Below are 121,896 nucleotides of genomic sequence, written 5' to 3'. Positions count from 1 at the left end.
TCCAACTGAATTTCCCTCCCAAGGCCGGTAAATCCCAAACTTTTAATCCTGCTGCAACAGCAGATGGGGCTCTGAGCATCTTCCCAGCTCCTCTCCTTCCTCCCACACCATCCTCACCCTCAGATCTCCTCTGGGACCTTTTTCCCTCTCCTTTTTTACAGCATGGACTGAAAAAAAAAAAAAAACAACAAACCCAAAAACCCCAATTTTTATGGGGGGATAAAATTCGGATTAAAAAAAAAAAAATTAAATTTTTTTTTAAATTTTTTTTTCAGGCAATTCCCATTCTCTGCTCTCCTTTCTCAGGGGAGGGAGGGGGAATCCCTGTGGAATTCTGGAATTCCGGAATTTTGGAATTCTGGAATTTTGGAATTCCGGAATTTTGGAATTCTGGAATTTTGGAATTCCGGAATTTTGGAATTTTGGAATTCTGGAATTCCGGAATTTTGGAATTCTGGAATTTTGGAATTGTGGAATTCTGGAATTTTGGAATTCCGGAATTTTGGAGTTCTGGAATTCTGGAATTCTGGAATTCTGGAATTCTGGAATTTTGGAATTCCGGAATTTTGGAATTCTGGAATTTTGGAATTCTGGAATTTTGGAATTCCGGAATTCTGGAATTTTGGAATTTTGGAATTCTGGAATTTTGGAATTCCGGAATTTTGGAATTCTGGAATTTTGGAATTCTGGAATTTTGGAATTCTGGAATTCCAGGGGTTTTGCACCCTCCCACGGGGGCCCTGCTGAGGTTTCAACTCCGATAATGCTGCTAAAAACTCCCCACAGCTTCTTCTTCAAAGGGTTTATTTTTTTAATTCCTCCTTTTTCTCCCCCTTTTTTTCCCCCCTCACCGTGGAGTTTTTTAATCTCTTTGGGGTCTGAGTGAGGTTTTCACTCTGATTTTCGGTGGTTTTATGTGAAACAAGGGAGAGATCAGTGGAACTTTTTGTGTCTGGGCAAGGTGGGAGGGACGGGAGGAGAGGGGAAAATCTCTTGGGGTTTTTTAAAGAAGCGTTTATTTTGAATTTTCAGAACCTTTGTAATAAAACTGCTCCATTTCTAGGCTTGGTCTGCTTTGTCCTTAATTAATTCCTTCGTTTTCACACCTTTTTTTTTTTTTGGTTTTTTTGGGTTTCATGGAGATCCCAACAAAAAAAAAAAAAAAATTAGAGGTGGAATTAAGATTGGAAAAATGAGGCATTAATAATTAATTAAGATGAGAAAAATAAGGCATTAATAACTAATTAAGAGAAGAAAAAATAAGGCATTAATAATTAATTAAGAGAAGAAAAATAAGGCATTAATAATTAATTAAGAGAAGAAAAATAAGGCATGAATTCCCTCCTCCTTTGAGGAATGTTGGTTGAATTCCATCCACCAAAACATTTCGTGTATTTATTTATCCTACACTTGAAAATCTGCTGGGATCTCTTCTGTAAATTGTTATTTCCTTTGGAAATGATTTGGGGTTTTTATTTTTAAGAAACACCCTTGAGATTCTCCCTGGGTCTGGAAAAAGGAGCTCAGAACGTGATGAATTTTGGGCATTTTTGGGGTTTTTTTGGGTGATTTTATTCCCAAATTCCACCTGGGTCCCAACCCCTGCCCCAGGCTGGTTCTGTGGTTGGAATGGAACAATTTGGGAATAATAAATTAATGGGAAAGGATGGATTTCATTCATCTTTGGGCTGAATTTAAGGGATTTTATCCAGAATTCAGGAGGATAAAAATTCCTTTATTTAATTAGGGGCAGCAGTTGTGGAGCTGAGTGCTGATCCCACCTGAAACGGCCACAAAACCCCAAATCTGCTCTTTTTGGAGTCAAAAAAAAGCAAATTTTTGTGTGTGCCCAGCTCACTTTGGGTGCTGGAGCAGCCCCATCCTCCCCTTCTGGAGCAAAACCTCTGGAATTCCAACGGGATCTCCCCGAATTCCCCTTTTCCAGCATCCCTAAAATGGCTGCCAGATGCTCCCAAACCCCCTCCAAAATTGGGTAAAAAAACCCCATTTATTTCACCCCTCTGCTCAAATAAATGGATCCCTTTGAGGAGCAGATCCCTGATTTTGGTTTCCCTGCATCAAATATGGGAAATTTTTGGGTATTCCCACCAACCTCGAGCCTGGATGCTCCCAAATCCTTCAAAATTGGGTTAAAAAACTCATTTATTGCACCCTTCTGCTCAAAGAAATGAACCCATTTGGGAAGCAGATCCTTGATTTTGGTTTCCTTGCACAAAACGTGGAATTTTTAGGATGTTCCCACCTACCTTGAGCCCAGATGCTCCCCAATCCCACTTTGCTCTCAAAATTGGGTTAAAAAACCCCATTTGTTTCACCCTTCAGCTCAAAGAAATGAATCCCATCAGGAAGCAAATCCAGAATTTTGGCTTTCTTGCATAGAAGATGAAATTTCTGGATATTCCCACCTACCCGGAGGCTCGGGAAGAGCCCAAATCCCAATTTCCTTTCAAAATTGGGTAAAAAACCCCATTTATTTCACCGTTCTACTCAAAGAAATGAATCTCACCAGGAAAAAAAAAAAAATCCATCATTTTGGTTCCCTTGCATAAAACCTGGAATTTTGGGATATTCCCACCTACCTGGAGGCTTGGGAAGAGCCTGGATGCTCCCAAATCCCCTTCAAAACTGGGTTAAAAACCCATTTATTTCATCTTCTGCTCAAAAGAAATGAACCCATTTGGGAAGCAGATCCTTGATTTTGCTTTCCTTGCACAAAACGTGGAATTTTTTTCGGTATTTCCACCTACCTTGAGCCCAGATGCTCCCAAATCCCACTTTGCTCTCAAAACTGGGTTAAAAACCCCATTTCTTTGACACTTCAGCTCCAACAAACGAATCCATTTGGGAAGCAGATCCCTGATTTTGGTTTCCTTGCACAAAACGTGGAATTTTTGGATATTCCCACCTACCTCGGGGCTCAGGAAGTGCCCAGATGCTCCCCAATCCCACTTTCCCTCCAAAATTGGGTTAAAAACCCCATTTATTTCACCCCTCTGCTCAAAGAAATGAATCCCAGCAGGAAGCAAATCCAGAATTTTGGTTTCCTTGCACAGAACATGGAATTTTTGGGGTGTTCCCACCTACCCTGAGCCCGGATGCTCTCAAATCCCCACTTGGCTCTCAAAATTGGGTAAAAAAATCCATTTATTTCACCCCTCTGCTCGAAGAAATCAACCCCTTTGAGAAACAGATCCCAGATTTTGGTTTCCCTGCACAAAACATGGGAATTTTTGGGGTGTTCCACCTACCTCGAGCCTGGATGCTCCCAAATCCCAATTTCCTTTCAAAACTGGGTGAAAAAAAATCCATTTATTGCATACACACCTGTGCTCAAAGAAATGAACCCATTTGGGAAAAATATCCCTGATTTTGGCTGCCTTGAACAGAACAGGGAATTTTTGGATATTCCCAACTACCTCAAGCCTGGATCCTCCCAAATCCCACTTTGCTCTCAAAGTTGGGTTAAAAACCCCATTTATTTCACACTTCTACTCAAAGAATTCAATCCCTTTGAGGAGCAGATCCCAGATTTTGGTTTCCTTGCACAAAACACGGAATTTTTGGGGTATTCCCACCTACCTGGACCCCGGATACTCCTAAATCCCAAACCCCCTTCAAAATTGGGTTGAAAACCCATTTATTTCACACTTCTGCTGAAAGAAATGAATCCCATCAGGAAGCAAATCCATCATTTTGGCTCTTTTGCATAAAACATGGAATTTCTGGATATTGATGAATACCTCAAGCCCAGATGTTCCCAAATCCCACTTTGCTCTCATAGTTGGGTAAAAACCCCATTTATTTCACACTTCTGCTCAAAGAATTCAATCCCTTTGAGGAGCAGATCCCAGATTTTGGTTTCCCTGCACAAAACATGGAATTTTTGGGGTATTTCCACCTACCTGGACCCCGGATACTCCTAAATCCCAAACCCTCTTCAAAATTGGGTTAAAAACCCCATTTATTTCACACTTCTGCTCAAAGAAATGAACCCATTTGGGAAGCAGATCCCAGATTTTGGTTTCCCTGCACAAAACATGGAATTTTTGGATATTGATGAATACCTCAAGCCTAGATGTTCCCAAATCCCACTTTGCTCTCAAAGTTGGGTAAAAACCCCAATTATTTCACACTTCTGCTCAAATAATTCAATCCCTTTGAGGAGCAGATCCCAGATTTTGGCTCCCTGGCATAAAACATGGAATTTCTGGATATTCCCAACTACCTCAAGGCTTGGAAAGATCCCAGATGCTCCCAAATCCCCCTTTGCCTTCAAAACTGGGTTAAAAACCCCATTTATTTCACTGTTCTGCTCAAAGAAATGAATCCATTTGGGAAGCAGATCCCAGATTTTGGTTTCCCTGCACAAAACATGGAATTTTTGGATATTGATGAATACCTCAAGCCCAGATGTTCCCAAATCCCACTTTGCTCTCAAAGTTGGGTAAAAACCCCAATTATTTCACACTTCTGCTCAAAGAAATGAATCCCCTTGGGAAGCAGATCCCAGATTTTGGCTCTTTTGCATAAAACATGGAATTTCTGGATATCCCCACCTACCTCAAGCCTGGATGCTCCCAAATCCCACTTTGCTCTCAAAGTTGGGTAAAAACCCCATTTATTTCACACTTCTGCTCAAAGAAATGAACCCATTTGGGAAGCAGATCCCAGATTTTGGTTTCCCTGCACAAAACATGGAATTTTTGGATATTCCCCCCTACCCGGACCCCGGCTGCTCCTTGCCTTTGCCAGGGTGCAAACAATGCCTCGGGATTTCAATTTTTTTTCCGCTTTTCTCCCACCAAACCATCAGGGGCAGGGGCAGGGGCTGGGCGCACTGGGAGCAAAGGCACGAAATGGAGGAGCTGCCATGGAAAACCAGGGGAAATCCCAGCCCGGTGCAGGTGACAGGAGCAGGGACAGAGGCTCCATTGTCGCCTCCCTGTCCCTTTGTTCGGGAAATCTTCGCTCCCAGCCCTCGCCTTTTGTGCTCCTTTCAGCCCACAGCAGCTAATCCCGCTCTAAGAAAAAAAAAAAAAAAAATTATTTAAATTGAAAGAAACCAAGCTTCAAATCGGGAATTTCGCCTCATCGCGGGTAAAATCCCCATAATAATAATTATTATTATTATTTATTATTGTTAATAATTTAATTAGTTTTAGTTAAGAAAATGATTTTTTAAAATTTTTTTCTGGGGAAATAAATTAAAAAAAGAGGGATTGGGAGGAGAAAAGGTGCAGAGCAGGCAGCTGAGCAGCGATGGGGACGGGCTGGGAAAGTCCTTTGTGGCCGGGGCTGCATCTGCTGCCAGTCAATTAACGGCGAGCGCTGATTAAAGGCAGCAGCTGCTGGGCTAAATGAGCGGCTGCCATCTTCCCTGGCCGGCTCTCGGGACAAGAAGGACTCGAGCTCTCCCGAAAAGGGGTCACCATTTATTCCTTTCAAATGTTACAGCTTTTGTTTGGTGGTTTGGTTGGTTTTGTTTTGTTTTGTTTTTTTTTTTTCCTTTCTTTTTTTTTTTTTTGTATTTTTTTTACAAGTTAGAAAATTGCAAATCAAGCGTGGTTTTTTTTTTTTTGTTTTTGTTTTTTTTTTTGGCCATTAAAAAAATTATTTACAGTGAAAAAAAAACACCAAAAAAAAAACCGAAAAAAAAAAAGAAAACAATGTTGGCTTCACATTATACAGCTGGCAGGGCCCCCTCTGACCACCCCACACCCTAAAAGTTATCCCTTAAAGCAGAATTAAACACAGCGGACTTACAAGCTTTATGGTTTTAAGCCAATAGAAGACATTATAAAAAACTAACCAGATTAGCTTTTTAAACCATCGATTTCTATAGGAAAAAAAAAAAAAAAAAAGCACGAAATACTCGAAAATGAAAAAGTCAGAACCGGGAATGTAAACTGAGAAATAAAGAGAAAAATAAAACGAAAAAAAAAAAAAAAAAAAAAAAATCCAAAAATTCCATGGAACAGTCAGTGGGAGCGGGAGGAGAGGGGACAGTCTGGAGGCTGCAGAGATCCAGAGCAGGATTTGGGATCCGGGTTCTTACAAACTGTAAACTCCAGTGGCGTCCGGGACGAATCTTCCTCCCCAGTTGGTTGATTATTTTATTTTGTTTTGTTGTTGTTGTTATTGTCGGGTTTTTTTGTTGTTGTTGTTTTTTTTCCATTTCCCAAGGAATTCAGCTCAAACTACTCCAAGTGGCGGCGGTGGTGGGAATCCAAACCAGCTTTTTCTACCGGGAACGGGGGAGGGAGAGACAGAGAGAGAGGGAGAGAGGAGGGAGAAAAAACCCAGCGTGGGTGGGGAGGGCGTGCGGGGTGTGCGCTCGGTCCGGGGGTGCGGGGGAGCCCGGGGGAGACAGAGACCCCGGTGAGGGCGATCCGGGATCGGGGCAGGTGACAGAGACCCCGGTGAGGGCGATCCGGGATCGGGGCAGGTGACAGAGACCCCGGTGGTGACGATCCAGGGATCGGGGAAGGTGACAGAGACCCCGGTGAGGGCGATCCGGGATCGGGGAAGGTGACAGAGACCCCGGTGAGGGCGATCCGGGATCGGGGCAGGTGACAGAGACCCCGGTGAGGGCGATCCGGGATCGGGGAAGGTGACAGAGACCCCGGTGAGGGCGATCCGGGATCGGGGCTGGGTCCCCGGTGAGGGCAATCCGGGGATCCGGGCAGGTGTGAGAGACCCCGGTGAGGGCGATCCGGGGATCGGGGCTGGGTCCCCGGTGGTGACGATCCGGGGATCGGGGCTGGGTCCCCGGTGAGAACGAGAACGGTCCGGGCTGCTCGGGGATGGTCTGAGAGCCCCCGCTGAGGGCGATCAACGATCCGGGCTGCTCGGGGAGGGTCCTGGGCAGTGTGAGAGCCCCCGGGCTGCTCGGAGAGGGTCGAGGGTGGTGTGAGAGTCCCCGGTGAGGACGGAGGGCGGTGCTCGAGCCCCCGGTGAGGGCGATCCGGAGCTGCTCGGGGGGGATCAGGGGCGGTGCGAGAGTCCCCGGTGATGCCGGTCCGGGCTGCTCAGGGAGGGTCGAGGACGGCGAGAGCCCCTGGTGAGGACGATCAATGGTCCGGGCTGCTCGGGGAGGGTCCTGGGTGGTGCGAGAGCCCCCGGAGAGGACGATCCGGGCTGCTCAGGGAGGGTCGAGGACGATCCGGGCTGCTCGGGGAGGGTTTAAGAGCCCCCGGTGAGAACGGAGGGCGGTGTGAGAGCCCCGGGGAGGAGGATCCGGGCTGCTCGGGGAGGGTCCTGGGCAGTGAGAGAGCCCCCGGTGAGGGCGGAGGGTCGCGGGTGGTGTGAGAGCCCCCGGGCTGCTCGGGGAGGGTCCCCGGTAAGAACGATCCGGGCTGCTCGGGGAGGCTTGAGGACGGCGAGAGTCCCCGGTGAGGGCGATCCGGGCTGCTCGGGGAGGGTCGCGGGTGGTGTGAGAGCCCCCGGGGTCCCCGCTGAGGACGATGCCCGAGCGGTCTCTACTCTTCCTTCTGCTCCTCCGGGCTCGCTGCGGGCTCCGGCCCCGCGCCTTTCGAGGGCTCCTCGGCTTTGGCGGTGTCTCCGTGGCTCTCCCCTCCCTGCTGCTGCTGCTGCTGCTGTTTCTCCTCCTCCTCCTCCTCCTCCTGGCTGCCCGCGGCTTCTCCTCCCTGCTCGGGCTCGCCGCCCTCCTGCCCCTCCTCGGGGGGCGCCGAGGGCTGCAGCCCCCCCGGCGGGGGCTCCTCGCTCCTGCCCTGCTCCTCGGTGGGCGAGGAGCCCGAGGAGTCCCCGGCTTCCTTCTTGTTCTTGCGGAAGGAGATCCCGCTCAGCTTGAAGGGTTTCTTGAAGGAGAATTTCTTCTTCTTTTTAGGGGCGTCCTTGGGGGTCGCGGCCCCTTCGCCTTTGGGCTCGGCGGGCTCGGCGGCGGCCGGGGCGGGCTCGATGCTGTCCGCACCTCCCGCTTCGCCCTCGCTCTCCTCCTTGGGGGGTTCCGCCGAGCCGTTCCCGTTCTGGGGGGGCGCCTCGACCCCCGCCTTGGGCGTCATGTCCCCGTTGTAGATCACGTGGCCGTTCTCCTGCGGGGGGAGCGCGTCAGGCACCGCCGGGACCCCCGAGCCCCCTCCCCAAACCCCCCGCACCCCACAACAAAGGGCGCCCGGCCGGGAGAACGGGGGGCACCGAGCACGGGGGGGTCCACCGGGGAGAACGGGGGGCACCGAGCACGGGGGGATCCATCCGGGAAAACGGGGGGCACCAAGCACGGGGGGATCCACCGGGGAGAAGGAGACGGGGATGGGGGCACCGAGCACGGGGACAAGCGGGGGGTTTGGAGCCGCTGGAAACGGGGAGCACCGGGCACCGAGCGGGGCTCCCCCGAGGAAAGGAGCGCACCGGGAGGTGCCGAGCCACAAAAACACACAAAAAGGGGGTGCAAAGAGCCTGGCTTGGGGTCTCACGGGGGGATCCGCTCGGTGTGGGGGGGGGCCCAGCGCGCCACCACCGGGCGGCGCCCGCGCTCCACTCCCGGTACCGGGCGCGGCGGCGGACGGGACCCGCCCGGTGCCGGGGGGAGCCCGGGGCGCGGCGCGGGCGGTGCCGCATCCCCCGGTACCCGCCGGGCTGGAGAGTCCCCCCCGGGGGCTGGAAGGTTCCCCTCGGCCCCATCACGGCTCCAGCACCGCGCCCTCCCCGCCGCGCCTTTGTCCGCGCCGCCGCCCGTCCCGGCGGGACGCACGGAGCCCCCCCGGTGCCCCCGGTACCCACCTGCCCGTTGGCTTTGGCGGTGTCGGCGTCGCCGCCCGCCGCCTTGGAGCCCTGGCTGCCCATGGTGCGGCACTTGGGGAGGTGCCGGCCCCGCCGCGGCGGCTGCGCTGGGCGGGAGTGGGGCGAGCCCCCCGCCGGTCCCTGATAAGGCGAGGGGCGGGGGCGGGACGGTGCCGAGCCCGCCCCGGGGGCGGGGGGAGCGCGGTGGAGCCGCCGCCCCGCCCGCACCGGGGGCTTCTGGCGGCCGCCGAGCCCCCGAGCCGCCTGTGCGGCCCCGAAGGTCGGGGCAGGTGGGGTGGGGTCACCCCCGCTCCTGGGTGGGGTCTCACGGCAGCTCCGTCACCCCCGCGGTGCTGCTCGCCCGTCCCTGACACCTTTGGGGTGTCTGTGCCTCGGCCCCCATCACCCTTGGGTGCTGCTCACCCAGCCCTGACGCCCTTTGGGCGCTGCTCCCCCCAAGCCCAGAACCCCCGGGAGCCTCTGCCCCCATCACCAGCACCCCTGCAGTGCCCGTGCCCCCAGCCCCGGCACCCTTGGGGTGCCCTCACCCCATCCCTGTCACCCCTGGGGTGCCCTCACCCCATCCCTGTCACCCCTGGGGTGCCCTCACCCCATCCCTGTCACCCTTGGGGTGCCCTCACCCCATCCCTGTCACTCTTGGGGTGCTGCTCTCACCCCATCCCTGTCACCCGTCACTGTGGGACGGTCCCATGGTGACACTTGGCCCCTTCCTGTCCCCCCCAGGACTGTCCTGGTGCAGGTGGCCTCAGCGCTGTCACCCCATGGTTCTGTCACCCCAGGGTCCTGCTCGTCCCAGCCCCATCATCCCTGGGGTGTTCTGCTGTGGGGACAGGCCCTGCTGTGGGGACAGGGCCCTGCTGTGTCACCCTGTGTCCCCCCCCTGTCCCCCTGAGCAGCCTGGCTCACGCACAGGGAGGTTTTCCCCCTCTGGGTGATTCCTCCTCTCTGATTTCCCGGAATTGGAGAACTGAGGGGAAAGGAAAATGGGACTGAGCTGTTGAGCTGTTTGCACTGGATCCCTGCCAGGACCCAGCAGTGCCTTTCACTCCCTGCAGCACCCAGACACTGCTGGATTCACTCAGTGCTCCCCAAATCCCTTTTTTTCCCTCCCCAGCCACCAACGCTCCCCGAGGGCAGCTCCCAAGCGCCAAATCCCGAGCTCTGCGCTTTCCCTGCCCTTTTCCAGGCGCCCTGCTCCCACCAGGGCTGGCAGGACCCCCTGTCCCCAGCACCCAGCTGTGCCACCAGCCCAGCAGCATCCAAGGCCAGACCGAGAGGGGAAAACAATGTCCCGCTGTGTGTGAAGCACCAACAAGGTCATGTTTTGTCTCTGGCCTCCCTCCCTCCCCCCTGCACACGGCTCAGCCCCGGCAGAGCGAAATTGCTGTTAATTAAAACAGGCGGCATCTTCCTGATTGACTTTTGGGTGCCGGTTGATAAAGAGCCCTTGGCCGGCTGCCGGGCTGGCCCTGAGGGCGCGGGGTGTCCCCAGCAGCCACGGGAGCTGGGCAGGGTGTTCCCTGCTGGGAACAGAGCTCCAGGGAGGCTCCTGCCTTCGGGAGGATCAGGAGTCTGGGACACTGGGGGATTGCTGGGCACACGGTGTTTGTTCCCGCTGCCAGCTCCAGGCTGCTGTTCCTGGGGGAGGAAAAAGGGCTGGGGAGAACTTCCTGGTGTCCCAGCAGCCTTGGGAGATATCCACAGTGGGTTCACACTTCTCTTCCCACCTTCATTTCATTCTGGAATGCGAGCAGGCCTCGTGCTGCTGCGCTGTGCCGTCCTATCCCATCCCATCCTGTCCTATCCCATCCCATCCCCTCCCATCCTATCCAATTCTCTCCCATTCCCATTTCATCTTGTCCCATAACACCCTGCCCCATCCCATCCTGTCCTATCCCATCCCAATTCCATTGTGTTCCACACCATCCAATTCTCTTCCATCCCCATTTCATTTTGTCCCATAACGCCCTGCCCCATCCCATCCCATTCCACCCCATCCAATTCTCTTCCATCTCCATTTCATCCTGTCCCATAACACCGTGCCCTATTCCATCCCATCCCACTCCCATCCCATCCCATCCTGTTTGGTGCCATCCCCTCTGGTCCCATCCCCATCCCATCCCCTTCTGGCTGTGCCCAAACCACCTCAAGCACCTCCAGCCCTCACAGCACCCCCCCAAATCCGTCCCTCCACACGACAGCCCCGAGACATTCCCGCCTCCCATCCCAAAGCCACGGGAACCCCAAATGGGACTGGCACCATCAGCTCCACCTGGACCATTCCCACTCCTGGTGGCAGCCCCAGTGTGGCTCTGGTTGTTGGGATGGGGACCCCAAAGTGCTCCCTGTGCTTGTGGGGAGGAGTTTCCTTGGATTTAAGGGGATTTATGGGGCTGGGATCAGCAGCCAGCCCATGGACACTTCACCTGCTCCGTGTTTTTCCATCCCCTGTCCCAGAGGAGCAGGGCAGGGGTGTGATGTGTGCAGCACAACCTGCAGCAGGGCTGGGCAGGACGAGGGACAGAGCCGGGGGTGACAGTGCCGGTGACAGTGCCCACCCTGCCAGGCCCTGCTGGAAGAGCTTTCCCAGCTCCTTCCATGCCCAGGAATTCCCTCCCCATCCCGGCTTCTCCAGCGGATCCTCTCCCGCAGGGCTGTGGTTATAAACAACCAACTCCCGGTGGATCCTCCCCTTCCAGGGCACATCTCCGTCCTTCTGTCCTTCTGTCCTTCCCTGCTCCTCCCTGCCCGGATCTGCTGCCCCTGCAGCGGCCACGGCAGCCCTGGAGCTCCAGGCCCTGGCTGTCCCCAGGCACATCCACGGCTGCTTTCCCTGCTCCTGCCTTTTCCATCTTCCAGCTTTCCCAGTTTTCCCTGCTCCCAGCTTTTCCAAGTCCCAGTTTTTCCACCTCCCAGCTTGCCCATCTCCCAGATTTTCCATCTCCCAGATTTTCCAGCTTTCCCAGCTCCCACTTTCTCAGCTCCCACCTTTCCCAATTCCCACCTTTCCCCCCTTTCCCAGCTCCCCGTGTGCCTGGGGACGCGTGGTGACGCCAGGGTGGAGGACACGGGGACCCATCAGAAACCAGAAATCACCAAACTCCACCATAACCCAACCGCCACCAACCCCTCCCAGTGCAAACCAGTGCAAACCAGTGCAAACCAGCGCCCACCAGCCCCGAGCTGGGTCCCAACCCTGCCCTGCTGCCTCCTCCAGGGACCTGGGCATGCTCCAAATGCAGCAGGAGCTTCGGAAGGAGCAGGAATTTGCAGGATCCCCGCAGACAGACAGACAGACAGACAGACGGACAGATTAGGGTCTGTCTGCTCCTCCGGCAGATGGACAGGCAGACAAATCTCTGCTGCTCCTGCCCGCCAGGCCAGATCCTCTCGGATGTTGTTTTCCACTTTCCAGACCTACTTAAACTGCGGCTGATTATTAATTTATTGGGTGTTAAGGAGGCTGCAGGGCAGAGCTGGGAGCTCCGCAGAGGGGCAGGAGGGACCGGCCCAGCCCCGAATTCCCCCGGTCCTTAACGAGCAATTAAGGTAATTAATTATTCATGGGCCCGGCTCATCCTCTCCGGGATTTTATCCCGAGTTAAAGGGGCCCAGCCAGGGCGAGCGACAGCGCTGGGAATAAAAGCAGAGGGATTTCCACATCGATTTATCAATAGCGAGGGAATTAAACTAATTAGATCTCTCTGTGGAGAGAATTCCAGCGGGGAGAGTTGGGCTGGAGGGATGGGGGAGGCTTCTGCCAGCAGGGCAGGGATGGGGACAGCCCTTGGGGACAGCCCAGAGCTGCTTTAGGGTCTGGGGGCTGCAGTGATGGGGACAGCCCTTGGGGACAGCCCAGAGGTGCTTTAGGGTCTGGGGGCTGCCCCTGTAGGGTCTGGGGGTTCTCCTGTAGAGTCTGGGGCTGCCCCTTCCATCCTGCAGCACTTTGGCCTTCCCAGGACGTGGAAATTCCCCTGGGATGCTCCAGGTTTGCATCCCACGGGGGTCCAGGGCGAAGGGGCTGAGCTTCCCCAGCTGCAGCAGGAAAACCCTCGGTGCTGGGGGATTCCTGGTGGGAGCAGGGCCCAGCAGGAGGAGCGGGGAATCTCTGCCCTGTGCCAAGCAGAAGCTCCGGGCACAGCTCTTGGTGCACCTGGGAAAATCCTCCTGGAGCAAGCGCAGCTCTCCTGGGAATCCAGCAGGGCTCCCAAATCCTTCCTGCCCTGGGCAGGGCTCCAGCCCGGGAGGCTCTGCAGAGGCTCTGACTTCCCATAGAAACCATGAAAGGGCCCCTTCTTGTGTTTGCCAGAGCCCCAGCCATTTTTGGTTGTGCAGATCCCATGGCAACCAGCGCCTTCTGCAACTGCGCTCGCTGCTCCCGGGCTGCCGCTCCCCTCCTGTGGGATCATCCCGTGGGACCAGCCCCAGCCCAGGGCCCTTCCCAGCCCCTCACCCCCTGCCCTGCTCCTGCTGAGGTGCTGGGAGTGACAGAGCAGGGAAGAGAGAGGAATCTGCTCCCGTCTTATCTCGGAGCCCATCTGCCCCTCCTTGGGCTCAGGAGTTGGGATTTTTGCAAACAGAGCCCGGCCCCAAACCCAGATTTGGGATTTTTGCAAACAGAGCCCGGCCCCAAACCCAGAGTTGGGATTTTTGCAAACAGAGCCCGGCCCCAAACCCAGAGTTGGGATTTTTTTTGCAAACAGAGCCCGGCCCCAGCCCCAAACCCCTCCAGGTTCCCCCTCAGGCCGGGCTGTGCGCCCCAGGGTGACAATGGGGACACGGCGGGACACACTCTGGGGCAGTTTGGGCGTTTTGGGGATCAACACCCCCACATGGCCTTTCCCAGCCTGCAGATCCCTCCTGGCACAGGACAGGAACCCCCAAGGCCCCGGCCCGCTCATCCCCCGTTCCTTATCTCCCTCTCCCGGCTGATAAGAGCTGCCTGACCCTGAGCTGCGGCTCGGGAGCTCTGCAGAAAGCCGGGAATGTTCATCCAGCGGGGCTGGGGGGGCTCTGCTGCCCTGACCCGGGCAGGGACAGCGTCCCGAGCATCCTTCCTGCCCACGGGGAAGTTTATAACGGGAACAAAAGCCCGGCTCGCTCCAAGCGCAGCTTTTCCTGTGCTGTTTCCTGGCTCCCGCACGCCACGGCGGGACAAGACAGGACAGGAGGGGTGGGTGTGATTTGGGACCCCGATATCCCAGCCAGCCCTGCCCTCCGGCCCTGGGGAACCATTCCCGTCACTCCAGGGCTTTGTCCAAACCCCTGCAACTCTCTTGGAGCCCCTGGAAGGGCTTTGAGCCTTCCCCTCTGCAGGTGGGCACCTCCAGCTCTCCCTTGGAGCATCCCTGGGCTCTCTCTGGCAATTCCAGACCCTCCCGGTGCCCCAGGGGCTGCCGGCGGCTCCGCAGGTGCGGCCTCACCTGGGCCGGGCACACAGGGACAACCCCCGCGACCGCTGGGTGCCCACCCCACAGACCCCAGAGATCCCACAGACCCCACAGACCCCAGAGATCCCACAGACCCCAGAGACCCCACAGACCCCAGAGATCCCAGAGATCCCACAGACCCCAGAGACCCCACAGACCCCAGAGATCCCAGAGATCACAGAGACCCTACAGGTCCTATGGATCTCAAGACCCCCTCGATCCCACAGACCCCACGGACAATACAGATATCACAGGTCCCTCAAATGCAACAAACTCCACAGACCCCACAGACCCCACAGGTCCCACGGATGCTGCAGACCCCACAGACCCCATAGACTCCACAGGTCCCACGGACCCCACACACCTCACAGATATCCCAGGTTCCACAGTTCCCACAAACCCTACAGACCCCACAGTTTCCACAGACCCCACAAACCCCACAGACCCCACAAACTCCACAGACACCACAGGTCCCACAGACCCCACAGATCCCAGAAACGCCCAGAGATCCCACAGGTCGCACAGACCCCATAGACCCCACAGGTCCCATGGACCCCAGAGACCCCATTGAGCCCACAAAACCCACAGACCCCTCGGACACCCCACCGCGCCCCTCCCGCCCCCTTTCTTTGCCCGGTGGCCGCCGCCGGCCGGGAGTGGGAGCGGAGCGGGGCCGGGGGCAGCAGGACCGGGACCGGGGCAGGGACCAGGAACGGGGCAGGGACCAGGAACGGGACAGGGACCAGGAACGGGGCAGGGACCAGGAACGGGGCAGGGACCGGGACCGGGGCAGGGACCAGGAACGGGGCAGGGACCGGGACCGGGACAGGGACCAGGAACGGGGCAGGGACCAGGAACGGGGCAGGGACCGGGCCCGGGCGCTGCGGGGCCGCGCTGCCTCCCCCGGGAGCCCCGCGATGTGAGGGCCCCTTTCTCCCCGGCGCTCAATGCGGTTTTTTGTTGCGCTGCCGGGGCCGATAGCGCCGAGCGGGGACAGACAATAGGTGCCATTGTTCCCTTTCAGCGACATCTGACGGGCCCGGGCGCGGAGAAGAGGCCGCTGTGTGCCCGGGATGAGGGGGGAAGGGACAGCACGACGGACAGGGACACCCAAACCGACCCTGGGTGCCGGCATGGGCAGCACCGGAGGGATGCTGGAGTCTAAAATCACCTCGGTGTGGGTTACTAGGGAGTTTGAGGAGCGTTCAGGGGATGGGGGTGCTGTTTGTGGTGCTGGGAAATCAGAGCCACGGAGTTCCCACCCTGCTCGTCCTGTGCAATATTAATTATTAAACCTCATCAGGAACCTGTAACAGCAGCACCACCAACGCTCCCGCTGCTGCTCCCTCTCCCCCAGGTCCTGGCGGTGCCTGAACCCCCGGGAAATCCGGACAAAAACCTCACCCCGAAATCCCACACGGGAGAGGTGGGGCAGGGGCTCCAGAGGAGCCGGGAGCAGAGCCCGGGCTGGGGAATCCCGGCCGTGCCAGGCCCGGCTGCAACTTTCCACCAGAAATCCCCTCCTTCCCTTCATCCCGGGCTGGCCCCGGCCGGGATTGCTTCATCGCCGCCCCTTGGCCTCCGAGCAAACCGGGAGCAAACGCAGAGCTCCGGGGAGGGGTTTGGGGAGCGCTTTGCCCTCCCAGCCGCGCCCCGTGAGCTCCCATCCCCCTGGGAGCGGGCACAGAGGGGTTTGGGACCCTCCGGAGTCAGGCGCTGCTCCCACCGCCCTCACTCCCGCTGGGCTGTCAGGGTCGGGGGGTCCCCCCTGGCAGGGGCTGCGCAGCCCCCCCGGTCCCAGCCGCTCTGGGTGAGCCCCCGGGGGGGTCTCCAGGCGCTTTCGGGGTCGGCCGGGGAGGGCTGGGGGCAGCGGGGCCGTCCCCGCCCCCACGGCTCGCAGGGATGCAGCGGCGGATGCAGCTCGGGCAGACTTGCATGGCCGTAACCATGGCAACGGCAGCGCGGGGGGATGCGGGGGGATGAGGAGGGTGGGAGGGGATGCGGGGAGAGCCGGGGGCACCGGGGGGAGCCGGGGCTGCAGCGCGGCCATCGCACCCAGGCTCGGCCCGGCCGCGTCCGGGGTCCCCCCACATCTGGGTTTGCTCACATCTGGGATCCGGCTTTCCCCGGGCCTGGATTCACCCATTTCTGGATTCACCCGCATCTGGTTTTACCCAGGTCTGGCTTTTCCCAGGTCTGGGCTCGCCCAGGTCTGAGTTCGGCCCCTCTCAATCCGTTTTTTTCCACGTCCAGATTCACCCCACATCTGGGGTCACCCCACATCAGGATCCCTCACACATCTGGCTTCTCCCGGGTCTGGGTTCATCCCCCATCTGGCTTTCCCCAGCTCTGGGCTCACCCCACATTTAGCTTCACCCCACATCTGGCCGCACCCCAAACCCTCCTGGTCCCCTCTCCGTGTCCCCCGGGCGGGTTCCCCGCACTCCGCAGCCGCCGGGCACGGGGTTGTGCCCCCATCCCGGGCTTCGGGGGGGTTCAGAGCCCCGGGAGGGGCGGGCGGGGCGCGGGGGGCCCCGCGGGTGCCACCAAAGCCGCCGCTGTTTGTTTTGGCGCGGCCGCGCTTCGGCTCCTCATTCCCTTTGAACCGCGGCCGTTTTTCCTCTCCAGGACTCTGAACCTCGGGGTGCTGCCCCCCAACCCCCCCCAGCACCACGAGGGGCTGCAGAGACCCCTCCCCACAACAGGGAACGGGACCCTGATCCCCTGCCCGACGGGATCCCGCTCCTGCCAGCGCTGGGGACACCACGGGGACACTGGGGGTGGCCGTGCCAGGCCCGTGCTGCCCACCTGGGCTGGGCCCCCCCGGCCGGCCCAGCCCCCGCGCCGCCAGCCCCGGCCGCGTTTGGCAGCGCAGCGGCTCAGCCGGAGAAAAGCCTGCGGCGCTGGAGTGACCCACTAACCTTCTTCTCCTGAAAAATGCATGAAATGCAGGCGGCGGCCGCGGGGGCTCGCACATGCACCGGGGCGGGCACGGGCGGGGGCTCGGGTGGGCACCGGGGTGGGCACGGGCGGGGGCTCGGGTGGGCACCGGGACGGGCACGGGCGGGGGCTCGGGTGGGCACCGGGACGGGCACACGGGAGCCCCCTCCGGGGAGGGAAAGGGGGGTGCGATGGTCAGGCTGCCCAAATTCGCAGCAGATTTTGGGGTGAGGTTTTTCCCTGGGGCTGGCGGGGTTTGGGTTGGATTTGGCGGGGGTGGCACGGGGCAGCTGGCAGCAGGACGTGGGCACGGCGTGGCGGGAGCGGAATCCCCCCGGAACGGCAGCTCCAGGGACATCGCAAAGAGCCATCCCCGCTCCTCGGTGCCACCCGAGCGTCCCGCGGGTGGCACGGGAGGGTGGCACGGTCCTGGCAGGCGGGCACAGCCTCGCCCCGGCGCTGCCATCCCAGCCCTGACCTCGTTTCTCTGCGGCTCCTCCTCGCCTCGAACACGCCCGGAGCAGATGGCAGCGAGCCGGGAGGGGCAGCGGGGAGGACGCAGAGCCCCCGCGCTCCGAGCACCCCGTGTGTCCCCACCCCGGACACCTCCCCGGGCTGGCAAGGGTTAACAGCTCCTGTCGCATGCGGCTGATTTAATTTCGGTCTCGTTTGCATGGCTGATTGCGGCTGCAACACCTCCGTGAAGACGCGGGGATATTTTTAGCTGCTCTGGCTGCGGCTGAGCGGCCCCCGGGCAGCCCCCGGGGCCGTGTCCGACCCCAGCGTCCCCTCGGAGAGGGACAAACACCCGCGGCCTTGGCTGGGAAGAGAGGAGGATTTGCAGGATTAAAGTTTTGCCTTTGTTTCTGCGGTCACAGCCCCGTCTGGAGAAGGAGAAACAACCCCGGCAAGCGACAGCAGCGCAAGCTGGGTTGAGTAAACAACGGAGCTGCTCCATCCTCGGCCGGATCCGTGGTTCCCATCCTTTTCCCTCCGAAATTCCCAGCCTGGCCGCCGCGTGCTGCTGCCGCCGTCACCCGAACAGGCTGAGAAAGGAGGAAATCACAGCTCGGGGCTTTCCAGGGCCTTTTGGAAATCCCTGGGGCTTCCTGCGGGCTCCCAGCCCTGACTCACCGGGCACGGGGGGCGAGGCAGGGCTGGGAGCGCCCTCGGGGGGCTCCGCGCTGCTGCCCCGGCCCCTCCAGCCCCACGCGTGTCCCCCACGCCAGGTGGCAGAGCCAGCAGCGTCGCCACTCCCCCCGCCCCCGGCTAATTAGCATAAATTGACACTGACTAATTAAGCGTCCCGCCTCATTAGAGCCCGGATGCCGCATCCCGGGGAGATGCCCCGCTATCAGCGCGTCCCACCCGCGCCAGGCAGCGGCCACCGCTGTCCCCCCCAGCCCTGTCCCCGTCACTGTCCGCATCCCACGGCCCTGGCGAGGCTGCCAGCAGCGATAACGAGATTGGCTCCTAATCCACTTATTCCTGGCTGGAGCAGCCGCTCCCAACACCCGCAGGGCGCTGAACCCTCCCGGCCCCGGCACCGGGGGGGGGAAAAACCCGGCTGGTCCCGGCCCAGGAGGGGCCGGTGGGGACACACGGGGAGCCGAACCCTCGGGGGAGGTGCCGCCATCAGCAGCACGGCCCTGGGGAGCAGCAGAACGAGCAAATCTTGCATCAGCGTGGAAGGGAGATAAGAGCCCGGCCCAGCCCTCACCCGGAGCCGGGAGGGAGCGGCGGGGAGGGGATGCTGGAGTGCAGGGGAAGGTCACCCCAAGGCGGTGACACCCAGCTCGGCGGGAGGAAGGAAAAGGAAAATTTTTCACTTCCCTGTTGGCGGGGGCCCCGCTCAGGTCCCGTCCTGCCGCTGCCACCGCGGCTGAGTCACCGCTTTTGTCACCGTGTCCCCCCCCCAGCCCCGTCCGACCGGTTTGGGGGGGACACCCTCGGGCTCAGCGTGGGAATGTCCTGCCCTCAGCAGCACCCCCGAGCCGGGAGCAGCCCCGGGGGCTCTCGGCTCCCCAAAATCTGCGCTCGGAGAGGGTGGGGATGCTCCGGGAAAGCTCCCGCTCGTCCCCAGCGCCCTGCGAGCCGTCCCCGAGCGGGGATTAGAAACTGGGTCAGCGGGAGAGCCCCAAAAATGATTGGAATCGGGGAATTGCCGCTCCCTGGGGTGAGCCCCGGGGCAGATCCGATCCGTTCCGTGCTTTTCCCGCTGAGCTGGGAGGGAGCTGCCGGTGGAACGGGGACCCCCGGGACGGGGACGGGTCCCACGTGGAGCTTTGGGGACCGAGGGGGGCGCAGGGACCTGGGACAGAGGCTGGGGACACGCATCGAGGCCGGGTCCCCCCGTGTGGAGCTGGGCAAGGATGGAAAAGCCGGGAATGCTGAGCCGGCGGGCAGGAAGCGGGGCCGGGGCAGGAAGGCAGCCCCGGCTCCGGGCTCGGCGGAAAAGCGGAGGAAGAGCGGAGGAAAGGCTCGAGGCCACGGTGGTGGCGGAGGGAGGAAGCCCGGCCCCGGCCAGGAGCGGTCCCGGTGCGCGTTGTCCCCGCGGTGGGACCGAAACTCGCCCGTTCCCGGCTCCAAACGCCCTTCGTGGGCTGCAGGTCCCGGCGTGCCCCGTGCCAGCCGCACCTCGGGACTCGCAGCCTCGTGGGAGATCCCAAAAGTGGGGAACGGGACCCTTGGGACGCCCCTTTGGTGGCCGTGGAGGTGGCACTGCCACCGAGGGGTGCCCGGCTGGGGTCGGACCAAGGGCTGGAACCTCCTGGGGTTTGGGGTGAGTTTGGGTGGGTTTGGGGCTTATTGTGTCCTTTTAGAGTTCTGTGAGGGCTTTTGGGGCTCAGCCTGGGATGGGGCTCAGCCCCATTGCTGACACTGCCCCCCTTCTTCTCCACATTTTGGGAAATGTCCCAACAAACGCCCTCCAGAGCCTCCATTCGCCACCTTTCAGCACCTCCAGCTCAGACCAGCGGGAACATTCAGCTCAAACCGCCCTGGGGCCGTGTCGCCCCCATGCCCAGGATGTCCCCGCGGTGTCTCCCCCATGCCCAGGATGTCCCCGCGGTGTCCCCAGCCCGGAGCACCGGGAGCCGCCGTCCCCGCTCCTGCCGGCTCGGGAGCGGAGCTGTTCCATGTTTCCAGCGGCTGCCGGGGAAAATGGCAGCGGAAGCGGAGGGGGGACCACGGGCGGGAGGGTCCATCTGGCCCCCGCCTCGGAGCCGCCATCTGGTCCCTGGTCCCCGCAGGAGCCGCTGAGGGGGGCCCGGGGCGCTGCGGGCGCTGTCCCCGCTGCCCTGAGCGGCTTTGGTGGCCTCGGGTGATGGGAGAGGCCTGGGGGGTCCCCTCCAGCTCCTGGGTCCCCACCGCGGGCTCGTTTGAGTGAGGAAATGAGGACGTGGGTGTCACTGTTAATGAGGATGCGCGGATGCTAATTAAGGGGTTGCAATTACGGCGGGACGGGGTCGTGGCCTGCCCAGGTTTTGGGGTTGCTGTGGCCAGCTCGGCTCAGTGCAGCAGCTCCAAAATTTGGGTGTCCCAAGGGGACCCCGCGGTTCTGGGGGGATGCTCAGGGGTTCCCCAGCCCGGGGGATGGTGACAGGATCAGCTCTGGGATATTTTTCCCTCCCTGATGCTTTTCCCCACCTTTGTCTCACCCCAAACCTGCTGCAGTGTGAGTAAATGATTCCTTAATTAACCACTTTGGGGATCTGGCTTTATTAATGCAAAAAATCTTTATTAGGGAGGAATTAAAGCTGCCGGTCTCTGGGTACAGGGTGGCACAGGTCAGATGGGATCACCTTTGCTTTTGGGGGATGCTCCTGTCCCTCCCCACCTTCTTGTCCACATCAGGAGCTGCTGGGTGCTGGATTTGGCAGTGAAGCAGCCAGGGATGGGCTGCGGGTTTGGGATGGATGAGGAGGAGCTGGGAGGTCTCCAGTGAAGGGGTTGAGCTGCAGGATCCCCCAGAAATGCGGGGTGCAGCAGCCGAGGATCACCCAGAACTCCAGGATCCAGCAATCCTTCATCTGTGCCGAGCTGGGCTGGGGCCAGGCTGGAATTGGCTGCTCGGAGCTCCCAGGAACTGGGCTAAGGGTGGGAACCGCGGCCTCCCAGGAATGCTGGGATGGGCTTTTAGGGGAAAACGAGCACTTCCCATCAGCTGCATCCGCTGGGAAGCGGGAGGGGATTCCCGGCGGGCAGCAGGAGGGTGAAGCTTTCCCATTTCGGAGGGAATTTCTGCCGGCAATTTTGCTCCAGCGTGGCCGCTGTCCCTGGGCTTCTGTGCTTGGGGACACCCCAGGATGTGTCCTGGGGTTGCTGCCCTGGGCTTCCGTGCTTGGGGACACCCCAGGATGTGTCCCGGGGTTGCTGTCCTGGGCTTCTGTGCTTGGGGACACCCCAGGATGGGTCCTGGAGTTGCTGTCCTGGGGTTCCGTGCCTGGGGACACCCCAGGATGTGTCCTGGCAGATGTGGGCTCCCTGTCCCCGCTGTCCCGCTGGCCGAGGGACCCCAGGCTCGGGTGGGATTGGCCACAATTCCTGCACTTCGATGCCACCACCTCCTCCCCGGGGATCCTCGCTACCTGCGGCAAACCTGCCCCTGGCATCTGGCTGCTAATCCCGGGATTAGCGGCCGCGGGGAGCGGCAGATGGAGCCCGGGACCTCCCCCGGGGGAGCAGCCCGCGACCCCCGGCGTGACCACGGCAGCCGAGCCCCCGGCGGAGCCACCTCCGTGGTGCTGCCGGGGGAATTCCCAGCGGGATCCCCCCACCCCGGGACATCATCCCCGCGCTGGGAAAGCCCCGGTTCACGGGAAATGAGACGGCGACAGCTCTGCCCGCCTGCGGGAGCGGCGTTTCTGGGAAAGCCGAGAATCCCCGTGTCCAGCCCCCCGAAATACCCGCAGCGCTCTCGGGGTGGGAAAAAGGGAAGGAGAGGAGGAAATGGCCGCGTGTCTCCATCCTTTGCTCCCCCCTCAAATCCGGCTCCTTCCTTCTCGGCCAGGCAGAGGGGAATAAGGGAGATGCCCTCAGGGCTGTGTCGGGGGGCTCTGCCCCCCAATTCCCAGCCGGGCCCCCCGTCCTGTCCTGCGCCCCACGGCTGCGTGCTAACCCCAGGGTCCCCGCTCAATGGGAGGAAGGAAATCCTCATCCTCGGGAAAGGCTGGACACGGCCGCTTCCTCCCGCCGTGCCGGGCAGGGGCCCGGGGCCCCGACATCACCAGGGTGGAAATCCCGGCCGGACACCGGGCTCGGTGCTGGTGGGGTCACACGGGAAACAGGGACAGGCGGGGGGGCCGCTCTGTGCTCCCCAAACCCGCAGGGTCTGCCGGGGGGGCTCGGGGGGTCCAGCAGCGGAGCCCCTCGGTGTCCCCGGGAACTGGGGGGGTCCCGCTCCCTGCCGGTGCCGGTGCGGGGTGGGGGTGAGGGAAGGCACAATCCCGCGGGCTCGCCCGCCTCTGGCTCCCCTCCAGCCTTCGCTATTCCCGCTGCTCCTTCCTCCTCCTCGCCCTTTGCCCGCTGACGGCAGCGCTGAGAAACGGCGGCGGCGCCGCTCCGGTGGCTTCGGTACCGCCCTGTCCCCGCCGTGTCCCCGCCGTCCCTCGGGGCTCTGCCGGGCACCGACACCCCCGTTCCCCTCCCCGGCGCCACGGACGATGCTGCTACCGGTCCCGGTCCTGTCCTGATCCCGATCCCGGTCCCGGTTCCTCCGGACCGGCTCCGGTGCTTGATCTCCGCTTTCAGCGGCAAAAATTCCCCCGGCGTGGTCGGGGCTGAATCGGGAGCGGTGTCGGGACCGGGACCAGCACCAGGACCGGATTGGGATGGGGATGGGAATCGAGACCGGAATCTGGATGAGGACCGGGATCAGAGTCAGGATTGGGATGGGGACGGGGACGGGGACCGGGACCGGGACCGGGACCGGGATCAGGATTGGAACCGGGACCGGCAGCGCGCGCCTGGCGCCCCCTGGCGGCCGCGTGGCCCTGGCGGAACAAAGGCCGGACCCGGGACCCCCCCGAGCCCCCCGGGACCCCTTTAGGACCCCCGAGACCCCTTTAGAACCCCCGGAACCTCTTCTGGGACCCCCGGGACCCTCCCGCGGGCAGGGGGAGCCCGGAGCCCCCGCAGCGGCCGCTGCTCCCGGCAGCGGGGACGGTCCCCGGGCCGGGGCTCTCGGGGATGCGCTGCGTCCCTTCCTCCTCATCCCCCTCCTCTTCCTCCTCCCTTCCTCGCCCTCCTCCTCCTCCTCCCCCGGCCCTGACGGGCAGGTTGGGCAGGAGGAGCCTGGGGAGAACGCCCGAGATGCGGGTAAAGGAGCAAAGGGGAGCGGCTGGGGCTCCCCCAAACCCCCCCAGCTCCCCCCGTGTCCCCTCATCCACAGGGGACCCCTCAGAGCCGGGAGCTGCAGCAGTTGGGGCTCAGCAATTTGAAAATAAACATTTCAGAGAAATGGCATCACCTTTGCATGGGGAGGGGGCACAGGAGCTCCTGGGGACCCCCAAAAGGACGGGATGAGGGTTCACCCCCTCCTAAAGGAACCCAGCTGGGAGCTTTAACACGCCTGTAATTCTCACCTTCCTCCTCCCTCTCCACTCCTGTAAACCCTCAACACCATTAAAAAAACCCCTCCTCACACCCATCCAGCAGCAAACCTTTTGTTGGAGGTGAATCCAAACAACAAACACACAAACAACTTGTTGGGAGTAAAAAAATATGTTTTTTTTTCTTTTCCTTTTAATTACATCAGTTATCAAAGAAAACGACGACAAAAAAAAAGCAGTGGTAACAAAAATACAAAGCTCTGAGGGTTTCTCGTTTTTTGTTTGTTCTGTAATAGGCTGAGAGCATCAGTGCAATTGTTTTAATTTAACTTCTGCTCTGAGTCCCTGCTGGCAGCATAGGAGTAGGCTTTGCCCAGCACCAGGCGGTCCCGCAGCAGCTTGAAGAAGGCGTAGTAATTGCTGAAGAGGATCAGAGCCAGGGAGATCGTCTGGTGCCACTTCTCCGAGGAAATCAGCGAGTAGAGCTGGTAGAAGATGACAGCTCCTTCCAGCAGGACCAGGATGTTGAGGATTCGGAGTGGTTTGCTGAAAAAGAACTGTGGGAGAGCGGGGTGAGGCACCGGGCGGGAGGGGAAAGCTTTGGGTGAGGATTCCTCTGGCTCTGGATGGAGTCACCCCTGTGGCACAGGGCTGAGCTCCCACCCTGGGCACTGAACCCCCCCAGCTCCACCAGCCTGAGGTGTCCAGGCCAGCAGGAAGGAGCAGGATCCTGCTGAGGGACCCCTGCTGCCAGGAGGGACAGGGGGGCTTACGTGGAATCGGAAGTGGGAGACGTCCGAGGGCACGGCCACGTTGTAGTGGCCCACGGCCTTGTAGACGTTCTTGCTGTGCTTCACCAGCACCCCCTGAGGCCACATGCACTCCTCAGTCCACCTGCAGGGAACAAGAGATTCCTTAATTCCACCTGTAGGGACCAAGAGGTGCCTTAACCCCACCTGCAGGGGACAAGAGATTCTTTAATCCCACCTACAGGGGACAGGAGATGCTTTAATCCCACCTACAGGGACCAACAGATTCCTTAACCCCACCTGCATGGGACAAGAAATTCCTTAATCCCACCTGCAGGGACCAACAGATTCCTTAACCCCAACTGCAGGGACCAACAGATTCCTTAATCCCACCTGCATGGGACAAGAAATTCCTTAATCCCACCTGCATGGGACAGGAGATTCCTTAATCCCACCTGCAAGGGGCACTGGGCTCTGCTGCCTCCCCAGCAGCAGTGAGGAGTACGGGAATTGTGCTCCCCGTTTGGAATTGTCACCATGGCAGTGACAAAGTGCAGGTAGCTGTGGCCAGGAGCAGCAGGCACCTTGCCAAAAATCAGCTCTGCCCTGCTGGCAGGGGACAGTGCCCAGAGTGTTTGTGCTGCTGGATGTGTCAGCCAACAACTCTGCCCTCACTTTTCCCTGGTTTATTTAAGGCTGAGCTCCCCACCCACCCACCCAGCCAGCAAAAGGAAAACTCCAGGAGAGAATTCCTTACTGATGCTGCAGCACGTTGGAGCAGAGGGCTGGGTCCACCTTCTGCCAGCAGCCCAGGTGTGCTGCAGCTTTGTGGAGCAGGTCACAGTAGCGTGCAGGGAGCAGGTACTGCATGAGGATCACCGAGGTGCTGATGGAAACCAGCAGGAAGAGCTCACAGGACCAGCGTTTGTCGTAGTACTGAGTGTTCTGGGGGGACAGCAAGGTGGGACAGAGTTTGGACACTGTGGGACAGCCTCACCTGCCCGAGGTGTCGCCACACAAAGCACTCAGGCAGGTAAAACGAGGGCTCTGTGTGGAGCTGTTGATCCTGCCTGGAAAGGAAGAACCCACATGGGATGTGGGATGGAGAATTCCTGCAAAATATTTGTGCCATCAGCACCAAAAGCAGGGAGGCAGCTCCTGATGCTCAGCTGATGGAGCACCAGCTCCTCAGGCAACAGGGACAGCCTCACCCCATTCACCACCAGACATTCAGAATTCAGTCACCACAAGCAAGGACTGTGACCCCTCACTGTGCCACAGTCACCACAAGCAAGGACTGTGACCCCTCTCTGTGCCACAGTCACCACAAGGAAGGACTGTGACCCCTCATTGTGCCACAATCACCACAAGGAAGGACTGTGACCCCTCACTGTGCCACAATCACCACAAGGAAGGACTGTGACCCCTCATTGTGCCACAATCACCACAAGGAAGGACTGTGACCCCTCACTGTGCCACAATCACCACAAGCAAGGACTGAGACCCCTCATTGTGCCACAATCACCACAAGCAAGGACTGTCACCCTCATTGTGCCACAGTCACCACAAGCAAGGACTGTCACCCTCACTGTGCCACAGTCACCACAAGCAAGGACTGTGACCTCTCTCTGTGCCACATTCACCACAAGCAAGAACTGTCACCCCTCTCCGTGCCACAGTCACCACAAGGAAGGACTGTCACCCTCATTGTGCCACAATCACCACAAGGAAGGACTGTCACCCCTCACTGTGCCTCACAAGCAAGGACTGTGACCCCTCACTGTGCCTCACAAGCAAGGACTGTCACCCCTCACTGTGCCTCACAAGCAAGGACTGTCACCCCTCACTGTGCCCCAGTGTCCCCTCCCAGCCAGGCCTCACCTTGACAAACCACACAGGCACGAAGGCCACGTAGTAGGCACTGAGCATGGAGCTCACCAGCACCTCCTTCATGCGCCAGTTGAAGTCCATCTTCAGGAACTCCACCTCGTTGCGGATCAGGTCGGGGGACAGGCAGCAGGCGTGGCTGGGCATGGCCTCCATGCCGTACATCTGCCTCGTGTGCTGCTTCCAGGTCTCCTTGAGCACTGTCAGGTAGTCCCTGCCCCTGGCTGTCACCTCCCCCGTGTCCCTGGGGCCAATGTTGGTCACCTGGGTGAAGAGCCCGGCCTTCCGAAAGTCACAGTTCAGCTGGAGGAAGGGGATGTACATCCCAAACCTGGAAAGGCACAGAGCTCAGGAGCTGCCTCCCATCCCACTGGGATCCCATCCCAAACTCCCCTGTGGGATTCTGAGCTGGATGAGTTCAAGGTTTGGAGCAACCTGGGATAGTGGAAGGTGTCCCTGCCACTGCTGAATGATCCCAAACCGGTCTGGGATTCCACGATTCCAAAGGGAAACTCCCAAAAAGAGCTCTGAGCTCAAACACAGGTAGCAAATCTCTGGAGATGTTTCCCCTTGCAGCAAATCCCTGTGGATCTTTCCCCCTTCAGCAAATCTCTGAGGATATTTCCTCCTGCATCTACCAGGGAGGAGGGAACTCTTTCCACTCCCAACATTTCCTTTTGATAAGTACCAAAACCCAGGAGCTGTTTGAATCCCTTCACCTGGCAGAGGAGCCCAGGAACAAAGAGAAAACAAAGCCCCGAGTTTTGTGAGGGCCATGGGAAAAGCACACAACCCTTTTCATGAGTAACAATTAATGCTGACATCAAGCTGAAAGGGGGCTGAGTGTCACAGATGTGTCCTGCCACCATGGAATGTGACACAGCAGGAGGGAGAGGTGCAGGGTAAACTCTGTGTCCATGCACAAGCCCAGGTTGCTCCAAGCCTTGGAGACTCCCAGCTCAGAACCCCAGAGGGCTGCAGGGAGCCTCCCCCTGGATTTTGGGGGGATGCCCCATCCCTGAGGCAGGAATACTCACGGGTAGCACAGGAAGAGGAGGTTGAGGAAGGAGTAGGTCCTGAAGAGGTGGATGATGGAGCGACACAAACTCCAGCCCGTGCCCGTGAGCACGGCGAAGCGAGTGAGCACCAGGAAGATGGAGCGTGGCAGGGAGACTTTGCCACTCTGGGAAGCCTGTGGGACACAGGGCACAGCTGGGCACAGCTGGGCACAGCTGGGCACTCCCTCTTCTTAAAGGAAAAATACTGTGTAAAACCATAGCTAAGAAGGAAATGGCAGCGCCCAGCTGACACCAGGACAGGGAGGATTTCTGGGGAATCTGGGCTCTCCAAAACCTCTGGAATCTGGGCTTTACTGCTCAGGGAGTGAGCAGAGATTCCAGGTAAGGTGTGGGAGTCACCATGCCCAGCACACTCTCCTGGCACCGCTCCCCATGGGATGCTGCCACAGTGAGCATCCCTGGCTCTTCTCTAGGGAAGGCTGGAGTGATGGAGAGAGCAGGAAAAGAGGCAAAAGGGAGGAGGGAATCAGTCACTACAGTGGCTGAGACAGAAATTCAGAGAGTCAGAGAAGGACACAGACCCAGGAGGTCTGGGGAGCTCAGTTCTGTTCTCTGCTCCTCTCACTGGAAACCTCGCCTGGGATTCTGACTTAGGAACACCACAGAGGTTTTTAGGGAAGGATAGGGGGGTTTGGAATGGCAAAAGGGACCCAGAGCTTTACAGATCTCCTGGAGGGAGAGCCCTGACTTTACCTCCTTGACGACAGCACCGATGAGGCGCCGTGCCAGGACGATGGTTGTCACCGTCAGCACGTTGAAGTCAATGAGGTGAAAGTTCTGTGGGGACAAAACCAAAATGATTCCATTTCCATCAGCACCAGGAACCCGCATTCAACACAGAAATAGTCCCAGATTATTCTCTTTGGAGAATCTCTCTTCCAAGAGAATGCCAAAAAGACAACCAGAGCCCAAAATGCGGGAAATGGAGCGGAAGGAGCAACCCTGAAGGGTCAGATGAAGTTTTTATCAAACATTATCTCTAAAACTTAAGATTCAGTGACCCAAGGGACAGCCTGGGAGCTGCAGCTGCCCTTTGGTGCTTACCAGGGAGGTGTGAGAAGGAGGGTGGGAGGGTGGGTACCACCACACTGTCTTGTAGATGTTGATGTAGTGGACGAAGAGGGCGACGAGGTGGCAGAAGAAGAGCTGCAGCTCGAACAGGACGCTCCTCTCCACGGGCAGCTCGGGGATCTTGCAGTGCCGCAGGGGGACCACGGTCTGCGCTGCCAGAGGGGGGCTGGACAGGCCTGTCCCCGAGCCACTCCTGCCAGGGGGAGCCAGGAGTGAGCAGGGCAACGTCCTCCAGCTCCCCCCACAGCTCTGAGGTTGATGGGGAAACTCAAGCTATGGGTGGCTGAACAAATCACAAATCTCAGGCAGATGTGAGCAGGGGTTTGCCCACACAAAGGAATATTTGGACCCAATTTAATTGATATGAAATCCCCTGTGTTGTTCAGAACCAGGGTTGTGTTGTGCTACTCAGTGGCTCTCTCAATTAATTGGAGGCTTTCAGAGCTCAAGCTGGTGTTTACATATCTAAGAGTGCTTGAACATGAAAGGCAGAGCAATTACACACAAGCCCTTGTTCATTCTTCACCTTCTGTTCACCTGAGGAGGAAAAACGAGTTTAGCCAGAGGAGCCTCTTCCTGTGTGAGCAGGCACAGGATCCCAGACTGATCCTCTGCATCAAAGGGAATTAATATCTCCAAGATTGAGCTGCAATCTCTAAATAAAAACAGGCAAAAGAATCTGGGTGTGGGCCTCAAAGGAACTGCAGAGCACAAAGTGTCCCTGTAAACCCCCAAATTAAATTGTGGATCCAGGGGGATGCAGGGGGATCAGGCCATGGTTTAAAACAGCAGATGGAGAAACTAAAACAAGGCCACGAGTGAGGGGAAACCTGAGGAGTCTCCCTGAAATGCCCAGATTCCCAAAGTCAGGGTGATTCAGATCCTCAGGACTGACAAACCATGGAATCACAGAGTGCTTTGGGCTGGAGGGGACAGCAAGGATCACCCAGGCCACGGGCAGGGACATCCCCCCCTATCCCAGGCGGCTCCAAGCCCCACCCAGGTCAGAGAATGGGATGAGATTTAAAATCAGGGAATGGGATGGGCTTTAAAATCAGGGAATGGGATGAGATTTAAGATGAAGGAATGGGATGAGCTTTAAGGCTGGGGAATGAGACGAGCTTTAAGATGAAGGAATGGGATGAGTTTTAAAGTGGAGGAATGGGATGAGCTTTAAGCTCAAGGAACAGGATGAGCTTTAAAATCAGGGAATGGGATGGGCTTTATGGTCAGAGAATGGGATGAGCTTTAAGCTCAAGGAACAGGACGAGCTTTAAGGTCAGGGATTGGGACGAGTTTTAAGGTTGGGGAATGGGATGAGCTTTAAAATCAGGGAATAGAACAAGCTTTAAAATCAGGGAATAGAACGAGCTTTAAGCTCAAGGAATGGGACAAGCTTGAAGGTTAGAGAATGGGATGAGCTTTAAGGTCAGGGAATGGGATGAGCTTTAAGCTCAAGGAATGGGACAAGTTTTAAGATCAAGAAACGCGAGGGTCAGAGAATGGGACGAGCTTTAAGCTCAAGGAACAGGACGAGCTTTAAGGTCAGGGATTGGGATGAGTTTTAAGGTTGGGAAATGGGACAAGCTTTAAGGTCAGAGAATGGGACGAGCTTTAAGCTCAAGGAACAGGACAAGCTTTAAGGTCAGGGAATGGGATGAGCTTTAAAGTCAGGGAATGGGACGAGCTTTAAGACCAGAGAACGGGACAAGTTTTACGATCAAGGAACAGGACGGTCAGAGAATGGGACAAGCTCTAAGCTCAGGGAACAGGACGAGCTCTGTCAGCAAGGACCACGAGGAACCCCAGCCCCGGTGCCGTACCTGGTGCGGGAGCGCACGCCGGTGACCGAGGAGCCCGAGGAGTGGCCGGCGGCGCCCGCGGCCCCGGGCTCGCACAGCGGGGTCCGGCAGTAGGAGCTCCTGTTGGGACCCCGGCGTCCCCCGGCCATGCCCGGGACTGAGGGGGGTCCTGGCTGCTCACTGCGGGCTGGGCTCGGCCCCCACCACTGCAGGGACACACGGACAGGGGCGCAATTAGCGGGGATTCATTAGCATTTCTTAGGGAGCATCGCTGTCACCACCCCGTCAGTCCCAACTTCCCCAAATTCGAGTTTTGGAGCCCCTTGCTCCAGGATAACCCAAATTTCTCCACATTTGATTTTTGCAGCCTGTCGCTCCAGGATAACCCAAATTTTCTCCCAATTTGATTTTTGCAGCCTGTCGCTCCAGGATAACCCAAATTTCGCCATATTTGATTTCTGCAGCCCGTCGCTCCAGGATAACCCAAATTTCTCCACATTTGATTTTTGCAGCCCATTGCTCCAGGATAACCCAAATTTCTCCACATTTGATTTCTGCAGCCCGTCGCTCCAGGATAACCCAAATTCCTCCAAATTTGATTTCTGCAGCCTGTCACTCCAGGATAACCCAAATTTACTCCAAATTTGATTTTTGGAGCCTGTCGCTCCAGGATAACCCAAATTTTCTCCACATTTGATTTTTGGAGCCTGTCGCTCCAGTAAATCCAAATTTGCTCCAGGACAATCCAAATTCACTCCAGGATAAACCAAATTTCTCCACCTATTTTTTTCCTCTGTCTCTCATATTACCCCAGGTCAAGGATGCAAAATCAGGGAGCTCCAGCCTTGCTGAGGTGCTGGGAATTTGTCACTTTACAAGGAATTCCATCTGCACCCCCTGTGGTGGAATCATCAGGGTGTGTGGTCATCCCTGTTTTCCATATTAATTAGCATTTCTTATGGAGCATTCCAGGCCTCACTGTCACCAGGATAATCGCAATTTCCCCAAATTTAATTTTTGGAGCTCATCGCTCCAGGATAATCCAAATTTCTCAGAATTTAATTTTTGGAGCTCGTTGATCCAGGATATTCCAAATTTCTCCACCTATTTTTTCCCTCTGTCTCCCACATTTCTCCAGGTCAAGGATGCAACCTCTAGGAGGGGTTGAGAATTCATCACTGTACAAGGAATTCCATCTCCATCCCTGTGGTGTCATCCCTGTTTTTCAGACTCGAGACATGCTCAACAACTGGCCCCAAAAATTCAGAAATTTGGGATATTTTGCTATCATTTTGTGTTGGAACTGAAGGTTACGGCTTTTTAAAATTGTTATTTTATTTTTGCCTTTTTAAGATGGGGAAAAAAAAGCACATTTTTAGGCTATTTGCTGTTTTATGTTTTGATGGCACTGAGGTCAATGGGGTGAGTCCAAATTCAGCTTTTCCAGAGCTTGTTTGCCACACACAGAACTCATCCCAAGCTTTTTCAAACTTCCTCTGGATCCTGTTAACCTCAGGAGAATCCACACCAGCGATAAAAAAAAATCCCCATTTCCAAGTGAAATCTGAGCTGTGAGGGAAACTCAGGCACATTCCTTCTCCTGGTGGATCATTTCCAGCTTTGGAATTTGCATCTGGAGCCACAAAATGTGTGCTGGAGGTTTAGAAACCGATCCCAAGGGAGTTTTAAAGAGGATGTTTTAAAGCTGAGCTCGGGAGTTCTCCAAAATCCCCGTCCTGGAGCTGGGTCTGGAGGGAGCTGCTGATTTTAGGAGATGCTGGGATGGTTTTGGGGAACTCTGGGAGCAGTGGAAGCTTTGAGGGCAAACAATGGGGGGAATTTGGGGTCCAGGAAGGAGCCACGAGGCTCCAGGAGGGCAACTGGAAATGTGGGGGCTGTAAAGGGAAATTTGGGGGTAAAATTTGGGGTCTGGGGGAGCAGCAGGGGCTGTGCAAGGGAAATGTGGGAGCACAGGTGGGGCTGCAGGAGAACCCTGGGGGCCACAGGAACTCTGAGGGAGCTGTGAAGGAGAAATCTGGGGGCACAGGTGGGGCTGCAGGAGAACAATGGGGACCCCAGAAGCTCTGAGGGAGAAATCTGGGGGCTCTGAGGAGAGCACTGGGAGCTCTGGGGGAGCTCCGAGGGAGAAATTTGGGGGCACAGGTGGGGCTGCACAAAAGCTGAGAGGGCCCCTGGTGCTCTGAGGGCACACCGGGACCCTCAGCAGCACTGAAAACCCCACCGAGCTACTCCGGACCCGCCCGGGAGCGCCACGGAAGGCTCCGTGAAGGCTCCGTGAGCGCTCCCCGAGCCCGCGGGGCTTTGAGGGGCTCCGGGCGAGGCCGCGGCGCGGGAGCCGCCCCCCTCCTCGCGGCGGGGCGGGGCGAACCGTGGGGCTCTCCCGCGCTCCGCCCGCCGCCCTGGCCGCTCTCCGCCGGCTGCCGGGCGGGTCCCCCCCCCAGCCCGTTCCGCCTGTTCCCCCCCGGCCGCGCTGCCCCCGGCCCGGCCTCCCTCACCCATCGCCGGCCGCCGCTCCGCCTGCGCCGGGCACAATATGGCGGGCGGGGCGCGACGGCGGCCGGCGTGGGACAAGCTGGTGCGGGGCGAGAACGCGCAGAAAACCACGCCCCCTTTGTGTGTGGCCACGCCCATAGGACCACGCCCATCGGGCAGCGCGGTGTCACCTCCCGGTGTCACCTCCCGGTGTCACCTCCCGGTGTCACCTCCCGGTGTCACCGCTGCCAACGGCAGCAATCGCAGCCGCCAGCTATCCTGGCAACCCGTTATGGCAGGGGATGAGTAATCCCTGGCACCTGCGCGGCTCCACCTCCGCTCCTGGAGGGGTTTCAGCATCTCTGCAATTTTGGGGTTTTTTTTCCCCAATTATTTGCTGGGCTTTGTGGGGTTGGTGCTTCAGCACTGATGGTTACACAAAGATGAGAAGCAGCCCTGCCTGTGCTGGAGGAAAATCGGTCCTGGAATGAATGGACTTGCAGAAAGACAAAATTTGCTGGTTTTTTGGTATTTATTTTTTTGGCTGGTTTGGAGTGTCCAGCCCTGGAGGTGTCCAAGGAGTGACTGGTCACAGAGCTTGGAGGTCTTTTCCAACTTAAATTGATTCTGGGACTGTGGAAAAGCATCAAAAATCAGGAGTGGCCACACACCTGATGTTTAAGGGAATCCTCTAAAGGTACAGGATATCCCTAAAAACCCAGTCTGGCCAAAAAATGTATCTGGAATGTGATGGATGAAAATTTTTTGGTCCAAAATCGGTGGTAAAATTCCAAATTCAGCGGTAAAATGAACACCTCCATCGGGAAACAGTTTATATTTCAGTTTTCCAACAGGCAGCTGGAGATCCAGGGGAGTTCCCAGGATCCAAGGGAGGCTCTGGTGTTCTCCAACACTCCCAAAAAAAACCTGGCAGATTCCCATTTTCCGCTCACAGCAAACAGAGCTTGAACCCATCCTCTGGAATCAGCTCCCTCTTGGCAAAAGGAGCAAAAGGAGCGCGGAAAAACATTCCCATGGAAACATATGGAGGGCTCAGCTGAGCTGTGCTCACACCAGGGAGATTCCTGAGGGGAAAAATGAGGGAAAAACATCTCCATGCCAGCTGGGAGCCCCCTGGACACTGCCCAGCCTGCAGGAATTCCACCCACGGCTCATCCGAGGTGATGGAGTCTGATCCATGGAGGAGAAATTCCCTGATCCATGGAGGAATTCCCTGATCCATGGAGGAATTCCCTGATCCATGGAGGAGAAATTCCCTGATCCATGGAGGAATTCCCTGATCCACGGAGGAGAAATATCCTTAACCACGGAGGAGGAATTCCCTGATCCAGGGAGAAAGAATTCCCTGATCCATGGAAAAGAAATTCCCTGATCCATGGAGGAGAAATTCCCTGATCCATGACGGAGAAATTCCTTATCCATGGAGGAGAAATTCCCTGATCCATGGAGGAGAATTCCCTGATCCATGAGGGAGAAACTCCCTGATCCATGAGGGAGAAATTCCCTGATCCATGGAGGAATTCCCTGATCCATGAGGGAGAAATTCCCTGATTCATGGAGGAATTCCCTGATCCGTGAGGGGGGAATTCCCTGATCCAGGGAGGAGAAATTCGCTGATCCATGAGGGGGGAATTCCCTTATCCCTAGAGGAATTCCCTGATCCATGAGGGAGGAATTCCCTGAGAAATTTTCCTCCCCAAAGCTCCAGCTGGAGCATACCCTGCTCTCCTTTTCCTCCTCCAGGGTCTCTCCAGGCTGCTGGAATCCCCCTGATCCCAAATTTCCTTTGGGAGAGCAGCAGGAGGGCTTAAGGAGGTAAAAATGCACATTCCAGCTGTTTTTTTTTTGTTTTCCTTGGCTCTGCTTGTGGCAGATGCTCTCATCTAAAATTCAGATTTGTTCCGATCCGGACAGGGAATCCAGCTGTGCTCTCCAACTCTGCTGATCCAAGCTGGAATTTTGGAGGTAAAAGATCAAAACCACTGTGCCTTCAGTGAGGCTGGGAGATAAAAAAGATCCCAGAAATTCCCATCCCTGGAGTGCTGGGATAGTGGAAGTGGCCCTGCCATGGGACTGGAGCAGCTTTAAGGTCCCTCCCACCCCGGAGCATTCCCTAAATCCATGATTCCATCGAATGAAGCTCGCAGCCACTGGCTTTATTGAAATAATGCAAACAGAAAATGGAAAGCAGGGGTAAGGAAGGGGCAGGGGGTGAGGCTCCTTCCAGGAAAAGCTGCTGGGGACACCTCTGGAATTCCAGCTGGAGCGTTTTCCTGGGATTCACTCCTCACAAAGGACAAAATCCAGGTTTGGGCCAGATCAGAGCAGGGCCAGGCTGGGGTTTGACACCTCAGGGCTGCACTGGAGGAGCTGCTCCCACCCAGGGAAAAGGCCTGGGTGCCACCATGACATTCTCTAAAAAATCCCTTTGCCAGGATTTTTCTCCTGAGAAGCTGAGAAACCTCAGAAAAAAAATGTAAACCATGATTATCTGATTGCTTGGAATGTGGTCTGGAGGTTACCAACAAGTGCATCTTTGATTGGTTCCATGTTAATTTTTTTTAAATTTAATGACCAATCTCAGGCCAGCTGTGTCAGACTCTGGTCAGTCACGAGTTTTTATTCTCATTCTTGTTTAATCTTCTGATGTCTCTTTTTTTCTTTCTTTAGTGTAGTTTTAGTATATATATTTAGTATTTAGTATATATACTAGTTTTAGTATATAATATTCTTTTAATATAATATCATAAAATAATAAATCAGCCTTCTGAGAACCTGGGGAGTCAAATCCTCATCTCTCACCTCACAAGCACCACAGCAGCCTGGGAAGATGGGAATGCTGAGCCATGGAGCAGGGGGCTGTTCCCAGCCTGACAAAACCAGGATTTTGTTGGGAAACACTCAGGAGATGTGAACAGAGCCAAGAACAACGGGGGATTTTCTCTGGATCGGGGTCATGCCCAAAATCCTACAAATAACAAGATGTGGATGGGAAAACAGGGAGAGGAGGAGATCCCTGGCACTCGGGAGCAGAATTCCAGCAGGGAAGGGAAAGTTCTGCAGGTAACTGAGGTGACTCAGGCTCCCAGGAATCTCCGTCCCTCCCAAATCCCTGCCTCACCCCGGAATGTTTGGCTGCTTCTGAAGCTGAGGGGTTTATTTTGGGATCCCAAATGAGCTCTGGCAGCCTCCAGGGCTAAATCCTACCTGGAAAAGTGCTGGGAGAGGGAGGGAGGGAAGGAGGGAGCTGTCTGATCCAAGGGATGTTTGCAAAACACTCCCAAGCCCATCCAGTTATTTCAATATTTTCACAATTCCATCCTTTCCCCATCAGCATCCCACAAAAAGCAAGGCACGAGCTGGGTTATTCCACAGGCAGCAGCATCACAAGATCCATTTGGGAATAAATTGCTTGCTAAGAGATGATCTCTATCAAATCTTTTCCACTTGATCTAAAAGCTGGGCCTATTAAGGAGAGAAATGGGAGAGATTGGTGCATTGCCATAAAAAATTGATGCTCCAATTCCACGGGAAATGAAGATGGATTTGATAAGCACAAATCCAGGGCTGTTATCATTTCCCTCCTGCCAGGAGGGAAATTCAATTTTCAGGGAATTCAGGGTGAACTCCCTGCTGAAGCATTCCCACAAATTGGCTTTTCCCTGTTCCTTGATGCTCCTGAGGTAAAAGGGAGCTTTATAATCCCTTATAAAATTAAGATTTATGCTTTTATGTCCCGTGCTTCGGTTGGATTTGGGCTTTTCCAGCATTTCAGGGGTGGATTCCTTGGTGGTTTTAATTTGTGGAGCTCAGATTTCCAGGGGCAGCATTTTGGAATCCCATAAGGAAAGGGGATGAAGGAATTGTGTCCTTGCTGATGTGATCATCTCCCCACCACTCCCAATCATCCAGCAAAGAGATTTTTTTAAGGGAAATTCAATTTTCAAGTGCAGGAATTCAGGGTGAACCCCCTGCTGCAGCATTCCCACAAATTGGCTCTTCCCTGCTCCTGATGCTCCTGAGTAAAAAGGGCTCATTTGGGAGCTTTATAACCCCCTATAAAATTAACATTTATCCTTTTATGTCCCATGCTCAGCTTGGATTTGGGCTTTTCCAGCATTTCAAGGTGGATTTTTATTTGTGGAGCTCAGGGGCAGCATTTTGGAATCCCATAGGGAAGGGGATGAAGGAATTGTGTCCTTGCTGATGTGATCACCCCACAACCACTCCAAATCACCCAGCAAAGAGATTTTTTTAGGGAATCATCCCCTCTGCTCCATCCCTGAAAATGTTCCAGGTTAGAGCAACTTGGGATAGGGGAAGGAATCCCTGCCCATGGGAATGGGGTGAGATTAATCTAAATCATCAAGCCAACAACCATCAAATGCTTTCCAAATTCAGACTTCTGGCCCAAAACCGCCTTCAGCAACTTCCAGGGGGTGCAAAGCAACTTCTTTTGTCTTTTTCGTGTTTTTTAAAATAAATCTAAGCTTCACAGGATCAAAAAACTTTTTGTTTTGTCACGAGAATTACCGAAAAAAACCATCATTTTTTGGGGTTTGAAAGCCCCAAAAATCACTGTGGGGAGATTCCCTGGCAGGATTCCATCAAAGCCACTCCCAGCAGCCACATCCCATTCCAGAGGCTGTGCATGAGAAGTGGAAGGGGTGGGAAGTGGCCAGGAAAGCTCCGCAGCCTGGAATTCTTCCTGGATTTTCCTGAATTGTGGCCTCCAGAGGGAATTCCTTGAGCACGGGGGGGGGGGAAAAAAAAAATATCCCAAAGTTTGGGAAGCACAGAACCTTCCAGAGCTGCCATGAAATTCCTGCGTGCCAAAATCCCTTAAAATCCCCCCAAAAAACTCAGCTCAGGAGCCTCCTCCACGCTGTGACCTCAGGGGAGCAGCTTTCCCCTTTGGTTTTTTGGTGTGGATCCAAGGGAAAAAAAAAAAAAAAAAAAAAAATTGGAATTTAGCAGCTCAGATGGTGCCACCCCCACGCTGGGAACTCAACAAGGGGTTGTAAAAAAATCCCCCAAAAGTCCAAACTCACCCAGCTGGCGCTGGCCCTGCTCTTCCTCCTCCTCCTCCTCCTCCTCCTCCTGTTGAGTCACAGGCCCTCAATTCCTGCAAATCAAAGGAAAAAAATGGTGAGGATCCTCACAAAGAGATAGCAGAAAAAAAATAAAAATTAAAAATAATAAAAAAAGGAAAAAAGAAAGAAAGAGATTCCTGCATGCAATTACACATGAAGGAAAAACATGCAAGTTCAGCTGAGCTATGGACATTTCACAGGAAACAGCAATTCTGGGGGGGCTAAAAATTGAGATTTTCAAACAACTGAGCAGAATTTGGGGTTTTTTTTTTCTTTTTTTTTTTTTTTTTGTTTTGGCAGTAGCAGGACTAGCTTGGATTCATGTTCATTTTACATCTTTTGTCCTTTAAAAAAATCCAGGGTATTTAAAGATCCCTTTTGGCCCACATTCCATCCCAGTGCATCTGCCAAGGGCACATTATTAAAAGTTATTGCTAATTTATGCCACGTGGGTTGGTTTAAATGTTTATATTTAAAACATCTTTTTTTTTTTGGTTGGTTTTTTTTCCCCTTTTTTACATTAAATTAACATCTGAAGGGTCGGCTGGGTAAGAAGTTTACGTCACAGGTTTATGGAAAAGAGAAATGTGCTGGATTAAAATCAGACATTTAGGGTTTTACCTTTCGGGCTTTGCGGTGCCTGTTTTACACATCCTGAATTCTCCTGCTGATAATTTTCCTTTAAAAGGGGGGGCATAGGCTGAGCTTTTCATCACATTATGCCCTGAAAGCTGACTCCAAACCAGTGTTGAAAATTCAGTTATTTGCATTTTAATAACAATCTACAAATACAACTTTTGTGCGTTTTTTTTTTTTTTAATTATTTTTAAATATTCCCCTTGGTTCATGCGCTGCAGTTTTTGGTTTTTTGTTGGTTTTTTGTTGTTTTTTTGGTTTTTTTTTTTGTTTTTTCCTAAAATTTTATTTTTCACCCCCGAGCAGTTTAATCCTCTCCCCCTAAAATTCCAAATTCATCTGCTGGATGGGAAATAACAAACCACGAAGCATTGATTTTTAAAAATAGAAATATATTAAATATCTCTACATCCACACCCTCTCAGAAATGATTTAAGGAGCAGCTGCAGCACCGTCCACCAACAAAAAAAAAATTCATTTTTAAAGTGGTTTTTCCAAGGAAAAGCTGCTTGGAAGCATCATCTAAACCAAAGGGGGGGTTACAGAAAGGAAATTCCTTGGAATTCTCAGCATTCCTACTTAAACCAGCTCTGGAATATTCTCTGAGGCCACCTGAAATCTGAATCATCAAGCAAAGAACAATCAAACGCTTCCCAAATTCAGATTTCTGCCTCCAAACTGCTTTCAGCAACTTCCAGGGGGTGAAAAACAATTTTTTTTTCTTTTTTTGTATTTTTCATATTTTTTAAAATAAATTTAACCTTGACAAGCTCGAGAAATTTTTGTTTTGTCACGAGAATTACCAAAAAACCACCATTTTTTTGAAATGCCTCCACGGTTTTAAAATAAATAATAATCATAAAATAATAATAATAATAATAACAAAAAGACAAATTAAGTTTAGCATGGATTTAAAGTCGTTTGCAAAAAATAAAAAAACCTCCAAAAACAAATGACAATTCATCACATTTACTTTGATTAAAAAAGGACTAAACTTTATTGACAGATTGAGACAGACATTTTGACACGTTTTGAGCTACCTAGTTAGGCAGACTTTACACAAAATGTAGCATTTTTCTCTTCCAGAACAGAGTGGGAGGACAGTGTAACAAATCCAATTAGGACTTTATATCTTATGTACAAAGTGAAATTTGGGGTTGTTTTTTGTCTGGTTTTTTGTTTTTAATTTTGTTTTGGTTTTTTTTGTTTTAGAGCTGCAGTGTCCCTTTTTATGCAAAGCTCGTGCTGAGATACACTTGAAGTGGCTGGGACTGCTTGAAATTGAGATTTTTTTTTGGGGTGAGGTTGAAATTTTCATCAGATTCTCTGCCCCAAAGGGGCTACAAAAAATCAGAATTTTACAGGCTTACCCATGGAATATTCTTTTTATCAAACACTGGGTAATTTGAGCCGTATTTTGGGGTTTTTTTCTCCTTAAAAATTGTTAATTTAGAATTAAACTAAAACCCCTTTCCACTGGAAAAATATTCCCAAGCATATCTCAACACTGCAGGGGGGGCTAGATTTCAAAATCCACATAAGAAAAGTCAATTTTTTACCAACCTAATTTTTCTTTTTAAGTCAATTCTCTTTAGAAAATGCTATTTAATTTGTTTGGAGGATCCTTTGAGTTAAAATTTAAACTTCAAGATTCACCAGCCATCTCCTTTTAAAGGTTTGGCATCTGAAGTTATTTTTTTGTTGTTTTTTTTTTTAATGGTGGCAGCCACTACTGTTACATTATGATTTTAATTCTTAAAAAATAACCCTGAATTTTGAAATGTAGCCTACTTTGGGATTCTGCAACTACAACCTTTATGGGTTCCTTTAAAACAAACTTTAAAAGTTTTAACAAAACCTTAATTTCAGAACTAAGCAAAGCATGTCACTTTTGGAAACTAACATTTTTTTTAACTTGCTTTTTAGGGTTTTTTTTTGTCTTTTTTTTCCTTAAAAAAGGTACAGTTTGGGTTTTTTTTGTTTGTTTTTTTTTTACCCTAAAACAACAAAGAAAGAAAAGCCATCTACACACTGAAAGAAGAAAAAAAAAATAAAAATAATAAAAATTAAAAAGTTTTTTTTGTTGTTTTTTTTTTTTTTTTCCCCTCTAAATCTATTTAAATTCATCAAGAAATCACTACATACAGAAGCCAAAATGCAGGGTGAGGATGGAGTGGGAGGAGGAAAAAAAGGGCCAGGAAGAAAAACAGGGAGACAATTACTTGTCTGCTGTGGGTAAAGCAACGGGAATCCCGGGAGATACAAGAACCAGTAACAAGAGTTTGCTCCTAAATTGGGATTTTTTGCCCCGTTTTTGGGGTCAGTAGCGGCCGTAGGGGTGCTCTCTGTAGCCCCCCTTGACTGGCCGGGCTGGGGGGGCCTTCAGGGAGGGCCGGGTTCCATTCCAGTCATCTTGGCCTGTGGGGAAAAGGAAGAGAAAAAAGGTCAGGGTTGGGTGGAGGGAGGTGGGGGAAAGGCAAAAGGGCAGGTGGGGATGGGGGAGAATGGCTGCTCAAAATAGGTCCTGATCCCCCCGAAACAGCTCCTCAAAACAGGTCCCACAAACAGCTCCTGATCCCCAAAACCAGCTCCTGATTCCTCAAAACAGCGCCTCAAAACAGCGCCTCAAAACAGCTCCTCATTCCCCAAAAACAGGTCCAGATCCTCAAAAACAGTTCCCCAAAACCAGCTCCTGATCCCTCAAAACAGCTCCTCATTCCTCAAAAACAGCTCCAGATCCTCAAAAACAGGTCCCACAAAACAGCTCCTGATTCCTCAAAACAGCTCCTCAAAACAGCTCCTCATTCCCCAATAACAGCTCCTCAAAAACAGGTCCAGATCCTCAAAAACAGGTCCTCAAAAGAAGGTCCTCATTCCTCAAAAACAGCTCCTCAAAAACAGGTCCCACAAAACAGCTCCTGATCCCCAAAACCAGCTCCCCAAAAACAGGTCCCCATTCCTCAAAACCAGCTCCCCAAAACCAGCTCCTGATTCTTCAAAACAGCTCCTCAAAACAGGTCCTCATTCCCCAAAACCAGCTCCCCAAAAACAGGTCCAGATCCTCAAAACCAGTTCCCCAAAACAGCTCCTGATCCCTCAAAACAGCTCCTCATTCCCCCAAAACAGCTCCCCAAAACCAGCTCCTGATCCCCAAAACAAGCTCCCCAAAAGCAGCTCCTGATCCTCCAAAATCCAGTTTGTGATCCAGCAAAACAGCTTGACCAAAATCGCTCCTGATCCCCAAAACAGCTCCCCAAAACCACCTCCTGATCCCCCAAAACAGCTCCTCAGAACCAGCTCCTGATCCCCCAAAACAGCTCTGCAAAAACAGCTCCTGATCCCCCAAAATCCAGCAAAACAGCTCCCCCAAAACAGGTGCTGATCCCCCAAACAGCTCCACCAAAACAGCTGCTGATCCCCCCAAACACCTCCTGATCCCCCAAAACAGCTCCACCAAAACAGCTGCTGATCCCCCAAACAGCTGCTGATCCCCCAAAACAGCTGCTGGTCCCCAAGGGACTCGTTCCAGCCACGTGGAATCCCACACGTTTAAGGGGAGCTTTGGGAATTTGGGATTTCACCTGGTCTGGAAAATTCCTTGGGGTCCCCTCCCAAATTCCCTGTGTGAGGAGCAGGAAAAGGTTTTGGATGTGCCTAAGCCCTGCCCAGCAACAGCAAAACTCCAGAGTCAGTCCCAGAGCAGCCCTGGGGAGGAAAATGAAGCCTGGCCCAGGCCAGAGCAGCTCTGGGGACAGGGGACAGCGATTCCTTCTCCTTGTCACAGCCAGGCCAGAGCAGCTCTGGGGACAGGGGACAGTGATTCCTTGTCCTTGTCACAGCCAGATGCCATCCCCAGTTTTGAGGGAACTGCCCTCAAAAAGAAACAAATGCAGCCACAGCTGAGGGCAGCAGGAGGCAGGGAGGGACCTCTGGAATGTCTTCCCAAGGAAGCAGGGAATGGATTCCTTGGTTTATTTTGCTTTTCCTGGTGAACTTTATCCCAGCCCATTCATTCCCTCACTTTTACCCTCCCAGTTCTCTCCCTGTCCCATGGGTGGGGAGTGAGAGTGGGGTGTGGTTGCCCTTTGGGGTTAAATCACAACATTTTGGCTCAGCCCAGCTTAAATCGGGAGTTTTACATGATTGAGATTAGCTAAGCTTTGCCTACTGAGTCAAAGTGGCTGCACAGAGCCAAGGAGAGGCTCCCTCATGACATTTAAATGCAATTTTGGAGCAGATTTACAGAGTCAGGCTCAGGGTTTGTGAGGATAAAGGAAGCAGATGGAACCATGTAAAACCCAGCCCATGAAAACCAGACTGCAGCACAAGTGCTGTGGGTGGAAATCCAGACCTCCTGAAAATATTCTAAAGCTACAAGGAAATTTAAACATTTCCAAAGATAAAAAATTGATTTTTTTGTAAAGCATCACCTTTGAGAAAATCAAGATTGAGAAGAACCTAAACCCACAGAAAAGGTTGTTCAGACCTAAATAAAAACACTCAGTTTTTTTTATCCAGACATAGGAAAACAACAAAATTGACCAAAAGCAATTCCCAACCCCTCCCTTATCCCCAAATTCCCAGACATACCATAAGCTTCATAGGTTTCCTGTGCCTCCCCATGTCCATAATCATAATATTCTGTATCCCTGCAAAAACAATGAGGTGGTTACACACAGGGAAATCCCATTCCACTGCCACAAAAAAACAGGAAAAGAGAAGATGCTCTGAGCCCTGGATTCCAGCAGAACTCTGCAGCTCCACTGGCTTCAAATGGGATTAAATAAGAGGGGAAAAAAGGGGGAAAAGGCCATGTAGGATTCCTTTGGGAAAAGGGAATCCCATTCACCCTTGGCCCTGGCTGTAGCAGCTCAGGAATGTTTTCATTGGCTTCAAATGGGATTAAAAAAAAAAGGGAAAGAGGGGGAAAAAGGGAAAAGAGGGGAAAAAAAGGGAAAAGAGGGGAAAAAAAGGGAAAAGAGGGGAAAAAAAGGGGAAAGAGGCCATGCAGGATTGCTTTGGGAAGAGGGAATCCCACTCACCCTTGGCCCTGGCTGTAGCAGCTCAGGAATGTTTCCATTGGCTTCAAATGGGATTTGAAAAAGGGGAAAGAGGGGGAAAAAGGGGAAAAAAAAGGGGGAAAAGGGAAAAAAAAAGGCGAAAAAGGGGAAAAAAAGGGGAAAGAGGCCATGCAGGATTGCTTTGGGAAGAGGGAATCCCACTCACCCGTGGCCCTGGCTGTAGCAGCTCAGGAATGTTTCCATTGGCTTCAAATGGGATTTGAAAAAGGGAAAAGAGGGGGGAAAAAAAGGGAAAAGAGGGGGAAAAAAAGGGAAAAGAGGGGGAAAAGAGGGAAAAAAGCAAGATTGCTTTGGGAAGAGGGAATGCCACTCACCCTTGGCCCTGGCTGTAGTAGCCCTCGTAGCCCTCGTAGCTCTGCTCTGCGTACGTGTCATCGTAGCCCTGTGAGGATGGGGACAGAAAAGTGTCACAGCCCCAACACCATCCCAATGGTGATCCCAGAACCAGGAGTCAGTGGGATCCCAACGCCATTCCCAGCAGTCCTTGGTGATCTCAGCCCCATCTCACTGATCCCTGGTGATCCCAGCCCCATCCCACTGATCCCAGCTCCATCCCACTGACTCCTGGCGATCCCAGCCCCATCTCACTGATCCCTGGCGATCCCACTGATCCCTGGTGATCCCAGTACCATCCCACTGATCCCAGCTCCATCCCACTGACTCCTGGCGATCCCAGCACCATCTCAGTGATCCCTGGCGATCCCACTGATCCCTGGCGATCCCAGAATCACCTCGCTGATCCCTGGTGATCCCAGAATCACCTCACTGACCCCTGGTGATCCCAGCCCCATTCCAGTGATCCCTGGTGATCCCAGAATCACCTCACTGATCCCTGGTGATCCCACCGCTATCCCACTGACCCCTGGTGATCCCAGTACCATCCCACTGATCCCAGCCCCATCCCACTGATCCCTGGTGATCCCAGTACCATCCCACTGATCCCAGCCCCATCTCACTGACCCCTGGTGATCCCAGCACCATCCCAGTGATTCCTGGTGATCCCAGAATCACCTCACTGATCCCTGGTGATCCCACCGCTATCCCACTGACCCCTGGTGATCCCAGTACCATCCCACTGATCCCAGCCCCACCCCACTGATCCCTGGTGATCCCACTGACCCCTGGTGACCCCAGCCCCACCCCACTGACCCCTGGTGCCCCCCATCCCCCCACCTCCCCTCACCCCCACCAGCCCACCCCCCACCCGTGGTTAACCCCGTTAATCAGCAGCAATGAACCCCTGCTCACATATTCCTCGTAGCTCTCTGGCACGGGCGGAGGGGGCAGGGGGATCCTCTGGATGCCAGCTGCCCGTGCCCGGGGCGCAGGGGCTCCCCTGACGGCCGGGGGAGGAGGCACCCCCCGGGCCATGGCGGCGCCCCGGGCCAGGGCCCCGCGCACGGGGGCTCCCCGCACCAGGGCACCCCGGGGGGGAGGAGGAGGAGGAGGGGGACCCACCCCACGGCCCCTGTGGAGACACAGAAAGGTTGGTCAGGAGCTGCTGCTGCTGCTGCTCTGGACAGCCCCAGGATGGGGATGTGGCACTGTCCTGTGTTCTAGAGAGCCCCAGGATGGGGATGTGGCACTGTAATGCTTTCTGAAAAATCCCCTTTGCTCAGGATGGGGATGTGGCACTGTCCTGTGTCCTGGAGAGCCCCAGGATGGGGATGTGTCACTGTCACACTTTCTGGAGTGCCCCAGGATGAGGATGTGTCACTGTCCTGTTTTCTGGACAGGGATGTGTCACTGTCACATTTTCTGGAGTGCCCCAGGATGAGGATGTGTCACTGTCATGTTTTCTGAAAAATCCTCTTTGCCCAGGATTTTTTCTCCTGAGAATCCTCAGCTTTGCTGTTTTGCTGCTTTGGAATGTGGTCTGAACTTTGGGCAGGGAATTTCACTTTAAAGGACCCTCCCACCCACCTGGGATCACTCCAGGTCCCTCAGGACCCCTGAGGACATGGGCAGGGACCCTCCAGGCAGAGGGAGAAGCACCAGCCCATGGATCAGGGAGTGGAGGAACAGTTTTGGTGCCAATTTATCGCCAAGCTTTGCCAGAACGATGCTCTGCAAGGATGGGCACTTCAAAGTGAGAATGCTGAAGGGTTACAGCACATCCACCAGCAGCCAGGCCCTTCCTGAGAGCTTCCTTTATAAAACTATTGATAGGACCAGTGATGGAACCATTGGTGGAACCACGGATGGAACTATGGATGAACCTATTGATGAAACGAGTGATGGGACCAGTGATGGGACCACTCATGAAACCATTGGTGGAACCATTGATGGAACCAGTGATGGGACCAGTGATGGGACTATGGATAAACCTATTGATGGAACCAGTGATGGAACCACTCATGAAACCATTGATGGCACCATTGATGGAACCATTGGTGGAACCATTGATGGAACCACGGATGGAACTATGGATGAACCTATTGATGGAACCAGTGATGGAACCAGTGATGGAACCATTGGTGGGACCATTGATGGAACCATTGGTGGAACCATTGATGGAACCACGGATGGAACTATGGATGAACCTATTGATGAAACCAATGATGAAACCATTGCTGGAACCATGGATGGAACTATTGATGGGACCACTCATGAAACCATTGATGGGACCATTGATGGAACCATTGGTGGAACCACGGATGGAACCACGGATGAACCTATTGATGAAACCATTGATAGAACCATTGATGAACCTATTGATGAACCTATTGATGAAACCACTGATGAAACCATGGATGGAACCACGGATGGGAACCATTGATGAAACCCAGCCCAAATCCCACCCAGTGTGATGCTCTGAGCCAGAATCCCAAAGTCAGGCCTAGCTGAGCAGCAGTTTAAGCCCTGAGACAGCCCAGCTGTGGGTGGAGGCAGCACTCCCAGGGCTGGGATTTTGGGAATACCTTGGCACAGGGGGAGGGGGAGGTGGGGCTGCCCCCCGGCCCCGCCCGGGGACGCCTCGGCCGCGGTTGGGCTCCGGGACCCCGTTGAGATAGGAGAGCTCCAGGAACTGCTCCTGGCAGATATCATCCATCATGTCCTGCAGAAAGGACAGAAATGAGGATAAAAAGAAGGGCAAATAAGGAGATAAAGGGTCAGCTCCAGAGAACAGCTCTGGGATACCACAGCCTGCTGTGCTGCGATGAAATAACTGCACGGGCCGCAGGAAAATCTGCTTTTAGTGGCATTTCCTGCAGCTTTTTCCAAGATTCCAGCCCTGCAGCTCCAGGTGGTGCTCCCAGACTGCCAGGGATGCCAGGAGGATTCATGGGGGAGAGCCCAGGCAGGACTCAGCCCACAGCTCCTGTTTATAGGGGCAGTGAGCCCACAGAAGGTGACCCTGCAGCGCTCCCGTTCCCCAAGGAAAGGGCTGGGATGCAGAGTGTGCCTGGCAGATCCCTGCAGATCCCTTCCCTGGGGACTAAAGGGCCACAGGAGATACCCAGAAGCATTCCCAGTGGTCCCTGGACATCCCTGAACCATCCCACTGATTCCCAGTGATCCCAAAACCATCCCAGTGCTCCTGGAGATCCCAGAACCACCCCAGTGATTCCTGAACCATCCCAGTGCTCCCTGGAGATCCCAGAACCACCCCAGTGATTCCTGAACCCTCCCAGAACCACCCCAGTGATTCATGAACCATCCCAGTGTTTCCTGAACCATCCCAGTGCTCCCTGGAGATCCCAGAACTACCCCAGTGATTCCTGAACCATCCCAGAACCATCCCAGTGATTCCTGAACCATCCCAGAGCTTCCTGGAGATCCCAGAACCACCCCAGTGATTCCTGAACCACCCCAGTGCTCCCTGGAGATCCCAGAACCACTCCAGTGATTCCTGAAGCATCCCAGTGATTCCTGGAGATCCCAAAACCATTCCAGTGGTCCCTGAACCATCCCAGAGCTCCCTGGAGATCCCAAAACCATCCCAGCGATCCCAGCACCATCCCAGAGCTCCCTGGAGTGATCTCCCTCCCACCAGACGTGCGAACCTCCTCCATTTTTCTCCCCGATTTTAATTTGAATTTTCAGTTGGGAAGAGGCTCCTGCGAGGAGCAGGAAACTCACAGGGACCAGGAATTTCTTGACCTCCTCCATGGCGTGGGCCATGAGGGCGTAGGCCTCGCACGGGGGCCCGAAGACCTCGATGAAGACGTGCAGGTCCATGTGCAGGTGGGCGTACTTGGGGTCCCCCCCTTTGCGCAGCTCCTCCTCCTGCACAAACCCCACAGAATTATTAAAAAATGGAATCTGGGGAGAGTTTTTAAATTTTATATAAACCATGCATATAGCTTGTGTGGTTTTGTACATCTGTGTGTAAACACTGAGATAAGATTTTTACTTTTTAATTGTATTTATTTAAAAAAAAATTTCAATTTTAATGTTTATTTTTAAAAAATATTTTTAGTTTTAAATTTTATGTATTTTGAAATATTTTATTTTAAAATCTATTTTTATTTTATTTATATTTATTTTTATTTTGGTCCCTCCCTTTGTGCAGCTCCTCCTCCTGCAATAACCACACAGAATTATTAAAAAATGGAATTTGGGGAGAGTTTTTAAATTTAATATAAACCATGCATGTAGCTTGCATGGTTTTGTACATCTGTGTGTAAACACTGAGATAAGATTTTTACTTTTTAATTGTATTTATTTTAAAAAAATAATTAAATTTTAAAGTTTATTTTTATTTTTAAAAAATATTTTTAGTTTTAAATGTTATGTATTTTGAAATATTTTATTTTAAAATCTACTTTTATTATTTTTCATTTTATTTGTATTTATTTGTATTTGGGATCCCCCCTTTGCGCAGCTCCTCCTCCTGCACAAACCCCACAGAATTATTAAAAAATGGAATTTGGGAAGAGTTTTTAAATTTTATAGGAAGCCTGCATGGTTTTGTACATCTGTGTGTAAACACTGAAATAAGATTTTTATTTAAAAATGTTATTTTAAAAAATTTTATTTTAATTTTTATTTTTTCAATTATTTTTACTATTTTTAATTATGTATTTTTATTCTTTTTATTTTATTATTTTATATTTAATTTATGCTATTTTACTTTTTTAAACTTTATTATTTTACTTCTTCATTTTTAATTTTTTTCAAGATACCTTGAAGATATTTCTGTTTCTCAGGTTGTTTTGCAGTAATTTAAGAAATTAGTATAAAACCTTTTTGTGCTGCTCAAGTAAAATCAGAATTAAGCTACAGCTCTGCTCAAAATAAGCAGGAAGAAACAAAAATCGTATTTTTCCCATTCTTTTCATTATTTTTTTTTTCTGTTTAAAAACCTCTCCTGGTACTTTGTGAATCAAAATTTTGGTGACCAAAAATTATCAGGAACACATTGCTCCAACATCTGCACTGCACCAGAAGAATTTCAAGATTTCAGAGCAGCTAAAAAAGGGATTTTAATCTTTTTACAGAGAGGAAAAAAAATCCCTTTAGTGAATGGCTCTTGAGGAGAATAATCCTTATTTTAACAATGTTCAAATTAATCTTTAATTGAAGTTTTTTTTTTTTTTTTTTCTAGTTTAATTTTTAATAAAATGCTTGGAGAGCTGCTAATTCTCGCCACAAGAAATGGAATTTTATTTTTCCTTACCTTGGCTTTGTCCCTCATGGAGCCTTTCCCCAGTACAGAGATTTTAGCACCAGTTTCTTCCTGAAGTCTCTTAATGGTGTTGCCCTGAGGTCCCAAAATCTTCCCAACAAAGTTGAACTGGAAATTAAGGAAAAATAAAAAAAAAAACAACAAAAAATAAATCAGAGCTCAAAAACTTCAAGAAAAATTTTTCTGAATTTTTTATCGGTTGACCAAAGGGAAAAAAAAAAAATCACATTCCATTTTCTCCTCACTTTACCAAAAAAATGCACAGGAAAATTTAAGTTTTGAAAGGAAAATTCAAGTGTCAAAAGGAAAATCCAAATTTTAAAAGGAAAATCCGAGTTTCAAGAGGAAAATCCGAGTTTCAAGAGGAAAATCCAGCTTTGAAAGGAAAATTCAGGTTTTAAAAGGAAAATTCAAATTTCAAAAGGAAAATCCAGGTTTCAAAAGGAAAATCCAGGTTTCAAAAGGAAAATCCAGGTTTCAAGAGGAAAATTCAGGTTTCAAGAGGAAAATCCATGTTTCAAAAGGAAAATCCAGGTTTCAAGAGGAAAATTCAGGTTTCAAGAGGAAAATTCAGGTTTCAAGAGGAAAATCCAGGTTTCAAGAGGAAAATTCAGGTTTCAAGAGGAAAATCCAGGTTTCAAGAGGAAAATCCAGGTTTCTAAAGGAAAATCCAGGTTTCTAAAGGAAAATCCAGGTTTCAAGAGGAAAATCCAGGTTTCTAAAGGAAAATCCAGATTTCTAATCTTTCTTTTAATGAAAAAGACCAAATGCTCCAGCAGAAAAATCAAGTTAAATTAAGTGGTTCAATCCCAACATCTGCAGCAGCTTTCCAGCAAATCTTTAAGGAATTAAATGTAAAAAAAAAAAACATAAAAAAAGCTCCAGCCATGGAATTGTCTGTTCCAGCACTCCAAGATGCCAGCTGTGCATCACCAAGATATTCCAAAAATTCAATATATTCCAAATAAAAACCCTGCAGGTCTGGGAAAAAAACCCCAAACAAGTCCTTATTTTTGAAAGGAAATCTCTTGAATTTTGGTTTAAAATGAAGACTGAACTCCTGCAGCTACAAAATCCCACAGAAAAGAAGAAAATCTCAGAGATTTGGTTGATTTTTTTCTGGCCTCACCTTGGGGTATTGTTTGACAGGGATCAGAACTCGTTCCTTCAGTTTCATGTTCTTGTGGGAAAATAAATCCAGGTAGTTCTCCTCCTCATCCTTCTTTGTTGTCTCTCCCTTCTGAATTTTTTCAATTTCTAAGTAAAAATTAAATTAAATGAATCGAAATAATAATTATAAAATTAAAATGATACAAATGCATTGTTAGAAATATAAATGCTAGAATTATAAATAAAAATATTAATAGCATAAAATTGAAATAATAGAAATATATTCTTATAAACATGAATACTAGAATTATGAATAATAATGCAAAGTAGAAATAATAATATGAAATTAAAATAATAGAAATCTAATCATACTATAAATATAAAAATGACAATATAAATATAAATAATAATATAGAAATAGGGCTGCTTTGTATTTTCCTTAAACAATCATCAGGTCACAGATGGAATCACAAGGGCAGAACCCTACAAATACCAGAAGGGAGAGGGGGAGGCACTGCCAGGGCAAGGGCACGGGCAGGGAAAGGTGAGATTTGGGATGGAGCACAGGGGAGAAACTCCTGGGATGGGAATGGGAACGGGAACGGGAATGGGCACAGCAGCAGGAATGGGCACAAAGGTGGGAATGGGCACTGAGGTGGGAATGGGCACTGAGGTGGGAATGGGCACTGAGGTGGGAATGGGAATGGGAATGGGCACAAAGGTGGGAATGGGAATGGGCACAAAGGTGGGAAGGGAATGGGCACTGAGGTGGGAATGGGCACAAAGGTGGGAATGGGAACTGAGGTGGGAATGGGCACTGAGGTGGGAATGGGAATGGGCACTGAGGTGGGAATGGGCACAAAGGTGGGAACGGGCACAAAGGTGGGAATGGGAACTGAGGTGGGAATGGGCACAAAGGTGGGAACGGACACAAAGGTGGGAATGGGCACAAAGGTGGGAAGGGAATGGGCACAAAGGTGGGAATGGGAATGGCCACAGCAGCAGGAATGGGCAATGAGGGTGGGAATGGGCACAAAGGTGGGAATGGGAATGGGCACAAAGGTGGGAATAGGAATGATCACAGCAGCAGGAGTGGCCACAGATGTGGGAATGGGAATGGCCACAGCAGCAGGAATGGTCACTGAGGTGGGAATGGGAATGGCCACAGAGGTGGGAATGGGAATGGCCACAGAGGTGGGAAGGGGAATGGCCACAGCTCTGGAAATGGCCACAGCTTTGAGAATGGGAATGGTCACTGAGGTGGGAATGGCCACAGCTCTGGGAATAGGAACGGCCACTGAGGTGGGAACAGGAGTGGCCACAGCTCTGGGATGGGGAATGGCCACTGAGGTGGGAACAGGAATGGCCGCAGCTCTGCGATGGGGAATGGCCACTGAGATGGGATCGGGAATGGCCACTGAGATGGGATCGGGAATGGCCACAGCTCTGGGATGGGGAATGGCCACAGCGGTGCCAGCAGTTGAGAACGTTGCCAAAATGGTTGAACAAAACAGAAGTTGCAAAGTGCAAAGTGAAATGGTTTCAGGACAATCCAGCCCGAGACAGCAGGGACAGTTTCAGGTGGCAGTGGTGGCAGTGTGGGGACAGGATATCCACTGGAAGGACAGGAACTGAGGGAATCTCCATCAGGAGAGCCTGGAAATGCTCCAGCACCCTGGACTCCCTCTCACCTCAGTGACCTCGGCCCTCTCCAATCCCTGCTGGGTCCCAGGAGCCGCCACCAGCCCTGGGACACTCCCAGGAATGCACAGCCTGGAGCTGGCCTGAATCCAGCAGGGAATTCCCGGGGGGAGTCCCCCAGCTCCTCCCTGCTCCCATTCCCACAGCTCACACACCCTTGGGAAGCTCAGCTTGGAGCTTTTCCATGAAATAAACCCAGCTAAAATTCCCAAAACAACCCCAAACCCACAGCTGGCTGACACACAGGTGGGATATTTCCCATTTTCCCGAAGCTGGGAAGCAGAGAGGGCTGTGCCCTTCACACCTCCCCTGCTCTTTCAAAAAAAAAAGGGATTTTCTTGTTCCTATGGAAAAAGGAAGATCACACAGACCCCAAATCCCAGGAGGGAAATGTGGATTATATTTGAAAATGCAAGAAAACCCAGATTTCAGTTTCTCTTTAGGATAAGAGAAGCCTCAATGCAGCCACTTCCATGCCAGAGTCCATGGAATCGATAAGAATCCCATCACTGCCAGGCCCTCGCTCCCAAAAAAAAAAAGCCAAAAAAATAAAAATTTTCCCTCTAAAAATACAGAACCACCACAGTATTTTAGACAACTTTAAAATGTTGTTTAAAATAAATGGATGCAGAATTCCAGCAGGGTTCCCTCCCTGAGGCAGGCAGGCTGAGCAACTTCCACTTCTGGGAGGGGAAAAAAGGCTGGGATAAGAATTTGGCTGACACTCAGGAGCATTTGTGGCTCTGGAAATGATTTTGCTGGAGTTGTGCAGCACAGCTTTGGCCCAGGCTGAAATTCCAAGGAATCCAGAGCAATCTGGGGCTCATCTAGGCAAAAAAAATCACCTAAATCCACCATTTTACCTCAAATTCTTGCTCATTGTTTTCCTGCTCAGCTCACCCTGAACTGAGACTGGGAAGAATTATTATTATTATTACTATTAGTATTATTAACTAATTATTATAATATTAAATATTAATATTTTTTAAAAAGTTATTTTCAAAATACCCACAGCTGGAGCTGCTCCAATTTTAAATCCCCCACAGCTGCAATCATTACATTAATAAATTAATTAAAAAATAATTAATTGAAATAAAAAACCCTCCTAAATCCTTGTTACCCCCCCCCAGGCTTTGCAGGATGCTGCTCTTTGTGGGGGAATTTGCAAATTCCTTGGATTTCCTTTGCCTGGGAGACATCAGAGCTGAGCTGGATGAAGAATTTTATTCATCAGAACCATTAAAGTGATGGGAAATGGGATTAGAAAACTCATTTATTTAGATCAAGATGCTGATGGGTGATGCTGTGATGGGTTCTTTGCACAATTGGAGAGACAGCAATTCCCAAGAATTATTCCCTGCATAGGACAAGCTCCTAAAACCTCCAGAACTGCACCAAAACTCTGCATTTTTAAGCTGTGACAAAATAAATATTTTTTTAAAAAGCAGGCGGAGAAAGAAATAATTTTAAAAATTCCAATTAATAATTTAAAATTATGAATTTAAAGAATTGAATTAAATAAATTGTTATTAAATAAATTCTTATGGAGTAAATTCTTATTGAGTAAATTCTTACTGAGCAAATTATAGTTAAATAATTTAATTAATTAAAAATTAATAATTTAATTAATTAAAATAATTTACTATTCCAATAAATATTTTAAAATCACAATACAAATTAATGAAATTAAATAAATTATGGATAATAATATTAATTATAGTAATCGCGTTATTAATAATAAAATAAGAATAAAAGAATAGAAATTAAATAATAATGATAGTAATAGTAAGAACAATTTTTAAAAGCACCGGTGGAAATAATAATAATAATAATAATAATAATAATAATAATAATAATAATAATAATAATAATAATAATAATAATAATAATAATAATAATAATAATAATTTTTTTTTTTTTTTTTAAGCATCGATGGAGATGAAATCTGATCAGGTCCTTGCTCTGGGAGCCTCCCAGCTCCCGGGCAAGCAGAGATTGGGAATTTTTGAACTGTGGCCGTTTTTGAGCCTCCTCCAAGGCCGGGGGTGCGGAACGGGCGGGCGGAGGGGGAGAGCCGGGAAGGGAAGGGAAGGGAAGGGAAGGGAAGGGAAGGCTGGGCACAGAACAAAGGCTGCCATTTCCATTTCCATCCCAGCCCTTTCCCTGCATTTCCAGCAGGGAAAATTCCCCGCGTGGCTCTTTCAGGTTCAATTTTAGCTCCTCTGTCCCCCAGGGGTGCAAGGGCTGCCCTGATTTCGGCGGGGACAGAGCTGCTGTTCTTCCCGACAGCTGTTTGTAGGGATTTTTATGGGAATCACGTTTCCAACAGCCTGGCGTGCTGCATTTAACCCTTGTCAGGAAAGGAGAGGAGCTGTCCCCAGAGCAGGACAGGTCACCCGAACGGTCCAAAGGGACATTCCATCCCCAGGACCGCCACTGCCACCCTGGATCTGGAACGAGCTCGGGCATGGGGGGTGAAGAACCGGGCATCGCTTGTTCCTACTCCCTCCCAACATCACAATTATCATTATTTATCACCTTATTTACTATTACCATCACGTTTTGTTTCAATTATTAAACGCTTCTCTCAAGGGTTTTGATTCTCTCCATTCTCCTGTCTGGCTGAGGCCACATCACAAGAACACAATATAATACAACAAAAGCACCAATAAAACACACGCAAAACTCGCGGCTCTGCGGATTAAGCTGCGATTACACAGGGAAATATCTCATTTTAACAAGGAAATATCTCATTTTAACAGGGAAATATCTCATATTAACAAGGAAATATTTCATTTTAACAAGGAAATATCTCATTTTAACAAGGAAATATTTCATTTTAACAAGGAAATATTTCATTTTAACAAGGAAATATATTAACAAGGAAATGTTTCATTTTAACAGGGAAATAGCTCATATTAACAAGGAAATAGCTCATTTTAACAGGAAAATAGCTCATTTTAACCCCGGAGCCAGAACGGCCACAGGGCCCCGCCGCCCCGCCCGTGCCCGGTGCCGGTACCTGCGGTCAGGAGCTGCATGGCGTGCGTGAAGGACGGGTCCAGGCTGTCCTTCTCTGCCATCAGCTCGGGCAGGTACTTGTTCTCGGGCTCCATCTTACCGGCGCCTGAAGCCCCGCCGGCTGCGGCCCCACCGGGCGGCGGCTGCGCTCCGCTGGCGGCCCCGCGGGCCCCTCCGCCACGGGGCGCTCGGCGCGGCGGCGGCGCGCGGCCGCCGGGGCCCTGTCCCCGCGATAAGCGACCGGCGGGGTCGTCGCGACGCTGCATGAGGCGGTGCCGGGGACGGGAGGCGGGGGCCGGGCCGGGCCGGGCCGGGCCGGGGACGGCGGCGGCGGGAGCGCAGCGGCCACACCGCCCGCGCAGCGGCCGGGCCGGAAGTGCCGCGCCGGAAGCTCCGCCCTCTACCGGTGTCGGTGTCTGTGTGTGTGTGTGTGTGTGTGTGTGTGTGTGTGTGTGTGTGTGTGTGTGTGTGTGTGTGTGTGTGTGTGTGTGTGTGTGTGTGTGTGTGTGTGAGTGAGTGAGGGGGGATCCGCGGCGGGAATGGCGCGGGGCCGGGAGCGGCGGCGTGAGGGGAGCGGGGGATGATGGAGGCAGGGAATCGTGGCGGCGTGAGGGGAGCGGGGGATGATGGAGGCAGGGAATCGTGGAGGTGGGAATCATTCATCCAGTCCGCACGGCGCTGCTGTTGGAATCCCTCAACCCCGCCTCTAAACGCGGGGACTCCATCACCTCCCCAAGCAGCCCCTCCCAATGTGTAGCTGCACAGAGTGCGAAAAAAAAATCTTAATATTTGCTGTGAATCTGCCCTGTCTCAGCTTGAGGCCGTTTGCTCTCACTCTTCACACAGTAGAAGAGACCGGCCCCACCTCACCACAAGCTCCTGGCATTTTGTGCCTGGTTTTGTAGCTGGTTTTGGCAGGTGCTTGTGGAGAGCAATGAGGTTCCTCTTCAGTCTCCTCTTAAGACTAAACCCAGCTCCCCCAGTCGCTCCTCACAAGGCATTTTCTTCGATCTTTCACGAACCTTTGAGGGGTCCAAAACTGTACTAGAGTACACTTATTATCTTTATATATATTATCTTTATCCATAGAATCATAAAATCAAAGTTGCGAGAGAACAGGCACGGGGAGAACAGCGGGATTCGAACCGTGGCCGCACGCGAACCGCCGAGTGCAGGACTCGAACCCGCGGCTCTGCCCGCACTGCACCCCGGCCGTGCCGCGCATGCGCACTCCGCATTCCCGCCAGGCGGCGGCGCTGAGGCGCGGGAAGGGGCTGAGGGGGAACCGGCACCGGGCCATGGGGACCGAGATTTGGCCTGCCCGGGGCACAGCGCGGCCCTGAGGTACAGGGGTAGTGCTGCTGTGAGTGCTCAGCGTGTTCCCCGGCCTCCAGAGTCCAGCAATGCCCTGTGGGAGCTGAGCCTTCCCTCCCTGCCCTCACGGTCCTGTGGGGCACAGCCTGCTCTGGGGACAATCCCTCAGTGTCCCCGAAGGACGAAGCTGCTCTTATCACACAGTGCTGAAGGAGGAAAGAAAAGAGCCCTAATGCCTGTGATTATCAGAGTTTATGTGACTCCAGTTATAACTTTGCAGAGCCATTAAACCCAGCAAAGTGGCACTGAGCAGCTTCTCTGTGTATTTTGAGTGACAAAGGTTTGCTGGCTCCTTTTTTCTCACCCTCAGTTTTGCCCCTTCAGGGATGATTCTTAGAGTTTCTTCGCTAATGGGTTTGGGCAAGGAGTTGGACTTGGTGGCCTTTATGGGTCCCTCCCAACTTGAGGTATTCCATGATTCTATAAATACAAAAAGTCTTTTTTGCAGAGGTTTCTGTTATTGTGTGTGGAGGCAGCACTTCACTAGCACACGTTCCAGGCGCTGCAGCTGCTTAAATTAGTACAGAACATAGCCATGTATTAAAAATTCCACAGTCAGAGCATGGGAAATGGGAAGACAACAACTTTTATAATTGGGGAAATCACACATCTCCTCCAGCCCGTGCAGGAAACAAGGGATCTTTATTAATCCACCTCTCCCTGCGCTGTGAGGAGATGTCACCCGATGTTGGGGACACCGCGCTGGCTCCACGTGGCACTCGGTGGCCCCAGCTGGCACCGCTAGCTCTGAGCGGGTTCTGGCACAGGATTGTGACGGGAACTGCCTCCCTTTTCCAGGTGGGATCGGGAGCAGGTGTTGCACAAGCACTGTCACACCTGGCCACGCCACAGGGGTGTCCCCTCGGGTCCCCTGAGGCCCGCCACGCTCTGACGCACGGAACGCCGCGCTCCAGCCGGGAGCGGATGCACGGATCACCGATTCCACCGCGGGCTGCGCTCCGGGGGGACGCGGGGCTTCCACGGGGGACAGGGCTGGACGCACCCCGTGTGTTCTGTACCCAGGAACCGGTTCCCAAATCCCGGCCCCAGTCCCGCCGCGGGCTGAGGGAAGCGGAAGCCGTAGGAACCCCCCCCGCCCCAGAGGACCGAACCACTGACGGCAGTGGGGAGGAGCGGGCTGTACCACTGCGCTGGCGGGGGGGGATGCTGGCGTGGAAGGCTCCGTGTGCACGTGCGGCCGGAGAGCCGGTCCAAGTGTGGGAGGGCTGCGGGGGGGTCCGGGATGTACCAAGGGAGGGCGAGCCGCCCCGGGCTATACCAATGCCCAAAGTGGGGGGGAGAGGCCTGTACCATGGGATATAAGGGGGGGTTGCTATGAGGTATGGAAGGATGCGTGGAGAGGGGGCACCTCCTGTTAGAGCGGGTTGCTGAAGGTATTATCTAACCTGGCTGCGAATAATTCCAGGCTCGGGGCATTCCACGCTCTGTGCCAGTGCCTCGCCACGCTCACAGAGAGGAACTTCCTCCTAATACCTAACCTCTATTGTTGCCTGTCTTATCACTGCAGTTCGTGACAAAGGATCCCCCTCCGCTTTCCCTGGAGGCCCCTCCAGACACTCCAAATTGCTGCGAGTTCCTCACGCAGCCCTCCATTCCCCATTCGCCATCTCCCCCCCCCCCCCTCTCCACGCCTGGAATGGACGCGCCCAGCGCGCTGCCCCAGGGCGTGTGGGGGCGGACCGTACCACTGTGGCGGCCGTGGGTGTGAGGGGCGGGCCGTACCACGGGGCGACGGGCGGGAGGGGGGGGCGCGGCCTGTGCGCGAGGAGCCGTGTGGCGGCGCGCGGGCTCTCGGTGTCTCCGGCCGGACCGGGCCCAGCGCAGCCCCAGCCCCGTCACGGGCCCCGCCGCCCGCCCGCGACCCTGCCCGACCCCGCCCGGCCCCCGGCCCGCTCAATGCCCACGGTGAGGGGGCAGCCCAGGGGCTTCGGGGGGAACGGAGGGGAGCGGGGAGAGGCCGGAGGCGCCGCCGCGGGAGCTGGGGAACGGGGGGGAATCCCGGGTGTGTTTGGAGGGGATTCCCTGCTCAGAGGGGGCCTCTCTGGCCAGGAGAATCTCCTCAGGCCCTTGTGGGTGGTTTGGAGGGGTTTTGTGCTCTGGGGGCCAGTTTGGGAGGGTTTTAGGGCTGCAGGAGTCTGAGGCGTTGGTTTGGGGTGGGCTTGAGGGTGCAGGAGGTTCCCTCTGGGCTGAAGGACCCTTATGGAGGGGGATTTGGGGCTCCACGAGGCTCTGCCTGGGTCCAGGGGCTGCTTCGGGGACTCCTTCCTGTTACGGAGGAAATTCCCGGCCTGTGGGGTTTGTTTGGGGGGCTTTGAGGGCTCCCTGTGTGCGAGCAGGGGCTTTGGGGGCAGCTCAGACCTTTGGGGTCCCTCCTGAGCTTGGGGGGCTGCTCTGGGGGTCCCCAGGGGCTGGTTGGGGACAGTGGCCCTGAGCTGCAGCTTTGGGGGTCCCATTTCCCTGCAGGGCTGCTTTGGGGGGTCCTCCTCACCTGTGGGATGTGGGGGGCTCAGTGCCCACCCCTGCAGCTTTGGGGGTCCCTGCAGGGCTCTTTTGGGGGGTATTCTCTCACCTGTGAGATGTGGGGGGCTCAGTGCCCACCCCCAGCCTTGTGGGGGTCCCCAAGTGTCCCCCCCCGCCCTTGCAGCCGGTTTTGGGGGGGATGTTCAGGAAATGAGGGGCATTTCCTGGGGGATTGAAACAGTGCGGGGACAGGGAGGCTGCAGGAGGGATGAATTTGGGGTTCTTACCGTGGCTTTGGGGGGAATTTTTTACCTGTTTTTTGAGGGGGTTGTACCTAACTTTGGGGGGAATTTGCACCTGGTTTTAGTGGGGTTTGCACCTGGCTTTGGGGGGAATTTATACCTGGTTTTGGGGGGAATTTGTACCTGGTTTTTGAAGGGGTTGCTCCTGGTTTTGAGGGGGACTTTGCACCTGGTGTTGGGGGGATTTTACCTGGTTTTTATTTTATTTTTATCTGGCGTTGGGGGGACATTTTCATCAGTGTTTCGAGGGGAGGGGTGTTACTGATTCCTGTGTGGATGAGGAACAAGTTTGATAAAAATTGGGGATTTTTTTTGGGGGGCGGGGTGGGAAAGGGAAGCCTCGCGGTGATCTGTAAAGGCTGAAAGGTTTTTGGGTTTTTTTTTGTGTGTTTAGGGCTGGAAAAAGCTTGGGGGGTGCCATTTCTCAGGCTGCAGGGGGGCAGGAAGGGAAGGGTGTCCAGGATGTGGTGGTTTTCCTGGGCTGGGAATGGGGGCAGGGCTGTGGGGCCGGTTTGTCTGGATAAAGGGCTGCCCTGTGGGATTTGGGGCTGGGGAAAAAAGGGATAGGGGGGGGTCGAGCCGATGGATTCTGGGACAAGCAACGCCTCGGGAAAAGTCCTGCGAGAGCGACCTGCGGGAAGGTCTGAGTCAGGGAGGGGAGGATTTCTGGGCAGTGTCAGCTCGGGGCTGTGCTTTGGGCTGAGGAGGGGCTGAGCTTGGGGGATTTGGGGGCTTTGGAGGGCAGGTGAAGCTGTGGGGAAGTGCTGGAAGTGGTTTCCTTCTGTCTCATGATGGTTCCTGGGTGTGATTAGTCACGATCTGCATTTTCTCCCGGGGCAGTGTGTGCTCTCTGCTGGTTTCGGGGTGAGGAGGAGGAGGAGGGGAGGCAGAAATTTGGCTTTGAAAAGCTCCTGTATAAATGGAAACTCGCCTCGAAACTCCCCGAATGAACCAGGCAGGGTCTGACTCAGAACTGCAGTTAGGATTTAAAGGAGAGGGAAAAAAAAAAAAAAAAAAAAAAAAAAGAAAAAAATAAAGAGAAACCCACCACTAGCAGCAGCCAGAAAACTCTGTCTCCTTATGACTCAACATGTAGAAATACTTGGATTTAATCAACTCAGCTGGAGCTAAGGTAGGAGTGAGGATGCACAGCCAGGAATGTGGGTCTTACTCGGGGTCTAGTTGTGATTTTTAATTAAAAAAACCCCAAAAAAACCAAACTGATAAACTCCAGAGAATGAATTCCCTGCAGAGCTGCATCCTCCTCTTCCCCAGGGCAGGGCAGAGCTCAGGGTGCTCCTGCCTGGACTTTGTCCCCTCTGCAATTCCAGGGCTGTTCCCTGTGGAGCAGATCCGGGGGGTTCAGGGAAAGGAGCCCTGGGGGTGCAGGGCAAGCAGGGAGTGCCAGGGTGAGAGGGAATTCCGGGATGAGAGGGAATTCCGGGATGAGAGGGAATTGCAGCATGAGGGGGAATTCCAGCATGAGAGGGAATTCCAGCATGAGAGGGAATTCCAGCATGAGAAGGAATTCCAGGATGAGAGGGAATTCTGGGATGAGAGGGAATTCCGGGATGAGAGGGAATTCCGGGATGAGAGGGAATTCCAGCATGAGAGGGAATTCCAGCATGAGGGGGAAACCACCCCATCCTGGCCACCCTTCCTTTGCTGCCCCTCCACCCTGAGAAATGGCACCCCTCGGTCCCTGTGAAAAACGCCAAGCGCTTGTTTTTAAAATTTTTACAAGTTTAATAGTAATGAAGTGGTTATAAAAATAGTGATACAATTAGAGTAATAATAATTTGGACAAACTGAATTAGGACAATATGAGACAATAAAAACAAAGAGTTACAGACAGTCCAGGTACCTTTTGGGCAGCACGAGCCCAAAAAAGGCCCCACGTTAACAGAGGATTAACCCTTAAAAGCAACAGCCTGTTGCATATTCATACACCTCAGACATGGTGCAGAAATTCCATTCAAACACAGGATTCTGTCTGGGCACTGTCAGCTTCTTCCTCTGAATCCTGACAGAACCTTCGAGGTGGGAAGAAGTTCATTTCTTCTGATAAGAGGGCAATAAATTCTTTTTCTCTGAAAGATTCAGGTGTCCTGTGGCTGCTATCTGGTGCAAGTCCTTTCTTTTTAAAAAGAGTATCCTACATAGCATCATTTCTATTTTTACAATTTTTATAACCTAAAACTATATTTAACACACTACTTAAGAGAATGAATACAGCATTACTTTCTAACACAACACATCTAATATTCACTTTAATATTTGTGAGAAGCCAGTCATAAAATACATGCATTTTTCACAGTCCTGAACATTTTTCCAGCCCTAAAGACACAAAAAGCAACCCCTTCGCCCTTTACAGATCACCTCGAGGCTTCCCTTTCCCAGCCCAAAACAAAAACCACTGACAGAGAGTGGGTTTGGAGGTGGGAAAGAATTCCCTGTGCGGTGCTGAGGGATGGAATTCCCAGAGAAGCTCTGGAATTCGTTCCCGAGGCCGCTGGGGTCACCTGGAGGTGCCTGAATCCACCTGAGCCGCGCTGCGGTTCCAGGTTCTGTTTGTGGGCTGTGCGTTTTGGGAGGGAAAACCCCATTTTCAGGGGCAGTGGGGTGTTCGTGATTTCCTGTGTGGACGGGGAACAAGTTTGATAAAAGCTGGGGATTGTTTTTTTTTTTTGGGGGGGTGGGAAAGGGAAGCCTCGAGGTGCTCGGTAAAGGGTGAAGGGTTTTGTGTTCAAGCCCGGGGTGCCATTTCTGGGGCTGCAGCGGGGCAGGAAGGGGAGCGTGTCCAGGCTGGGGGGTTTTCCTGGGCTGGCTGCTCTGGGTGCCTCTGGCTTCCTCTGGCAGCTCATGAGAACCTTGGAATTGAGCCCCGTGCCCTGGAGCTCGCTCTTTTTGGGGCACCTCTTAAATAAGAAATATCAAATGCCTTCAGAGTGAGGTGCCTGGGATCGTCTCGCAGCCTCCTTGTGCTGATTGTCGGCGGCTCGGGGGGTGTGAAATGTCCTTTCCCAGCCCTCGCAGCTCTCCAGGTTGGCTCCGCTGTTACTTGTAGCTTTTTTGTTGCCCCTTGTTTCTCTTCAGAGAGTTCAGCTCTCACTGCAAACCGAGCTGTGCCCCTGAGGCTGGGCCGGGCCTGGGAACAATCGGGACTTTGTGGAGGGCCCTGACATTTATCAGTGAGCCCCAGGCTCGGCTCTCAGCCTGCTTTAACTTCAACTGCTCGGCTCCAAACGCGGGCAGAGCTGCGGGGAAACTCGGATGAGGGAGATGAGCAGGGTGCGAGTGACTCAGCTCTGCAGCTTCTGTGCTTTCTGCGCGATTTCTGGAGTGGCTTTCAAGTCCTGCTGCACTCGTTAATGGGCTCTTGCTGCTGGGTTTGATATTTGCTGGGAGAACGTTTAGGCTGAGCTGTTGATCAGGCAGGGCCTTGTTTTCAAAGCCCAGCTTAGACAGCTCAGCCTTCTGACTTTTAGGAAGGACTTATTGATGTTGCAAACAAATCGCTGCAAGTAAGTTTTGATTTCACTTGAATGTAGTTCCGTGCCTTAAACAGGATTGTAGCTCAAGTTTTAATTCTTTTTAGCAGAGCCTTTTGCTTTTGACTTCAAACGCTTTAAACAACTTTGACTTCAAACACTTTTAGCAACTTTCAACTTTAAAAACTTCAGAGATGGGTGGGGAAGGTGTTGTTTTTGAAAGAATAATCCCAGTCTCAGAGCAGCACTGACAGGGAAGAGCATGAAGCACTTTCCTGGGAGACCCGTGGCAGTGTCCAGCGATTCCCAGTGTTCCCAGGGTGATTTTCCCATCCATTCCCAGTCAGGCACTCCTTTGCCTCAGGCCTGTGTCCCCCCCTTGGGCAGGTGACAATTGTCACCATTTCCTGACGTGTCACTGTCACTCGAGGCTTCTTTGAGGCTTTCTTGTTCCTGCTGGGGCAGATCCGTATCCACACTTATTGATGTTGCAAACAAATTGCTGCAAGTAATTTTTGATTTCACTTGAATATAATTCCGTGCCTTAAACAGGATTGTAGCTCAAGTTTTAATTTTTTAATTTTTTTTTATATTTTTTTAGCAGAGCCTTTTGCTTTTGACTTCAAACACTTTAAACAACTTTGACTTCAAACACTTTTAGCAACTTTCAACTTTTTGGGTATGGAATGCAAATACCATTCAAACATGGTATTAAGAGATGGGTGGGGAAGGTGTTGTTTTTTAAAGAATAATCCCAGTCTCAGAGCAGCACTGACAGGGAAGAGCATGAAGCACTTTCCTGGGAGACCCTGGCAGTGTCCAGCGATTCCCAGTGTTCCCAGTATTCCCAGTGTTCCCAGGGTGATTTTCCCATCCATTCCCAGTCAGGCACTCGGCCCAGCTTTGGCAGCTTTGCCTCAGGCCTGTGTCCCCCCCTTGGGCAGGTGACAATTGTCACCATTTCCTGACGTGTCACTGTCACTCGAGGCTTCTTTGAGGCTTTCTTGTTCCTGCTGGGGCAGATCCGTATCTGCAGAGGAAACGAATGAGTCAGCCCCGAACTGGGAGGGACTGGGAGGGACTGGGAGGGAGCTGCAGCCGCCCGCGGGGGTGGACAGGGTGGAACAGTCAAAATTTTTTGACCTCACCCCTCTCCAGGCACGTGTCAGTCTGAGCAAGCTTCCTTCAGCCAGGAGTTCATCCAGAACCATTTAATTCCAGGGTTTTTTTGTTTTTTTTTTTTTTTTTTTTTTTCTCCTTGAGAGGATATTTTAGAATTTTTTTTTTAATTTTTTTTTGCTTCTTGGCTGATTTGTGGTTTAGGTTTGAAGGCTCCTTTTGGAGAGATCTCTGGTTCGTTTCACATAGAAAATGTTGCAGGTGAAATATTTTGGCGGTGTAGGGATAGAGAGGGGAATTTTCAGGAAGGGGAAGTAAAACCTGGCATGGGCAGAGTGGCAGGAAAAGGCAAAATCCTGAGGCAGGATGGAAATCTGATGGGATCCGTTTGTGGTGCTGATTTAATCTGATGGGATCCGTTTGTGGTGCTGATTTAATCTGATGGGATCCGTTTGTGGTGCTGATTTCACTGTGGAAATTCCAGAGATTCCAGGGAAAAGGAAAATCCAGCAGCTCATGGATTCAACGTGGATCCTCCCTGAGGGGAACAGAATGATTTGGGATTTCTCATTCTCCCTTAGGGGAACAGAATGATTTGGGGTTGCCTGAGGCCCTTAGGGGAACAGAATGGTTTGGGATTGCCCATCCTCCCTTACAGGAACAGAATGATTTGGGATTGCCCATTCTCCCTCAAAGGAACAGAATGATTTGGGATTTCTCATTCTCCCTTAGGGGAACAGAACGATTTGGGGTTGCCCATTCTCCCTTAGGGGAACAGACTGGTTTGGGATTGCCCATTCTCCCTTACAGGAACAGACTGGTTTGGGGTTGCCCATTCTCCCTTAGGGGAACAGACTGGTTTGGGGTTGCCCATTCTCCCTTACAGGAACAGAATGGTTTGGGGTTGCCCATCCTCCCTTACAGGAACAGAATGATTTGGGGTTGCCCATCCTCCCTTAGGGGAACAGACTGGTTTGGGGTTGCCCATTCTCCCTTAGGGGAACAGAATGATTTGGGGTTGCCCATTCTCCCTTAGGGGAACAGACTGGTTTGGGATTGCCCATCCTCCCTTACAGGAACAGACTGGTTTGGGGTTGCCCATCCTCCCTTAGGGGAACAGACTGGTTTGGGGTTGCCTGAGCCCTCCCAAGGATCCTTTCCATTCGCTGACAGATGAGCAGCCCTGCTGTGCATCCTGTGCCCCGGTGCCCTTTCCAGGGGGATCCTGTTCTGCAGTCCCTGCAGGCTGCAGCTGCTCTGGGCTGCTCCTCTCCCCCTCTCTCCTCTGCTGGAGCTGGGAATTCCTCACGTTGTCGTTCCTTGGGTTTCCTTTCCCCTGGCTCAGCTGGAGTCTCAGGTTTAGGAATCCTGAGCTGGGGGTTCTGGGTGTTTGGGATTTCACTCCCAGCCATCTCCAGCTCCTGTCAAGGCAGGAATTCATTTCTCTCTCCTGATCAGTTGTTACCTTGATTAATTAATTTATGCTGTTTAATGCCTGCCCTTCCCAGAGGTTTTCAGCTCAGTTTTGCCCATTTGAGAAGAAATTCCTCTCAGGTTTACCTCGGATCAGGCTGGGTGTGAGGGGAGGGATCTGAGCGTGTGTTCAGCTAAAAAAATCCCAAAATCCCAAAATCCCTCCCACCTGCATGGGTGGCACCTGGATGGGGCAGGGGGCACCTGGATTGATCAGATCACACCTGGATGGGGCAGGGGGCACCTGGATTGATCAGATCACACCTGGATTGATCAGATGGCCCTGGGTTGATCAGGTCACACCAGGGTTGATCAGATCACACCAGGATTGATCAGGATTGATCAGGTTACACCTGCATTGATCAGGTCACACCAGGATTGATCAGGTGTCCCCTGGGTTGATCAGATCACACCTGCATTGATCAGATCACATCTGGATTGATCAGGATTGCTCAGGTCACACCTGCATTGATCAGCATTGATCAGATCACACCTGCATTGATCAGATCACACCTGCATTGATCAGATCACACCAGGATTGATCAGATCACACCAGGATTGATCAGATCACACCTGCATTGATCAGCATTGATCAGATCACACCTGCATTGATCAGAATTCCCCCATGGCACCAGCAGGAGCTGCCTCCAGCCCCAGGGGTTTTCATTCCCTCTTTCTCTGCAGCCTCTCTGCCTTTCCTCCCTTTTCCAGCCCAGCCTCTGTCACTTTTTGGTTCCTCTCCGTGCCTTATTTCACTTTCTGACTAGAAAATCTGAAGGTTAATTGGCTGCAAAGCCACCACAGACCTGGTTGCAATTCATTCTCATCCCTTCTTTTGGGATTTTGAAGTGCAAATTTACTTGGTGACACAGGGTTTTAAAAAAATGATTATTTTAATTTTATTCACAATATTTAGAATTATATCTATCAGGACTTCAATTTTTTTTAATGGTAATTTTATTCACAATATTTATGATTAGACCCTTCAGGACTTTCATTTATTTGCGTTTTTTTAATGATAATTTTAATTTTATTCACAATATATAGAATTAGACCTATCCGCACTTTCATTTATTTGTGTTTTTTAATGATAATTTTAATTTCACTTTCTCAGGGGTGGGGATCATTGTGGTCCCAGCACCCTCCAACCCTTTTCCCTCTGTTTTTCCCCCATTCCAGGAGCAGGAATTACCAACAAATCCCAAGAGAATATTCACAATATTTATAATTTATTTATTCACAATATTTATAATTTATTTATTCACAATATTTAGAATTAGACCTATCCACACTTTCATTTATTTGGGTTTTTAAAAAATGATTATTTTAATTTTATTCACAATATTTAGAATTAGACCTATCCGCACTTTCATTTATTTGTGTTTTTTTATGATAATTTTAATTTCACTGTCTCAGGGGTGGGGATCATTCTGGTCCCAGCACCCTCCAACCCTTTTCCCTCTGTTTTTCCCCCATTCCAGGAGCAGGAATTACCAACAAATCCCAAGAGAATATTCACAATATTTATAATTTATTTATTCACAATATTTATAATTTATTTATTCACAATATTTAGAATTAGACCTATCCACACTTTCATTTATTTGCGTTTTTTTAATGATAATTTTAATTTTATTCACAATATTTATGATTAGGCCTATCCACACTTTCATTTCTTTGTGTTTTTTAATGATAATTTTAATTTCACTGTCTCAGGGGTGGGGATCATTCTGGTCCCAGCACCCTCCAACCCTTTTCCCTGTGTTTTTCCCCCGTTCCAGGTGTTCTGGTGGAGGATCCTTGGCACATTTATGGCGATTCTGAGCGTCAGGGCAGACTTCTGCCAGGCCCAGCACAGCACCCTGGCTGCCAAGTGAGCTCACAGGGGGCTCCCAACCTCTTTGTGCTGCCACACAAAAATTCCCAGGTTTTTTTTGGGTTTTTTTTTTTTTTTTTTTCCCTTTTTTTTTTTTTTACCCTCCAAGACTCCGGGACCTGGCTCAGATTTATGGGATTTCTCCTGGCCCAGGGAAGAACCAAGTGGAGACAAAGCCCTGCCCTCACCTCACCAGTGCCTCCATGCAGGCCAGGCTGCCCTGCCTGTGCTCTGCTCTGGGAATTTTGGGAGCCTGAAGGACACCAGCCCTGCCAGCAGCTGAGGATTTGGAAGCAAACCTGCTTTTTCTAGGAGCAAAGATTGAGGAACAAACCCATCAAAGCAAGCTCTGATCAATCCCAGGCATCTTAGTGCTCTTTTTGATGTTTTCTGCTGTGAAACGTTTCCAAGGTCATTGATTTTCTTTTTTGTTTTGTTTTGTTTTATTTTTCCCCCTTTAATTTTGATTTTTTTTTTTTATTATTATTATTTTTGGGTTGGTTTTTTTTTGGTTTTTTTGGCCCCTCACACCATTTTTTTGCCATTATGAACCGTCCAGCCCCCGTGGAAATTACTTACGAAAATCTGCGTTTCCTGATCACTCACAACCCGACCAATGCAACCCTCAGCAAGTTCATCGAGGTAAGGAGTCCCAAAAATTCCCAAATCCCTCCAAATTCCTGGCCAGGAATCTGCTGACCTGTCCTTCCTCACCCCTGCAAGGAAATTTAAGGGGTTTTTGTCTTTATTGCTCACATTCTCCTCACAGTATGAGAGCAGAATTCACTGTGGTAGGTTTGGTTTGTTTTTGGGTTTTTTTTTGGTGATTTTCTGCATTTCTCAGCCTGGATGAGTTTCAATTTTGGGATACAAACACATCCCCCTTTCCATCAATGTATCCTTGGACAGAAAGAATGGGTTCAAACAGAAAAATTGAGGTTAAAAATACAGGGAATTCCTGCCTGGGAGGGATGGAATTCCCAGAGGATCCCTGGAAATGTCCCAGGCCAAGTTGGTGTCCCCAGCCAAAGGAGTGGAACTGGATCCCCATCCAAACCACCCCATTATAAAAATATTGTGATTTTGTGACTCTAAATATTCTTTTTCATTAGCAATGAAAATAAAGAAGAAAATTAAGCAATTTTTAATAAATAAGTCAACCATTGCTGAGTTAAGAGTTGGAGCTGAGCTTTCTCCTCCCTCAGAAAATGAAATACAAATTAAGTTTGGGTTCACAGGATGAGTTGTTTAACTCCAGTGTCTAATTAAGAAAGGATACTTAGATTATTGTTTTCTTTTAACTCAATAATTGATTTTTTGAAGCTTGTAATGTGGACTTGTCTAATTACAAAACATCACTTAAATCTATGAAGAAGAAGGAAAAAGAAGGTAAAGAAGAGCAACTTGCTCCTACCTTAAAACTTCTATTTTGCTTCGTATTTATTTTGATATTCTAAAATCTTTAAGTTTTTTACTTTGTGATATTGCACACTTGTAATCTCAGTACTATCAATTAATTTTAGAACAAATTAATTCGTTTGTTCTATGACTTCAGGTCAAGTGCAGTGTTCCCCTGTGGGTCTGTGCCTTTGAGCACAGAAATTTAAAAATTTACATAATCTAGGATTCTAACACCCCAATTATTGAGAATTTTTATTTAGAATTTCCTCCCTTTTTCAGCGCTCCCTGCAATGGATATTCCTGCTAATTCTGAGGTGCAATTCAGCCCCAAACAGCAGCAGAAATTCTGATTTTTGTGTGCCTTCAGAGTGAGCTGGAGCAGCTTTTGTTTGATGCTCTGGTTCTTTATCTGGCACCGGGTGCTACTTTTAGTGCATTACCAGGAAGCTGGGCCGTGGTGGGGTGTGTGTTCTGTTCCTCCAAATGTCAACACTGGCTGAAGCAAACAGTGCCAGGCTTCTATTTAAAGAGGAGAAGAAGCTGCATGGAGCATTTAAGCAGCTATTTTAGTACTCTTATAATTGCAATTTTCCTCTTATAAAAATTCCAATTTTTCCCCCCTTTAGGAACATTTTTTCTGTCCCTTTTGAATTTCCTCACAAATTTTATCCCTTTGCTCCTTCCACGTGCAGTGCCCTAAAAATGTGGAAAAATGTTGATTTTTAGAGCTGATAAAAAGAGAGATTTCTTCATTATTCAGTGCTCAGGTGTTTCATTTCTCTTCCAGGAGCTGAAGAAGTACGGGGTGACAACCTTGGTGCGAGTTTGTGATGCCACTTATGATCAAGCTCCAATCGAGAAAGAAGGAATCCAAGTTCTAGTGAGTTGCCTTTAAAACTGGCTAAAAATATGAATTTTCATCTCTAGAACTTGTGGGGATCCCTTCAGTGCTTGGGGATGGTCCAGCATGGCCAAAACCAAAATTTAGCACCAGGTAAAGGTGGGTTTAAAAAAACTCAATGGATTTTTGTGTGGTTTTTGGATTTGTTGAGATATTTTGTGTGGGGGTTTTTTTAGGGATTATTTTGGTGATATTTGGTGCTCAGCCCTGTGGTTGAAGCTTGGTTTGATTCTTGTCTCTGTCCCCACAGCATTTTTTGGCTTTGCTGTTGGATAAAATTCCCTCTCCTTGCTGTTACAGAAAGTGCCACTTTTGAACCTGTGGGTGACAAATTGCCACAAATCTCTGTGGCAGGAGGGAACCATGGAATCCTGGAATGTTTTGGGTTGGAAACCCTTAAAATTCATCCACACCATGGCCGGGGGAACACTCTCAATATCCAGATTAATCCAACCAGGCCTTGAATTCTCTTGGAGCAGCCACAAATTCTCTGGGGAATCCATCCCAAAAACCCCTCCTCACCCTCAGAGGGAAGAATTCCTCCCAAAATCCCCTCCTGAGCCCTGAGTTGCCACAAATCTCTGTGGCAGGAGGGAACCATGGAATCCTGGAATGTTTTGGGTTGGAAACCCTTAAAATTCATCCACACCATGGCCAGGTGTGGATCAATAACCAGATTAATCCAACCTGGCCTTGAATTCTCTTGGAGCAGCCACAAATTCTCTGGGAAATCCATCCCAAAAACCCCTGGGGCAGCCACAAATTCTCTGGCAAATCCATCCCAAAAACCCCTGGAGCAGCCACAAATTCTCTGGGAAATCCATCCCAAAAACCCCTGGAGCAGCCACAAATTCTCTGGGAAATCCATCCCAAAAACCCCTGGGGCAGCCACAGATTCTCTGGGAAATCCATCCCAAAAACCTCTGGGGCAGACACAAATTCTCTGGGAAATCCACCCCAAAAACCCCTCCTCACCCTCAGAGGGAAGAATTCCTCCCAAAATCCCCTCCTGAGCCCTGAGTTGCCACAAATCTCTGTGGCAGGAGGGAACCATGGAATCCTGGAATGTTTTGGGTTGGAAACCCTTAAAATTCATCCACACCATGGCCAGGTGTGGATCAATATCCAGATTAATCCAACCTGGCCTTGGACACTCCTGGAACAGCCACAAATTCTCTGGGAAATCCATCGCAAAAACCCCTGGGGCAGCCACAAATTCTCTGGGAAATCCACCCCAAAAACCTCTGGGGCAGCCACAAATTCTCTGGGAAATCCATCCCAAAAACCCCTCCTCACCCTCAGAGGGAAGAATTCCTCCCCAAATCCCTTCCTGAGCCCTGAGTGGAGCTCAGCAGGTGGAATTCCTGCCCTTTCTCCCATTGCCATTGTGCAATGGTGTCTGGCTGAGCCAGGGAGGTTTTTTTAAGAGGTGTGTGCTCACCCCGAGCTTCCAGCAGTGTTTTTCCAAGCAATACTTGGGAATTACTAGAGTAACTGATAAAATCAGTTGATTTTGTTGGAGTGAGTAACAACAGCCTGGTGGTGTGAGGGCAGAAATTGCACCTCAGCCTTCCTGCAGCTTTGCGTGACTCAGCTACAGGAAAACTCCTGCAGTTTTCCATGAGGGGAAAAATAAAATTATTGTGGCTTATAAATGAAAATTTTGCATCCAGGTCAGTCAGGTTTCTTGGCTTCCACAGGAAAAATGCAGTTTTCCATGAGGAAAAGAAAATTTTTATCCTGGCATATCAGTGAAAATTCCACGTGCAGGTCAGTCAGGGTTTGCGGCTTCCACAGGGAAACTCCTGCAGTTTTCAATGAGGGAAAAAAAGATTATTGTGACATATCAATGAAAATTCCACATGCAGGTCAGTCAGGGTTTGTGGCTTCCACAAGAAACCTTCCACTGCATTTTCCTGCAGTTATCCATGAGGAGAAAAAATATTTATTGTGACATATCAATGAAAATTCCACATGCAGGTCAGTCAGGGTTTGTGGCAAAACTCCTGCAGTTTTCCATGAGGAGAAAAAATTTTTATCCAGGCTTATCAGTGAAAATTCCACGTGCAGGTCAGTCAGGGTTTGTGGCAAAACTCCTGCAGTTTTCCATGAGGGAAAAATAAAATTATTGTGGCTTATAAATGAAAATTTTGCATCCAGGTCAGCCAAGTTTCTTGGCTTCCACAGGAAAACTCCTGCAGTTTTCCATGAGGAGAAAAAAAATTTATCGTGGCATATCAATGAAAATTCCACGTGCAGGTCAGTCAGGTTTCTTGGTTTCTACAGGAAAAATGCAGTTTTCCATGAGGAGAAAAAAATTTTTATCCTGGCATATCAGTGAAAATTCCATATGGAGGTCAGTCAGGGTTTGTGGCAAAACTCCTGCAGTTTTCCATGAGGAGAAAATTTTTTTTTTCCATGGAGAAAAAGATTTTTATCCTGGAATATCAAATTCCACATCCAGGTCAGTCAGGTTTTGCGGCTTGCACAGGAAAACTCCTGCAGTTTTCCATGAAGGAAAAATAAAATTATTGTGGCTTATAAATGAAAATTTTGCATCCAGGTCAGCCAAGTTTCTTGGCTTCCACAGGGAAACTCCTGCAGTTTTCCATGAGGAGAAAATTTTTTTTTTTTTCCCATGGAGAAAAAGATTTTTATCCTGGAATATCAAATTCCACATCCAGCTCAGTCAGGTTTTGTGGCTTCCAGAGGAAAATTCATGCAGTTTTCCATGCAGAAAATAAACCTCAAAACCATGGAAAAACTCCTGCAGTTTTCCATGAGGAGAAGATAATTTTCTTGTGGCATATCAGTGAAAATTCCACGTGCAGGTCAGTCAGATTTCCTGGCTCCCAGCCCTGCTGAGCTTTTATTCCAGTTCCAGGCAGCCACGTGGTTGGAAAAGTCCCTCCTTGCAGGGCTGCCCTCTGGAATTGTGTTTTTCCTCCTTCCAGAGGGCACTGGGAGGATTAAATTAAATTAAATTTGTGCTGTGGAATCCCTCTGAGCCCTGAGTTAAGCTGGGGCTTGGGGGAGAGAGAATTCCTGTTCCAGAGGGGAAATTCCTCCCAGGGCAGCCATGGGATGGAATTCCCACCTTCTCCAGGCCTTGGAGTTTGTATTTCTAAAATAATTCAAGTTTTTGGTTTTTTTTTTTTGCTTCCCAGGAAGCTTTAAAACCTCAATTTTGAACTGAAAGCTGCTCTTTGAGGAAGCTTTGCTAAAAAAAAAAAAAAAACCCAAAAAGCAAAAACTGGGAATGGGATTTGCTGCAGCTCTGCCCTGGTGTGGAGAGCAAAATCTCTTTGTTTGGAGATATTTCATCCTAAAAAGCCTCGGGACACTGCTCCAGAAGGGAGATAAATCCAGCTCCTTTTCCCCATGAATTCCTGCTTTTTATTTTCCAGCCAGAGTCCTCTTGCTGCTCTGAAATGGGATTGAGTGACCCCCGGCTGAGAAAATAACACCTCGCTATTTCGAGCTAATATTTGCCTGTGAAAAATAACATTCAGCATTAAAAACACAGCCTGGGGCAAGGTTAGCGCCTCTTTTAGCACCATTTAATGGCTGTTTTAGCACTGCCGAGGTCAAAAATGTGGTGAAACCCCTGAAAATGGAAATGTTTTGGCAAACCTGGGACTGGGTCATGGGTAAAATGTGGTGGCTCCAGAGTTGTTTTTTTTTTTCCCAGATGGCAGAAAATAGGGAATGAGCTGTTCCTGGGGCTGGGCTGCAATTCCCTGCAGGGATGGATTTAATTCCTCGGGCTGCACAAAAATTCAGGAGCACAAAATCAAGAAAACCAGGAATTTTTAAATTTTTTTAATATTTTTTTTCTGAGGATTTTTGGCTTCCAGAGGGGCTGTGGTAGCTTTGTTCATCTTCAATATTTTCTTTTTTCTGAGGTGATTTTTGGCACTTTTTGGTTTCCAGAGGTGGCTTTGTTCATCTTCAGTATTTTCTTTTTTCTGAGGTGATTTTTGGCAATTTTGGTTTCCAGAGGTGGCTTTGTTCATCTTCAGTATTTTTATTTTTTTTTCTGAAAGGATTTTTGGTACTTTTTGCCTTCCAGAAAGGCTGTGGTGGCTTTGTTCATCTTCCATTTATTTTTTCTGAGGTGATTTTTGGCACTTTTTGGCTTCCAGAGATGTCTTTGTTCATCTCCATGATCCAAAGGATATTTCCTTGTCTTTTTCTCACTCTTTCATTTATTGGATCAGCTTTTTTTACCCTCTGTGCCCCCCAAGAGCCACCACCAGGCTGGCACAGGGAGGTGGAAATTCCTTGCTTGGAATTCCTTGGGGCTCCTAAATCCTCTATTTTTGAAGAAAAACTTCTTTATCATCTCCAAGTTCTGTCACTTCACCACCTGTGTGGCCATTCCTGGAGCTGTTGTGCCATTGCAAAAAAAAGGCAAAAAATGATAAATCCCTTTCCTGCCTCTCCCCCTTTGTGCAATCCTGGTTTTTAATCACTGTGCACCTCAGAATTTGCTTTTTATTTTCCTGTCCAACCGGAACCCAGAGGTGGCAGAGCTCAGAACAAGGAAAAAAAAAAAAAATCCTGCAAAACTTTGTTGCAGCTCCATCCCTGATGCCGGAATTATTTTGTCCCTGTGTGTTTTATCAGTGCTGGGATTGATTCAGGCCAGCCCAGGAGTTGTGTGGATACGAAGGAAAAGATTGAATTTCAATTAAACACAGAAAATCCTCTTTCAGAAGCAGCATCCTGCTGTCTGTCCCTCTCTTCCTGGGACAGGGGGTGCCACAGACCTGAAATAACCCAGCAGCACTGTGGGATTGGCTGGAAAATCCCATAAAAACCTTTTCTTAGAAAAAAGAGCAAATTTTGATTTGTAGTTTTATTCCTGTGGCCTTTCCCTTTGCCGTGTTGTCCCAGATATTTTTAATTTTCCAAGGACTTTAACAAAGGATTTCTCTGCACTCTTCAAGCTCGGTGAATTAATCCCATATAAAATTATTTTGGTATTTTTGGGTTTTGTTTTTTATTTTTAACAGCACATTTCTGAGCTGTGTTTGCTCTTCAGGAAGTGCTGAGTGCATCTCAGAATCAAAACTCTGGTGGTTTGTGCTGTTTCCAGGTTTTAGAGAATTTTATTTCATCAGAACTTCTTCTTAAAGTGCTCCAGGAAAGAGAATTTTAGTCCTAAGGAGGGGAGAGGGCTCTTTTTAAAGCAATTTCCATCCATTTTCATTGGTTCTGCAATAATCCAGGACCCTGCCATGAGTTTTGCTGCTAAAATACATCACAATCACCTAAAGAGAAGTGTTAAATAATCACTAAATACTATTTTATAATCACTAAATACTATTTTATAATTACTAAATACTATTTTATAATTACTAAATACTGTTTTGATTCCCTTTACATCCTTTCTCCAGCACTCCCTACATCCAAGAAAATTATAAACTCTGGGATGTTGTGCTTGGGCCTGAAAGGAAAGATGTGAAGTACAAATTCCAGGAAAGTTGGGTGAGGAAAAATGAAAGCTGCTTCCATGGCAAAAAAAATATCAATTTTTGATTATTGATAGTAGATATAGCCTGGATTTAATGAGGGCTGCCCCTTCAACAGCAAAAAATGTGAATTTCTGCCATTATTTGAGCACCTTTCTCCTCATAAAAGTGGGATTTTTTGGTTTTTTTTTTTCCAATTGAAACTGCCATTATTTGAGCACCTTTCTCCTCATAAAAGTGGGGTTTTTTGGGTTTTTTTTCAAATTGAAACTGCCATTATTTGAGCACCTTTCTCCTCATAAAAGTGGGGTTTTTTGGGTTTTTTTTCAAATTGAAACTGCCATTATTTGAGCACCTTTCTCCTCATAAAAGTGGGGTTTTTTGGGTTTTTTTTCAAATTGAAACTGCCATTATTTGAGCACCTTTCTCCTCATAAAAGTGGGGTTTTTTGGGGTTTTTTTCAAATTGAAAACACCCAGGTGTTTGGGAACTCCCTGAATTCCTGGAGGGAGCTGCTCCTCTGGAATTGGGAATTTTTAGGAGCAGCTTCACCCCCTCAGAGCCTGGAGCATAAATGGGATTTTCAGCTCTGCAGAGTTCTTCTCTCTCCCCGTGTTTATCTGAAAATACCTATTGATTTTCACCTCTATTTTTAATAAAATGGCATTTCAAGGGCAGGGATTTCTCTTAAAAATTCTTTATTGCAGAGGAGTTCAGGTGGGGCTGCAGTGCCAAGTGCAATTAAACGGTTGTTAAACATTTAACGTTGCATTTTATCGACCTGCCAACTCCTGTGCCACCAGGAAAAAAAAAAAAAACACCAAAATTGTCTTTATTATCCTTTTTTTTTTTTGTTTGTTTGTTTTGCTAAATGTAGGATTTCTGTCCCTGCTGCAGGCTGTGGGTTTAAAGGATTTTTTCCCCTCAGGACTGGCCCTTTGATGATGGAGCACCACCCCCCAGCCAGATCGTGGAGGATTGGCTGAACCTTTTGAAAACCAAATTTCGGGAGGAGCCCGGCTGCTGCGTGGCTGTTCACTGTGTGGCAGGGCTGGGAAGGTCAGTGCCCCGAAATTGGCTGAAATAATAACGGATTTAAGGAAAATATTAGTGAATTGTCATTTATTTCAAGATTCGATGTATTAGTATTTATTGTTATTGTTTGATTGTATTAAATAATAAATTTAAATACGAAATTATTATATTATTAACACTTGTATAGTGATTAATCAATATAATTAATTTAATGATTAATAGTAAATCAACTAATTATTTAATTAGATTAAATCTATTAGTTAAAATAATTAAATAAGTAATTTTGTATTGAGTTTATTAATAAATTTAAATACAGAACTAATATAATTATTAACAATTTTATATTAATAAATCGATATAATTAATATAATAATAGCAAATAAAATAATTATTTAATTAGATAAGATAATAAATTTATATACTAAATTAATATAATTATCAATAATTTCATATCAAATCAATATAATTAATGTAATAATTAATGGTAAGTCAACTAATTATTTAATTAGATTAAATTTATTAGTTAAAATAATTAAATAAGTAATTTTGTATTGAGTTTATTAATAAATTTAAATACAGAACTAATATAATTATTAACAATTTTAGATTAATAAATCAATATAATTAATATAATAATAGCAAATAAAATAATTATTTAATTAGAGAAGATAATAAATTTATATACTAAATTAATATAATTATCAATAATTTCATATCAAATCAATATAATTAATGTAATAATTAATAGTAGATAAACGAATTATTTAATTATATTAAATGATAAATTTATATACTAAATTAATGTAATTATTAATACTTTTATATTGATAATATAATTATTAATCGTGGATCAACTAATTATTTAATTATATTAAATAGTTAATTTAATAAATGCAATAATAAGCTTCATTAATTTGGCAGGAAGGTGTTCAACAAACCCCAGCTTCTCAGTTTTCTCCCAAATAATTTAAACCAACATCAAATTTGTGTCATGAAAGCAACAGGGACTTCATGCAGCTTTGAAGTATTAATTCACTAATTTCAATTTAAATAATAAATTATTATATGCATACAGTGTATTATATTCATACATGACATGAATTAATTGATTCATTTCATAATTGATTAAAAACTTTGGGGGACACTTGTGCTAATCATGAATTCAGTGATTTCAAAGTGTTGTGAATGGATCAAATTCAGCCTTGGAGAATGAATAATTGTATTTATTCAGATGCAGGGTAATAGTGGGGGTTATTCCTCCTGAATTTTCTCATTTTAGCCACAGGAACTGGCCCAGTTCTGGCACCTCTTTAATTCTTCTTTACACCACCCTTAAGATGCCCCTTGCATTGTGGGGTGGAGAAAATTCAATGTATTTTGGGATTCCTGGGTGTTAAAACCCCATTTTTTTTACCCTTAACTGACTTCTGAAATGAAGATCCCAAAGTAGAAAATTCTACTTCTCCCTGCTCCTTGAGAGAATTAGTTAAAAAAGAAAAATACATAAATATCTCTAAAGCCATAGCTCAGTGTCTGCACAGCTCACTCCACACTCAAAAGCATTCAGGAGATGTCAAAAACCAGAAAATGAGGTTAAAGGGAGATAAAACCCCAGAATTATTCTCATACCCCAACCACTAAAGAGCTGCTATTGATTTTTTATTTCCTTTGCAAGCAGAATCCCTTCCAAAAAAAGTCATTTTACATCGGGCAAAACACCTTTCTATAGGAAATGCTGAGGGGAAAAAACCCTTCAGCTGCTTGTTTGGGGAGAGGAATTGGATGAGATGTGAAGGATTCCATTTATTATTTCTGTGCTTCTCCCTTAAATATTGATTTTTTTTTTTCCTGCAGGGCTCCCGTTCTGGTCGCGCTTGCTCTCATTGAATGTGGAATGAAGTATGAGGATGCAGTTCAGTTTATAAGGCAGTAAGTGAAAAGTCTCTTTTTTTTTTTTTTTCCTTCCCCAGGAATCTTTTATTCTGTGGTTTTTGACCTGCCTGAACCTGTAAAGGAAGAGATTTGGGGTTTTTTAATGAGTTTTATATTAAAATAAATAATATCTCGTTAAAATTTGCGTTTAAATGTGATGAAAAAACTGAAATATCTTGAATTTTATGAGGTGAAAATCTGCCTGAAGTGAGCATAAAGGTGCTTTTTTCCCATTTTTCCACCTTTTTTGTGTTTTTATAGGAAAAGGAGGGGAGCTTTCAATAATATTTATTATTTCATCTATTTTGAATATTATTAAATATAAAAACATTCTTAAAATATGAATTAATTTAAATTAAAACCAATCTGCCTAAGTGAGCATAAAGGTGGATTTTTCCCATTTTTCCACCTTTTTTGTGTTTTTTTAGGAAAAGGAGGGGAGCTTTCAATGATATTTATTATTTCATCTATTTTGAATATTGTTAAGTATAAAAACATTCTTAAAATATGAATTAATTTAAATTAAAACCAATCTGCCTGAAGTGAGCATAAAGGTGGATTTTTCCCATTGATATCCACCTTTTTTATGTTTTTTTAGGAAAAGAAGGGGAGCTTTCAATAATTATTATTTAATATATTTTGAATATTATTAAATATAAAAACATTCTTAAAATATTAATTTAAATTAAAACTAATCTGCCTGAAGTGAGCAAAAAAGTGCTTTTTTCCCCATTGATATCCACCTTTTTTGTGGTTTTTATTTTTTAGGAAAAGGAGGGGAGCTTTCAATTCCAAACAGCTGCTTTATCTGGAGAAATACCGGCCCAAGATGAGATTACGCTTCAAAGATGCCAACGGTCACTGCTGTGTTCAATAAATAAACACAAAAACCAAAATGTTGATCTCAAAAGGAAGGCAGAAGTGAGCGGGGGGCTCTTCTCTGGACTCTTGGCACCTGGAAATGTGAATCTGGAATCAAAAAAAAAAAGAAAAAAAAAAAAAAAAAGAAAAAAAAATGCATTAAATTAGTGGTGGAGTCAATGCTCCTGAACCTCTGTCCTTAAAAAAAAAGGGTGATGATGATTGAGAGGAAAAAAAAAAACCCAAAATTAGAAAAATATATAATAATAATAATAATAATAATAAAAAAGCCAATTAAGAGAAACATTTCAGTGAAGGATTGTTTTCTCCTTAAGCTGCAACCTGCAAGGAGAAAAGCAGTTTCTGAACCTTCTGTATTTTTAACTTTTTAAGAAAAGAAATAAAGTCAACTTTATGTCTAAGGAAAAGCAGCAGAGCATTGCCTTGTGCAGAAAGGATTTTCTCGAGGTGAGAAAAGCACCCCCATATCTCAGGAATGTGAATGTGAATTCCTGAGATATGAATTCCTTTTTAAACTCTTTAAAAAAAGGAAATTTTTTTTTTGTTTTTAACGAGGGACATGAGGAGGAGCTGGCTGGGAACAGCCTGACAGCCTTAAGCCCCTTTTTTGGGCACATCCCAGGGATTTTGGGGGATGTTTTCCATGGAATTCTGACTCCTGGGGGGCTTGAACAGGACCCTCACTGCCTAAACCCTGTGGTGAATCTGTTTTTTTGGGAGTGTGTGTGTGATCCTCTGTGTGTGTCACTCTGATTTTTCCCAAAGAATTCGGCTGAAATGTTAATTTGAGACAGAAAATCCATCCTGGCACACAAGACTGATGTTCCAAAGCGTCCTGGGCGAGCGAGGGGCGATTCAAACAAGGGTTTAAAATTAATTTCTCTGTCAGAAAGATGGAAAAGGCTTTTTTATTTTAATTTTTTTTTGCTGCTGTCCACGTGTCCGGCCTTGCTGAGCACGGGAAATTGAGATTTTGAGGGAAGGCCTCACTTGGTGTGAGGGGGAATTTTCTCAGCTGAGCCTCTGATTCTTTTTTATTGGGGTTTTTGGGAGGGAGAATCCCAATTTCCACCCCAAAATCCTGTCACCCTTCATCAGCACACCCTAAAAATTAGGATTTTTGGAGATCTTTTTGTGGGGCTGCCAGGGAACAAATGGAAGGATTTGAGGAGCAATTTTGGCCCGGCTGCTCCTGCCAGGCCCATTTTTCATTTTGGTTGCCCCAGGGGTTACTTTGAGTACCTTGTCCTGGTAATTTTCCATAATATTCACGTTTTTTTCCATAATATCAATATTTTTCCCCATAATACCCAGTTTTAGAAGGGTTTGGATCCACCTTGCAGAGCACAGGAAATTGGGATTTCGAGGGAAGGCCTCACTTGGTGTGAGGGGGAATTTTCTCAGCTGAGCCTCTGATTCTTTTTTATTGGGGTTTTTGGGAGGGAGAATCCCAATTTCCACCCCAAAATCCTGTCACCCTTCATCAGCACACCCTAAAAATTTGGATTTTTGGAGATCTTTGTGTGGGGCTGCCAGGGAACAAATGGAAGGATTTGAGGAGCAATTTTGGCCAGGCTGCTTCTACCAGACACAATTTTAATTTTGGCTGCCCCAGATGGGATCTTGCACGTTCTCCTGGGTAATTTTCCACAATATCCATATTTTTTCCATAATATCCATATATTTCCCCATAATACCCAGCCTTGGATGGGTTTGGATCCAGGTTTTGGGCCCTGTTCCCTCAGGATATTTTGAAATTTGGGTTTTTTTTGGGTTGTACCTGCAGCAAGTGAGGTTTCATCCCCATCCCTTCCTCATCCTCCCTTTCTCAGGATTTCCCCTTTTCCCAAACTCCTGCAGGAGCCTTTCCAGAACACAGAAAATGGATTTTAGGAATTCCAGCCTTGGCAGAGATTTTAATAAATTGACCCAGAAAATGTCAATGCTTGTCAAAGTCCCTCAGGTGAGCTCCCCAAACCCTCCCTGCCTCCAGGCTGTGCTGAATTCCCTCCTCCCTGTGGAATATTCTGATTTTTCCATGGACCAAGGAGAGCTGGAAGTGGTTTTTGGGGTGGGTGCTGCCCTGAGGAGGGAGGGAAATGGTGCTGAAATCCCAATTCTGCCCTTTGCCTTCCCCTCCCACCCTCAGAGCCTGAGCAGTCAATAAAAACGGACCTTTCTGCAAAGATAAAAAAAAAATGGAATTTTTAGCCAAAGGTATCGTGGTTTTTAAACCAATTTGACAAATTCTGGAATTCAGATGAGAGGGGACGGTGCTGAGCTGAACACAAACCCCAACTCCTCCTGAAGAACAATAAAATAAACCAAATTTTAAATGCTCCATGTATAACTTCACATTCTTCCCCCTGTTCCCCTAATTCCCCCCTTTGATTTATGATGTCCTAATTATCATATCCAGCCTTAATTAGACGGGGAAATGCAGATTGTCCCGGTGTCCCCAGGAGCTGGGGGTGTCACTGTGCCCCAGGCGCAGCTCCTGGCTCAGCACTTGAACCTGGTGCAATAAAGTTCTTGCAGTAAAAATCTCTTTTTCCTCTGCCTCTCGATGCATTTATTGCAGCTCATTCATGGTCAATAATCACCTTTAATTGAGTTTAATTATCTCCAAGAGTTCGTGGCCCCGTGGTTTGGAGTTGCTGCTGGGAAAAGCTGATTTTTTAGCAGGGAAAAAGGAACAATTCTTTTATCTCTTTAAAAATTCTTTTTAAAATTATTTAAAAATTATTTTACAAATTCTTTTAAAATTCTTCAATTTTTTAAAAAAAATTCTTAAAAAATTCTTTAAAAATTATTTTTAAATTATTTTAAAATTATTTTAAAATTATTTTAAAAATTCTTTTAAAATTCTTTAAAAAGTCTTTAAGAATTCTTCAAAAATTCTTGAATCTCTTTAAAAAAAAAAAAAAAAAACCACAAAGTGGAAACTTACCTTGAAACAACCCAAACAACAGCTCTGACCTTTCCCAGGAGCTGTTGCCAAAACTTTTCTGGACAAAGCTTGACCTGGCAGCACCTGAATGGCGGAATTGTTTTGGGGTGAAAATAGGGGAATTTTGAGGTCCTGAATATCAATATTTTCTCATTTTTTAGCACTGAAATGCTGTTGTTCTATTTAATTAATTTAAATATTTTCAGGTGCTTTTTTTTCCTGGATTTTTTTTTTCACAGAAGTTGAGCTGTTTAATTTATTTAAATTAATTTCAGGTGTTTCTTTTCCCTGGGTTTTCACGGATAATGATCAGCTTTGCTCTGCTGCCGTCAGAGAAATCTCCTCCTTGCAAAGGGGTTTTGGATTTCCAACATTTATCAGATTTTTCCCACTCCAGAACAATTTTTTAATCCCTGTTGGCTGTGAGAGAATAAAACCCCTGGGAGGGGAGACTGGAAGTTCCAGCTCCTCTTTTTTACCTTTTTTTGTTTTTTTAACAACAAACTCTTGTTTGTTTTTCCAAATGTCTGGGTTTTTTTTTTTTTTTTTTTAATTACCACTCCTAAAAGTGAAATGTCCTGCTAATTAAAGGCTATTTAGGAAAAAAAAATTAGCAGGCCCTTAATTGGAGCTGAGATATTCTTGTGTGATAGGAATCACTTTTTTCCTCTGGATAATTTTTTTTCCACCAAAATCCAGGCAGCTGGAATTAAATTTATATTATTTTATTTCTATTTTATTTCTATTTAATTTTATCTATTTTATCTTTTTTATTTCTATTTAATTTATATTTTGTTATAAATTATTTTATTTAATTTACATGTCATATTTAATTAATTTATATCACTTAAAATTCTGGGTTTGGGTATTACTTATTTTATTTCTATTTAATTTATATTTTAATTTTTTAAAAAATTTATATTTTATTTTGAATTTATATCCCTTCAAATGCTGGTTTTGGAGCAATTAAGGCTGATGAGCACAGTGGGAGCTGCAGGAATCACTTCAGAAAATTCCAGGCTGGAATTGGAGGGGGGGAACCATCAGGATCAGCTCATTCCAGAGCCTCCAACCAGCCCAGGATGCTCTGAAATAAAAGATAATAAATCATTTTATCCAATTTTAATTTTCTTTACCAGGTTTGTCCTCCCCAGACAGATCAGCTCCAGGCAGGGCCTCTCCCAGCCCTTCCCTGCTCCATCCCTGCTCCATCCCTGCTCCTTCCCTGCTCCATCCCTGCTCCTTCCCTGCTCCATCCCTGCTCCTTCCCTGCTCCATCCCTGCTCCATCCCTGCTCCTTCCCTGCTCCATCCCTGCTCCTTCCCTGCTCCATCCCTGCTCCTTCCCTGCTCCTTCCCTGCTCCATCCCTGCTCCTTTCCTCCTCCTTCCCTGCTCCATCCCTGCTCCTTTCCTCTTCCATCCCTGCTCCATCCCTGCTCCATCCCTGCTCCTTTCCTCTTCCATCCCTGCTCTTTCCCTCCTCCTCCTCCCTCAGAATGTTCCCTGTTCCCTCCACAGGGATGTTTCAAGGGCACCCAGGAATGCTGAGGGCAGGGACTTTACAAATTTGGGTGTTGCCCTCAGGCTCTGCACAATTTGCACTTGGGACGAGCTCTGGCTCTGGCTGGGCCTCCTAATTCCAAGATCTGGGCATCTCCTAATCCCAACAGTTGGGATGCCCACACAATTTTGCACCACAAAATCGGGATTTGGGCTCCCCAAATCCCAAATGGGGATTCCCAGAGCAGCTGTGGCCGCCCCTGGATCCCAAGGCCAGGCTGGACGGGGCTGGGACAGTGGGAGGTGTCCCTGCCCTGACAGGGCTGGAATGGGACGATCCCTCAGGTCCCATTTCCTGAGGGAATCAAATCCCTCAGATCCCACTTCCTGAGGGAATGGGACGATCCCTCAGGTCCCATTTCCTGAGGGAATGGGACGATCCCTCAGATCCCATTTCCTGAGGGAATCAAATCCCTCAGATCCCATTTCCTGAGGGAATGGGACGATCCCTCAGGTCCCATTTCCTGAGGGAATCAAATCCCTCAGATCCCATTTCCTGAGGGACTGGGACGATCCCTCAGGTCCCATTTCCTGAGGGAATGGGACGATCCCTCAGGTCCCATTTCCTGAGGGAATCAAATCCCTCAGGTCCCATTTCCTGAGGGAACGGGACGATCCCTCGGGTCCCATTTCCTGAGGGAATCAAATCCCTCAGATCCCATTTCCTGAGGGAACGGGACGATCCCTCGGGTTCCATTTCCTGAGGGAATCAAATCCCTCAGGTCCCGTTTCCTGAGGGACTGGGACGATCCCTCGGTCCCATTTCCTGAGGGAACGGGACGATCCCTCAGGTCCCATTTCCTGAGGGAATGGGACGATCCCTCAGGTCCCATTTCCTGAGGCAACGGGACGATCCCTCAGGCCCCATTTCCTGAGGGAATCAAATCCCTCAGGCCCCATTTCCTGAGGGGATGGGACGATCCCTCAGGTCCCATTTCCTGAGGGATTTGATTCCCTGCTTTTCCAGGCAGGCCTTTTTGCCCAGGGTGGGGTTTCCAGGCTGGTGGGTGTTTCTAGGGGGGGATCAGTGATGCCCCAGCTCTCCCTTTCTCCCCAGCTCCCCCTTCCTGAGTGACTTTTAAAAAAGCCGTGGAGCATCCCTGGAGCCCCATCCTGCAGGGAACACGGCAGCAGGGTGGGAATGGATCCTGAAAAGCTGGGGAAGGAGAGGGATTGGCCTGCGTGGGAAGGGGCCTTGGTACAGCCACGAAAAACTAGGGGAAAAAAAAGGGAATTTGTCATTTGTTTGGCGTTTCCTTGCCGGTTTTCTCACCTCCCTCCCTCTGCCTGACTCACAAACCTGCTGCTCTGCATTTCTGGGATTCATCCTGCAGCTCTGCATCCTCCCTGGAATTGCTCAGCAGGATCGATCCCAGCCCATGGGGAAGTTTTTTTTCCCTTGATTGCTGTTTAATTAACAACAATTCACGCGTTCCTCCAGCCCTGGGAATGGCCCGGAGGGGATTTTATTTCCAGCTCTCCGTGCTTTATTCCCGAGGCTGGGGTGGGTTGATCCCGGGGATTCCCATAATCCCTCAGAATTCCCATAAAACCCTCAGAAAATTCACTTTGGGAAGTGGACCTGGATAAATCCACAGACACAGAAGGGTCAGGGACAAATCCGGGACATTTCAGGCAGCAGGGAGAAAACAAAATTTCATCCAAGGGTTTTTTTTTTTCTTTTTTTTTTTTTAATTCCATAGAGAAACTGATAATGAAGCTCCCTGCTTCCCAAAGCGTTGCCATGGCAACCGGCAGGATGCAGGGATGGATGGGAAGTGTCACCCTCGAGGGGGGAGTGGGGACAGCTGCTGCCTGTGGGCACCTGGGATGGGGGTTACAGGTGGAATAATGGGGTTACAGGGGGAATAAAGGGGTTAAAGGTGGGATAAATGGGGGTACAGGGGGAATAAAGGGGTTAAAGGTGGGATAAATGGGGGTACAGGGGGAATAATGGGGTTAAAGGTGGGATAAATGGGGGTACAGGGGGAATAAAGGGGTTAAAGGTGGGATAAATGGGGGTACAGGGGGAATAATGGGGTTACAGGGGGAATAAAGGGGTTACAGGTGGGATAAATGGGGTTAAAGGTGGAATAAAAGGGTTACAGGTGGAATAAAGGGGTTAAAGGTGGAATGATGTGTTTAGAGATGGAATAATGGGGTTCCAGGTGGAATAATGGGGGTTTCAGCTGGAATAAAAGGGTTACACATGGAATAATGGGGGTTACAGGTGGAATTAAGGGGTTCCAGGTGGAATAAAGGGGTTACAGAAAGAATAATCAGGTTCTAGGTGGAATAAAAGGGTTACAGATGGAATAATGGGGTTACAGATGGAATGAAGGTGTTCCAGGTGGAATTAAGGGGTTACAGATGGAATAATGGGGTTACAGATGGAATGAAGGTGTTCCAGGTGGAATAAAGGGGTTACAGATGGAATAATGGGGTTACAGATGGAATGAAGGTGTTCCAGGTGGAATTAAGGGGTTACAGCAAGAATTCCAGCTGGAGTAAAGGGGTTCTAGGTGGAATAGAGGGGCTGTAGCAGGAAATAAAAGAATTCCACCTGGAACGAGGGTGTTCCAGGAAGGATTCCAGCTGGAATAAAGGATTCCAGCTGGAATAGAGGGGTTCCAGCTGGAAGAAAGGGGTTCCAGCTGGAAGAAAGGGGTTCCTGTTGGAAGAAAGGGGTTCCAGCAAGGCTTCCAGCTGGGATAAGGGGGTTCCAGCTGGAATAAGGAGCTTCCAGGTGGAACAAAGGATTGCAGCTGGGATGAAGTGTTCCAGCTGAAGGACACCCTGCAGGGGAGCAGTGCTGATCCCAGTTCCTGCTCCATCCAGGGAGGAAGAGGTTCCCTGAGCTTCCTCCACCCCATAGCACCCCCTGCGCCTTGCTGATATTCCGGATTTTTGTCAAATTCTTTCCCCACTTCTGGGCGGAGCTTTGGGATCAAACCCCAGTGCTTTGAACCAGAGCCAGGTCCAGGAACCCAGGAGGGGCTGGGAGGATGAAGATCCAGCGGGATCCCATCCCAAATCCCTGCTGGAAGTGGGACCGTGCCACCCTCAGCTCTCAGGGCAGCGCCACTGATGGGGACAAGGCAGGAGCTGCTCAGGGAGGGCCGGACCCGCCTTGTTCAGCAGGTAAAACATCCAGGAACAGCTTTTTTCCCTGGGAATGGCTGTCAGGGAGCAGCAGGAGATGGAAAGGAGCCAGCCTGGAGCTGCTCAGGGCTGGAGCCAGGCCCGGGAGGCTCCCTGAGAGGGGCAGCAGCTTTTCCCTGGCTCTTGCTTTTCCAGCCTTTCCCTCCTGTTAAAAAGGCTGGAAAATTCCTGGGAGTTCTCCTCCAGAGGCTGGAATTGCAGAGTTTGCAAGGGCTGGAGATCTCCTCCGTGCCTCCTTGCTCTGGGGTGGAAGATGAAAAAAATAAATCCGGGAATCAGAGCAGGGATAAATCCCTCCAGGAGCTGGAAATTGGGAATCTCCTCAGGGGTGTGATGGATTTTCCTGGTTATCCCACAGCCTGCCAGCATCCCCTGCCCTCGTGTCCTTGATTGCCAGGGCTGGGGTGGGAATCTGGGAAAAGCTCCTGGATCTCCTGCAGAGGCAGGGGCTGGGGCAGAGCAGATGGTGCCCTGGTTTCCCAGGGTGGCAATCCTGGGAGCAGGGTCTGGGATTCATCCCAGCCAGCTCAGCCTCTGCCTTTTGGAATAAACAAATCCCCTTGGTGGGGTTGTGTGTGGCTTTAGTGCGGGCACGTTGATCCAGCAGGTGGAAAATCTCCAGGTATTCCCACCAAAAACTCCTGGACAAGTGGCCCTTCCATATTCCAGACCCCAATTCCATATTCCAGACCCCAATTCCATATTCCAGACCCCAATTCCATGTTCCAGACCCCAATTCCATGTTCCAGACCCTGATTTTACATTGCAGACCCCAAATTTTACATTCCAGACCCCAATTCCATGTTCCAGACCCTGATTCTACATTCCAGACCCCAAATTTTACATTCCAGACCCCACTTCTACATTCCATTCCCCAGTTTCCCATTCCATTCCCCAGTTTCCCATTCCAGACCCAAATTTCCCATTTCATTCCCCAATTCCACGCTCCAGACCTCAATTTCACACTCCATTCCCCAATTTCCTATTCCAGACCCAAATTCCACATTCCAGATCCCAATTTTACATTCCAGACCCCAAATTTTACATTCCAGACCCCAAATTTCACATTCCAGACCCAAATTTCACATTCCAGACCCAAATTTCACGTTCCATTCCCCATTTTCACATTCCAGACTCCAATTGCACATTCCAGATCCCAATCTGAGACCCCAGTTCCCCATTCCATTCCCCAGTTCCCCATTCCATTCCCCAGTTCCCCACTCCAACCCCATCCCTGCGGAAATCTTCCCCAAACCAGTAAAAACTGAGGACATTTTCCCCTCGTTTCCCTTTCCTGCTGCAAGGATTCCCTGCTCTGCCTGTGAACATCTGCTTCTCCTCGAATTCTTGGATTTCTTGGCTCCAGGAGCTTCTCCCGGGAGCTTGGCCACGTTTTGCTTCATGCTGGAGCTTTGTGAGGGGTTCAGCTCCAGGGAAATCGGGCTTGGAGCTGAATTCCTGCTCCTGCCTGGGAAATAACTTCATTCCTGGAGTGGCCTGCTGGAAAATGGGGATTTGGGGAGGTGAAGGGAGCAGGTCTGGAGAGACAGGAAAACTCCGGAATTTTCTGTTGGAAAATGAGGGTTTTTATGGGGTAATAATGGGAGACAGGGAATGTTCCCAGATCTAGGAAAGCAGGAAAATTTGGGAATGTTCTGCTGGAAAATGGGGATTTTTGGAGGGTAATAAATGGAGGCAGGGAGTGTTCCCAGGTCTGGAGAGGCAGGAAAACTCTGGAATGTTCTGCTGGAAAATGAGGATTTTTATGGGGTAGTAATGGGAGACAAGGAACATTCCCAGGTGTGGAGAAGCAGGAATAGTCGGGAATTTTCTGCTGGAAAACGGGGATTCGTGGGAGATAATGGGAGTAGGGAGTATTGCCAGATCTGGGGAAGCAGGAAAATGTCTGGCATGCTCTGCTGGAAAATGAGGGTTTTTATGGGGTAATAATGGGAGACAGGGAATGTTCCCAGATCTAGGAAAGCAGGAAAATTTGGGAATGTTCTGCTGGAAAATGTGGATTTTTGGGGGGCTAATAATGGGAAGCAAGGAGCATTCCCAGTTGTGGAGAGGCAGGAATAGTCAGGAATTTTCTGCTGGAAAATTAGGATTTTTGGGAGGTAATGGGAATAGGGAGTGTTCCCAGGTCTGGAGAAGCAGGAAACCGCCTGGAATGTTCTGCTGGAAAACGGGGCCGTGCAGGGAGAGAGCAGAGGCTGAGGAGGGCTGTGGTAATTAGGGCAGGGATGGGGCAGGCAGATGAGTCACTCAGGGATTAGGGAAATCTCGGCAGGATTATTCCCAGGGAAAATCCGGCAGCTGCTGGGTCTGGGCAGCCTCGGGGCAGGGACATCTTCCCCTGCCCCAGCTCCTTCCAAACCCTCCCAGCCCCGCCCTGGACACTCCTGCCAGGAAAACCCATCCAAAAACACCAGAGGTTTGTGTCCAAAAAGGAGACAGAGGAGTCCTGGGACTTTATTCCAATAAAGGGAGAGGCCATGGGGCATCCCCTGGGGTCTCTCCAGTTTTTGGAGGACGCAGCCTCCTTTTTATCCCAATTTCCCAGCTGCATTTCCCTTCTCTCTTTCCCCATTTCTGAGGTACTTGAGAGGTTCAGACTTCCCAAAGGTTCCCCTCTGATGTACAACCCTCCCTTTTAATTTTTAATTCCTATGGAATTTAGGGCTCTTTCCCCATTTCTGAGGTACTTGAGAGATTCAGACTCCCTGATATGCCTGATACCAAAGATTTCCTGAAGTCTTCCCTCTAATGTATAACCTTCATTTTTAATTTTTAATTCTTATGGAATTTAGGGATTTTTCCCCATTTCTGAGGTACTTGAGAGGTTCAGACTTCCCACAACACCTGATCCCAAAGATTTCCCTCTAATGTACAACCCTCCCTTTTAATTCTTATGGAATTTAGAGGTTTTTCTTCCCCATTGTTCCTTTCATCTCTCAATATCCAATTTCATTTCTCAGCAAACCTAAAGTTTATTTGTAAAAGCAAATCTCTTTTCCCATTCACCCATCAGTGGAATCCTTCCCATGGTTTCTTTTCTCTCCCAGTGCTGGTTTTATCTCCCAGCAGACCCACAGCTGGTTTGGGAAGACAAATTTGCTTTTCCTGTCGTTTCCAGGGATGTTTGCAGGGCTGTAGGGGACAATCCCTGAATCCCTCCTGTGTCCCCACCCTCCTCATCCCATTGGCACCTCCCAAAAAACCCCATCCCTCTCTCCAAAGGGATTTTCCCGTGCCTTTTATCCCTGCCTGGAGCTCGGAGCGGGGTGGTGGCACTGGGTGATGTCCCCTCTGTGTCCCCCTTGTGCTGGTGTCCCCAAAGTGTCACCTCCTGTCCCCCGGGCTGTGCCCTTTGCCCAGCAGACATTTCCCGTGGCTGTGTAAATAATGCAGATTAATTAAGAGGGGAAATCAAATCTAGCCTCGTTTATAATCAGATCATCCACAGGCTTAATTAATTATGTTAATAGGGCCTGGAGGGACGTGCAGGGATGGGCACAGCGGGTGCTGGATGGGATTGGGAGCAGAGGGAATTCGGGATGTGTGGATGGGGGTGCTGGTCCCCGTGTGGGGGTGTCCCTGGTCCTGTCCCTGCTGTGGGGACCGGTGTCCTTGTCCCACTCATGGAATGAGGCTCGTCCCCTCCCGAGGGGGCTCAGCTGAAGGAGTTTCCCAGCCCCAAGGGGGTTTTTAGCCCTTTTCTCCCGGTTCCCCCCGGAGCCCTCGCTGTGTCCCTGTGCCCCAGTTCTGCCTCTCCTGGCACTGGGAGATCCCCAGGACATGGATCCCTCCTGCAGCTCCTGCAGAGCGTTTCCCTGTGCTGGGCCGGGAAATTGGCCTGGCTGGGCTGGGGGGAGCAGCCTTGTCCTGGGATCCCAGAGCATCCTGACCCCGGATCCCTGAGCATCCCTGTCCTGGGATCCAGAGCAGCCCTGACCCCCGATCCCAAAGTAGCCTGTCCTGGGATCCAGAGCATCCTGATCCTAAATCCCAGAGTAGCCTGTCCTGGGATCCCAGAGCATCCTGACCCTAAATCCCAGAGCAGCCCTGTCCTGGGATCCCAGAGCATCCTGACCCTAAATCCCAGAGCAGCCCTGTCCTGGGATCCAGAGCATCCTGATCCTAAATCCCAGAGCAGCCCTGTCCTGGGATCCCAGAGCATCCTGACCCTAAATCCCAGAGCATCCCTGTCCGGGGATCCAGAGCAGCCCTGACCCTGGATCCCAAAGCAGCCTTGTCCTGGGATCCCAGAGCATCCTGACCCTAAATCCCAGAGCAGCCCTGTCCTGGGATCCCAGAGCATCCTGACCCTAAATCCCAGAGCAGCCCTGTCCTGGGATCCCAGAGCATCCTGACCCTAAATCCCAGAGCAGCCCTGTCCGGGGATCCCAGAGCATCCTGACCCTAAATCCCAGAGCATCCCTGTCCTGGGATCCAGAGCATCCTGATCCTAAATCCCAGAGCAGCCCTGTCCTGGGATCCCAGAGCATCCTGACCCTAAATCCCAGAGCAGCCCTGTCCTGGGATCCAGAGCATCCTGATCCTAAATCCCAGAGCAGCCCTGTCCTGGGATCCCAGAGCATCCTGACCCTAAATCCCAGAGCATCCCTGTCCGGGGATCCAGAGCAGCCCTGACCCTGGATCCCAAAGCAGCCTTGTCCTGGGATCCAGAGCATCCTGATCCTAAATCCCAGAGCAGCCTGTCCTGGGATCCCAGAGCATCCTGACCCCAGATCCCAAAGCAGATTTATCCTGGGATCCAGAGAAGCCTAATCCCGGATCCCAGAGCATCCTGACCCTGGATCCCAGAACATCCTTGACTTGGGATCCAGAGCATCCCTGACCCCGGATCCCACAGCACCCTTGTCCTGGGATCCAGAGCACTTTGTTTGGGGTGCAGAGCCCGCCCATGGTTCCCACAGCAGCCGGGCCGTGCCGGGAGCAGCTGGGTCCCGACAGGAGCCTTTCCCAGAGCAGCAGCATTCCCGGCAGGAGCAGTGAATTCCCAGGGCAGCATTCCCGGCAGGAGCAGTGAATTCCCTGGCTGGAGCATTCCCGATAGGAGCAGTGAATTCCCAGGGCAGCATTCCCGATAGGAGCAGTGAATTCCCTGGCTGGAGCATTCCCGGCAGGAGCAGTGAATTCCCAGAGCAGCAGCATTCCCGGGAGCAGCAGTGAATTCCCAGGGCAGCATTCCCGGCAGGAGCAGTGAATTCCCAGGGCAGCAGCATTCCCGATAGGAGCAGTGAATTCCCAGAGCAGCATTATTCCCGGCAGGAGCAGTGAATTCCCAGAGCAGCAGCATTCCCGGCAGGAGCAGTGAATTCCCAGAGCAGCATTATTCCCGGCAGGAGCAGTGAATTCCCAGAGCAGCAGCATTCCCGGCAGGAGCAGTGAATTCCCAGGCTGGAGCATTCCCGGCAGGAGCAGTGAATTCCCAGGGCAGCATTCCCGATAGGAGCAGTGAATTCCCCGGCAGCGGCCTCCCCGCGGCAGAGGGCAGCAGCAGCCTGGGCACGGCGGGCGGCCGGAGCCTTTGCCGCGGCTTTGGGGGCTCTGGGACACGGGATGGGCGCCCCGGGATGGGGTTTGGATTCCCAGAGGGGGATTTGTGGCAGGGGGAAACTCAGGGCCTGCAGCAGAACGGGGACTGAGCTTCCCTCTGCTCGGATCTGTCCCCTCCTGTCCTAGGAGAGGCATGAGCACAGCAGGATGTGATTCCTTTCCTTCTTCCTTTCCTTTCCTTTCCTTTCCTTTCCTTTCCTTTCCTTTCCTTTCCTTTCCTTTCCTTTCCTTTCCGAAACTCCAGAATGGCAACTTTATAGCCCAAAACTCCATAAAAGCAGAGCCAGAATTACCTCGTTCTCCTCGGGAAACAATTCCAGGTTTTATCTGTGGGTAATAAAAGGGGATGATTGTGCAGTGAAGTTAAATATATAATTTTATAAAAATATATGTTATTTGATCTTTATAGATCTGGGCAGCTCTGGCAGCCTCCCTGGGATTGGAGAAGGGATTGGGAGAAGGATTTGGGGGGGAATTTGGGGTTGTGGTAAGGAGCTGGAGACCCTTCCCAGCTCGGCAGGAAAAAGGGGATGGGGAGAAGGATTTTGGAGCTGTGATAAGGAGCTGGAGACCTTCCCAGCTTTCCTGGGATAAAGTTTAAGGAATGGGGAGGACCCTGGCTTGGCCTCACCCACTCCCGGAGCCGCGGCACGGTTCTAATCCCAGGTAATTGGATTTGCAAGGAGCGCTGTATCCAATTACAGGGCCCTAATTAGCGGCCCGCGGTTACAAGTGCGCCGTGCCTCGCTCGCAGCGCTTGGGATTAATGTTTCCAGGATCCACAGGCGGCCGCTGAGGCGGGATCCGAGCGGAATGCGGAAAATCCAGCACGAGGAGGAGGAGGCACAGACACTGCCAGGGGTGATGGGCACAGCCCTGGAATTGGAGGATCCTGCTGGCCCCTCCCTGGAGTGAGGAGGATGAGGAATTGCTGGAGCAAACCCAGAGGAGGCCGTGGGGATGCTCCAGGAGCTGCTCTGGAGCCAGGAATGTGGCAGAGCTGGGAACGTTCCCCTGGAGAGGAGAAGGATCCAGGGGGAGCTCAGAGCCTGAAGGGGCTCCAGGAGAGCTGGGCAGGGACTGGGGACAAGGGATGGAGGGACAGGACACGGGGAATGGCTTCAAACTGGGAAAGGGGAGATCTGGGGGGGATATTGGGGAGGAATTCCTGGAAAAGCTGTGGCTGCCCCATCCCTGGAGTGTCCAAGGCCAGCTTGGAGCAGCCTGGGACAGTGGGAGGTGTCCCTGCCCATGGAAGGAGATGGGTTTTAAGATCCTTTCCAAACCAAACCATGAAGCCCTGGAATTCCCAGAGATCCCCTGGGATATTCCCAAGCAGGGACACACCAGATCTCCGTGTGGGGCACCCCCTTTTCTGCTCTTCCAGCCTCTCTCCAGCACTTCCCGCCTTTCCCTGGGGGTGTTCCTTCTTTATCCCTCCCTGCTGGATCGAGCCATTCCCAGGAAAAGGCCTGAATTTGGGAATTTGCTTTATTCCATGGCAATCCTTGGCTGTGGAGCTGCTGCAGCAGTGCTGGGATTCATCCCCTGGGGAAAAAAAATAAAATCCCAAAGTTACAAGAGCCTGAGGAATCTTCACCACTCCAGCATTCCCTGGGGTTTTCCTGCATCCCAAGGGGCAGCAGGGCTCTGGGATTCCCTGCCAGGCATCAGTTGCCCCATCTCTGGGTTGGAACAAGGGAATTGTCCAAGAATCCTGGAGTTCCCGGCCGTGGAAAAGCAGCGGGATCGCTTCTCCTCGTGGCTCTGTTTGCAGCTCCTCTTTGTGATGTCCCCAAGCATCCTCCAGCTTCCAGCTCGGGACATGAACTCAGCACAAGCCAGAGGCTTGTCCAAACAGGGAATCTTCCTTGGTGGTTTCAAACTAAACTTGAGAAATCCTTCATAAAAGAAGAAGGGATTTCATCTCCAAGAGGAGCTGGGGAGGGACGAGGAGCTGCACGTCTTCATCTGCTCCTGGATTCTCCCCCGAGCTGCACCTTCCCTCCTGCTCCCAATGGGTTTTTTCCTGCTGGTGGAGAAATCCCAGCCTGGGGATGTCCCCAAGGCCCTGGCCCTGGCTTTGGTGTCCCACTGGGATTTGGTTCTGGATCTGGGGATGTGTGGGAAGCACTGATGGACTTCAGGCTGTCCCTTCCTGGGATCATCCCACCAGCGTGACAAGTGGGGACACCTGCCTGTGTCCCCGCCCTCCCGAGCCCTTGATTCCCAGATTTGGGAGTGGCAGGATGGGAAAAGCACCGAATTTGGCAACAGGGACATTCCTTGGCTGCTCTGGTGCTCCGGGAAGCTCCAGCAGATCCCTCAGATCCGCACCTCCGGCCTCTCCATCTTTTTATTCCCAACCCTCTCTGCCTTCCTCTCCCTCTCCGAGCCCCGCCAGCTCCTCAGGCAGGGCTTTGATCTCGGGCAAGCCCCTTCCTCTCTCTGGAACCCTCTGGAATGCTCATTAAAATGGATGAGGCTCCCTTTGATCGCCGCGGTGCTCGCAGGACCTTTCCCAGCTCAGCTCTTCCCTTTCATCCCCACTCCGGGCTGGGGAGCGGGAGCTGCTCCTCATTCCTGGGAAATCTGGGGGATCCCGGCCCTTGGGGAGCCCACCCGGGTGGAGCAGGGTCCTGCTGGGTCCCTGGAAGCTTGGCAGGGAAAAGCTGGAGGGATTTTGGGGAACCTGGCAGGGACGTGGTGCTGGAACTCTGGGGAGAACGGGAAAGGGAAGGGGGAGAAAAAAGGAAAAGGTTGGGAAGGAAAAGGAGAAGGAGGAGGAGGCCAAGGGCAGCTGCTCCCCCAGGGCACAGCTCGTCAGGCCTTTGGCTGGGTTGGATAAATCAGGAATAATTAATTAATTAATTAATTAATCATCTTCCTGTTCCCATCCCTGGATTGGGGTCTGGGCACTCCCTGCTCTGGGAGGGGCTGCGGGAGCTGGGATGGGAATTGGGATGGGACCTGGGGACATGCGGGGGGTGAGGGTGCAGAGACACAGGGATTTGGGGGCGCAGGGAATGGGAATGAGGGTTTGCAGACGCAGGGGATGTGGAATGCGGGGATGTGGGTGACATTCCTTTGTCCCACCATGGCCTCTTGTCCTATCATGGTCCCTCTGTCCCTCCAGGGTCCCCTTATCCCACCCTAGGCCTTTGTTCCATCATTGTCCCACTTTTGTCCCTTGTCCCATCATTGTCTCTCCATCCCATCACGGTCTCTTGTCCCATCATTGTCCCAGTATCATCCCAATATTGTCCCATCATTGTCTCTCTGTCCCCTTATCCCACCAGGCTCCTTTGTCCCACCATCCTCCCACCATTGTCCCTTCATCCCATCACGGTCCCTTGTCCCCTCATTGTCCCAGTATTGTCCCATCATTGTTCCACCATTGTCCCTTGTCCCATCATTGTCCCTTCATCCCATCAGGGTCCATTGTCCCCTCATTGTCCCCTCATTGTCCCACCATTATCTCTTGTCCCATCGTTGTCCCATCGTTGTCCCTCTGTCCGATCACCTTCCCATCGTTGTCCCTTCATCCCATCACGGTCCCTTGTCCCCTCATTGTCCCACCATTGTCCCACCATTGTCCCACCATTCTCCCTTGTCCCCTCACTGTCCGTCTGTCCCAGCACGGTCCCGGCTGGCAGAGCCCGCGCCGAGCCCTTAATAAGCCGTGATTCACACCCTGTGCTTAATTAGCAATTCAGTTAACGGTTTGTAATTCAGGCACGACCCTGATTGCATCCGAACGCTGCTTTATTTCTTCTCTGCCGCTCGCATTCTGAGCACTAATTACGCCTCTTTGGATGCTAATTGCTTCCCAGCCCTCTGCCGCTGTCTTTCCTCGGCAACATTTATTTTTCATGCGTCCGTGTGTTTAAACTGAGAGGAGCCGGGAGGGAGGTGGGAGGAGGGAACGCTCCGAGGCTTCTCCGGGATCAAACGTGCCAGGGAAGGTGAGCTGGGAAGGGAGGAGTGTGGGAAAGAGAGGGATTCCTCCTCCTCTTCCTCCTCATCCTTCTCCTTCTCCTCCTCCTCCTCCTCCTCTGCTCCCAACCCCTCTGTGCCCCGCGGGATGGGGGGCCCGGGGTGGGCAGGGATTCACTGGGTTCCTTTGGGACATCCCGGCCTGGGAAGGGTTCATTCCACAGGGATGGAGCCCTGGGGGATTGGGACGGGGCCCTGGAGTAGGGAGGAGATTCCAAGGAAATGAGGATGGGGGTGTAGGATTAGGGATGAAACTTTGGGGGGATCAGGATGGGGCGATGGATTTGGGGTGAAATTTTCGGGAGATCAAGATGGGGTGCTGGATTAGGGATGGAGCCCTAAGGGATCAGGAGGGGGCCCTGGATTAGGGATGAAATCCCAGGGAGATCAGGATGGGGTGCTGGATTAGGGATGAAATTTTGGGGGGGATCAGAACGGAGCGCTGGGTTGGGGAAGAAACCTTGGGGAGCTCAGTCTGGGGTGCTGGATTAGGGATGAAACTTTGGAGGGGATCAGGATGGGGTGCAGCCTTAAGGATGGAACCCTGGGGGATCAGAATGGGGTGCTGGATTAGGGATGAAACCCTGAAGGGGGTTCAGATTTGGGTCTGGTTTTGGGGTGAAGCCTTGAAGGGGGTTCAGATTTGGGTCTGGATTTCTGATGAAGCCCTGGAGACTCAGGTTGTGGTGCTGGATTCGGGGCAAATCCCTGGTGGGTTCCAATTTGGGTCAGGATTTGGGATGAAGCCCTGGGAGCTCAGGCTCGGGAGATGCCCCGGCTGGGAGGGGACAGCTGGGGACAGCGACCCCTCGGGTGACCCTCCCAGGATTGGCACTGTCCCTCCTGCTGTCCCCGAGTCACCCGAGCAGGTGGAAAAGCCTCTCCCGCTTTTTTCCAGCTGGGAAATCCCGGCCCCGCAGGTGTCCCGGCTGGGCTTTGATGGGCCCCGCTAATGAGTGGATCATTAACAGAGGTTTAATTACCTCAGCCACTCAGTGACGCCGCTGTGGCGAAGCGGTGCCAGCTCCGAGTGTCACCAACAGCCGGAGCCGGCGGTGTCACCTCCCTGTCCCGCTCCGTGCCTCAGTTTCCCCGCACAGAGCAGGGCACGGCGGCAGATCCCGGTGGCAGCGCCAGCTCTGGGGTATTCCAGGGAAATTCTAGAGATATTCCAGGGAAATTCAGGGAAATTCTAGACAAATTCCACGGAAATTCCAGAGAAATTCAGGGATATTTCGGGGGTATTCAGGAAAATTCTAGAGATATTCCAGGGAAATTCTAGAGATATTCCAGGGAAATTCAGGGATATTCCAGGGGGGCTGAAGATTGTGACTGCCCAAGGTCACAGCGTGGGTGTCCCGCTGTCCCTGGAACCCCAAAATCCGGGAAGATGAAGGCACCAATCCATTTTTTTCTGCCTTTTCCAGCATTTCTGCACCTGGCCCGGCACGGGAGGATCGATGCCAGGCCTACAGGTGCCCATTCCCGGGCCAAACCCCCCGGAATTTGCATTTTTCCTGGCGTTCAGTGGATGGTTAATGGCGAGAGGCCACAGGAGGGTCCCGCAGCAGCGGGGAAAATATTCCATGAATATTCAACTGCGGCCAGAGACGGCTTTGAGTGACAGCTGTCAATCACCCGGCCCTGGGCACCCCTGCGGGGAGGACGTGCCTGGAACGGGGATGTGGGGTCCTGGTATGGGGATTTGGGGGATCTTGGCTTGGAAATTTGGGGTCCTGGAATGGGGGTTTGGGATATGGGCTCTGGAATTTGGGGGATCCTGGCGCAGGGATTGGGGGGAATTTGGCTTGGGGATTTGGGGTCCTTGCACTGGGATTTGGGAGGTCCTGGAATGGGGGTTTGGGATCCGGGCACGGGGATTTGGGGGATCCTGGCACTGAGGTTTTTGGGATCTGGGCACTGGGATTTGGGGCCCTAGCACGGGGATTTGGAGGGTCCTGGTACTGGGATTTGGGAGGTCCTGGAATGGGGGTTTAAGGGCTCCTGGCACGGGGATTTCGGATCTGAGCACAGGGATTTGGGGGGTACTGGAACAGGGGTTTGGGGTGCTGGTACCAGAATTTGAGGGATCCTGGCAATGGGGTTTGGGGGATTTTGGCCCTGGGATTTGGGGGATCCTGGCTTGGGGATTTGGGAGGTCCTGGATGGGGATTTTGGGGATCCCGGCACGGGGGTTTTTGGGGTCCTGGCACGGGGATTTGCGAGATCCAGGTACTGGGATTTGGGGGGTTTTGGCACAGAGATTTGGGATCCGGACACTGGGATTTGGAGGGTCCTGGCACTGGGATTTGGGGATGCAGAAGGTGGCACCAACCTTCCAGCCCCGAGATTTAGGATCTCCGTGAGAGGTCGGGCACAGCCCGCGAAGGGTTAAAATCCAGGATGGAGGTGGGAGATGGGAACAGCATCCTTTAATTAGCGCCTGCATTGCGGGCCATTAACGCAGAGCTTTATCAAGCCGCCCTTTCCCGGCCATGCTCCCGACAAATCCCCTCATTCCCGGCTTTTCTAGGACCGAGCTCGGGTTTATCCCGCCGTGCTCGGGCTGGGGCTGGAGCGCACCTGCGAGGCTCCCGCTGCTCTCCATTGACGCAATCCTGTTTATTTATTTAAAATATTTGGCAGCGGCCTAGGGAGCCGAGGAAGGCGAAAATCCCATTTGCATCGGATTCCTACGGAACGGCCCCGCCACCCTGGCGGGCTCTGGCCAATTAAAAATCCATCAGGAGCGAGGAAAACAAACTCCTGGATGCACGGGAAAAGTTAATAATAGAGGCGGCACCTGCAGCGGGAGAGGGGAGCTCGGAGCAGGGCAGGGAATGGAGGAGGGAGAAATTAACGGGCAGGAAAAATGAGGGGGAGCAATCAGGAGAGGAATCGTGCAATGGTTTGGGGTGGGAAGGGACACAAAGCTCGTCCCGTGCCACCCCTGCCAAAATTTCAGCGCCCCCAGAGCCTGATCCCAAAATCCTGGGATCCCCAGAGCTTGATCCCAAAATCCTGGGATCCCTAGAGCTTGATCCTGAAATGTCCAGAGCTTGATCCCAAAATCTCCAGATGCCAATCCCAAAATCCCAGGATCTCCAGAGCCCGATCCCAAAATCTCCAGAGCCTGATCCCAAGGCCACAGGATCCCCAGAGCCTGATCCCAAAATTTCAGCATCCCCAGAGCCTGATCCCAAAACCCTGAGATCCCCAGAGCCTGATCCCAAAATCTCCAGACTCTGATCCCAAAACTCTGGGATCCTCAGAGCCTAATCCCAAAATCCCAGGATCCCCAAAGCCTGATCCCAACATCTTGTGATCCCCAGAGCCTGATCCCAAAATTTCCAGAGCCTGATCCTAAAATCCCTAGAATCTGATCCCAAAACCTTGGGATCCCCAGAGCCTGATTGCAAAACCTCCAGAGCCCTATCCCAAAACCTTGGGATCCCCAGAGCCTGATCCCAAAATCCCCAGATCCCAATCCCAAAACCCTGGGATCCCCGGGATTCCCACCAGGCATGCTTGGCAGGAAGGGAGAGATAAATTAGGACCGGTTTTAACAAAGCCAGGCTCGTTTTCAATCAAGGCCGGAGCCATTTTTCTCCGTCCTCTTCATGCGGAGCCGATTTCCCCTGAAAAATGGGGGAATTTTCATCTCCCACGGCTGGAAATGAATTAATTCCTGCCAGCCCTGGTGCTTAATGGGGATAAAAACCCCATTAATTCTGCCCCAGACAGTTCCCTCCGGGCTGGATTATCCCAAATCCTTCCCCCAGTGAAACACCGGGAGAGGAGGGGACGGGGATTCTCCATCCGCCCCTTTCCCATCCCTGAGTGGGAAAATGTGGGGTTCGGGGTGGATCCAAAATTCAAATTTGGGTGGGGAAAATGTGGGGTTGGGAGTGGATCCAAATCCCAAATTTGGGTTGGAAAAGGTGGGATTTGGGGTGGATCCAAAATCCAAGTTTGGGTGGGGAAAATGGGATTTGGGAGTGGATCCAAACCCCAGATTTGGGTGGGAAAATGTGGGATTTGGGAGTGGATCCATGGATTGGTGGGTCCAAAACCCCAAACCCCAAATTTGATGGGGAAAATGTGGGATTTGGGGGTGGTTCCGTGTTTTGGTAGATCCCAAACCCCAAATTTGGTGGGGAAAATGGGATTTGGGAGTGGATCCAAACCCCAAATTTGGATGGGGAAAATGTGGGATTTGGGGTGGATCCAAAATTCAAATTTGCTGGGGGAAATGTGGGGTTGGGAGTGGATCCAAATCCCAAATTTGGATGGGGAAAATGTGGGATTTGGGGCTGAATCCAGAACCCAAATTTGTTGGGGGACAAATGTGGGATATGGGGCTTAGTCCAACCCCCAATTTTGGGGTGGGGAAAATATGGGATTTGGGGATAGATCCAAAATTCAAATTTGGATGGGGAAAATGTGGGGTTTGGGGCTGGATCCGTGTTTTGGTGGATCCAGAACCCAAATCTGGTGAGGAAAATGGGATTTGGGGGTGGATTCAACCCCCGAATTCGCGTAGGAAAATGTGGGATTTGTTTCTCTTAAACTTTGAGACCCACCCCAAAACCTCTTTTATTTTTATTTTAAACTTTTTTAAAAGCTCCTCTGCCCCCCCTGACCCCCCTGAGCCGCCGCTGCTGCTGTCGGGAAAGGTTCCTTTAATCAAGGCTAATTTGGTGCCTCATTAATGGCAGGGCCTTGATTAGAGGGAAGGAAAGTTCAGCTGAGGGGAAGATGAAAGGAGGAGGTGGTCGGGGAAGGGGGTTTGGGGTTTTTTGGGGGGCAGTTTTGGGGGTATTTTGAAGATTTTTTTGGGGGGGGGAATTTTTTGGGTGGTTTTGGGGCTTTTTGGGGGGTTTGGGGGAGTTTTAGGGGTTTTTTTGGGGGGGGTTTTGGGGGCATTTTGGAGGTTTTTTTTGTAGGGTAAAACCCCTGATAAAATACAGTAAAATCCCTGATAAAAACCCCATATAAAAGGGGTTTTGTAGGGTAAAACCCCTGATAAAAATAGGGTAAAATCCCTGATAAAAACCCCAATAAAAGAGGTTTTGTAGGGTAAAACCCCATATGAAAATGGGGTAAAACCCCTGATAAAACCCTGATAAAAGAGGTTTTATAGGGTCAAACCCCTGATAAAAATAGGGTAAAAACCCTGATAAAAACCCCAATAGAAGGGGTTTTATAGGGTAAAACCCCATATGAAAATGGGTTAAAACCCCTGATAAAACCCTGTTAAAAATGGGGTAAAACCCCGATAAAAGGGGTTTTATAGGGTCAACCCCCTGATAAAAATAGGGTAAAACCCCTGATAAAAACCCCAATAGAAGGGGTTTTATAGGGTAAAACCCCATATAAAAATGGGGTAAAAACCCCGATAAAAGGGGTTTTCTAGGGTAAAACCCCCGATAAAAATAGGGTAAAATCCATGATAAAAACCCCAATAGAAGGGGTTTTGTAGGGTAAAACCCCATATAAAAATGGGGTAAAAACCCTGATAAAAGGGGTTTTATAGGGTCAAACCCCCGATAAAAATACGGTAAAATCCATGATAAAAACCCCAATAGAAGGGGTTTTGTAGGGTAAAACCCCTGATAAAAATAGGGTAAAAACCCTGATAAAAACCCCAATAAAAGGGGTTTTATAGGGTAAAACCCCATATGAAAATGGGGTAAAACCCCTGATAAAACCCTGATAAAAATGGGGTAAAACCCTGATAAAAACCCCAATAAAAGCGGTTTTATAGGGCAAAACCCCTGATTAAAACCAGGAGATTCCTGCATCCCTCAGGGATGGAGAACCGGGGGCTGGGAAGGGGGGGAAAAATCCCTGTGGGATCTCCCTGCGGAGCTCGCACGTTCCCCGAGGAGCCGCGAATCCCCCGGCGGGGCAGCGCTGATGAGCACGAAATAAATTCCGGGTAATTGGATGAAAACAGCGCCGCGCCTTTGTTCCCTCGCTGCCGCCGCCGGGTGCGGGGACAGGGGCGGTGCCCGTTGTCACCTCTGTCACCTCTGCCCCTGGGCTGGCTCGGAAATGTCACAGGAGTTAAGAGGTGGATGTGTAATTAAATCCCATTTTTCCCCCCTCTCGTTGTCCCCTCTCCTCGGCCTGGTGTCCATCCAGCGCCAGCTCCAAACTTGGAATAAAAATAAAATGGAAAATAAAAATGAAATCCCCCCCAAAAAGTTTATAAAATTATAAAATAAAATAACACGCAAAAGTTTATCAAAATAGAAAATAAAATAACCCCCCACCCCAAAGTTTTTAAAAATATGAAATGAAATGAAATAAATAAAATAACGCCCCAAAAGTTTTTAAGAATATAAAATAAAATGAAATAAAATAAATGAAATAAAATAAAATAGCCCCCCCAAGTTTTTTAAAAATATAAAATAAAATTAAATGAAATAAAATAAAATAACCCCCCATTTTTTTAAAATATAAAATGAAATGAAATAAAATAAATGAAATAAAATAAATAAAACTTGTCCCAGCCCCATCAATGTCCCAAAGGACCCCCGGGAGCAATTCCCACCCTTTTTCCCTGGAATGACTCGGCATTTTGAGCCACAGAGGCCTTTCAAAAACAGGAAATAACCCATAAATCCAAATATTTCAGGACACAATTGCCTTTTTTCCCTCCCAAACCCGTCCAACCTCATAAATATGCATTTTCCCATTTTCACTTCCTACAAATCTATTATTGTTTTTGCCGGCTGCGGGAGGCCGCGGTTGGCATTGGGAATGCGTAATTTATCATTAAAATGTAATTTATAACGTCGAGAGCGGAGCATAATAAAGTCTGGATGAGGTGATGGATGGTTGGGAAGCATGTGTTTAAAGGGAATCGTGTTTACATCCTTGTAGGTCTGCACAGAAAAGGGAATGGGACGGTTGGGAAATAATTACCGAGGGGTTTTTTAATTAAATTAAAAAAAAATAAAAACCCAAAACGTCTTTTCCTGTGGGCTCCTGCCTGCTCCTGCTGCCTCCCAGCTCCCCGGAGAGCACCTGGGGGAGGGCATGGAATTGCTGAGGTTTGTGGGGGTTTGGGGGAGAGGGGGAGAAGGGAGAGGGTCCAGGGAGGGATGGGGATCCAGGGATGAGGGATGGGAATCCAGGGAGGGATGAGGATCCAGGGAGGGATGGGGATCCAGGGAAATGTGAGGATCCAGGGATGAGGATGGGGATTCAGGGTGGGAGAGGGTCCGGGGAGGGAGAGGGTCCAGGGAAATGTGAGGATCCAGGGAGGGATGGGAATCCAGGGATGAGGATCCGGGGATGGGGATCCAGGGACGAGGATCCAGGGGAAGGAGGGTTTGGAATATTATCCACATCACGCTGCAACAGGAGGGGATTCAGGGATGAGGATCCAGGGAAGGATGGGAATTTGGGGGGGAGAGGATCCAGGGATGGGGATCCAGGCAGGGAGAGGGTCCAGGGGAGGGAGGGGATCCAGGGAAATGTGAAGATCCAGGGAGGGAGAGGATCCAGGGATGGGGATCCAGGGGAGAGAGAAGATCCAGGGAAAGGAGGAGATCCAGGGGAGGGAGAGGATCCAGGGAAAGGTGAGGATCCAGGGAAAGGTGAGGATCCAGGGAAAGGAGGAGATCCAGAGAAAGGTAAGGATCCAAGGAAAGGTGAGGATCCAGGGAAATGTGAGGATCCAGGGAAAGGTGAGCACCCAGGAAAGGTGAGCAGCCAGGGCAGAGAGGGCACCAAGGGAAGGGAGAATCCAGGGAAGCAAGAAGATCCAAGGAAGGGAGAAAATCCAGAGAAGGGAGAGCGTCCTAGGAAGGGAAAGTGGCGTGGAAAAGACAAGAATATCCAGGGGAAAGAGAACATCCAGGGGAGGGAAAGTAGACTGGAAAAGATCAGCAGCCAGGAGAAGAGAAGCATTCATGGAAGAAGGAACGTCCAGAGAAAAGAGAGAACCCAGGGGAGGAAGAAGATTCAAGGAAGGGAGAGAATCCCGGGAAGGCTGAGCACTGAGGGAAGGGAGAGCACCCAGGGAAAAGAGAACATCCAGGGAAGGTGAGAATCCAGGGAATGTGAGCACCCAGGGAAAGGTGAGGGTCCAGGAAAGGGAGCACCAGCACTTGGCAGCAGCTACGTTTTTCATGGAAACCAGGAAAATCGTCCTTTATAAATCCCTGGATGCTGCTCCTGCTGCTTCCTCCCTCTGCCTCCTCTTCCCTAAAAAAACTCTCCAGGGCTGTGGGAGCAGAATGTGCCAGGTGGGTCCCTCTGCTTTTTCTTCCCTAAAAATCAAATCAGCTCCAGGGATGCAGCAGCAGGATGGGGCTTATCCATCAGGGAGCTGAAAGAAGAAATTTGGGAATTCTGTGAGAAACATCCACTGGAGCAGCCTCCCCAGGGAGTGCTCGGGGTGGGATTTTTGGGATCGGGATCCTTGTGGGTCCCTTCCCAGCGGGAATATCCACCGGGATGCTCCTCCCCTCGGGCCGGGGCATCCCCTGGGCGCTGACTTTGGCAATTCCAGGCTCTCCATCCTCGGCTTGGGAATCCCGCAGGGCCCAGCTGATCCCGCCCGGGATCCTGGCGTCATTCCCGAGCCCAATCCGGCCCATTGTTTTCCATCCGTCTGCCTTCAAATTGCTCCTAAATAACACAGTTTATCTTTGGCTGATTGAGTCGAAGAATTTTGCAATTACCCACAAACAAGGACATTCAGCAGCCCATGTTATTTGCATTTTTAAGGACCGAGGATTTTTTTTTTTTTTTTTTCATCCCTCTCTCTCCACGGGATTTTAGCTAATGATGTTTTGGGTTGGAAATCAGGATTTCAAACATTTCAAACGCCATCACCTGCACTGGCTCCTCTCCCTCAGACCCCAAAACTCCCTCCAGCCCCATCCCATGAGCCCTCAGGCAGCTGGGGGAAAAAATTTAACCCTAAATTTAACCCTAAATTTAACCCTAAATTTAACCCTAAATTTAACCCTAAATTTACCCCAAATTCTGCTTTTTTTTTTTTTTTTTTGGCCGTTTCCCCATTATTTCCAGCTCTAAACTGCATTTAGGAGGGAAGAGCATCTTTGGAGCCAGCAGCAAGCCCAGCACTGGTGGAACTGGTCCCAGTTTCCCTCTGGTGCACTCAGCCAGGGGTCAGCGGCCACGTTCGGGCTTTTATTCAATTTTTTATCCTTTTTTTATTCCCTTTTCTTCTCCCCCCTGACCTCCCTCCCGCTTGCTCCATTAGGCCGGGCCGCCTCCTCCAGGCCCCTTTTTCTGCTCCAATTCCCTCCCCTCATTGATCACCTTGTCCAAACTTGTGCGGGGCTGCGGCGGGCGAGGAAGAGGAGCTGGAGAGGAGCGGAGAGGTTCAATTCCTGCCCGCGCCGGCCGCCGGGGGTCCCAGAGCTGTATAAATGATTAATTACAGCCCGGCTGCAGCGCTGCTAATGCACTGAGTGCTCTCCCCTGCGAAATACCTGCGGGGAGAGGGGGGAATTGCGGGGGGAAACGCCTGGAACAGACCCAGCCCTGCCCCAGTTCTGAGTTTTCGGGAGTTTCCCAAGTTCCCTGTGAGGGGAATGGTGTGGATTTGTCCTTCCAAGCTGTTGGGAGGGATGAAAGCCTGACAAGAAAGTCTCACGGATAGGCGTGCCTGGCAGAAAGAAATCAGGATTTCAAACATTTCAAACCTCATCCGCTCCCTCAGACCCCCAAAACTCCCTCCAGCCCCACCCCATCAGTCCTCAGGCAGCTGGGGGAGAAAAATCCAATCCTGAATTCTGCTCTTTTTTTGGCTGTTTCCCCACTGTTGATGTGGGGAATGTGGAACCTGAAAACTGAAATGTAGAATCTGAAAAGGAGCAGAGATGGGGTGGGATCCATGGGACGGAGTGGGATGAAAAAGGGATAAAAAAGGGGGGGAATGTTATGGGATGGGACAGGACGGAGGGATCCAAAGGGGGAATACGATGGGGGGACGAGTGTGGGAATGTGATGGGATGTGGTGGGATATTATGGGATGTGATGGGGGAACCCTGGGGGATGAGGTGGGGACGTGTTGGGATTGGTGGGGTGGGCAAGGAGGGGATTTGATGAGGGATAGGACGGGGGGGGGGATGAGATGGGAGAACGGGCATGTGATGGGGGGGGATATTATGGGATGCAGTGCAGGGCCAGCACACGCCACGGTTCAGAGCAGCAGGACACACCCGTGGGGACACCTGGCCGGGGAGGGGACACCTGGCCGGGGAGGGGACCCTGCTGCCACCTCGGGGCCCCTCCGCCCCCGGGCTGCCCGAGCCCGGCGCTTTTGTCTGCACATCCATTAGCGGAGCAGCTTTTGACTGGAGCGGGGATCGCCTCTCTGGCCTTCAGCAAATGGCTTTTTCAAGGTGAACATCAGCTTTCTGCCAGAGCCAGAGCTTTTGGGAGCTTTTCAAAGAGCTGCCTTTATTCGGCTGTGGCGGCAGCTGCGCTCCCTCAGAGGGATCGGGGAGAGCAAATCCCCGGCAGGAGGAGGAGGAAAAGGGGAAAAAGCCAGGCAGGGGAATGAGAGGAGGGGGAAAAGGGGAAAAAGCCAGGCAGGGGAATGAGAGGAGGGGGAAAAGGGGAAAAAGCCAGGCAGGGGAATGAGAGGAGGGGGAAAAGGGGAAAAAGCCAGGCAGGGGAATGAGAGGAGAGGGAAAAGGGGAATGAGAAGAGAGGGACAGGAGGAGGAGGAGGAGGAGGAAAAGGGAAAAAAGCCAGGCAGGGGAATGAGAGGAGGGGGAAAAGGGGAATGAGAGGAGAGGGGCAGGAGCAGGGAAGGCCCTGGGGGTGCATCCATGGGGATGTCCCGCGCTGTGCAGCCGTGTGGGGAGATCACACACGGTGCAGGGAAGAGGATTTTGGAGAGAAGGAGGGAGGGAGGGAGGGAGTGGAATCACTGCTGGGCAGGGACAAGGACAGAGTCAGTCCTTGGTGGCCCAGAGGCTGCTCCGGTGGCCCAGAGGCCGCTCCATTCGCAGCTCTCGGGGTGAGAGAGAGGTGAGAACAAAATGCGGAGATCAAAAGGGCAGCGAGCGCGGCAGGGAGGAAGAGGAGCCGGCAGGGAGGAAGAGGAGCCGGCAGGGAGGAAGGGCTGACGCTGGCAGTGACATCGGTGCCACCTCCCCGGTGCCCTCCGGGCCGTGCCCATCCCGTGCCCGCTCTCCGCGGGGAGCGGAGCCGCCGCCCCCGGGCAGGAGGGGCAGGAGGAGCCCGAGCGTTTCTGCATGAGCGGCGCCTCGGCTCACGCACAAGTGCTCCATTATCCCCTGCATGGGCGGCCAAGCGAGCCCAGCCGGCCCCGGGGGTGCCCCACAGCCACCCCCGGCCCCTCCTGTGCCCCGTGGGGGTGTTGGTGCACCAGGGTGGGGCTCGGATCCCGCCCTGGGAGCTTCCTTAGAGGTTTCACTTCAGGATCCCAGGCCAGAATTGCGGAATTTTTTGGGTGGTTTGGGATCCTGGGGAAGGGAAGGGGAGGGTTGGTGGGGACCTGGGATTTCTGCAGGAGGTGCGAAACTGGGGTGAGGGAGGAAAATCCCTGAGTGGGAGCATCAGGAATTGCTTGGGGATGGGGTCTGTGAGCCCCTCGGGGACTGGGGTGGCCCAGAGCTGAGCAGGAACTGGGGATGGGCTGTTCTGTGGGATTTAGGGAGAGGAGGAACCAGGGACAGGCTGTTCTGTGGGATTTAGGGAGAGCAGGAACTGGGGACAGGCTGTTCTGTGGGATTTAGGGAGAGCAGGAACCAGGGACAGGCTGTTCTGTGGGATTTAGGGACAAAGGGAGAGGATGAGCTGAATTCCAGTTCGGGAGCAGTTGTGGGAGCTGGGATCCAGCACCAGCACTGCCCCTGCAGTATGATCCTGGCATCATTTCAGCATCACCCCAGTATCGCCCCACTGTGACCCCAGTATCACCCCAGCATTGTCCCAGCATCACCCAGCACCATCCCAGTATGATCCCAGCACCACACCACCAGCCCAGTGCCATCCCAGTGCCATCCCAGCACCATCCCAGTATGATTCCAGCATCCCAGCATTACCCAAGCACCATCCCAGCGCCATCCCAGTATGATCCCAGCACCACACCACCAGCCCAGTGCCATCCCAGTGCCATCCCAGCATCACCCAGCACCATCCCAGTATGATTCCAGTATGATTCCAGCATCCCAGCACCATCCCAGTATGATTCCAGCACTATCCCAGCATCATCCAGCACCATCTCAGTATGATTCCAGCATCCCAGCATTACCCAAGCACCATCCCAGCGCCATCCCAGTATCACCCAGCCCCACCCCAGCACCCCAGGCAGGACCCCCGTTCCCTCCCGAGCCGGGAGCAGCGGCAGCACCTGGCTGCTCTGTTTAGGGCTATATTTAGGAGGAATGTAGGGCAGGCTGGAGCATCCCAGGCCATCTCCTCCCCGCACGGAGCGCGGCATGTGAGGGCTGGGCCGGGCGCAGGGGGGCCCGAGGGGGCTGCTGCCCATCCGTGTGTGCCGGCACGCTCCCGCTCCCGCTCCCGCCAGCTGGCCCAGGGCTCCGGAGGCTTCTTCCCAAGGATTTTTGCCGTGGGCAAGCGGTAACGAGGCTGTGAAGCACCCAGAATGAGCCCCAAATCTCCGGGGGTGCGCGGCGCCCCCCACCCCGCTGCTCCTCCTTCCTGCTCCTGCTCCAGGGTTTGTTATTGCAGCTCGGTCACGCTGATCTCCTCTCAACAGAGGCCTTTGTTCTGCTGCTCCGGAGAGGTTTAATTCCCGTTGTTGTCATTACCATAGGAGTACAATGAAAGGTGAAGGGAGAAAATGGCTCCTGTCCCCCAGTTCCCTGGATCTCTGCAGTGGAGAGCAGGAGGGAGCTGCCAGTCCCGGGTCAGGAAGGATTTGACACCTGGGAGGGTGCTGGGGATCCCAGCTCAGCCAGGGGAGCAGGAGGTGCCAGCCTGCCAGCTTCAATGCTGAGTGCTGCACATGGACACTGCCCTTGGCTGGGCATGGTGGGAGCCCTTGGCTGCATCCCAGCAGCTCCCGGACCTCTGGGAAGCTGCTCCGGCCTTGTCTGCATGCTTGTGTTCATCCCATTCCCTGTGTTCATCCCTGTTCCCTGTGTTCATCCCTATTTCCTGTGTTCATCCCTGTTCCCTGTGTTCATCCCTATTTCCTGTGTTCATCCCCATCCCTATTCCCTGTGTTCATCCCATTCTCCGTGTTCATCCCATTCCCTGTGTTCATCGCATTCCTTGTGCCCATCCCATTCCCTGTGTTCATCCCATTCCCTGTGTTCATCCCTGTTCCCTGTGTTCATCCCTGTTCCCTGTGTTCATCCCTATTCCCTGTGTTCATCGCATTCCTTGTGCCCATCCCATTCCCTGTGTTCATCCCATTCCCTGTGTTCATCCCTGTTCCCTGTGTTCATCGCATTCCCTGTGTTCATCCCATTCCCTGTGTTCATCCCTGTTCCCTGTGTTCATCCCTGTTCCCTGTGTTCATCCCATTCTCTGTGTTCATCCCTGTTCCCTGTGTTCATCCCTGTTCCCTGTGTTCATCCCTATTTCCTGTGTTCATCCCCATCCCTATTCCCTGTGTTCATCCCATTCTCCGTGTTCATCCCATTCCCTGTGTTCATCGCATTCCTTGTGCCCATCCCATTCCCTGTGTTCATCCCTATTCCCTGTGTTCATCCCTGTTCCCTGTGTTCATCGCATTCCTTGCGCCCATCCCATTCCCTGTGTTCATCCCATTCCTTGTGTTCATCCCATTCCTTGTGTTCATCCCCATTCCTTGTGTTCATCCCCATTCTCTGTGTTCATCCCATTCCTTGTGCCCATCCCATTCCCTGTCCTCACTCCATTCCATGTGCCCATCCCTATTTCTTGTGTTCATCCCGGTCTTTGTGCTCATTCTTATCCTTGTGCCCATTCCCATTCCCTGTGTTCATCCCATTCCTTGTGCTCATCCCCATTCCCTCTGTCCATCCCATTCTTTGTGCTCATTCTTATCCCTGTCCTCACCTCATCCCTGCCCTCATCCCATTCCCTGCCCTCACCCCATTCCCTGTGCCCATCCCCATGTCCATCCCTATTCCCTGTGCCCATCCCATTCCCTGTGCCATCCCCATCCCTGTGCCCATCCCCATCCCTGCTCTCACCCCATTCCCTGTTCCCATCCCTGTTCCCATCCCTGCCCTCACCTCCAGCACCTCCCCTGCCTCTCCATTCCCATTTTTCCCCCATGTTTTCGGTGGAATGGAGCCCATCACCCCCATCTCCCCCAGGCTTGGCTTTGGCTGCCCAGAGGTGCCCGGCTGTGCCCTGTCCCCACCGTGGTGACATTCCCACTGCTCCTCTCCCTCATCCCAGCCAACCCCTGCCCTGTCCCTCCACCCCCCATCCCTGGCTGTGCCACCTCTGCTGTCCCCTCCACGCTGGTGGCCCTGATCCGGTGTCACCACAGGATTTGCTCCGCTGCAGGGTTCCTGTGGCACTGGGGTCACTCTGGGGGAGCTCCTGGGGATCCCGGGCTTTGGGATGTCCTGGATTGTGTGTGGCAGATGCCACCAGCCCTGAGGCCACCACGCCCGGTATTTCTGGGCTGTTCCCACGGAAGGAGAGAAAACGGCACCGCCCGAGAAACGCTGGATTTTTTTATTTTTATTTTAATTTTTTCGGGACTTTCTGGCTGCTGCAAAGAGCCCCAGCCTTGAAATCCTGAAATTCCAGCGAGGGATTTCCCCCCTCCTGCCGCTCTCCAGCCCTGCGGGCCCGGCCGGGGCGGAGTGGCCGCCGCAGATGGAGCCGATGGGGGCATTAAATTTAAAGAGCTGATTAAGTGCAATGAAAACCGTGTCAGCTCCTTGTCAGCCAGGAGAATGCGCCAGGGCTGCGGATTAGAGGCTGAGTGACGGCCGGGGATTGCAGGCAGACAGGCGATCCATCAGCCGGGGAGATCAGAGGGGAGCATTCCCGATCCTGGCATTCCCGATCCTGGCATTCCCCATCCTGCCATTCCCCATCCTGGCATTCCCCATCCTGCCATTCCCTGCGGCTCCCTGGTCTCTGTCCCTGCCCTTTGTCACAGGTGTGGTGGCACCAGGCTGAGCGGGCAGCATGGATGGAAAGAGGGAAGAGCCAGATGTTCTCCAAAGGGTCATTCCTGCTCCTTGCTGAGCCCAGAAATGCCCCAAAAATCTCTTTATGGGATTCACCTGCCCACGTTCCCCCAGTCCCTGTCCTGCAGAGATGAGGGGACAATGTGACAATGGGGACACGTGGGGGTGGTGGGAGAGGAAGCCCAGGTGAGGTGGATCCACAGCATTTCCATCTCTCCCCTTTTCCATCTCTCCCCTTTTCCATCTCTCCACATTTCCACCTCTCCCCTTTTCCATCTCTCTACATTTCCATCTCTTCCCATTTCACCTCTTCCCATTTCCATCTTCTCCATTTCCACCTCCACTTTTCCACCTCCACTTTTCCACCTCTCCCCATTTCCACCTCTCCCCTTTTCCATCTCTCCCCATTTCCACCTCTCCCCATTTCCACCTCTCCCCATTTCCACCTCTCTCCATTTCCATCTCTCCCCATTTCCATCTCTCCCCATTTCCCCCTCTCTCCATTTCCATTTTTCCACCTGGCTCCTCCTTCCCCCACCGAATTCATCCCCAGATCTGTCCCAGATTCCCAGGGAAGGCTCCAAGGATGCCCACCTCGTGCTGCCAACACTCCCCACACCCAAACAGCCGAGCGGGGCTTGGATTTGGTGACAAACCCGCAGGGATCGGCCCACGCCGAGCTCTCCCTCCAATCCAGGGGCTCATCCAGAGCCTGCGGCTGCTCCTGGCAGCGCTCCTGGATCGTCACCACTTCACACCCTCCCTGCAATTCTCAGCCGGGAAAGCGGGGATGGGCGCGGGGCCCTCCCACCCATCCCGTGGAAATGCAGATCCCAGGCAGCTCCAGCTTTTTTCCTGCTCTATTCCCCACCTGGAACATCTGGAGAAGCCGAGCTTGGGGTGATGGCCCAGCCCTGGCAGCCCCTGGAGCTGACTTGCCCTGAATCTGGGTATTATTTATAACAGAAATAATAAATAATAAAAAATCAACCTCTCTGTTCTTCACGGGGGCTCCAGCCCTTTCCCTCTCTTTCCCCTCGGTTAATTAATTTAATGGCTTTTTGATTGCGGAGGGATTAGCTGGGAGCTATAGAATCTATATATAGAGGGGCCTATAGATAGCACAGCGGAGTGAGAGCAGCCCCCACTCCCCTGGAACTGGGGACTTTGTGTCAGGAAAATCCATCCAAAACACCAGAGGTTTGTGTCCAAAAAGGAGACAGAGCAGTCCTGGAATTTTATTCCAATCAAGGGAGAGGCCATGGGGCATTCCCTGGGGTCTCTCCCATTTTTATCCCAATTTCCCAGCTGCATTTCCCTTCTCTCTTTCCCCATTGCTGAGGTACTTGAGAGGTTCAGAGTTCCCAGAACACCTGATCCCAAAGATTCCGCTCTAATGTACAACCCTCCCTTTTCATTTTTAATTCCTATGGAATTTAGGGTTTTTCCCCATTTTTGAGGTACTTGAGAGGTTCAGAGTTCCCAGAACACCTGATCCCAAAGATTCCCCTCTAATGTACAACCCTCCCTTTTAATTCTTAATTTTTATGGAATGAAGGGGTTTTTCTCCATTTCTGAGGTACTTGAGAGGTTCAGAATTCCCCGGTACACCTGATCCCAAAGATTCCCCTCTGATGTATAACCTTCATTTTTAATTTTTAATTCTTACAGAGTTTAGGGATTTTTCCCCATTTCTGAGGTACTTGAGAGGTTCAGGCTCCCCCATACACCCCATCCCAAAGATTCCCCTCTGATGTACAACCTTCATTTTTAATTATTGATTCTTACGGAATTCAGGGGGTTTTTCTTCCCCAGGATTTGCACCACAGGGGAGGGTGGGAGGCGCTGGGGCCATCCCGGGGCGCTGCCCCTGAGCCCGCTCGGGTGCCGCGGTCCCGCTGGAGCCTCCGCAGGCGCCGAGGCGCAGATCGGCTCTGACAAACACGGCCCGGGAGCTGCGTCCCGGCGGATGCAAATTGTTCAGCAGCTCCCGGGAAAAACGCGCAGTGACAGCCCGTGCCGGGGGGAGGGAGAGGGGCTGTGACACCCTGTCATGTCCCCTGTCACATCCCCCGTCAGTCACATCCCCCGTCAGTCACATCCCCTGCCAGCCGCAGCTGCGCTGTGCCCCCGCCTCCGGCACGCCCCTGCCACCAAGAGAGGGGGGCACGGGCGTGGGGGTCCCCAAAGGAGAGGCTGGGAGGTGACAAAAGGGGGTTTGGCCAAAGGATGGAGGTGACAGAGGATGCGGGGACAGTGAGGGCGCTGAGGAGCTCCGTGTGCATGGCCAGGCAGGCTGGGGAGAGACCCAGAGCATCCCAGAGCATTCCAGTGCATCCCAGTGCATCCCAGAGCATCCCAGAGCATTCCAGTGCATCCCAGTGCATCCCAGAGCATCCCAGTGCATCCCAGAGCATCCCAGAGCAGCCCAGAGCATTCCAGTGCATTCCAGTGCATCCCAGTGCATCCCAGAGCATCCCAGTTCATTCCAGTGCATCCCAGTTCAGCCCAGAGCATCCCAAAGCATCCCAGAGCATCCCAGTGCATCCCAGTGCATCCCAGTGCATCCCACTGCATCCCAGTGCGTCCCAGAGCATCCCAGTTCATCCCAGAGGATCCCAGTTCAGCCCAGTTCATCCCAGTGTATCCCAGTGCAGCCCAGTGATTCCAGAGTATCCCAGAGCATTCCAGTGCATTCTGGAGCATCCCAGTTCATCCCAGTGCATCCCAGAGCTTCCCAGTTCATCCCAGAGAGTCCCAGAGCATCCCAGTGCATCCCAGTTCATCCCAGAGCATTCCAGTGCATCCCAGTGCATCCCAGATCATCCCAGTTCATCCCAGAGCTTTCCAGTGCATTCCAGAGCATCCCAGTGCATCCCAGATCATCCCAGTTCATCCCAGTGCATCCCAGAGCTTGCCAGTGCATTCCAGAGCATCCCGGTTCAGCCCAGAGCATCCCAGTACATCCCAGGATTGTGCTTTGCCCCATGGGGCCGGGCTGAGTGAGGAATCAAGCTCAGGGCTGTTGGGGAATTGGCCAGGAGCTGATAACAGAGATAAGGATCTGGAAGGCGTCCCCATCTGATTCCCAGGATCACTTTCCTGACCTGATTCCCCAGGTGCTGGGCAGGTGGATGTGGCAGGAAAATCTGTTCCCAGCTGAGGCTCAATTCACACCCAGAAAATAAAGAAATCAATCACTCCTGGCCTCGATCCTCCCCAGGGATGTCCCCAAGTGGGTGACATTGGGACTGGACACCTCAGCTTTCTCCAGGCTCTTCTGGACCCAAAAATCCTCTGTTCCCATGAAGAAATTCAGGTTTTGAGGCCACCCCCTGCCCCCTGCCCCATCCCCAGGCTGACACATTTTGCGTGGCCCCACAAAATCCGAAGGCCTGGCGAATTCCTGGGATCGAGGATGCAAATCCTGAGGAGCAGAACGAGGAGGGGGGAGAAGCTGTTCCCAGCCAATCCCTCTCGGAGGTGGCATTTAAGCAGATGGAGGAGTGGAGTGGAGTGGAGTGGAGTGGAGTGGAGTGGAGTGGAGTGGAGCTGTCTGAGGAGGATGTGATGGAAATGTGAATATGGAGAGGAGGCTCTGGCTGCCTGCTGCGAGCTGGGATCTCCCTGGAACAACATCTGCCCCCCAGCCAGCTCCTCATGCTGGCCCTTGGGAAAGGCAGGAGCTGATTTTAGGGATCATTAAAGGGTTTGTGGGGTTCCCTTCGATTTTTGGGAGGTGGATGGGGCTGGAGCAGCCTTTGGAGAGCAGACAGGGAGGGTGGCACAGGGGTGATGCCAATCCCGTGCCAGGAATTGCCAGGACAGCAGAGCCACTCTGGTGGCTGCACCACACTCAGGACGGGCTCCTGTGCCAAACCCTCCACTCTCCAAGCCGAATCCTCGTTCCTGAGGGTTTGTAATTAATATTTATCTATCAGCAGTGCTAATTAGGCCTCTCAACGATGCTCCTGGCCTGCGTTGGAGCCGATGAGATGCGGGTGATGAGCGAGAGGAGCCATGGGCTGGCTCAGGGATGTGCTTCGCCTCCAGATCAATTCCAGGGCCGGGTGAAAATTTTCCATCACGTTTTCCTCATGTTCTGCTTCTCCTGCTGCCCTGCCTCGCTCAGGGAGGGGGACACGAGGTGGGAGTTGTGATTTTCCCCCTCCAGGTGTTCCCCCATATTCCTGTGTCCCAGGGACGTGGCAGGGCCAGGGATGAGGGAGGATTCCTCCTGGATCCCCTCTCCATGCTGCTTCCCATCTGCTGGATTATTTCAGCATTTAATTATTTACTGCAGGCTGTGTGGGCAGCTGTACAGAGGCAGTTATTGCTTAATTGAGCTACTTGACTCCAGCGCTGCCAAAATAGGAATGGGAATGGAAAAAAAAAGGATCCCCCCCTTGTAGGGCAGCAGGGACAGCGCAATTCCCTGGGAAAATCCGGGTTTTCAGGGGAGATTTGGGGTGATGCCACCTTCATCCCATCTCATCCCTCGCTCCTGACTCCAAACCCGGCCCTGAGGGAGAGGGGTGCTCTGGGATGCACTGGGATGCTGTGGGATGAACTGGGATGCACTGGGATCCACTGGGATGCACTGGGGTGCTCTGGGAAGCTCTGGGATGCTCTGGGATGAACTGGAATGCTCTGGGAAGCTCTGGGATGCACTAGGATACTCTGGGATGCTCTGGGATGCACTGGCATGCACTGGACAGCACTGGGATGAACTGGGAAGCTCTGGGATGCTCTAGGATGAACTGGGACATACTGGGATGCTCTGGCATACTCTGGGATGAACTGGGGTGCTCTGGCATGCACTGGGATGCACTGGGATGCTCTGGGAAGCTCTGGGATGAACTGGGATGCTGTGGGATGAACTGGGATGCTCTGGGAAGCTCTGGGATGCTCTGGGATGCTCTGGGTCTCTCCCCAGCCTGCCTGGCCATGCACACGGAGCTCCTCAGCCCCAGGCCGTCCCCTCCCCTCCCACCTCCGTGACCTCCCCATCTGTCACCCAGCCCGGTGTCCCCAACCCCGGCCCCATCCATCTCCATTTCCCCGGGAACACAGAGCTCCGTGGATGAAAGCTCGGGATAATTGATATCATTATGGAATCCAGCAGGATGCAGATTGGCACCGAGCAAACATCTGCCTGCCTGCTGCTCCTCGGGGAGCCCAGGCAGGCAGGAGGGACAGGGGCTGGTCCCAGTTTTCCTCTGGAACGCTGGTGGGAGGGAGGATGGAGTGGGGGAAACCCCAGGAGAGTTTTGGGATGTGAGGGGGTGCAGCCCCTGGGCTGTGGGATTTGGGGTGGGGTCACGGGGGGCGTCGCGTCCCCCTGAGGATGCACAAGGGGTGAGTGACACTGAGCTGCCACCCCCCTGGGAATTCGGGGTGTCACACGGCCCATGGTGACCCCAGCTCCACCCCCGGTCCTGTATGGATCCCTGTCCCCTCAGCGTTTTGGGGTTCAGAGCAGGGAGGGTGATCCCAGTGTGGGTTGATCCCAGTTAGGGTCAGCACAAAGTGTTGGGACCCTAATGAGACCCTAATGAGACCCTAATGAGACCCTAATGAGCAGGACTGGGTGGGTTGGGGTGGATTTACTGCCCATCCACAGGCCCAGCTGTGCTGGGAGGATGAGGATGAGGATGAGGATGATTAGGATGGGGCTGGAGGAATTTCCTGCCCAGTTTGGGGAAGCTCAGAGCAGCTCCCATCATGGGAGGATGAGGATGATTAGGATGGGGCTGGAGGAATTTCCTGCCCAGTTTGGGGAAGCTCAGAGCAGCTCTCTCCCTGCCTGGGACCCCATGGTGGCCAAACTGGGCCACCAAAATAGGCCACTGGGCCAAGCCATTGGGATGTGGGGACGTGAGGAGGAGGAGGATGGGAGCCAGGCTGCGCTTGGGGTCACCCCGGGCTCCCACGGAGCTCCCCAGGGAGCACCGAGCTGCGTGTGCAGCAATAAATTAATTAAAGCCATCAAATAAAGCCTCACAACAGCCCCAGAGGAATCCGTGCTGGTTGTGTCGAGGGATTAATGCCCTGCCGGGATGGGTTGGCATTCCCAGCCTTTAATCCCGGTTTCGTGCTCGCCGGGAGCGGCGCTGTCAGCTCGCATCGCTCTCCGGAGCATCCCGGCAGCGCTCCCAGCCCGTCCCGCTCCGCCGGGGACCCCGCGGGGCCGGGATCGAACGGAACCAGCGGGGAAAAATCCAGGGAAAACCGAGAGATCTCCGGGGACCCCGCGAGGCCGGGATCGAACGGAACCAGGGGGAAAAATCCAGGGAAAACCGAGAGATCCCCGGGGAGCCCGCGGGGCCGGGATCGAACGGAACCAGCGGGGAAAGATCCAGGGAAAACCGAGAGAAAGGGTTTTGGACATCAGCCCTAAAAGCACCCCCAAAATGCCAGGAGCTGGCGGGATCCTCGGCTCGGTGCAGGGAAAGGAAGGATCCCGAATCCCGCAGCTCCGGCGAGGGTTTTGGTGGGATTGAGGATGGGAAGGGTGGGATGGTGCTGCTGGGGCGTGTCCCCAGTCCTGGTTTGTGTCCCAATCCATCGCCAGGCTCAAATCCACCTCTGGAAAAGGTCACCGATGTCACCGAGCCCGGCTGGCCCCGTCCCCTCCCGCCAGGATGGCATCCAGGGAAGGACAAGCATGATTTATTGGGATATTGCAGCTTAATGAGTCGTTAATTTAGGGATTTTAGGGATTAGGAATGGGGAAACCAAACCAGGGAAAGGAAAGGAAAGGAAAGGAAAGGAAAGGAAAGGAAAGGAAAGGAAAGGAAAGGAAAGGAAAGGAAAGGAAAGGAAAGGAAAGGAAAGGAAAGGAAAGGAAAGGAAAGGAAAGGAAAGGAAAGGAAAGGGTGAAAGGGAAGGGGAAGGGAGGGGAGAACAGGAAGAAAGTGGGGGAAAAAAGAAGGAAGTGAAAGAGAATGGAAGGAATTGGGAAAAAAGGAAGGGAAGGGGAAAACAGGAAGGGATGGGAAATAAAGGAAGGGAAGGGAACGGAAAGGGATAAAAAAAGAAGGGAAGGGGGAAAAAGGAAAAAGGGAAGGGGAAAAGAGGCAGGGAAAGGAAAGGGGAAAAAGGAAGGAAATGGAAAGAGAATGGGGACGGAATGGGGAAAACAGGAAGGGGTGGGGAAAAAAAAAAGAAGGGAAGGGAAAGGGGAAAAAAAGAAGGGAAGGGGGAACAAAAGGGAGAAGGGAAGAGTATGGTGGAGCAGCTCCAGCGCTGTTTTGGTGCCGGGAGTTTCCCAGCGCCAGGATCTCCAAGGCCCCATCGGGAGCAGCCGTCCCGCCGGGTTTGTCTCGCTGCCAGCTCCTGCCCGGCGCTCCCGCGCGGCAGCTTGTGCTGCTAATTGTCTGTTAATTGTAATGGAGCTGTAGTCGGGGGTGCTTTAATTAGCGCCGTGCCTCATCCAGGGAGCGGCACACCGGAGCTCCTGCGGCGCTCAGGGATGGAGATGGGGAGGAAGTGGCGTGGGAAGTGCAAGGAAATCTCCGGGAAAAGCGTTGGGATGGGCAAGGGTGGCGGGTTAGGCCTTTTTATGACCCAGAGATGGGGCAGCAGAGAGGCGTTTTAAAAACTTTGGTGTTTTGAAATAAAAAAGGAGCTGGGATGGCTGGATCCGCGCAGGAGAGTCTCTCCCAGCATCCCCAAAACCAGTTATCAGTGCTGCTTTGTGCTTCCCCTGTATTTTCCCACCCGTAAAACTCCCGGTAACTGCAATTATCCCGTTTTTTATCTTTACGGCCCTGGAGATATTGGATCCATATCGGAGCGCAAGAGGACATGAAAAAAGCTCCCAAAGCCGAGAGGAGATCACTCACGGGGCTTTGATGAAGCATCCTCAGCTAAGCCAGGTGGAATTTATGGCCCTTAAAATGCGCTTCACCCAGAGCCAGCAGCTGGATCCATTGGAGAGCCCGGGATTGGAGTAATGGGGAGCGGGAACACCCCCAGGGACCCCCCAAAAAACCCCTCAGGACTCGGTTCTGGGAGGGTGAGAAGCGATTTGGTTGTGCTGGGATGGAGGGAGGTGACAACGAGTGACAGAGGAGGAGGATTCCAGGAGCTGGGATTTAATTCCTGCTAAATCAGGTGGGATCCTGTCCTGTGGCTGTGGGGGTGCTGGCACCCCCCCAGCCCACCTGGGCACATTTTGGGGTGGTTTTGGGGCTGATATCCAACTCTTTTCTTGCTGGAACCCTCACTGTCCCTTTTCCATTTATCCAGGGAAGTTTTTAAAATAAAAAAGGCGTTTTTTGGGGTGTTTTTAGGGCTGCTGTCCAACCCCTTTTCTTTCTGGAACGCTCAGTGTCCCTTTTCCATTTATCCAGGGATATTTTATGCTCCTCATCCCTTCCCTGTGCTGATCCAGGTGTTTGTGATCCCACCGGGGTTATGATGTGTATTAAAATAAAAAAGAAAGTCAATAGGAAAGGGCCAGCGGGGATGGCAGCTCTCATCCATCACCATCACCAGCGCCCAGGGTTATCCCGGGAAAAGGAGCCTGGAGCTGCTCAGCTCCTCCTGGGAAAGGGGGGGTTTGGTCACCCCCTGGTCATCTGTCACCTGGCCCAGGGCAGGAGGGGACAGCCATGGAGGGATTTGGGATTTGTGGGGAAGGTGGGGCGAGGCCCTGGGAGGGATTTGGGATTTGTGGGGAGGATGGGGCGAGGCCTTGGGAGGGATGAGGGGGATTTGGGGTGCGGGACAGCGCGGGAGGGGCTCCCACCCCACTGCAGCCCCAATGGTGCTGCTCTGGGAGGGGTTGGGGGACAGTGGGGAGGGTGGGAGTGTGGGGTATGGATGGGTATGGGTGGGATATTGGTGAGTATTGGTGGGTATTGATGGATATTGGTGGTTATTGATGGATATTGGTAGGTATTGATGGATATTGGTGGGTATTGGTGGGTATTGGTAGGTATTGATGGATATTGGTGGGTATTGGTGGATATTGGTGGGTATTGGTGGGTATTGATGGATATTGGTGGGTATTGGTGGATATTGGTGGGCATTGGTGGTTATTGGGGGATATTGGTGGTTATTGGTGGTTATTGGTGGGTATTGATGGATATTGGTGGGTATTGATGGATATTGGTGGGTATTGATGGATATTGGTGGTTATTGGTGGGTATTGGTAGGTATTGATGGATATTGGTGGGCATTGGTGGTTATTGGGGGATATTGGTGGTTATTGGTGGTTATTGGTGGATATTGGTGGGTATTGATGGTTATTGGGGGATGTTGGTGGATATTGGGTGGTTATTGGTGGATATTGGTGGGCACTGGTGGGTATTGATGGATATGGATGGATATTGATGGATATTGATGGTAATTGATGGACATCCATGGATACCGATGGATATTGGTGGATACTGACAGATATTGATGGTTATCGATGGACATCCATGGATACTGATGGATATCCATGGTTATTGATGGATATTGATGGATATCCATGGATACCAATGAATATCAATGGATATTGATGAATATTGATGGATATCAATGGATATTGATGAATATCAATGGATATCGATGAATATTGATGGATATCAATGGATATTGATGGATATCGATGGATATCGATGGATATCAATGGATATTGATGAATATCAATGGATATCGATGGATATCAATGGATATCGATGGATATCGATGGATATTGATGGATATCACTGGATATTGATGAATATCAATGGATATCAATGGATATCGATGGATATCGATGGATATCGATGGATATCAATGGATATCGATGGATATCGATGGGTATCAATGGATATCGATGGACGGAGGCCACTGGGACTCGGGTCCAGGCCCAGGTGTCCCCCCCAGCCCCCGGGTGCTGAGGGTGGGGCGCTGCTGCCTCTGCTCCTGGCTACCCTGGGAGGAAGATCCAAGAATTTTCCTGAATTATCCAACAGAAAGGTGGCATTGCAAGAGCTCTGATGCCGCTTGGGATGTCCCCCAGAGCTTGGTGGCTCTGACTTTGTCCCTCCCCACCCATTTTCGGGGAGTTTTGGGGCTCTTTGCTTTGGTTGCTGCCTCCGTTTTGGGGTGAGCAGCGAGGGAGGACGAGGGAAATCAGCCGGGATTGTCCCCCCCCAAAAAAAGGTGGTTCCTGGCACCTCTGGTTTATCCCAAATCCCACCCCGGAGAGCCTGGAATGTGCCTTCCTGGTGGGGAAAGAGCCACCCCTGCGGCGCTCCGGGGGTGGGGACTGTCACTTAACAGCGCTTAATGAGCACTTCCAGCATTATGGAAATTCGCTCTTCACCCCGAGGGATCCGAACAAGAGCGGGCGCCTTTCTTTTTTTTTTTTTTTTCTTTTTTTCTTCTTCTTTTTTTTTTTTTTTTTTTTTTTTGTCCTTTTCCCCTTTAATCTCGCCACGGATCGCTCTTTTCTTTTCTCCTCTCTGCTCCCTTTCATTTAGCAGCAAAGCAGGCGGGAGATGACGACGATTCCAGGGGGGACCTGCACATTCCAGAGGCCGGCACCACCGGGATACCTGAGACCTCCCCACACGAGGCCTTTCCCTCGGTCCTGATCCTTTAAATCCCTCCCTAAACCCCCTCAGCACCTGGGCACGAACATCAGGAAACGCTGGAGAAGCTTCTGGACCCTCAGCATTGGCAGCTCCAGGAAAAATCCTGCGTGTCCCC

At 51.3% G+C, this 121,896-nt stretch overlaps 6 protein-coding genes and 1 long non-coding RNA gene across 10 annotated transcripts; 4 read left to right on the top strand and 3 right to left on the bottom strand.

The window, feature by feature from the left end:
• Positions 1 to 5,674: 5,674 nt before the first annotated feature.
• On the bottom strand, positions 5,675 to 8,889 carry MARCKSL1 (MARCKS like 1). Its single transcript, XM_036396935.2, has 2 exons — positions 8,761 to 8,889; positions 5,675 to 8,072 (listed from the first exon to the last, which is right to left on the bottom strand). Exons 1-2 carry the CDS (start codon positions 8,821 to 8,823, stop codon positions 7,500 to 7,502), a joined length of 636 nt encoding a protein of 211 aa, XP_036252828.1. The 5' UTR covers positions 8,824 to 8,889; the 3' UTR covers positions 5,675 to 7,499.
• Positions 8,890 to 16,257: 7,368 nt separating this feature from the next.
• On the top strand, positions 16,258 to 18,447 carry LOC118695400 (uncharacterized). The gene is made up of 3 exons (XR_004981526.1): positions 16,258 to 16,388; positions 16,839 to 17,217; positions 18,029 to 18,447. It is a non-coding gene; the product is annotated as an uncharacterized LOC118695400 (long non-coding RNA).
• A 414-nt stretch (positions 18,448 to 18,861) lies between these two features.
• LOC118695369 (collagen alpha-2(I) chain-like) lies at positions 18,862 to 23,199 on the top strand. The gene is made up of 3 exons (XM_036396882.1): positions 18,862 to 19,932; positions 20,084 to 20,472; positions 22,902 to 23,199. Exons 1-3 carry the CDS (start codon positions 18,901 to 18,903, stop codon positions 23,197 to 23,199), a joined length of 1,719 nt encoding a protein of 572 aa, XP_036252775.1. The 5' UTR covers positions 18,862 to 18,900.
• A 757-nt stretch (positions 23,200 to 23,956) lies between these two features.
• Positions 23,957 to 37,928, bottom strand: TMEM39B (transmembrane protein 39B). 2 transcript variants are annotated; one of them, XM_036396937.1, is made up of 9 exons: positions 37,855 to 37,928; positions 30,311 to 30,495; positions 28,461 to 28,680; positions 28,110 to 28,193; positions 27,375 to 27,529; positions 26,332 to 26,668; positions 25,208 to 25,395; positions 24,475 to 24,595; positions 23,957 to 24,258 (listed from the first exon to the last, which is right to left on the bottom strand). In XM_036396937.1, exons 2-9 carry the CDS (start codon positions 30,436 to 30,438, stop codon positions 24,022 to 24,024), a joined length of 1,470 nt encoding a protein of 489 aa, XP_036252830.1. In that variant the 5' UTR covers positions 30,439 to 30,495; positions 37,855 to 37,928; the 3' UTR covers positions 23,957 to 24,021. The 2 variants fall into 2 exon arrangements, with proteins under 2 accessions (XP_036252830.1, XP_054373163.1); XM_054517188.1 differs by lacking the exon at positions 37,855 to 37,928 and adding an exon at positions 32,806 to 32,821.
• Positions 34,939 to 55,452, bottom strand: KHDRBS1 (KH RNA binding domain containing, signal transduction associated 1). Of its 2 annotated transcripts, XR_008508784.1 has the most exons (11): positions 55,079 to 55,452; positions 50,375 to 50,502; positions 49,237 to 49,353; positions 47,697 to 47,843; positions 46,535 to 46,671; positions 44,862 to 45,081; positions 43,928 to 43,995; positions 43,123 to 43,181; positions 40,755 to 40,950; positions 37,855 to 37,928; positions 34,939 to 36,268 (listed from the first exon to the last, which is right to left on the bottom strand). XR_008508784.1 is itself a non-coding variant. In XM_036396938.2 (9 exons), the coding sequence occupies exons 1-9, from the start codon at positions 55,341 to 55,343 to the stop codon at positions 40,853 to 40,855; spliced, it is 1,239 nt and encodes a 412-aa protein (XP_036252831.1). In that variant the 5' UTR covers positions 55,344 to 55,451; the 3' UTR covers positions 39,501 to 40,852. The 2 variants fall into 2 exon arrangements, 1 of the variants encoding a protein (XP_036252831.1); XM_036396938.2 differs by lacking the exons at positions 34,939 to 36,268; positions 37,855 to 37,928 and having other exon boundaries at positions 39,501 to 40,950; positions 55,079 to 55,451.
• Positions 55,453 to 57,786: 2,334 nt separating this feature from the next.
• Positions 57,787 to 67,268, top strand: LOC129046925 (collectin-12-like). The gene is made up of 3 exons (XM_054517181.1): positions 57,787 to 57,791; positions 58,026 to 58,377; positions 67,099 to 67,268. Exons 1-3 carry the CDS (start codon positions 57,787 to 57,789, stop codon positions 67,192 to 67,194), a joined length of 453 nt encoding a protein of 150 aa, XP_054373156.1. The 3' UTR covers positions 67,195 to 67,268.
• PTP4A2 (protein tyrosine phosphatase 4A2) lies at positions 67,265 to 81,369 on the top strand. 2 transcript variants are annotated; one of them, XM_036397146.2, is made up of 6 exons: positions 67,265 to 67,604; positions 67,753 to 67,835; positions 69,382 to 69,474; positions 75,901 to 76,031; positions 77,862 to 77,936; positions 78,708 to 81,369. In XM_036397146.2, the coding sequence occupies exons 1-6, from the start codon at positions 67,577 to 67,579 to the stop codon at positions 78,814 to 78,816; spliced, it is 519 nt and encodes a 172-aa protein (XP_036253039.1). In that variant the 5' UTR covers positions 67,265 to 67,576; the 3' UTR covers positions 78,817 to 81,369. The 2 variants fall into 2 exon arrangements, with proteins under 2 accessions (XP_036253039.1, XP_036253040.1); XM_036397147.2 differs by having other exon boundaries at positions 67,267 to 67,835.
• Positions 81,370 to 121,896: the final 40,527 nt, after the last annotated feature.

This window comes from Molothrus ater, chromosome 24, assembly GCF_012460135.2.
Source record: "Molothrus ater isolate BHLD 08-10-18 breed brown headed cowbird chromosome 24, BPBGC_Mater_1.1, whole genome shotgun sequence".
NCBI classification, from domain to species: Eukaryota; Metazoa; Chordata; class Aves; order Passeriformes; family Icteridae; genus Molothrus; species Molothrus ater.
The sequence above is the reverse complement of the archived record's forward strand: the minus strand, read 5'-3'. Positions and strand labels throughout refer to the sequence as shown.

Excerpts from the sequence above, each read along its gene's own strand:
- MARCKSL1 (XM_036396935.2), bottom strand. The coding sequence starts at position 8,823 with ATGGGCAGCCAGGGCTCCAAGGCGGCGGGCGGCGACGCCGACACCGCC. Across the intron at positions 8,073-8,760 it reads CCGCCAAAGCCAACGGGCAG|GAGAACGGCCACGTGATCTA; the intron begins GTGGGTACCGGG and ends CTCCCCCCGCAG.
- LOC118695369 (XM_036396882.1), top strand. The coding sequence starts at position 18,901 with ATGCTGGAGTGCAGGGGAAGGTCACCCCAAGGCGGTGACACCCAGCTC. Across the intron at positions 19,933-20,083 it reads GGAACCTCCTGGGGTTTGGG|AGCCTCCATTCGCCACCTTT; the intron begins GTGAGTTTGGGT and ends AACGCCCTCCAG. Across the intron at positions 20,473-22,901 it reads AGCGGCTTTGGTGGCCTCGG|CGGCAAAAATTCCCCCGGCG; the intron begins GTGATGGGAGAG and ends CTCCGCTTTCAG.
- TMEM39B (XM_036396937.1), bottom strand. The coding sequence starts at position 30,438 with ATGGCCGGGGGACGCCGGGGTCCCAACAGGAGCTCCTACTGCCGGACC. Across the intron at positions 28,681-30,310 it reads GGCGTGCGCTCCCGCACCAG|GAGTGGCTCGGGGACAGGCC; the intron begins GTACGGCACCGG and ends TCCCCCTGGCAG. Across the intron at positions 28,194-28,460 it reads CTCCTTCTCACACCTCCCTG|AACTTTCACCTCATTGACTT; the intron begins GTAAGCACCAAA and ends TTGTCCCCACAG.
- KHDRBS1 (XM_036396938.2), bottom strand. The coding sequence starts at position 55,343 with ATGCAGCGTCGCGACGACCCCGCCGGTCGCTTATCGCGGGGACAGGGC. Across the intron at positions 47,844-49,236 it reads CCATGAGGGACAAAGCCAAG|GAGGAGGAGCTGCGCAAAGG; the intron begins GTAAGGAAAAAT and ends GGGTTTGTGCAG. Across the intron at positions 43,182-43,927 it reads TACTACAGCCAGGGCCAAGG|GGATACAGAATATTATGATT; the intron begins GTGAGTGGCATT and ends TTGTTTTTGCAG.
- LOC129046925 (XM_054517181.1), top strand. Across the intron at positions 58,378-67,098 it reads CGGCCCGCTCAATGCCCACG|GTGTTCTGGTGGAGGATCCT; the intron begins GTGAGGGGGCAG and ends CCCCCGTTCCAG.
- PTP4A2 (XM_036397146.2), top strand. The coding sequence starts at position 67,577 with ATGTTTTCTGCTGTGAAACGTTTCCAAG. Across the intron at positions 67,605-67,752 it reads TGCTGTGAAACGTTTCCAAG|CCCCCGTGGAAATTACTTAC; the intron begins GTCATTGATTTT and ends TGAACCGTCCAG. Across the intron at positions 76,032-77,861 it reads TGTGTGGCAGGGCTGGGAAG|GGCTCCCGTTCTGGTCGCGC; the intron begins GTCAGTGCCCCG and ends TTTTTCCTGCAG.